The following is a 116,300-nucleotide window of genomic DNA, read 5'->3' as shown; positions in this document are numbered from 1 at the left end:
AACTTAGCATGCGATCCTGTACCCGTAGTCAGATGGTAAAAGGAAAGGGTTAATTCTAGCGGCGTGTGAACGAGCAGGGACAAAAGCGCGGCCACTTTCCAAAATCCGCTGCCGAATTCACAGCAGTGGAGAAGACTGTCCCGATATGTAAAATTGCATGAAAATTGAGCGCAAAAGTAATTTAAAGGAACAATTATCACTGTAGCAGCTGAGTGCACAAGGCAACCCCTTATTCCCGTATAAGGCTAACTAGCCGCGTGTTGTTTGCAAATAACACCAAACCACAGTTGTGTTTGGAAAAATGTAATGACATTTAGCAGCCGATACAGCTAATTATAGACTAGCTACATTCTGCTAATGTTACACGGATAGAAAGCGCCGGATGCATGGGAGGCAATTGTGTGTCTCCAGGGTTACACTGTCATTTTTTCTGTTATCGCCACAGCTAACAGGCTAACATTAGCAGGCTAACGGTAGCTACCTCTCTTCCTTAACGGCACCGAGGCTGGAGACACCCACAGCCGCTGCTCTACACCGGAAACCGGGCTCGTCTTGCAGCGCACAGAACGACAAAATATTCCTCACACCCCTCTGTAAACCCCCGGTAGAACGATTTACAGGTTTTGGTGAGATGGCTATCTGTAGTTTTTCTTTTTCTTAGCCACTCATATTTCAGTGGGCGCCATCTTACAACAATGCCCTTGGACCAATGGGATGGCGAGTTGTAGCTCTGAGTCGGCATCGCGAGATTTCCGACGCACGATATCGCAGTAAATGACGGGCCGTTAAAGGCGACACACGCCAGCGGAGCATCCGGCAAGATCAAGAAGATGACGATCCACCTTAAAAGCCCGTTATGTCGGCCGGGCGCTCCTAGTGGCTTACTGTCTTCTCAAAGTTTTAAGGTAGTCGTTCAGAGTTACACTGGCCGTCTGGTCGATGCTCAAGGGGCTCTGGGCAGTGGAGGGTTAATTCCCACGTACTGTACTACGACATAACCCGCGTTTTGTACGGTGGAGTCTATATTTTCCAACGACTAAAACAGATAATGTTCGTTCAGAAACCTTTTTAGCCCCCTTGCAAGTCATGGAAAACAAACATGACCGTCATATGCAGAAACGTCCAATGTCATTGTCGCTTATCTTGAGCACAGGTGTCAAAGCAAAGACATGATCTTTTTGATATATTATTTATTCCTGTCCCATATTAAAAGATACAAATTAATTCTTCAGGCTTATAAAAAAAATACAAAGTGGTTGAAGTTGGTTTGGCGACAACCTTTCTAGCAAAGTCAGTGATGTTTTTGAGAGCCTGTGCTTTGTGCACTGGCACAGTCCAAGTACAAAAATACAGTGATTGGTTATCTCCTGCCAAGAACCAACACGACTGGGCTCTGAAGTGACAAATCATGTCCGCGCGGAGTCTGCTGAAGGGTCTTTCCTGAAAGTTGTGAATGACATTGCTAGTGAACGATTGCCTCCTTGAACAACAACAAATGCTTGATGCCGATGCGCGCATGGAGGGAATTCTTTTTTTTTTTTTGTTTAAAAAAAAAAGATTGCATTGAACCAAGGAAAGCTGTAACTCCTAGCGCAGGCTTTGACCGATCAAGCTAAAAATGTATCAAGTGCGATTGCAATAATGTTATTGGCAACATTCCTCAAAAGGATGTGCAACAATCGCAGCATCTGTCTTGAGTCAGTTTTATCCAAAGCAACCTGGAGCTTTTGCAGATGTTACACATGACATTGACGCTAAAACAATTTGGAAATGTCAATATGGGCTTAAAGGGGAGCAGGAGTTTTGGCTTCAGTTTCAGTCAATCAGATCTTTCCTGGGTCTTCTTTGAGGGTGACCGTTCTGTTGAAGACGATCTGAAGGAGAAAAAAAAAATGTACAGCATTACATTTCATTTCCCAAGTGTCTTAACTACGACATAATATCTTAAATATATGAAAAAAGTAACAAAATATTTGTAATTCTGCACCTTGTCTTCAGTGCTATCAGGGTCAACGGAGAAGTAGCCAACTCTTTCAAACTGGAATTTGTCTAAGGTTTTTGCTCCCTTGACTGAGGTATCCACGTAGGCATTGCTGATGGTGTGCATGGAATCCTGAATGAAGTAAAAGAATGAATTAACAAAAAAAACAAAAAAACAACAACACTTTCAAGCCCGCTGAAACGTCACCAATGTCTTGTAGACGAGAACTCACTGGATTGATGTCACTCAGGAAGCCATTTGGCACTTCAGCGGGATCCTCAGGGTGTTTGTGGAGGAATCTGGGCATATATATTCCACATCAACATACATTTTTGATCACCTGAAATTCCTGTCCGAGGCATTTTTGGTAATAAGATCCTGAAAAATACTTACAGAGTCTCATAAAGACGCACTTCACAGACCAATGGCTTGCTCACCCAGTGGATAAAGGCTTTGGGTTTGTCTGCTGTCTCTGAGCTCCTGCAGTTCACCTCTAGCTCCACCACTTTGCCCTGAGTGTCCTGAGGAGGGAAGGAGGTTGGCAAAAGGAGAAGCATTGATGTGGACACTTTCATGCTGGCGAGACTGAAATCAACGGCACTTCACAAAGCGCCACATGCGCACATCCAAAGACAACCATCATACAGAAAGGAGTCTTCTAAATTTGTATTATGACAGTATCATGATTCTTAGTTTCATAGTTCATCAGCTAGTTTAAGAAAGGAACAGAAGGCTCTACCAACAATACAAAAATTGCCATTTACAGAGTAATACAACTAAATTATCATATTAGTTAATAATTGCCTTTGCACGTCAACCTCCAATGACCTATGTGATAACCACCACTCCTGTGGAATATTGTCAAGAACAATCTAAACCTCCTATGACCTATGTGATCACCACCACCACTCCTATGGGAATACTGTCAGGAATTATCTCCAACACCTACCTTGATAACCTTCTGCACAGAGATGACGTATCCAGCATGCCTCAGGCCGACAGGCTGTTCTGGGGTGAGTCGCTTGAAGCCCTTCTCCATCACCTGCAAACGGAGCACGTCATCAGTATCATAATTCAGCTTTACGAGTTACACCTGCCACTGTGAGAGTTGTTTTCGTTCTTAATCGTTTGCATATCCGGCCCCTCACCTCTTTGAAGTCACTCTGTTCAATGAAGATTGTGCTTGTAAACGGAACCATGTGGCTTCCCTTGGCCTCGTTGGCAGGGAAGTCGGGCACTTTTACTTCTGACTGGAGGAAAAGCGGACAATGGCGGGAAGACTGAGTGCGGAATCAGACAGAGAGGATATGACAAGACCTCAGGCAGCAGTGTGGTGTGTTTGGATTATAAAGGCCACGTCCAAACCTGAGCGCTTGCAGAAAGGTTAGTTATGGTGACTTTGAGCGGTTCCAGCACAGCCATGGTTCTGGGTGCCGTCTCATTCAGCACGTCCCTCACACAGGACTCCAGGAGGTGGGGCTCTGTTGTGGTCTGGGAAACTGTCACTCCGACCTGCGAGAAGATGTGACCCATTATTACACCGCAGTTCTTCCATCAAGTAGGAACATGTACAAGTACCAACAGGCCTCCGTTCTGCATACCCGTGCACAGAAGTTATTAATTGCCTCGGGGGGGAAACCCCTCCTCCTCAGTGCGGTCAGAGTGAAGAGACGAGGGTCGTCCCAGTCTCTGAGGAGAGAATCATATTAATTATTGAAGGTCTGTTTTATACTGACATTGGTAACTAGAAATATTAAAAACTAATGGCATTTTAAAAAGCTGTACCTTACTGCACCAGTTTCCACCAGTTTGATGATTTTCCTCTTGGACACCACTGTGTATGTGAGGTTCAGGCGGCCATACTCCCACTGGACCGGGCAGTACAGATCCAGAGCGTTGCACAGCCAGAAATACGAGGAACGCCTGACAGAACAGCAAAAAGTAGTTGTGACGATGCAGTCGCTGTAATGAGTTTCTGAATGTTTTTTTGCTGAACTCGTAGAGTTAAACTACGATCTTGCTAGGAAAAAAAAAATCACACATGCCTGGCCTGGAACTCCTTGGTGCAGAGGGAGTGTGTGATATTCTCAATAGAATCACACAGACAGTGGGTGTAGTCATAGGTGGGGTAGATGCACCTGCAAGGCATGAGAGAGAAACAAGTGACACACTGGAAAAACACAACAACACGTGAAGTAGAAGTTAAAAAAAAAAAAAAAATCCTTTACCATTTATCTCCCGACCGATGGTGTGCTGTGTATTTGATTCTATATGCTACAGGGTCCAGCTTCCCGTCCTCCATGACCATCTTCATCCTGAGTGTGACTTCTCCTTCAGAAAACAGGCCATTCTTCATCCTCTCAAACAAGACGAGTGACTCCTCGACGGGCCGATCTCTCCAGGGTGAGTGGGCAACGTTGTGGCCCTTCAGTTCCTCCCCTTTCTGGTGACATACATAAGCATGACCCCTGCAGGAAAATACAGAAAAAAAAGCCTTTGTACAGCCATATAAACACTAAAGACTTTATGCAATCTTATAAACACATATGCATGCTCAGTTAATGCGCTTTACCTGCGAATAAGATCCACAGCGAGGTCATAAAGTTTTTGAAAGTGGTCTGACGCATGCGTGATCTCATAGGGTGTATAGCCTGTGAGACACGGCAGTGTTAACCATAACCTAAATCAATTCAAAGCATTTAAATAACGAATTGTCATTAAACATCAATTAATAAACACAGCCAAACTCACCGAGCCACTCCACCATGTCTTTGATCGCAGTGAAGTATTTCTCCTCCTCTTTCTCCGGGTTGGTGTCATCATACCTTAAGAAACATATTCCGTTGTTTGCCTGCAAGAAGAGATTTTCTATTTGAGTAACACCAGAGACTAGTAATCAGCCGTCACTGTATGGAGAGAGAGAGAGAGAAGCTACCTTTGCGTAACCAAAATTGAAGTTAATGGCTTTGGCGTGTCCAATGTGAAGGATGCCATTGGGCTCTGGAGGGAAGCGGGTGCGAATCTAAAAGGAATAAGCCAAAGGAGAGGACTCAGCTGTGATAAATACTGCCATACTCAAGAATTTTTTTTCCCCAATTTGTGGCATCAGTGGAGGTTATACCTGGCCACCAGTCTCCTCCAGGTGCTTTTTCAGCAGCTCCATTGTTTTTGGCGTGACCACGTAGCCTTCCGTTTTGTAGTTCTCACCTGGAAACATTGACAAATAAGTTTTTTTTTTGTTTGTTTTTTTTTCAAAATCAAAGTGTACAGGCAGTCTAAAGTCAACATTTTGTTCTTTTGGCTGCTTCTCACCTGGTTTGTGAAACTTCAGTGCCTCTCCTCTGAGCTGCTCCATCAGCGGGTTCCCATCACCCATCATCTCCTGACCTATACAACGATTGAGGAAATGAAAAATGATTTTAAACAACGGCAAATCTATTTATCACAAACAACTCTATAGGCAGGTGTCTGCCTTCAAGCCACTTAATTTGCTGCGTACCGTTCATGGGTGACTCCTCCTTCTTGGCCTTTGCCACCTTTTCATCACCTTTACCTTTTGCGGGCTATAAAAATATTAAGACACGGATTAAAATCAATAAAATAAAAGTGCAGGGACTTGAATTTATTAAAAAATATTTGTCATTTATTTCTGGTGATGGTCACCTTGGATTTCTTTTCTAGGTCAGCCTCGGTTTTGGGTCCCAACATGTGTAAGACCTTTAAAAACACAGCAAAAGTTATTTGAGGTATTTGATGTAAATGAATATAACACAGACAAACGCGGTGCTTCCAACAAACCTGCAGGTCTACTTCATTTTTGATGACTTTTCCATCGGCCCATTTAACAGCAGCACGCGCCTCTCCTACAGCAGACAACAGTGTGGTTGAGCCATTCCGGTTCACGCTAACGTTGCTGATTAGAAAAATATTTGCTCAGTGCAATATAATACCCATTAGCAGTCCCATGTTGAAGTGGTACCTCTCCTTCAACAGCTGCTCCTTGTGCTTCTTGATGGCTTTCTCCACCTGGACATTTCATCATTGGTGAACACGCCGCCGCCGTAGCAACAAAAATGGTCAAGCGTATATGGTGACGGCATGCGTGTACGTGGACTTACAGCTTCTTCAACCTGTTCCGGTGTAACCACCACACCGACACCACACGCTTCTTCAAACGCCTTGACGTTGAGGGGGTCTTCGGGATGACTCTTCACAAACTCCAGAGCAGCTACAGGGCAGGAAGAGGGCAAATCAGGTAGTTGCGACAGCAGGCGGGATCATAAAGATTATCCAGACGTTCATTGCAGCAATTCATCTTCTGACGCTATGCATTTTGTCAGCGTAATCTGGCTTGCCCTCTTTTGTATGCTTTTTCTTTTGTTTTCATTATTACCACGCACTGACATGTTCTTCTCATTTCCTCCCTTTGTACAGTGGCCATTTACACTTTACACAAATCCCACAGCTCCACTAAAGAATAAAAACAGTCATTTAGTGTGATCTGTAAGTAGGCAATAGATACTCAGATAAAATATATGTACACATCAACCCTGCCACGTGGACCTCGATTGGTCCAACTAACTCTGGACTTTCAGGGTCATGTGGGCGACAGTCACTTTAAAGGAAAGTGCAATGGGAGTGGGAATTTTTTCAGATGAGGAAAGATTATGATGAAATGGTGGGTTTTTTTTCCCCATCGTGAAATGTACAGCTGTCCACAACATCCTTGCTTAAAGAGCCTGGTCTGAAACCACATCAAAGTTCACATAGAGAGCAACTCAATCACCCGAGGATGCCAAGGCCATAGCCCTTCACAAGGCACTGTACCACCCGGTGCATGCAGGGAGCTATGGACGGATGCTATTTGATGGGACTACGGTTCAGCCTTGGCACACGACAGTATACACATCAACCCAATGTCACTTCTACAAATCCCCACGCACACGATCATAAAGTACGAGGACGACCATAATCATCATTGCACTCGTCTCAAATAAAGACGAGTCAGACTACACGGACGAAGTAGTAAGGCTGTCCACCTGGTGCTCGGAGGACAACCTCTCCCTGATTCTCTCTTCATCAGAGAGGAGCAGGGTCAATGTGCCTGTACAATGATTAGAAAGTCCTATTCTGTCCAAGAATGGTGCAATGCGGTGAAAGATGAGTAATCTGACAACATAAAAACTAAATATTAACATCCAGTTTAGGGATTTTTTTTTAAGACCTTTGTTTTATTTACCCGCAATAACTGAAAGGTTCTTGAAATATAAGTAAGCCTGGCGATGTGCTGTGACAAGTTCCAAACATGCTGTATAGTATAGTACCTGCCAGCTGTTGCTCTGTGATGATTTTGGAGTGAGCTATATTGTCCGTGAGGAATCCCAGGCGATTGGGGTCTTTGAGGCGTGAGGTCATACTGTACAGTAGCGTCCCCATCGGTTTGGCCACGCCCGCAGACCCACAGGCGTTCAGCGCCTGGTGAAACCGTGAGGAAACCCAGAATTACCTGTTAACTTGTGATGGGAGGGGGGAGGAATGCGTGTCAGGAATTAAGAATTGAACGACAGTGGTGGAAGAAGATAAAAAGACGGCCATGGCAAACACGCTATCAAAGGGGCTGCAATCAGCAACCTTCGGAATATGAACATGAAACGTAATAACGAAAGTGGGGGGGGGGAGCAGCCTGGCAATTAGTCAGAACAAAACTGATGGGAATATTTCCAAATATGCAACAATACCCGGACAACGAGCAAAGTTTAAAAAAAAAAAAAAGAAAGAAAGAAAAGTGAAGAAGAAGAAGAAGAAGAAGAAGAAGAAGAAGCACAGCAAGTGAGCTATATAAAGCTGCACATGACAGCTTCGCTTTTCTACAGCTGTCCCTCCGGTGACAAAAGTTGCTTCACTTTTCCGGCTCCTACCTGCTTGATGGCGTCTCGCAATGAGGAACTCAGCGCCTCATTTTTAAGCGTCTCTTTCGCCTTCTGCTCGCTGAGCCCAATGGAGGTGAAAAGGGCCAAATTATCTGCCATTTGTTCGCCGTGTTCAAGGAAACACACCGCCAGTCGCCTCGTCCTTATGCAGAAGAGAGAGCCCGCTTCCGGTGTGTCCCACAAGGGTTGAGATACGGGAGAAGCTACCAATAAGGGCTTGGCGGGCACGTACTGTACTGCCCAATCCAACGGAGGTTAACGCCCGTTTCAAGCGAGCGAGCCTTTCAGAAGATGTTTTGATGGCAGAAAGGCAGGACTAGACAGCCTATTGGTAGAACCCGTAGATGCTATGCCGAGTTTTGCTATCCTGTCAAGAATCGCTCTCAAGTCGCGAGAGCAGAAAGCAGAAAATAAGTGAAATATAATTTGGCAACAGAAGAAGCAGAAGAGCGTCCAGTCAGCATGTGGATGAGAGGACTTCCCTCTGAATATTTGACTAAAGTCAGGTCTTAGTGATGGCAAGGCAGCGGATGCTGCTGAATAAAAGTATACCACATTCTACACGTTGTCTATAGACAGTTTATCATGTATTCAAATCGTTGCCAGTAAGCCAGTGAATTCTAAATTAAAAGTACAGATAACTTTGTACTAACAAAATAGTTAATGAACCCCAAGTATTATGTAGGTTATGCTTAAGTGTGCGCACTCCCGTCGACGGTAATCGGATTCTCGGCAGGAATACAGATTTTGGCATAACGCCTCACTCAGCGCAACGTTGCATCAGAATGACGCTTGATCTATAGACTGTCTCCTTCATTTATTGAATTGGAAGTGATTGTTTTTAAACGTATGTAATCAATATACATTTATTTATTTATTTATTTATTTTTTACCGTTGCCAGTGTGATTTACAAGTATAGTCAACATTCTGTAGGTTGTCCCACAACTTTAGTGGAGGTGTGTAACGCCGCGTAATGTCTCTGTTGTCCATTTAAAAACTCCGCGAAGTTATTTACGTTATTTGAGAACGTTTTTATAAGACTTTACAAATAGTGGTGTCAGTGCCATGGATGCATTACAAGAACGATTAGTTTGGAAAATATTTTTACGTCGAAATAAAAAATAAATAGTCGCTCATGTGGATGTATTTACATCCACATCGGCGTCCGTAGTTAGGGGGAAATGACGTAATCAGGAAGTAGGCGGAGTGAGCCTTAAACTTCGAAGTCAGCAGTGAGCTGATACGGCTGATGTTTTTATATATAACCTTGTAGGTCAGTATATCTGTCGTTGGATATCTGTATGTAAAAGTACCGTGATTTGTCACCCAAACATTGACTGGAAAACATCGACATAGTTATGGCCAAACACGCCGTGTTGTCATCGGGGGCAAAAATGTGGAGGTGTCTGCCCTGTGCCAAGTCTGAACTGCGCCTGGATCTTACCCTTGCGTGTGGTCAATCTTTTCGGTATGTTGCTGAGCTTGTATGCATCACGATTGCTAAGAGGTTGTTAATTTTGCTATAAATTAACTGCGTCGTGTGTCATATGTCATGTGATACACGATTGTACTATCAATGCGCACTGATCATCAAAGCAAATATTTCACCTGTTACCTGTGTGACCCTGACACTGAATGAATGTCTCATGAGTGAGTTCATCGATTGAAATCTGTGTCGTTCAGGGTCAAAGTCTCCTTACTACTGTGGACATTCTGTTATATATTAACACCAGTAATATAAGTATGTATTTTGTTTAGTATGAATGAACGCAGTGCAAGGTATAATCATGATCTTTAATGATTAGTTGGAAATACAAACGCCTTAGTGCTTTAAACCAACAGATTGTAATTTATTTTGCGTGATGCAAGTCCTCTATGATTTTATTTACGTTATCGTAAAATACACACATTTTCTTAATTCTTAATCTTTATTTCAAAAAAGAAAGAAAGAAAAGAATTAAACCAGATACAGATTCAATTATTTGTGGAAACAAATCTTTTGTATTAACTGATTTATCCCATTATGTATTCAAATGTTAATTTGTCATTTTTCTTCATTTCCATATTGGCAATATCAATGCATAAAGGAAGGAAAATATTTAAGGGAACAAACATTGAATATCTATAATCCAATCCAATTTGGTATGGGTTTTTTTTTTCTACCTAAACTATAAATGTTACAGGTGTTGCTGATTATACTATGTAAATTGGAATGTGTGGAAAAGAGACCTCTGTATTGCCTCACAGATGGAGAGAAACAGCAGACGGCCACTGGACTGGAGTGATGGGAGGACGAGTTTGGACTCTGACCCAAACAGAAGATACCCTTTGGTACCATGTGTACAAAAATCAGGAATGTCCTGGGGAGGAGGGTGACAAGATTGGAATAGCTGCTGTGTCTCCTCAGGTGGAAAATAAGACAGAAAAGAGGTTTAAAGGGATGCTGAAGAAGGAGGAGGATGAGGAGGAGCCAGTGACTGCAGTGCACGGCAGTGTGGAGGAAACGGAAATGCTGAGAGATTACTTCCAGCTAAATGTGAAGCTCGAGGACCTTTACAAGAAGTGGGGAGATGCGGATCCTCATTTCAGACATATTGCCGACATTTTCACAGGTCAATGAATTCTTTGCCTGCACATATGCACAGTATTTACTAATCCAACATTTACCGTATTAACCTGACGGCCTTTCTCATGTCTCCCCAGGTGTGCGAATGCTGCGCCAGGAGCCAACTGAATGCCTCTTTTCATTTATTTGCACCTCTAACAACCACATATCTCGCATCCAGGGCATGGTGGAGCGGTTGTGCCAGGCTCTTGGAACGCCACTGTGCCAACTGGATCAGACGGCGCATCACAACTTTCCTTCCCTGTCTGTGCTTGCAGGTGTGAAATTCTCTCTTTTTAGCATTATTTTTGTTGGTTGTTATTTTTGTTGTTTTAAATACATGCACTGTTACTGAACACCTAAAAGTATTAAGGTGCTTATTTTTTTCATAACATTCGCTCTTCACAAAATAAAAGCAATCCCCTTCTTTCCCTAAATTGTGTTTTTCTTCAATCTAATCGGCAGACAATGGCATCGAGGCGCGCCTCAGGGATCTCGGTTTTGGATATAGGGCCCGTTTCCTACAGCAGAGTGCTAAACAGATACTGGACACCCATGGGCCCCAGTGGCTGGATAGCCTGCGCACCGTGCCATATGTGGAGGCTCGTGATGCTCTGCGTACCCTCCCTGGCGTGGGCACCAAGGTACAGTAAAAGAAAAATATACCCTCTATTTTTTTTAATAGAGTAGTTTCTTACAGAAGCACACATTTTGTCTTCCTGTAGGTGGCAGACTGTGTGTGTCTCATGTCCCTGGATAAGTCTGAGGCCGTACCGATAGACACGCACGTGTGGCAGATTGCGAAACGTGACTACGCCTTTGCGTCTGGAAAAGGACAGAAAAGCATCACAGATAAACTTCACAGGGATATTGGTTGGTTATTATCCTCTTCTGAATGTGGCCTCTTCTGAATCGTGTTTGCATTCTTGAGTTCGCCAAATAACTTTCTTTGTATTTTTGTTTTTACATAGGAGATTTTTTCAGAAAACTCTGGGGCCCTTATGCTGGCTGGGCACAGTCGGTGAGTTTCAACACACTTTCTCTGTCTATGTTGTTGTGGAAAAGAGCGAAGATGCCGATGCAGGAATACTGTGAGAATAAGTAGTTTAATAAACAGACAAATGAAAGGGATCGGAGCTCCGAGGCACAAACACAGTACAACCAACAGAACGGAAGCAATAATTGCAACAGCTCAAATGAATGGGAGTGCGAGTGCGAAGAGGGAAGGAGGAAGGAGGTCTCTTATACACCGGACTGGGAGGGGATAAGATAAGGAAAGAACAGGAGGAGAACAGAGAGAAACAAACAACGACTATTCGATCCTGTACAGGGAATAAGGAGATTCGGGAACAAAGGACCCCATAGAATGACAAGGCCCTAGAAGATGAGCACAGCAGTGGCAGGCCATAAAACAAAGTGAATACGATGCGTATAGGTTAGCAGATAACAGAAGACTACTATATGGTAACTATAGTCATGAGCGCCTATGCGTCATGAGCCCTACATATAATCAATATACATGTGGCATGATGGCCATACGCCTACTATGATTCTACCAGATTACACGTGCTACTAGTGATCATACAATATAAACCAAGACAAGAATAGCACAAGAATACTTTTCCATTACAATGTTTTTCTCTTTTGATATTTGCTATAGTTATTTTATGTTAAATATTCTATTTCAGGTCTTGTTCTGTGCTGACCTCAAGAAGTTCCAAAAGCTAAAAGAAATGCCCAGCGCAAAACATCTGCAAAAAGAAGAAAATGATAAAGCAGAAATAAGAATTGTTGGCAAAAAAGCAAAAATCAAAGAAGAAGATAACAAGCCTGTTAAAATCATGAAAACCAAGTCAGCACGTCACAAAAAATAAAATCTGTCCGTATAGAAGTGAATGGATTAACGTGCATTCAGAAATGTTTTTTTTTGTAATGTGTTTTTATATTAAAGACATTATATATTTTCTAATTTTGTGTGTATTTTCAGAGAAAGGTTCAAGCTGTATAATCTTCTTTCTAAATGTTTGCCTTTTCTGATCTCAGGTCTGCTAAATGCTGCTAGAAAAGGACACTAGGTGGCAGTGTGACCAAAAAGTGCACCAAAATAGTAGGCCATTTGCTGAATTGAAAAAAATGAGAAGAAATGCAGGTTTATGTGACTTCTGATTATTGATACATCAGATGGCAATATGTCATAGCATCTACATATGCGTGTGAGTCATAGCTGTCCATTTGGCACATTTAAAATCGTATGACAGCAGTTTTATTTTGAAGTACTATTTTTCATTTATAATAAGATGTTTTGCCTGGATGGCTGTGTATAATTTGACTTGCATTATCTTTCTTTCTTTCTTTCTTTTTTAAATGCCAGTGGAGTTATCTAATGGGACCTTTTGGGGTGACATGTGACTCTGCTTTGACCTATTTTAGACCCTTTAGTGCAGGATTTAGTCACATCTAATTCATTTTCAGTTGTGAAAAATCACCCTCATTTATTAAGGGTCTACATGACTTGCCAGCTTCCCACTCTATCTCGTGTTAAAATCAATTCTCGGCAACATGGAGGGAATGAGCAGGTGCGTCACGCGTGCAGCTGTTGCACTGTGTGCATGTCTGTGTGGAATACTCACACCCCTGGAGGTTGTTTATCGTCGGTATTTTGTGCAGCCATGTGAGTTAATGAAAATGTGAGTCAGCTTTCATCCGGTCTTCCGTTGGGCTGGACAGAAACTGGGGCTCAGCTTTAGGGCAGAGTCACAGTGAAGAGGAAGAATAAGCAGATCAAAAATAGACTGAGAACAGAAAGGCAGAGGTGAAAGTGGGCTGGGGGTTGGAGACATGGAGGTGGGGGAGTACGAGGGCATGTGCAGATGCATGTTGACACACAAAGATGCAACTCCCTCCTCTCACAACAGTGGCCTTTGGATTATATAAGAGATGGGTCTCAGCTTGTGTAGCGCCCTCAGGAATTGCTCATCTGAAAAGACAATTTGTATCATACATGTGCGGACACTGGGGGGCGCTACATCTTGACAGATTGTCACAAGTGACACATATAGGAGATAATGTTGACATAGATCGGAACTTCTATTGACTGGTGCTTGTGCGCTCAAAATAAAGTGGACTCAGTCTTTTATTTTATTTCATAGCCAGTTGACTTCCTTCATGCGTAAGAAGGTGGGAAATATGAGAAAGGTTGACTTGAGATTGCAGCTTCTAGTTGTGCTGAACAACAACAGAAAAGGGAGACACAAATACTGAAGAGCTTAACACCATATGAATCCAGTGGATAAGAAACACTTCACCTTGTATGCACGATATTTACAAATAAAGGTTTTAAATATTAAATCCCCCTTTGAACACATGAGCACATTGATACTGTTTTGTCTGCCGCTGATTAAATATTACTAGTAAAATCATAAAACTTTTAGTCCTTTGTCAAAGTCCATCCTCATGTGACATCAAAGCAGACTTTATAGCACGGTGATTGTGCTGAAGGTTTTGCAGATCAAGGCTTTGTCTAATCTCATGTGCAAGTTTGAAAAACACACAGTCGTGAAAAATATTGGCAATCATAAGTTGGGTTACAAAAAAAACAAACCATTTTTTTTTCCTCATGCAGACTGGGTATACTAAGACTGATTCATGGTATTATTGTTAAGTTGTAACAGATGTACTGTATAACTGTGTCTTTTAAAAGAAGGTAGCATAAAACAGCATAAAACTAAAACAGATATTTGGTTCATCTTAGATGTGGTTGAAACATAATGCTGCTGGGTCTGGTGGTGGGCAGCCTCAGTGACAGGGAGAACTGTCCCCACACGCAAGTCTGTCTTCGGGGGCCCTGAATTGGGTCGATTTTCTCTTTTTTTTTCTTCTTTTGGTGTCTCACCATATGCTCGGGAAAAGGCCACAATGAGAAAGACTAAGAGCACAGAAACAAGCAAAGTTGATCATAAGCTTTGTAATGCCGCCAACACTGAGGTTTTGGCTGTTGCAGTTTCATTATCCAATCCATTGCCACAGCAGTCAACACCAGAGTGATAGAGTTTCTTCTTGGGAATTTGCACCTTGTATTTGATCTACCGATGATAAAACTCTCAGGCTGCAGAGGGTTTTAAATAAGATAGCCAACCTAACAGCTCAAGATAAGCAAGTGTGCATGCACAAACTCAAAACCTGAAACACATGTTTCAAGAAAAATTTAATCCCCCCGCCCCCCAAAAAAAGAGTCGATGGAGCAACGTGAAGTGGTCAGAGTTGAGATCTGGATGAGTTCGCTCTCTTTCCAAACAGAGCATGTTGAGACAGGACTGACAAAGCTGTGTGCTTGTCCAAAGACTCCTCCAGGAGTTGGGATATTGTTTGAGGCTGTCAGATGAATCAGAAGCCCTCCGGTTAAAAGGATTACGGTAATCTTATTACAGTAGTAACACAATCATTTCATATCGGTACTGCGTCGGGGACGGCAGCAAGTCGCACACCAAAAGACACACACGCACAATTACACACAGACTGTGGCACTTCTGAAATCTGAACCAGTTTGAGGAATTCACCGAATTTGTACACATTTGTTTCATTTGGATTGACTGGTAATCGCCCGCGTATAGAATATTAGTCATAATCCATGTGCAATTAGGCGATTACCGCCTTGAAACCCGCTGCTGCCTCTCCTGCTGGCTCAGTAGTAATGTAATGGCATTAAGAAAATCCTCTGAGCTGCAACGGGTTATTTTGGGACTCAGCTGTACCGTGCAGACAATGCAAAGGCACCGACACACAGAGTCACACAGAAACAGAGACGTGGGATGTGATGGAATGGGACGGAGGAGAAACGTCTCTTCTGCTAATGTTTTCCAAGCAGCGTTGCATGATTGCCCGCATGTTTAGTTTAGAGTAGAGCTGCAAGCCTCAGCAGCAGCATGTCCGAACTGGCAGGTTGGGAATTAGATAGTGGCTATCAGCAGTGTTGGCGAGTAATGTATTACTAAGTAATCCACTACTGTAATTAAACTACTTTTTTGTAATGGAGTAATAATGTAAAGGGATTACTGTGGCAAAACTGGTCATTGTATCGTAATTACTTTATCAAGTAACGATTCCATTACTTTTGTGAAATATTTTGCAAGCTAAAAATGTCTGAAATTTAGAAAAACAATATTTGTTATTTAATCTTCCGTCATCATCTTAGATTGCCTTTTTAAGGAGTAATCAGTAATCAGTAGTTGGATTACTTTCATAGAGTAATCCCAGCGACACTGGCCATCAGACAGGTTGGGGGGACATGTTGGCAGAGAGTAAGCGAGCAACTGAGGAAACAGTTTCAACTTGAACTCAGGGTGTCCTGCTCGCCTTCACGAGCCCTGGTTGGAGGGCATGATGGAGGAGAGGCAGGTATAAGGTTTCACACGCAGCTTTGCTCCCAGCAGCTCCATTGTCCGCAGTTGCTGCACCACTCACTCTGCCACCACCAGAGGGGTGCCTCGACAGTCACTCCTGTCCTGACACACCTCCCGGCCCAGACACACAATATGCTGTGGGAAAACTCATTTACGATATTCAGTTCTGGGATGCGGGGGGGAAACCCACAGGTACAAGTTTCGGTACGTGTCGCCATGATGTCAACGCCGGTGTCGTCACATTTCTGCCGGGCATTTGTCGGAACAGGTCGTCCTTGAGTTGGGATGGCAGAGCCACGGTGAGCAACCTGACGGTGCGTGCCGGCGGCGGCGGCGGCGGCGGACTGGAGGGTTGCGTAACACGAGCGTGCCCGGCGGTAGGTTGCAGCCGCTCGTCGGTTTATCCGCTTGTGAGGGGGAGGAGGGGGAGGAGGAGGAGGAGGAGGAGGGAAAACTGAGAGGGAGGGGAGCGATGAGGAGAGAGATGGAGTGGTCGGTAGGAGGGAGGGAGGGAGGGAGGTTCGTCTTGTGAACGGGCTCCAGAGGCTGCAGAGCGCCACCTCGCCGCGCCTCATGACGGTTGAGGAAAGGTTTTCTCTTCCTCTTCCTCTTCCTCTTCTTCTTCTTCTTCTTGTGAGTCGCGGACCGTCCTTCGCTTCACGAAGCTGACGCGACATGACCTAGTCCTCTGACGTCGCTGCTGCAGCGGACGCTACTAGGAGGCACGCAGGTATGTCATATCATATGGATAGTAGGTTGGAGGGACGGACGGACGGACGGACGGGGGGGGGGGGGGATTCACGGCTATACGGCGCTTTTCTTTGCGGGGCGGCCACGCTTTGCGCAGTGACCCAACGTGACGTCGCCCTCACCTGTGCGTCACACGCGACACCGGTGGCGACGTTGAACCAACCCGAGGGAGTTCGTTGTAGCGCGACGATATTTATTTATTTATTAATGTTATCTTTCGCTCTTGATATTTATGAGTCTCATTTTTTTTTTAATTTATTTTTTATTTTTATTTTGCTTTGTGTTGTCAAGGGTAACGGCGGCTCGTGTTCCCATCTTGTGGAATCTTGCGCAGGACTCATTTTGTTTCGCTTCGTCATAGGCTTTGGCTGCTCGCTCGTGACCAGCGTTTAATAACGTCCGCAGGTGAGGTTGCGTCCGTATTTAATATTTTAGTTATGGGGGGGGGGGGGGGGGGGGTTGGAATAGTGCATTATAATTGTAATGTTGTAGTGAAACTCTGTTGCTGCCCATAGCAGTGTGTCAGTTAAGCCTCCAGTTCCTGCTACCTTTCACTTTGTAATGATGTGAAGGTTCCAATATTGGGGCATAGAACTTTGAATACGGTTTCGCGTTCCCCCTGCGAATGTATCTGTTTAATTTGTTTATTATTATGTTGAATGAAAAAAATGTAGCGTCATTGCCACAAGAGAGTAATTACCATCTGGAAGCAGCAACAAGTAGTGATGCTAGTTACCATCAAGACAGGTAGGGCCCATCCTATACAAAGATCACTTTAAAAATTCACCTCGACTCAGAGTCTCTGGCTTGTCACCAAACTACTTGCTTGACTGTTTAGGGTTTCTATTGCCCGAGCACATAGTTCTGGAAATATGCCCTTTGTGATGTCACAAGCTTTGTAAACAGATTTTGTTTTGTGGAGTTCTATGCAGTTAAATGATCATTCAGAGCTACTTTACTGTAGTTTAGAATGAAAAGTCGCTATCTGAAAATTGTTACAACGTGGTAGGTACCTCTTCTTTCATGATAAGCTTTGTTGTCACCTGGCTTCAGCACATGACGCCTTAGAAGCGAGCCAGAGCGGGTCACGGGCATGTTGTTTTGGCTTTAATTAGCAGACTTGTGCTGCCACTTGCTATCTCTTTATTTATTTATTCAACTGATTGGACTGTGGAAACATACCTCTTTTTTTTTTTTTTCTTTAGGATTAACACAGTATTCTGCATTCCTCACAGCTCGCAGGTGTGCAAGGTCTTGCGCTTGTGCACGTGTTTAGGCCTATTTGCAAGGATTAATTAGTCTCAACATGTAGCAACAACAGCCGCAGTCTGGATTCACCTGTTCCGCATTAGGATTTGAACTGGTCCCGTGAGGCTGGACAGTCGAAACAGGGGGTGTTGACAACATGCACAGGCGGATCTGATCCAAAGTGCTACTGGATTTAACACAGATCCTCGCCAGGCAATAGAAACAACAGGCCCTGATCCACTGACTCATTACAGTGGATCCCCATGTATTTGTAAGGCAGCTCAGGGGAGATTTTCTGCCTGTGTTGATGTTGTGTAATAAAACCAGGACGTAACTCGCTGATGGTCCATATAGTGGTGTTTCAGGTGTAACAAATGGCCTACTCTAGGGTTTGAGATCACTTTAAAGAGAACAGTTTACTCAAATGTGAAGCCACACACTTTTTAACCAGGCAGCGCAGCTTAAAAAATACCATCCAGTTAACAGTCATAACAAACTCTCTGGTGCAGGCTGTACTGAACCGCCTGAACAGTGGAAAATAAAGCATAAATCAGGACATAGCACCATAGCTCAATCCACTCAGAGGTCCTGAGGGCTTTTTACGGTGATGGAGCTTCATGGGTGTCCCCAGCGCTGTCCACTAAATGTCTTATTGCAGTTGGACTTTATTCTCTAAATGACATTAACACAAAGTGCTCACAAAACTGGTGATTGCTTTACCACGCAGCACCTAGTGTGTGGCTTTTTAATTGCCCTCCGGCGCAACACTGTGACACTCGCGGTTTAAAGTGGCACTTTGGTGAAAACCAAGTCGCAGGGCAACGCTTCACGACTCTTACTTGCGATGCCTGTAATGTGTTTTCACTGTGCGCTTTTTGTGGCTTCGCACGGTTTAGCAGCTGTCTCGTTCGCTCACCGCGCTGTCTCTCAGGGTGCGTTTGTGGGAAACGTCTGGGCGCTAATTTGAAATTTTAAAACACGTCTCGATTCATCGCTGACACCCGCCTCTCACCGTGCACTCTCTCACAACTGATGGCTATCACATGCCAACGTGCAAAGCCCCCCCCCCCCCCCCCTCCGTCTGCAGAGCAGCGGGCCGTTCCTGTCATGCTGTGTACTGTGTGTGGCGGAGTCACAGGGCACTTGGAGCGCCTCGCCCCTCCACGCTGACCTTCAGCCTTTGATCTGCGGCCCACATGAAGGCGTGACATCGCTCAAAGATTTTGTGGGGCTCAGCACTTTCGAGCCGGACGTCGTTTTCGACGTCTTAAAAAGCGCGGACGGCGGCTTCTTGGGTCTCTTCTCTTCGTGTAGCGGGAACTCGCCATGTGGCCGGTTGCTTCACTCCAGTTTTACACTCCCCTTCGGCAGTGGGCCACTGCCAGGGAGGCATCTTTAACAGGCGTTGGTCTGTCTTGGAAGTTTTTAGTCGAAGGATCATGTTTAAAGTCGGGCGACCTCGCCTGCAGAAGTTTCTCACAGAGCCCCTGTGTGTAATCTGTATGGATATAAATCACTTTCCCCTCTGGTTATTAGGTTTCTTTTTCTCTACGGCAGCTATGAGTGAAATAAGGAAGAGTGCATGATGGGATCTTTATTTGCTCCATGCGTTCTTCTAAGGTGTGGAATTTTTCAACGGTCAAACCAGCACCCCCACCCCCCCACGCCCCACTACACGCATACCAAGTTAACCACACATGCTCCCTCTCCCATTTCCCCCTTTCTGTTTCTCTCTCTGTCCCACATACACACAAATTGACATTCATACACTGCTTCACACTCTCACAACTCGCCTTACATAGCGTGGCACAAGCAAGTTATACATTGGCCAGTAGCGCTGCACCGTTGGGTCCGAGGAACCGGCGTTGCAGTGCAGAGGGCCCTCTGCAGATTTATTCTGTTGTCTCTCGCGCTCTTTATCTTACAGGCCATCCCTGGCTTGTCTTTGCCTTTTGTCTGTTCATTCCTGCTGTCACTGCAGATTTTCTACCTCTCCTCTCTCCTCGCGATCAGATCGCCAGCATCAATTCACACTGTTTTTCTTTTGGAAGGAGTTATCTTTCTCTGTTTTGCTCTGTCCCAATCATGCGTTTCCTCGCCCTCCATTAACGAGCTCCTCTTCCCAGCCTTGTCGGGCGTGAGCGAGCACGGCCGTTAAATTCTGCTCATTAGAGATCCACCTTGACGTTGGGCAAGAGTCAGCTCAGGACAGGGCACTCTGTCAAAGTCACGGACGCGTAATCTCATGCACTCACACACATCACAGGCATGCGGCCACACTTTTTTCATACGTTGATAGGGGCTGGAGCCCGGCCATTTTTAGCCACACTGGCTAAAAGTATGATGTCCGTGACTGAAATATCGCAGCAATGTATATATATATATATGTATCTTTTTGGATGAGTTGCATATTTGGTGATTTTTCTGTTTTAATCAACTGTAGTACAGAACTGGAATCAGTTTGATTTTTTTGAGCACAAGTAAGAATTTAATAACATTACCATCAAATTTAGCTTTATTAGTACGTGATTCTAATTGTTGCAGTGATATGTGTAACTGCGTAATTACAGCGTAGTAATATTCCCTGTGAGCCTGTCAATACCATGAAGCGCAACTCATTGTTATCTATAGCTGCAGCCATATACTAACAATTTAATGAGTCTGCTAATGTAATTCAATGAGTCAAGTATCAGAATTTTTGTCTCCCATTCAAACTCTTTTTTTTTTCTTTTTTTTTTTTTTTTACAAATGCAGATTTCAAATAGTAATATCAGTGCAGGATAATTTAACAAATGAATGTTACCTTAACACAGGAAACATTTTTTAAATGTATTCAGCTGTGCGACAAAGTCACTATGTGCACTCTTCCAACAAAAGAACAATGTTAACAGCTGTTTTCATAAACAAAAGATTTGCCTTTTTAAAACCTGAGACTTTGTAATGTTTGCCTGGGGGACGTTCTGGTTGACATTAAAAAGGCTTGTGCCTTGTCATTGTTTGGATAAGTGTACCACAGACAAATCATTGCTGAAAAAAAAAAATCATCAAAAAAAGATTCATGCTTTTTGAAAACAAACTCTTGCGTGATGGTTGAAATATTCAGCCAAATGAATGTACATTGTTCTCTGCCACATTATTTGGAGGAGGAACATTCCAAGAAACAACTGTTTATTTTACCAGGCTTAAAACTTCAAGAGTGACCTGGCTGAGAAGACAGCATAAATCAATGTACAGTGTACAGAGAACAGTTGGCACATACTAAACTGGAGAGCCCACTAGCTGGTAGACATGCTCTGAAAACCTTGATACAATAAACATTTGGCAGTTTACAGGACTCAGATGTTACAAAAACATTTGGGGGAAAAATTGGAGCAGTTACCGTGACCGAGTGAACTAAGCTGTTTTGTTTTGTTCTTAAAGAAATTATCTGAATTTCCCAAGAGTCACCAAGTCTGATGTGAAATTTAAAACACATTTTCATTAGTCAGAAGCCAATGTACTTGCATTTTAATATGAAACCTCTTGGCAGAAGACAACTTGGGAAGATAAGTAGGCAGGGGGCTGTTTTTCCATTTGAAGAGATCATTCCTTGGATTCATAAACATTAAATACCAGATTGAGCAAGAGCATTAATCCATGACTGTACACACTGATGCAGCTGCTGTTGCACTGAGTCATCTGACTGCCTAACATATCTATAATGTCGCAAGGAGTTTATAGTAATTGTGATATTGTGGCCTGCTGCTGCTGCATTGGATATTAACTGTGGGCATTTCCTGCTCTGGATAAAGGAAGCATTGTGTGAATCATAGTGACGACATTTACACAGCATGCTGCACCCAACTCCAAAATGAAATGCAGAGGGACATGTCCCTCCGCCCCGAGGGGCCAGAGCATGATAAAAATACTCTGAGTGAGCACGCACCCATCTGCCTCCTCCCTATAGACAGGGCAGAGGACATTCTGTCTAATTTGCGAGTGTCTTCACTGAGCAGATAGAAACGAATGAAGGATTGAGAGCATGCAGCACTGCCAAGACCAATCCAGCTGTTTATACAGGTCTGCATAGTCTCTATAGAGAGTAGGTGGAAAATAAAGTAACAAATGTTGCTCTGTTCCGGGGAGTAGTAGTATTGGTAGTAGAAGTAACAGTGTATTTCAGTCTGCTTAGTGGAGCCGTGATTCAGCCTAAACCTACTCCATTTGTGCTAGCGCAATGGAAACATTTTGTCAAGCGGCCTAAATAAAGTCAAGAAAAATATCGTCAATGCTGTTTGTGAGAGAGAGAGAGACTGTGGCCGTGCTGAGATGAGATCAGTGCCTTAAACTTTTAAAACAAACAAAATGTATTCATTTAGTGAAAGTTCCCTCAACATTATGTTGAATGCCTTACGATGCTCGTTAATCTCCAGCGCCCTCTTTTGTAACACAAACATGTCCTCTAGATTACTTTGGATCGCGAGCGTGGTATGGTTGCTGAAACTGCAATTTGTCAATAGCCAGGTTGTTTAACTCTGGCTGCCAAGGAACGCGCACCTGCCACTTAACCTCTGAGGAAACTTGGCACAAGCTTTCTGGGAATGGCCGTGTCTTCACTTGGAGCCCCAACAAACATGCTAAAACATGGTTTCCTCATGACCTACCTGTCATTCTTCTTAACCAGCTACCCCAAACATCCCATTCATCTATGGCCTACACCAATCACTATAGGTCTATCCAGTCTGCTTCACCTGCCATTATACCCTCACATGTCAACCCCATTATTTCCCCCTACTGCCTTCTAATAATAATCATAATAATAACAATAGTATATTTTATTAATCGTCACCATTCAGCCATTCAAGATTGCAGTACAATGAGTAACAACATTGAAACATACACTCAAAACTACAAAAAGACAGAGAGGACAGAAGAACAGGTTAAAATGCAACTGACTCATGGAGAGAGAGAGCAGTCCTAAACAGAGATGGGCTTTGAGTGTGGATTTGAAGAGTGGAAGTGAGGTGATTTTTCAGGTAGTGAATTCCAGAGCCGTAGGTGGAAGTATGCAGACCGGGCCAGGTTATTGATGTGGGATTGTAAAGATAAAGCTCTGTCGAGGACGACTCTTGACCCGCAGGGAGGGGAAACAGAGCAATTGTCAGTGGTAAGAGAGAAGCTGTCAGTTTTGGAACGTGTTGACTTGAACTTTAGTTTCACCGTCTAATTTAAGGACATTTGACAAAAACCAGGATTTGATTTTTACCGTGCATTCGACGAGGGAGGAGAGTGGGAGGTTGGAAGAGGGTTGATTGGTGAGGTAGAGCTGGGTGTCCTCTGCATAGCAGTTGAAATTTATGCCATATTTGGGAAAAAATATTGCTAAGGGTAAGGAGGTAAATGATGAAGAGGAGGCGCCCTGGGACAGAGCCCTGGGGCATACCTGAAGTAACAGTGGAAGTTTGGGATTGGAAAGATTTACACTGATCCTCATGAGCCTCTCCACTTCCATCTATCTTATCGTAGCTACATAGCCTTCCCGCAGGTGTGCTCCCACTCCTTATCTCTGCGTACATAAATCCACCTTATCTCTCTCTCCTCGAGTCTCTCTTTTCAACCTTTACTTAGCAAATAGCCGCTAAACTGTGGCGGACGTGCGGAACCTGGAAGAAAAGACGCAGATTAACGCAGAGATTTGGATTGGCAAGCGGCCGACCCGACCGAGAGCTGAGGAGGTGGCCGAGACAGGAAGAAAAACAAACATGGAGGCTACCGTGGGTGGAGAGCGAGATATTCCATTTTTACTACTCCACTCATTGACGGCTTTTTTCCCCTCCTCAGCCGCTCATGTGTAACATTGAGCAGGAAAATAAGGATCTCAAGGGCGAGCTGTGATTCCACATGTTGTGCGCTGCTAGCGCCACATGCCTGTTTGCACTGTGATTTCCTGCCGAGGGACCGGTTCCTTGCACTTTCGCACATACTTAATTTTTTTTTCCTTCACCCGGCCAGTCGCACACCTCTCATGCACATGTGCTCATGAGATCCACATGCCAGCTGCACTGTGTTTTTGAAGGTCTCTTAATGTCGCAGCCAGGAGTGAACATTAGGTGAGTCACCAGACGCAGAATCAATTCTTCCATAGGCGCCGCTTTCTATTTCTGGGTTTTTTTTTCCTCCCAGTGTTTCACATTATCTTGTCCACTTTCCAAACTTACCGACTGCTGTGAGTCATAGGGGGAGGCTGCATTAGTCGGGAAAGGTTGAAGAAAAGGAGGCTTTTCATCACGTAGTGCACATTGAGGACACGGCAGCTGCCTAGATGACTTGTAGGATTGTGCAATACTCAAGTGCCCCGGGGGCTTCTTTGTGTCGGGGGGGATCTCTGAGTTTCACCACCCACAGCTCCCGGCGTCCGTGCGTGACTCAAACACGGCGAGCAGAAAAGAGTCGAGTCTCGCTGTGTGAGGCTGAAAAGAAAAAGTCCAATCATTGCAGTGAGAGGGGGAATCTGCCACCGAATTAAACCGTCCGTGACTCCTTTTTATTTTTATTTTTACGGCCTGATCATTTTAGGAGTGCAATTGTGATGTAATTTACAAGCTGGACTTTTTCCTTTGTGTGCGCCAGCTTGAGTTTTATGCCATGTATCCTGAAACCATACACCTCACCACACCCTGTGCGTTTGCCGACTTTATGCTGCTAAAGCCTTGCGGGAGTGTCACTGACCTTCCCTCCCAGTCAGCATAAGCATGGCTACGGCACACATGCCTGCCACGGTGCTCTCCTTTAATGTACGCTATGCGATGGATGAACTAGCGGTGGATCACAGATACAACTAATAGACAAGTGAATGGCGACGGACTGTGCCGTGGCTTTTGTTGTGTTTCTTGCATTGCTGTGTAAAAGACAAACCTTTTTCCTCTCTCGACAGTTGAAAGGATGATGTGACCCGTGCAGCCTGACGGACCAGTGACTCACAGGCACAACCATGGCTGCCATGTGTCTTTTATCCCTGGGCTTCCTCCTCCTCCTCTCCTTCCCCCATCCTTCAGCAACCCAGACCATCACTGACTCCTCCTCCTCCCCCCATCTGGATCTGCCAACCAAGCAAACTGGGATGATATGGCCGTCTTTGCCCCCCAGAGGGCGAAGCGACGTGCCGATCCGGGCGACCGTCAGGGGTCGACTGACGTCTGCAAATTCAGTGCATCAATGGCATGAGGGTCCGGCTCCGACCGCGCATTCCGCTCCTTCGTTTAAAACTGTCGCTCCGAGGCAGAACAGCAGCAGCGCCGTCACCGGGACCCAACCAACTTCACCCAGGGCCAGGACTGACACAGCTAGCTTAGCACTTAGCAAGGCTTTCGGAAAGGCCCTCGCCACTGCCAAAAGCTCAACTCCGTCTCCGCCCACCTTTCCTCCATCCACCGCCGCCGTCTCCGCAGGCGACGAGCCCGTTACGACAGGCAATGCGGCGGAGGAACCAGTCAAACAGGGTGACGACGATGAGGATTTGCAGCCGGTGGGATCGGGTGACTATCTAACTGTGACCCTCGTGGAGGAGGATGACTCACCTGCCCCACTGTCGACCCTCGGCGAAATGGCGCAGTATCAGCCCCCGGTGCAGACGGTGACTTCCAAAGTGACGGATGTCAAAACGAAAACGACACCTCAGATCTCTGTTGTGTCCACAGGTAAAAATGACACGGGCTTTGTTATCACCGCTTTATGACTGTAAGTTAACTTCACATCCAATCCTGAATGTCTTTTTTATTTAATTTTTTTTTCAGGTGAACCGACAGCAAACGCTCCCTCGGCTGGCAGAGATACTCCGAAGCAGGACTTGGCTCCTGCCACATCGGCTCCATTAATTTCTAGCACCACTACTCGCCTGCAACCAGCAGGACTGCCAGTCACTGCCCGAAGCAGCACCACAGCAACAACAGCAACAACAGCAACGACGACGACCACAACAACAACAACAACAACAACAACAACAACAACACAGCGAGAAACCACGACGACTACTGCTGCAACACAAAAGGCTTTGAGAACAGCCTTAGTCTCGACAAATCAGCCCCCAGAACCCACTGTGCCCAGAAGAGCAAGCACCGCATCACGGCCGTCACCGACAGGTATGAAAAAGGAACGTTTAGTCTGGCTAGTTTTGATAATGTCTTTCGTTCTTTGATAACCTTAAATGGAATGGTTTTTCCAGCTGGACTGGCTGAATCTCAAAATCACTTCAAAGGAGGGAAAACTCAGTCAAAGGTTTCCATGGAAAGTGGGCCGTCAATTGTGTGGGTTAGAGCAGGAGGTGAGGCGGAGGAGCAGAAACGTCCCCGCGTTGAATTGCAGCCAGGGAAAGACAAGAGAGGAGGACAAGATGAAAGCGGACCTGAAAAAGAGCCCGTTGGGAGTAGCGATGAGGAAGCAGATTGGGGGCTGCTGGGAGTGTGGTGGACGAAAAGGTACAGGCCGGCAAAAAAAAAAAAAAAAAAAAATGCAGGCAGTGGGAACCGTAATGAAAACCAGCTGCACGGAGAAAGAGACGAGGGAAGGGGATGGAAAAGTAAATGGAAAAGGAAACGCCTGACACACAGGGCAGTCGCTTAGATACCATAACATCTTAATGACTTTTAAATACAAACGATCCCGCTCGGTGAGCACTGTGCAAGCCAAGTATGTCCTCGGTACCTGTTAGTTCCGCGTGCACAACAGTGCATCTCTTGGACTGTGCGTCTGACGGAATAGAGAAAAAAAAGTGTGTTCTGCGCGTGTGTGGGTGGAAGCCTCCGCACGTGTGTGTGTGTGTGTGTGTGTGTGTCCTTAAAAGAAAAAAAAAAAATCCAGGGCATGGGTAGGTCTAAGTGTATCCAGCTGTGAAATGTGATCGGCACATCTGGAATGTGCCTGGATCTTGCCCCCTTTCAAGGAAGAAAAGGAGTCCGAAGAGAGGAAGTAAAACATACCTTTATATAAATAAATAAGCGTGTCCCTGATCTGTTTGCTTAACTCGCCTATATGAGTCTGAAAGTGAAATGTGTGCGTGCGTGCGTGCCGTGCGCGCGTTATGAGGGAGCGAGTCAGGAAGGGAAACACATGTTGGAATGAGCTGTAGCTCAGCGCGGGGCTTCACGGGTGTCTTCTCCAGGTTGCACAGGATGCACTTAGAGTCAGCTCAGAGTTGAGGGGTTTCTGCCGCCGCCTGGAGAAGTGATAAATGGACCCGCGCTTGTCGAGTCGTTTGGTGTTTCCAGGGTGTTGCTGGCAAACGAAAGGTGCGCCCTCCCGAACAAACACAATTATGCTTGCATGGCGGGGAGGGAGGAAGGAGGCGGAAGCGTGAATCGTCGAGGTGCCGCCAAAGCCGCTTCTGCGTCGTGTTAAACTGCCTGCTCGCATGATTGGCATTGTCACGTTCCGGGATGCGTTGTGACACTGTTTTGCGTTACGCAATGTAGCTGTTCATCTTAATTACATAATCTGATCTCGTTAGACACGCGGAGGCCTCCTCAGTCCCAGTGCATGTTTGTACTGCGCGGTACATTTCCTTTGTGTTCTAATCTGGATTATCTGGCGGCACATTGTCGTGTCCGTGCACTGCAGGTTACTGATGCTGTAGTTGTTTATTCCGGGAAAGCGTTTCTTTCTGCGTTTAATCCTGCATTTTAAGGCTGCAGCGGATGAGCAAAGCCACATTAAAAAAAAAAAATAAATAAAGGAAAAGAACTATTAGATGAAGACAGTTTGATTGAGAGTATACAAATTGAACAGTCAGTGCAGGAGTGATTCAGTTGTTACAATCATCTTGAAGGATCCACTCATTTATCTGATGCCTTTGATGGGGATCTCCCCCCCTCTAGTGGTTGTAAAAGGATATTTCATCTATTTTCATTACTGATTCTTAAAACCGCTGACATTTGGAATTGGAATTGGAATGAGCCTTTACTTACACGTACCGGAATAGAAGTGAATTTGTGCAATCCCCGTCCATACATATACAGCGCAGATACAATACGGCAGGGGAGAAGACGGCGCTGTCTTTTATATCGTGGAGCCGACGATGATTATTTTCCTCTTTGTTATTTCAGAGACCTCACCCACCGATGTCACTGGTGCTCCATCTGCGCCCACAAGGTCCACACATCAGGCAGGCGTCGGTCAAAGAAACCAGTCGGTCCTTTTGGGCCACCCTCGCCGAGCTCCCCAGGCCACCCCCGACCCCGACCCCGCCCCTTCCCTCAGCACCGGCGCCGCCTCCAACGCCACACTCCTGTACTGGGGCGACCTGAGCAGGACGCTGGCCGTCGCTTGGGAGCTGCACGTCTACGGCTCGGCGGGCCTCTTCCTCCTCCTGTTCGCGGGCGCCGCCCTCGGCCTCGTCCTGTCCCCCGGCGCCAGCTGCCCCCACCGCGGGGCTCTGGCGCTGGCCAATGCCCTGCTGTTCCTGGCGGCGGGCCTGCGAGCCGCCCTCTTCCTGATCGACCCGTACGGCACGCGGAGGGTCGTCCCCCGCAGCGCCGTCACGGCCGTCTACAACCTGCCCCTGCACCTGCTGGTGTGGTCGCAGGCCTCGCTGGCGCTCCTGGCGCTCAGGGTGGCGGGCGCGAGCCTTTTGCCGCCGACCTTGGAGCACCCCCCCCTGCTGGCCGTGTTGGCCATCTTGCAGTGCACCCTGCTCCTGGCGGCCGACCTGCTCTCCCCGGCGCTGTCCCCCGTGGTGCCCGCCACCCTGCAGGTGCTCTCCCTCTGCTGGGGTTTGGCCCTCTGCCTGGTGTTTGTCTGCTACGTCTTTCCGCGCATACGCCTCAGCCGGCCGCCGATTCCTCAGCCCGCCGCCGCCGCCGCCGAGGAGGCCGGGAGGAAGACTTGGAGGGGGAGCAGGCAGATCGGGGTGATCTTGGCGAGGGTGCTGGCCGTGTGCGCAGTTCTGGGGGCGCTGTGCTGCGGCCTCCACGTTCACGCCACCCTGTGGCTGTACGGGCTGCTCGGAGACTGGACGCGGTTCAACTGGGCGTGGTGGCTGGTGCACTTCTGGGCCCGACTGCTGGAGCTGGCCTGGGGTTTCTCCCTACTGCTCCTCGGCTCCTGGGCGTTTTGGAGGCCACAGTGCTGGCGAGGGAACGAGGGCGGCGGCGGCGCAGACGGCAGAGGGTCGGTAGACCAGCCGTCCCCCGGCCAGTCTGTGGGCTCCGCTCAGAGACACACCTGCTGGTCCAAGATCGTCCAGAGCCTTAGGGGAAAGCCGTACAGAAAGCCGGATAGTAATGGGATGGGAGGAGGTGGAGGAGGAGGAGGAAGCGGAGGCCACGGGGAGGTGCCCAACAACTGTTCCAGCCAGGAACGTTCCGGCGCTGACGTCAACAAGAGTCTGATAAGGAACCACCACCACGAGCAAGTCCCGGTCCAGCCGCGCTGCGTCGTAGACAGCAGCCAGGCCCGGAACTCCCGGAGCCATTCCGCCGAGCGCTGCCTGTCCGACGGCTCCACGGGATCCCTGCTGAGGCTGCAGGCGCTGGGCCGACCCCCGCAGCGCTCGGCCAGCGGCAGCCTGGACCAGGACAGGGACACGTGCCTGTCTTTCTACGAGTTTGACCTGCGGCCCCCGTCCCCCATCGACCTGACCCGCAGCATCGACGAGGCTCTGCACAGGGAGCACCTGCTCGGGGCCGGGAGCTTGTTCCACCCTCTGGACCTGACCTCGCAGTCCCCCTCCCCAGGCTCAGGGATCAGCCCGGGGCCGTGGCTGCGCAGGAACAGCGACCCCCAGCTGCTGTCCGAGAGCAGCGACGCGCCCACGGAGTCCTCCATGCCACTAGGCGGCAGCGTTCTCAGCAGCGTGCCCAGCAGGCAGGTGACCGCTCCGCCCACGCCCTCCCACCAGGGGCACAGGTGGGCCGGGGACATGGTGGGAAGCGTCCCCTCGTCGGTGTCCTGCCCCGTGTCGCTCCACCCATCCCGAACGTCGACGGGGAACCTGGGCGACGACGGAGTGGACGACACCCGGCCGTTCATCACCCCGGACTCAGAGAGGGTGCGAGGGAGGGCCGGGAGACCGGCGGGATCACAGAGTTACCTCCGTGTCAACAGACACGATGACTCCGCCAGCGTAAGCAGTGAAATTATCGATCTGTGAGCAGCCAGACCTCGATGCAACAGGAGGACAAAGCGGCCGTGCGTCAGTAACAGCATTTAATGAACCCCTGCGTCAAGACAGAGAGATTATTAGGAAAACTTAGTGACTACACCAAAAAAAAAAAAAAAAAATAGATATATTTTTTAAGAAAAGAGGGAAACATTTGAAAGAACACTGGGGTGATAACCTTAAAGGATGTCATCTAGTTGCCTTTTACCTTGTGAAGACATTTGTCTAACAGATATGACGTATACTTTACTCTGCGAGTAAAACTAGCACAAAGCGTTGCACATCCTGAAGTCTCTTTATACTCAAGGCTGCGTTCACACCAAATCTGCCGCTGCAATGCAAAAACAGCAGCTTTTCCTGTCTCCGTTTCAGTGAGACCCCCAGCGGTCCCGCTGTGACGGGCAGCAGTGGAGACAGCAGTGACTTGCAGTGCAGCTCTGCAGTTGCAGCCAGCAGAGGTTGAGTCTGATTTGGTGTAAATACAGCCTTAAATATACTTATTGTCTCCTTTTTGATTCTCATGGCAAACACACACACACACCCACACTGCTTTTCGACACTGGTACAAGACGAGTTCTAATAATTGCAGGCATTTGCTTATGATAGAGTCTGATGATTAGATGCTTCTCTGAGAAAATATTCCCGTATGAGTTATTTTGATTTCTCACTTCTTTTATTGAGTTGACATGCTGTTTTCCGTATACGATTTTTATTTGATTTGATGTTTTTGTAATATAAGGTGTGCCATACAAACCCAACTTGTTTCTGTGCTATTTTTGTTTGTTCTATCGGGATAACTTCCTGCAGTTGCTCAACAATATCTGAGTGACTCAGCGAAGTACAGCTACTTCTTTATGCTGCTGTGTTGTTTCTGCGCCCACCTTATATCAATGTGAAACTGGTTAATAAAGAGACAGCAGTAAACGGCCAAGTGGCATGCAGATGCATGCGTTCATGTGAAACTGTCGCTGGAGCTTTTAGGTAAAGCTGAAATTGTTGCATTTCAAAATAAAATTCAACCTATCACTTGCGGTTTAATGCGTTTTAAATCTAAAATTTATGAAGTACAGAGCTTTTGCAAACAACGTGTTGAAGTAAAGCCTCGACTGCATTTTTAACAGAATTTCACTAAGTATTAGAAAAATAACCATGGCACTATGGGTTGCATTGCATCAATTGAGTCCATTTTTAGCGCAAAGCTGGATAGCTTGCAGGCCTGCACACCACACGGTCGGCTTGGCATGAACCTCAGACCTCCCCTATACCTGGCCTAACAAAAAAAAAAAGGGCACGTAACTGTAAGCCTGAGCACTAGACTGAAATATTTTACTACTCAAGATGGAAATATATTTCGAATATATATGATGTATAAGCAACAATGTAAATATAATATTTTTGATGTTCATGAAATGATGTGTTTGAAACATAGCTGTTACTGTGAAAGACAATCTAGAAGGGTTTGTGCTAATGTGGACGAGTTACACTTGTAATGACAGTTTGCGGAATGAAGAATAATAAAAAACAGTCATGGCAAAGGACATAAAGAGCAGAAGACAAACAAAGAAACAAGACACTTCACTTGGGTTTCTGTTTTCAACATCTAGTGATACAAATGATATTGATATATATATATATATATATATATATATATATATATATATATATATATATATATATATATATATATATATATATATATATATATGTGTGTTATTTTTCTGGGTGGATAAACATCTTTTTCAATAAGATTTACTGTGTCTCTGTTCCTGATGAGAACCAGCCCACACAGTCACCTTTTGGAGTGCTCCCAGTGCTGTGAGCAGCTTGACCTGCTTAGTATTTACAGTGCAATGGCCTTGTGTTGTCTTTGACATTCCAATATAAATGTTTGTTTTAATCACATCAGTTCTTCCACTTCTTACCAAGGTGTTGACCCGAGCTTATGTAGTGTGATCCCCTCCACAACGCAATATGCCGAGCAGTATGTGCCAGAGAAAATAAAAGTCAATGTGCCCTCTTCAGTTGACGGTCACTTCGCAAAATACGGTGTTAGACCAAATAATGATTAACAATTTTGTTCTTGTAATTCTTCATGTCTGGAGTCGAATAAAAAGACACAAAATACTTTTTTGGGGTGCTTTTATTTCTTGGATTTCACACACAAAGCACACATGCACACATTTTAGATTGATCAACCACTTAAGAGCACAAGAAATTGCCTTAATTTTCTCTTGCCATGCAAATATTACAATAACAGTTAATTGACATATTTTCCAATTGACTGTTTTTAAAATCTTCATCATTCAAACAAGAATTTTCCTTGCTGCTCAATACATGCTGTTTTTTATTTAAAGGTTAAGCGCGTAATAGTCGGACAGTTTTAATAAGACACAGCGACACCAAGTGGTTACATTTTAGACTGCAGCACTCTATCGCTTCGTCCCCTAAGGCTTAGGGACTCCGTTCCCTCCCTCTACCAAGCTTGCCAGTGAGCTATGGTGGCCTGCGAGCACAAACCCGGAACCTTGTCACCTTCTTTATTTTATTACAGGATGCCTGCGTCCTTAATACCAAACGTGCTACCAGGTGGGCTGGATTGTCCATCCCTGGCTTCCTTAGAAATATGGTGGTGCAATATGGCAGCTAACTGGGAGCAAGACCCTTGCTATACGTATATTCTTATATACATATAAGAATCGTGCTGAGGGATTATGGAGTAATTAAATACTTGAGTCCACTTTTGGTTTGTGAAGTAAATCCATTTGATAATGGATGACTGTGTGTGGAGTGTGTGAGCCTGTAGACACAGAGATTAATTATGGTTTATTAGCAATATATTATAATCCTATCAACAATCAATACTAGTTTTAAAAAATACCTGATTGGAAATGTAATATGACTTGGTAGTAATAGTAGACTTGTAGTTGTTCCTGAGAATGTAACAGTATCAAGCAACAGAGCACTGACGCAACAACAACACCAACATCGTAATCAATCCAGATCCTTTCGTTCTGCTCAGGCAGATATAAAAGGGCCCTACAGTTCACAGCGAAACTGCAGTGTTGAATTCTTCATCTTCTGCTTGTAGTGTTCGTCAAACATCTCATTCTGGGCCACGGTGAAATGGTTCTTCCAATCACCAACTTTTCCTTGAGTGACATAGAGAGTCATGAGGCGACAACACCTGAGCTTGATCACATTTTCATGTGGAAAAAAAGGAAGGAAAAAAAGGAATAAAGTAGAAAGGTACCTTTCCTCATGAAAGGAGACACTTTCTGATCCAAACCCTGTGCAGTGCTGTAGTTGGTCATGTTGTTCTTTTTCATGCTGTCAAATGACACCCCAGTAATGACTTTCTCTCTGTCCTCCGGAGTTGGCGAGAAACCAAGGAAGGAACACAGTTTGTCTATCTCGCGTCCAGTGTCCTGAAAACATTGAAACACCTCAGTGTTAGTGATGTGATGTTTGTTTATGTCATTTTTGGAGCATCTGCCCTCCTGAATCTTTCTTCCAATTCTTCCAATCTTTTATCGCTGCACAGTTCGCTCAGTTACAATTTGTCCACCGGGGGGCCCTTTTGTATGATGATGATGATGATGATGATGATGATGATGATGATGATGATGATTATAGCTTGGGTTTAGATTGCACTTTTAAGTGTAAATAGAAAGCAAGGAAAACTATGTAAATGCTCTCACACACACACACACACACACACACCAAGGCCTCTGTTCACCTCAACCATATCTTCATAGAACATGAAGTGCAGTTTTGAATAAGTCTCTTTCTTTTCCCACCAGCCGTTGACATGGTCGTGCCACAAACCAAACGCACCTGGAACACACATAATGAAAAAAGAAAAAGGTATGAACAAATGTTTAAGAGACCCATTAAAAAAAAAAAGCCAATGATATTTTAATCACTGTCTTATCCCACACTGAGTCGACTTTGAACCTACACTTCCCCTCCAGGAAACTTTGCAGGTAGGCGCTCCAGGTTCCAGGTTCTGGCTGGACTCTGTTCATGCGGTCAAAATGGAAGTAGGACACCACGTTGTCCTTCGCATTGCGAGCGACATAGACTATCTTTAGGGAGGAAGAACAGCGTTCAAGCAGTCATTAGAGCAAACAGTTCAAGTTTGCTTATTTCACTTCCTGTGTGTGTGTGTGTGTGTGTGTGTGTGTGCGTGCGAGTGTGGGGGTTTGGTTCTTACTCTGCAGTTCTGCTCCCAGAAGGACTTGGGAATGAACTGGACGGGTAGATGAGTCTTGATGAGACGAGGAGTGGTGGGAAGCGAGTTGACCTGGTCTTTACCTGTGAGGACAAGCACTGTGTTTCTCTACCGTCTGGGCCTCACATGAATACACAAATGCATCCACAACTCTGATTCTCGCTGTTGTGCTGTGCAGTGTGTGTGTGTGTGCGAGGCGCAAGCTGTTTAACCTGCGTAAGCGCCAAATTCGGCAGGAATGCTTATCTCCAGGAACGGCACTCTGTGATAAAGGGGAACAGTGGCCTGGCGCTCCTCACAAGTATTCCCAAAGTACAGAAGATCCAGGATGTAGGAGACCCAGGTGGTTCCTGACATGGAAAAAGAGCTCTTTGTCAAAAGCCGCCCTCCCACTGTGCGGGTCATTCATGGGAAAGCACAACATGACTCTGAAGAATAGCCTTGGTATTAAGACAGGAGAGAGAACTCACAACACTGGTTTGACTTGTCGGTAAATCATCAACCACAGTCGCTGCAGTTTTAAAGTGAAACCCACCTGCTTTAGGAAAAGTTGCGACGAGGATGTCATCCGGCCTTGCTTGGAAGTTCTGTACGTTGTCCCAGTTGTCAGTGAAGTATCTGGTCATGGAGACGCCATGGAAATCAAACAGTGTGGGACGAGGAAGATTCTCCATCTATGGAAGGGCCATTATTGAGAAATTCATTCAAGGCCAGTTTATTTATATCTTCAATCCTGGATGGTTGCTTTAACTTCAAACATCACACTGGTAAACCTTTTACCCTTCGACTCATTTACCACAGAGTTAGCAGTTGTGAGTGTTTTACAACACCATTCTACATTGTTGTTTTTGTGATGTGTTTGACTTCAAATGACCTGAATGAACTGACAGCCCAAAACTTCAGTAATCTTAACGATCATATCAAGCTATCATCTAGTCATCTTGTAATTTCTTACTGAAAATTCACAAGGATCAATGTCAGAAGTGCCAGAGACATCTCTGCCAACTGAACATATTTTTAAAAACCTATTTTTAAATCAATCAAGTTTCAAGAATAGTGAGACTGCGCACTCACCGTGTAATGTCCTCTTCCAGTCAGAGGTTGTGAGAAGATCTGACAACAAAGAGTCAGTCAGTTATATAATGCTCACCATGACATGTTGCACAATTTCCTGAAGCGACTGAAGACTTTTTTTATTTGAATAAAATATTATTGCTACAGTGTCACAGATTACTCGGCAGATTGTAAAAGTTTCTGTTACACTGTGTGCGTGACCTACGTAAAATTGGAGGTGTTAACTCAAATCAAGGAACGGCATTAAAGATGTTTTATGTGAGAAAAATTGGTCAAGAAAAAGAGAGACGGCACAGCTGGAGTTGGAATCCCCAAAATTACAACAGAGATTTAATGAAGTGTGAGCAGCTCAAGGGAACAAGCACTTCCTGTTGACAAACCTTCACTCCACGCTGTTAGCTTATTGCAGGGGTTCTTGTCGGCACACCTTGAGCAACCACCTTCACCATTCTCACCCTCGCCGCCTGGCCACCAGCAAAACTGTACATCTCTGTCAAGTCTGAGCCAACTGTGCTGCCTTAAGGTGGGTCAGTCGCCAGCGACGGAGGTTGTTGACCGCATTGACTTTTCGGTGCGGCCGATGAGTCTGCGCAACACAACATCTGGGAATTATTCCAACTGACATTCTACAGAAGCCAAGCCAAAAGGTTGCACAACACTGGGAATGAGTGTTATGCAACAAAGCTCCTGATAGGGGCTGAACTTGAGCCTATCTTTCTACATAAAATTAAATCATGGTCAAAAGCTTGTTTGTCTGGAGGTTTTTTTTGTCTGCGTGTTTCTACAGTTTGTGACCCTGCAATGAACTGGCGACTTGTCCAGGGTTAAACTCCAGAGTCAATTCCTTTGTAATTCAGATGATCTATTTGCTTTCTAATGTACATAACCTAATTTAACCCCAACGTAAAACAAAAAAAAAGAACTGTAGTTTACCTCTTACTTGAAAGCAATATTTAACCAACCCAACCCACTGACCCATGTCACAGATTCTATTTGCTGCCATGTTGCCCTCAATTGCCCCACATTCAAATTTTGCAATCAAACAAATCAAAGTGGTTTAATTACTCCCAGAGAAGAAAACAACTGTTTGGTTCTGTGTTTTATTTTTTTTTATTTCTTTATTATAATCTTAATTTGGACTCAACTGTCGTGTTAATGTGTTTCGCTTCAAAACATTAAACAAATTCAGATTTTGAAGAAAAAACAAATACAAACAACCACCCGCGTGACAAAATACCAGAGAATACTACAGAATGCCCGAGACCCGTGACGGAAAGCTTAATAAACAAAGGAAGAGGAACTCATGAATTCTAAGGGGAGGCTGGACTTCTGTCCGTAATGGGACCAATAACAGTCAAGCCGGTGTTACGCAACACAGGAAGAAAGGAATTTCATGTTTTGCTGGTCTAAAAGCAAATGCAACAGCTTTGCAGAAGAAGAGCCAGCAGCAGTAATCATGTCAGCTGATACCAAAGAGGTACGTCAAGAAAAGCATTTTTTTTGCACTGTGGGTGACTCACAGGAAATATTTATCACTTCTGAAATGCATAACTTTTAAGGTGAAAACTCTTTTACAAACATTTAGGTTGGAACTGGATTTTTTTCCTTAAATAAAAAGAGAATGATTGCTTTTGTAAACAAAAAAACAAACAAAAAAAAATTAGCTCTTGTAGGTTTGTTGTTGAATGTGACTTACTTTTCATTCAATATTCGACTTTTATGCTGAAATTCCATTTTCTTCCACGATGTGCCAAATAGTTTTGGTAAAGTCACAAAATTTCTCCTATTTTGTATGATTTTTGAAGGATGGTCTGACTCGAGCGGTGCTCTTTGATTTCCATGGAGTGCCCATGACCTGCCATTTCATGGACAAATGGGATCAGGTTCAAAACTTTCAAGCAAAGCCGGAAGATATAGTTATTGCAACATACCCCAAAGCAGGTGAGGTCTCTGTGATGAGTTGTGGATGAGGTGCTAGCTTGAAATCTCTTAATTTTAATTTTTCCTCTGTAACTGCCCTATCAGGAACCACCTGGGTCTCCTACATGCTGGATCTGCTGTATTTTGGCCAAGAACCGTCGGAGCGGGAGACGTCTGTTCCAATCTACGACAGGGTGCCTTACTTGGAGATCGCCTTCAAGTCAATGCCTGCAGGTTAATCAAACAGAGGAAAGAACACACTCACCACCTCGCTGGCAGTGACGGCAAAACACGTAAACACATTATGACGAATAATGTGCATTCGCTTTGCAAACACAACGAACATTGTTTTTTTTTTATGATGGTGTTACTTTGGTGTTGATGGATTCCATCTTCAGAAAGAGAAAAGTTAATCAGCGGTCACTGTCAGGTTTGAAGCGCGATCGTAATTTATCTCCATTTGTCTCGTCAACGTAGTCACTTTTTTCACACAACTCGACTAAAGGTCGGTTAACTATAGTGACCTTTAGTTGTTCACACTGCACAGCTTCATTCACACTGCACAGCTTTTTTCTGAATATTTAAAATTATTGAGAGGAAAATCAATTTGTGTACAGTAGGTAAGAGGCTTGATTCTTCTGTCTCTCATTCTTTATGTAGGAGTCGACCTGGCAAACAACCTCAAAACCACACCGAGAATCATTAAAACCCACCTTCCCATCCAGTTGCTGCCAAAGTCTTTTTGTGAGCAAAACAGCAAGGTCAGTGTTTTATGCTCAACTCTAGATTTAAGTTTTTAGACTTAAGAATGATAAACCTAGAATTATCATGTCTAGAATTGAAATTATTTTTTTTGTTTTGTTTTGTTTTCTGTCCTTCTGTAGATTGTGTATGTGGGCCGCAATGCCAAAGACAACGCCGTCTCTTATTTCCACATGGATCGCATGACCTTGACCCAGCCAGACCCTGGAGACTGGAGCAGCTACATCCAGAGATACATGGATGGACAAGGTACATGTCAAAAGTAAAGAACAACGCTAAATGTTCTTCTGACAACTACAGACACCCATTGTTTGTGTGCTCCAGTTTTATATGGATCCTGGTATGACCATGTGAACGGCTGGTGGAAGAAGAAACAGACGTCTCCAAACATCCATTACATGTTCTATGAGGACTTGGTTGAGGTACTTCATGTTGTTTGTTTAGGGGCGATCAGACTGAGGCTCCCATCCTTTGAAGTACAATTACACACTACACTTTTTCATTGACTTTTTTCATTGCATCCTGAGTAGTTTTATATTCTAGCAGGATCTGTATTCCTCAATAAGGTAATAACAGTATGGTTTTTGTATCTGGCCATGGTTTTTCAAGGATACTGGACGGGAACTGGACAAACTCTGCAGCTTTCTTGGTTTGACTCCTTCAGCCGAGCAAAAAAAGAAAATCCTATTGAGTGTACAGTTTGACCAAATGAAGAAGAACAACATGGTCAACTACTCCAAATTTGGCATCATGGATTTCAATGTTTCTACATTCATGAGAAAAGGTAACATATAAAGTGTTTTCACTGCACATTACATAATAACAGCATCCAGCCTGATCTAAAATAACCGTCTGGTTCTGTGTGGTTCTGCAGGGAAGGTCGGTGACTGGAAGACCCATTTCACTGTGGCCCAGAATGAAGTGTTTGATGAGCACTACAAGACGAAGATGAAGGACTCTACACTTCAGTTCCGCACTGAAGTGTGAACTTGACTCGGCAGACTGTGTTTACGTGGAATTTGGACTTGATAGTGAAACATTGTTTAGCTGCAAAACTTGTATGTGTGCTGTATGTCTTTTAAAATAAACATTGAGTCTTGATGAAGAAGCTAATTATGACTGAAGCTGTATTATCAGTGTTCCAAACTTTATTTCCAAAAACACACCACAAAACATCTCAGCTGGTAGAGCAGCTGGACCATGCTGCAATGCAATGTTTCTAAATGTGGAAGGGAAAACCAACATGAGTTTTATTGCTGAACCCCTTAAGACTTGTGCCCTCGTCAGTTTTTGAGGACTCAGCTCAAAAATTGCATACCCATCCATTTTCGATACCCGCTTCTTCCTACACTCTGCGTTGCGGGGGTCTCCTGGAGCCTCTCCCAGCTGTCACAGGGCGAAGGCAGGGTGGACAAGTTGCCAGTTCATCACAGGGCCACGTAGAGACAAACAAAGACAAACCACCATTCACACTCACACCTACGGTCAATTCAGAGTTCCCAATTCACCTTAGATGCATGTTTCTGGCCTGTGGGAGGAAGCCAGGGATCCCGGTGAGAACCCCTACCACCCCATCGAGAACCTGCAAACTCCACACAGAGAGGCCCCAGCCCAGGGATCGAACCAACAACCTTCTTGCTGTGAGGTGGCACACCACTGCGCCACAGTGTCACCCAAATTGCATACCCTCAATAATAAAGACTATATCTATGCAACCACAAGGTCAATGTCAATATTTCTGGGGACACTTGTATATGTTTATTTATGAGAAGCCTTTAGACTTGTGAGCAGGGCTTTGGAAGGTCCTGGAACACTGACCAGAGTGAGAGAGGGAGAGAGAGCTGATAGTCCTCATCACTGTAAACCCAAATGCGGTTTCAAAAATGTGCAGTCCCCACCAAAAAAAAATTCTGTCTCAGTGTAAATGGCCCCTAAGACACGACTGTAATGTTAATTTGTAATTTTAACACATTAAACAAATTCAGATTTTGAAGAAGAAACAAATACAAACAACAGTGTCTTTCGCCTTTGAGAAAGACCAGTTCGTTTCAAACTGGTCTTCTGTGGTCTCAGTCCCTAATAACCACTAGAGCAGAGGTTACCAACGAAGAAATGTTCTTCTGACAACTACAGACACCCATTGTTTGTGTGCTCCAGTTTTATATGGATCCTGGTATGACCATGTGAACGGCTGGTGGAAGAAGAAACAGACGTCTCCAAACATCCATTACATGTTCTATGAGGACATGGTTGAGGTACTTCATGTTGTTTGATTAGGGTCGATCAGACTGAGGCTCCCATCCTTTGAAGTACAATGACGCACAACACACAATGGAGTGTTGAGCAGATTAACATCCGGTGGCAGAACGTGGATTGTGATATCAGACAATTGATTGGCTGAAGAGTGACTTCATTTCAAAGCCCCGACAGCCAGTGGAGCTGATTAACTTTTCCCATTCATTGTCAGATTATGGTGTCACCATCTGAATACATTCTTACGGTGAATCGTGACCAATATGGAATCTTGAAAAGTGCTGATGACTTTTTCATTGCATCCTGAGTAGTTTTATATTCTTGCAGTATTTATATTCTTTGATAAGGTAATAACAGTGTGCCGTCTCTATCTGACTGTGGTTTTTCAAGGATACTGGACGGGAACTGGACAAACTCTGCAGCTTTCTTGGTTTGACTCGTTCAGCCGAGCAAAAAAAGAAAATCCTATTGGGTGTACAGTTTGACCAAATGAAGAAGAACAACATGGTCAACTACTCCAAATTTGGCATAATGGATTTCAATGTTTCTACTTTCATGAGAAAAGGTAACATATAAAGTGTTTGCATTGCACATTGCATAATAACAGCATCCAGCCTGATCTAAAATGACCGCCTGGCCCTGTGTGGTTCTGCAGGGAAGGTCGGTGACTGGAAGACCCATTTCACTGTGGCCCAGAATGAAGTGTTTGATGAGCACTACAAGATGAAGATGAAGGACTCTACACTTCAGTTCCGCACTGAAATCTGAACTTGACTTGGCAGACTGTGTTTATGTGGAATTTGGACTTGATAGTGCTTTGATTACATAACAGTAGTTTGTGTGATTGTATTTTTTGCTTTTTGTTGTTTTTGCCCTAAACACAACTATATACTGTCACTCACTGCAATTCAAATGGAGTATGGGATCTTGTGTTCAGCCCAGGATGTAAGAAAAGAAGCAGAATATGTTGAAATGTGTGTCACCCATGTGGAAACATTGCTTAGCTGCAAAACTTGTGTGAGTCTTGTATGTCTTTTAAAATAAACACTGAGTCTTGATGAAGAAGCTTATCATGACTGAAGCTGAATTATCAGTGTTCCAAACTTTATTTCCAAAAACAAACCACAAAAAAAGCTGGGAGAGCAGATGGACCATGTTTCATCTTGAAAACTGAAATGCAATGTTTCAAAACGTGGAAGGGAAAACCAACAGGGGTTTTATTGCTGAACCCCTAAAGACTTGAGCCCGAGCCAGTTTTAGAGGATCCCAGAAGGATATCCCCTTGGCCGAGTGGTTAGTGCGCATGACTATTACCTGGGATTCTGGGGTTCGAAGCCCGCCTGGGTCCTCTGCGCTTTGCTGGCGTTGTCAGCAGGATCCATGTAGCACGAGTGGTTGTCCATGGATTCGTTATGCGTAGCAGCTTGTGTGGAGCACGAGGACGTGCTTGTGAAATGAGGGAGAGATATGACAGCTGATGGTCCCGTCATGATAACTGTTTTTATTTCTATCTTAGCTAAGAAACCACCGTAATGTTAATGTTTAATTTGAACACATTAGACAAATTCAGATTTTGAAGAAAAAACAAAAAGAAATCACCACTAGAGGGACGGAATACAAGACAATTCTACAGAAGGAAAAAATATTAAACAGAATGGAGGTGGAGCCTTAAATTGTGAGGAGAGGCTGGACTTCTATCCCAAATTGAACCAATGACAGTGGAGTCAGTGTTACGCAACAGAAGGAGAGAAGGATGTTTGTATGTTTTGCTGGTCTAAAAGCAAACGCAACAGCGTTGCAGAAGAAGAACCAGCTGCAGTAATCATGTCGGCTGACACCAAAAAGGTACGTCTTGAAAAGCTGAATATTTTTGCATGGGGGGTGACTCTCAAGAAAAATGCATCACTTCTGAAATGCATGTTTTTTAAGGCGAAAAGACTTTTACAAATATTTTAGATGAGAACTGGATTTTCTTTTTTTAAGCAAACTGAGAATGAATGTTTTTGTAGACAGTGAATTAGTTCTTGTAGGTTTGCACGTGCGCAATTCTGAAATGCAGCAGCATGGTTGTTGAATGTGACTCAATACAAAGACTCACTTTTCATTCACTATTTGCATTTGTGTTAAATTGTCTTTTCCATTTTCTTCCCCTGGGTGCCAAATAGTTTTGTTAAAGTCACAATATTTCTGCTTTTGTATGATTTTTGAAGGATGGTCTGACTCGAGCGGTGCTCTTTGATTTCCATGGAGTGCCCATGACCTGCAATTACATAGCCAAATGGGACCAGGTTCAAAACTTTCAAGCCAAGCCAGATGATATACTTATTGCAACATATCCCAAAGCTGGTGAGGTCTCTGTGGTGGTTTAAAACCCAGAGTGTAGTGCAGAGGTTGTAACTTGAATTCTCTTTATATTTCCTCTGTAACTGCCCTATCAGGAACCACCTGGGTCTCCTACATGCTGGATCTACTGTATTTTGGCCAAGAACCGTCGGACCGGGAAACGTCTGTTCCAATCTATGACAGGGTGCCTTTCTTGGAGATCGCCTTCAAGTCAATGCCTGCAGGTTAATCAAACAAAAAATAACACACTCACCACCTCGCTGACAGTGATGGCAAATACATAAACACATCATGACAAATAATGTGCATTAGCTTTGCAAGCATAATGATCATTGTTTTTTTATGGATTCCATCTTCAGAAAGAGAAACGTTAATCAGTGTTCACTGTCAGGTCATAAATTATCTCCTATTGTCTTGTCAACATAGTCACTTATTTCAAAAAACTCGACTGAAGGTCAACCTTTGTGACCTTTAGTCGTTCACACTGCACAGCTCTCTTTTTTCAGAATTTATAAAATGTCATTGCGCGGAAAAACTATTTGCACACAACCCTTTAAACACAGTAAATTAGAGGCTTGATTCTTCCGTCTCTCATTCTTTATGTAGGAGTCGACCTGGCAAACAACCTCAAAACCACACCGAGAATCATTAAAACCCACCTTCCCATCCAGTTGCTGCCAAAGTCTTTTTGTGAGCAAAACTGCAAGGTCAGTCATTTATGTTCAACTCTAGATTTAAGTTTAAAGACTTAAGAATGATAAACCTAGAATTGAAATGTACATTTTTTTTGTTTTGTTTTTTGTCCTTCTGTAGATTGTGTATGTGGGCCGCAATGCCAAAGACAACGCCGTCTCTTATTTCCACATGGATCGCATGACCTTAATCCAGCCAGACCCTGGAGACTGGAGCAGCTACATCCAGAGATACATGGATGGACAAGGTACATGTCAAAAGTAAAGAAAAACGCTAAATGTTCTTCTGACAACTACAGACACCCATTGTTTGTGTGCTTCAGTTATATATGGATCCTGGTATGACCATGTGAACGGCTGGTGGAAGAAGAAACAGGCGTATCCAAACATCCATTACATGTTCTATGAGGACTTGGTTGAGGTACTTCATGTTGTTTGTTTAGGGTCGATCAGACTGAGGCTCCCATTCTTTGAAGTACAATTACACACAAAACACAATGGAGTGTTGAGCAGATAGCGTCTGATGGCAGACGTGGATTGTGATATCAAACAATTGAGGTTTACACTGGTCGAAAAGTGAAGGCCTGGCTGAAGAGTGACTTAATTTCAAAGCCCCCACAGCATTTCCATTATCCCTAGAATCGCGCAAAACCTAAATATCACAATAAGAACTGGTAACGGAAACACCTAAACTTCAAAAAAACCTTCTCAAATATCGCTAAAAGGTTTTTACGCTCTTATGAGGTGCTTTTTCCAGACATATCGATATATATCGCAAAAGTGCCATGAAAACACTTTTTTCGCATTCACACGTCACCGGACGCGATCACTTCGCCGGATCACTTCGTGGAAATGGCACGTTATGTTCGGGCGGAGGAGGAGACAGAATACTTTTTAAGAAGTAATCAAAGCGAAAAATATAACAACCATGCTTGACAGCAAACAAACGCAAACAAACAAAAGCAAATGTAATTCCAGGAAAATCTCGCGGGACGATATTTTACAAGACTTGCGCTTCACACTATTCAATGGAAACACCTGCAATTCGCTAAAATGTACTTTGTCACAATTTTAGAAATATCACTTTGATTTTGCGAAAAACTATAATAGAAACAGAGTTGGTGTCAGACTATTGTGCTACCATCTGAAAACATTGTAATGTAATCAATTGTGACCAAGATGGGATCTTTTAGAGTACTGATGACTTTTTTTTTTTTTTTTTTTTTAATTGTGTTCTGAGTAGTTTTATATTTTTTCCATATCTCTATATTCTATGATGAGATATTAACAGGATGGTGTCTGTATCTAACCATGGTTTTTCAAGGATACTGGACGGGAACTGGACAAACTCTGCAGCTTTCTTGGTTTGACTCGTTCAGCCGAGCAAAAAAAGAAAATCCTATTGGGAGTACAGTTTGACCAAATGAAGAAGAACAACATGGTCAACTACTCCAAATTTGGCTTGATGGATTTCAACGTTTCCACTTTCATGAGAAAAGGTCATGTATAAGCTTTTTGTATTGCATATTGCATGAACACCACAGCAAGCCACCTCATATAATATAAAAATGTAATATAAAAGAAATAAAATAAAATTCATTATCATATAAAATAACCGTCTGGCTCTGTGTGGTTCTGCAGGGAAGGTCGGTGACTGGAAGACCCATTTCACTGTGGCCCAGAATGAAGTGTTTGATGAGCACTACAAGACGAAGATGAAGGACTCTACACTTCAATTCCGCACTGATATCTGAATTTGACTTGACTGTTGTGTAGCCGCATTACTTTTACAATCTTGTGTGTGTGTTGTTTGCCTTTTAAATACATTGAGTCCAGTTGATGAAGCTCATAATGAATGAAGCTAAAGCATTCGTATTTCAACCTTTATTTCCAAAAGCAATCAATAAAAAGTCTCAGCTGCTAGAGCACATGGACAATGTTTTATCTTGGACAATGCGCTGCTTTGTATCGAAATGGGAAAGGGAAAACCAAGAGGGTGTTTATTGCTTAAACACGACAAAATATAACACAATAATAACACAAAATCAGGTATTTTGCTTCGTCTCCACTGCCGGTCTCTGACTCTGCTTTTGGACTTCTCTCCAAATTAGTCAGTTTGTTATGTGGTGTCTGATGTGTGTAAGGTCAACTATTTGTGGATCCCTCTGATAAAGAGAGGGTAACCTGGAGGGAAAGAGCTTTATGACCCCTGTCTAATGTTTTATGGCACTTCAGGTGTCAAACATTTGTTGGCTCCAACTCAGAGGTGTTCAGCCAAAGGATCGTGTCCTGCTTTGACCCCTCAACAGCTTGGTTTAAATAATAGAGCCTGATTGGTGGGTAAAGAATAAGCACGGCTTGGTTAGGTATGAGAGGGCAACCCCACAGACGTACATATGTGAAGAGGTTGGAACTTCTGCTTTGGAGAAGTTTATATTGCTTAAGAGAGCTCCCTCAGGTGGATCGGTGCCTGACGGACGCGAGACTTTCTTTGCAATAAAGGTCTTCCTTTAAAATCAATTCAGTTTGAATTTTGCTTCCTTCAACATCTAGACATCAATGCTGCACGAGAAACTACAGTTACATGGTATAAATCTATCAATTTCTTTACAGCAGTAAGTTTCTTTCCTGGACCACTCTGCTCTTTGGCAGGTACGACTAAAACCTGGAAGGAGAACTACTAATTTCATTGGTAGTTGTGATTTGGACAAAAAAAAAAAAAAAAAAAAGAAGAGAAAAGCAAAACACGCTCTTATTTCTTTACAATAATAATAATACATAATAATAACAATCTAATAATCTGAGAAAGAAAAACACTCTGAGAAAAATGTTTAGAAATATTTTTGTCCTGAGGCCAAAATAAGAACTGCATGAAACCTGATTTAGATATTGAAGTGTATTTTAATACTGTTCCTATCATAAAGGTGCTACACTGGTTACAGTTTCAAGACATCATATCTTTAATTAAAATATAACAATATTCAGGACAGTTTTAAACATTTAGATAATTTAAAATAAAATACAAATAACAAGAAGAGTAACGAGAGATTAGTCAAAATGTGAGGTAGAAAGGTAAATAAACAATAGAGAAAATTAAGTCTTGAATTGCACGCACAGGCTGGACTTCTATCCCTGATGGACCAATGAAAGTTGAGGCAGCATTATGCAACAAAGGGAGAGAGAAAGGTACAAGCTGGCTGGTCTGGAAGCAGAAGCTTAAGAAACGCAACGGTGTTGCCGAGGAAGGGGTCATAAACAGCAGTTATCATGTCGGCTGATACCAAAAAGGTATGTCAAGGAAGTCAGTCGGTTTTTGCATGGCACTTTACTTTTAAGAAAGACTTATCACTTCTGAAATGCCCAATCTTTAAGATGGAAATGGTCTTTTTAAAAAACACAATAGCTGAGATTCTTTTTTGTAAAATAATGAGTGAATGATGTTCTGTTTTGAAGCGCTAATTAATGATTTGTTGAATGCTACAGGGCCTTTATGAAGAAAGTTACCTGCATTGAATATTTGATTTCAATATTTGACTTTCGTGATAATTTGTCTGTTCCATTTTCTTCCTCCTTGTGCCATATGGTTTCATTACTGTCACAATATCTCTGCTTTTGTATGATTTTTGAAGGATGGTCTGACTCGAGAAGTGCTCTTTGATTTCCATGGAGTGCCCATGACCACCAATTTCACAGACAAATGGGATAAGATTCAAAACTTTCAAGCCAAGCCGGATGATATACTTATTGCCACATACCCCAAAGCAGGTTTGGTCTCTGCGATGGTGTAAAATCCAGAGTGCAGTGCAGAGGTGAAGGGTTAAAATGTCTTTATTTTTCCTCTGTAACTGCCCTATCAGGAACCACCTGGGTCTCCTACATGCTGGATCTGCTGTATTTTGGCCAAGAACCGTCGGAGCGGGAGACGTCTGTTGCAATCTATGACAGGGTGCCTTTCTTGGAGAGAAAGGGACTCTCCCCGTCTAGGCCTGCAGGTAAGTGAAACAGAGGACAAAGCACTCACCACCACCACCAGTGACGACGAAACACAAAAACACACCATGGTGAGTAGCGTGCACTCACTTTATACCTAACTGATTATACGCCACACCCACAAATGCACATTGAATGATGGTATCTATGCAGGTGTTGAGTTCAGATAATTTCATTACCACCATCAGAAGGTTCATAAGTTCAGACAGATATAATCAAAGCACAAAATCAAAGTTCTGTCACGTTGACTTGCTGTCACGAATCAACTGTTTTAACTTGTCAACATAGTCACTTTTTTTTTTTTTAACAAAACTTTCCTTTCACACTTGCACAGCTCTTTTGTATTTTGTCTGAATATTTAAAAGTTTAGTTCAGTGTAGGGCGTTTAAACACAGTAAATTAGAGGCTTGATTGCTCCGTCTCTGATTCTTTATGTAGGAGTCGACCTGGCAAACAACCTCAAAACCACACCGAGAATCATTAAAACCCACCTTCCCATCCAGTTGCTGCCAAAGTCTTTTTGTGAGCAAAACAGCAAGGTCAGTCGTTTATGTTCAAATCTAGATTGACATTTTTTTTACACTTACGAATGATAAACCTGGAATGTTTGCATCTATAATATATAATTTTATTTATCGTGTGTGTTTTGTTTCCATTTCGTCCTTCTGTAGATTGTGTATGTGGCCCGCAATGCCAAAGACAACGCCGTCTCTTATTTCCACATGGATCGCATGACCTTGACCCAGCCAGACCCTGGAGACTGGAGCTGCTACATCCAGAGATACATGGATGGACAAGGTACATTTCAAAAGTAAAGAACAACGCTAAATGTTCTTCTGACAACTACAGACGCCCATTGTTTCTGTGCTCCAGTTTTATATGGTTCCTGGTATGACCATGTGAACGGCTGGTGGAAGAAGAAACAGACGTATCCAAACCTCCATTACATGTTCTATGAGGACATGGTTGAGGTACTTCATGTTGTTTGTTTAGGGGCGATCAGACTGAGGCTCCTGTTTGTTGATTCTTCAATGGTGCAATGAAGTGTTGAGGAGATTAATACATAGAAACTGAGACATCTGCTTGCTAAAGTCGGTTGGGATATTGAACAACTGATTGCTATGAAAATGTTTCTGTTCATGCCCATAGAAGGTGAATGCCTGCCTGATGGAGAACTTCATTTAAAAATCCAGTTTTATACCCGTTTTTCACCTTCAACCTTAAAAGAGTTTTAGCTTGCTAGCCTGCCAGTTCTACCTGCGAAAACATTTGTTTTTATCTACCCGCTATTTTGCTACTCTACTGTATACATGTTCATTGTCTGGTGACTATTGAGTTGTCCCAGACAGCAAAGACCTAGTGCCCATTGTCATATCACAAAGGGGATGAGCAGGCAAGAACTTTTCCAGGATCTTTAGGATCACTTTTCCCCCTTGCATTCTAAGTTTTATTATATTATTTTGGTATTTACATATTCCTCAATAAGGTAATACATTTCTTTATCTCCCCATGGTTTTTCAAGGACACTGGACGGGAACTGGACAAACTCTGCAGCTTTCTTGGTTTGTCTCCTTCAGCTGAGCAAAAAAAGGAAATCCTCGTTGGTGTACAGTTTGACCAAATGAAGAAGAACAACATGGTCAACTACTCCAAATTTGTCTTAATGGATTTCAATGTTTCTACTTTCATGAGAAAAGGTAACGTATAAGGTTTTTGCATGGCATATTGTGCAAACAACACAGCAAGCAGACTGATGTAAAACAACCGTCTGGCTCTGTGTGGTTCTGCAGGGAAGGTCGGTGACTGGAAGACCCATTTCACTGTGGCCCAGAATGAAGTGTTTGATGAGCACTACAAGACGAAGATGAAGGACCCCACACTTCAGTTCCGCACTGAAATGTGAACTGGACTCGACTGTGTGCGTGTGGAATTTAGACTTCATAGTTGTTTTATGACATAACACTGGTTTGTGTGATTGTGTTTTATGCTTCTTTATTGTCGCCCAAAACCCAGTTATAAACTGTCACTCAGATCATGGACTTTAACATCTATTGAGAAGCACAGCGTGTAAGAAAACAAACAGAATGTAATGAAATATGTCACCTGTGTGCAAACGAAGCTGCTGATGAATGAATTAAATTATTTAGATTATCAGTGTTTCGCCCTTTGCTTCCAAAAACAATCCACAAGACATTTGAGCTTGTAGAGCAGGTGGGAAATGTTTTACCTTGGAGAACGCACTGCAACGTTTCAAAATATTGGACGGAAAATCATCAGCATCATGACCGGAGACATTAGCTTTCTTCCCGAACTCCTCCAAGATCCATTGATTCAACACCAGACTGGGGTACAGGTAAACTTTTCAATTTTCAAGTTTTCTTTTGCTAAAAAAAAGCCAAACCCCAGATTAATGTTGTTGGATCCCAGTATTTTCTGGCGTCGTGCTGCCGATCCGCGTCTTCGTTTAATGAAGAATTTCAGGAGAAGAAGGCCAATTTGAATATGTCTTTAGTAAAGAAATCAATTCAGGATACAAATATACAGAGCTCTGGGCCGAGTTCAAAACCCTAACGACAACAATGTATTGTCAGGTCATGAAGTCTGACTCCTATCTGTCCCTTGACCCAGTCCTTTTATACATAAAGAAAACATGCAAATGCTCTCCGATGTTGTCCTCCTCTGACTGGGTGCCTGGTTTCCAGACCCAAGCCTCATTGAATGTTGAGGCAGCCTTTGTTCCAAGTCTCTGGTTAATGACAATGGGCAGGGAGTCAAATGATCCATCCTTTGTTCCAGTGTGACCTGTCGAAACAATTTGCTGCAAGACATGCCTGAGGCCACAAGTTCCTCTCCCCCGTGCCTCCGATGGATCACAAGTTCCCCACCCTGTAACTAAATGGGTTATAAAGTTTTAGTGGCGGTCGCAAAGTCAGTTGGTTCTGATGTCCATCCTCTGGTCCCCCAGGCTCACCCCCTGGTCACCCAGGGTCACCAGTTCGTGAGGGATGTGCTTCCTTTTGTTCTTCCTTGAGCTCTTTGCATGACTCCTGCAACAATGCCTTTTCTTTATGTACAGGTCAGCTAAATGATTTCTATATTAATGATCATATTATTATAACCAAACACCTAAACTAATTGTATTATGAAACACAAACATCTAAACTAAACATAATAATACCTTCACTGCTAGCCTGATTAAGATGTTGAAGTGCCATTTGGTAATGTGGGATGTATATCAACAGACTGGGTGGAGTTTGGGCTTGAGAATGGTTTTCCTGAATAACTCTCTAATTATTAAGTTATTTGTTTTATTTTTACAAATACATGATCAAAGCTTTAACCGCCCTGCATATAATCTCACTGCCAATTCTATTGCTTATTGCCACACTGAGGGGGCAGCTGGGGAAAACAAAAGGGAGTTTATTTTTCCGCGACAATTGGGTTTGCTAATGTTATTTTACTCAGCATCTGGCTTCCAGCTGTTGTGACGTTACAGCAATATTGCATATATGCATGTCAAAGTCCCACATACAGCCACTATGACAAGCCCTTTGAAATATGTGGCAAGCTGCCAACTTGTTCCGCGTTGTGTAAGAAGAACTAATTATTGACCAAAAGTCGTAAAAGCAATGCCTTGTATGACCAACCATGTCATGTTGAATGCTTGTTTTGATGGCACCAGTACGGGTGTTGGATTGAATTGAATTGAATTGAATTTTATCTTCGGATTGACGGGACAAAGAGTAAAATCTCGGGAAATTTGGTAGGAGGGACAACGTTTTCATACGTCCCATCGGTGAGCAACCTTTATGTAACAGGGGTGGACGTGTCCTGTGTGCACTTTACAGCCGGACAGGAGAGAAGCAACGGAGATTCAGCAAGGAAAGCGTGGAGCAGGCTCAACATAATATCATCAAGGTAATGGTACAGTAGGTCGACAGATCTGTTCAGTTACATTCAGAACTCGACTGCTCGTGCCAAGTTAACATTTCAAAGATCTCCTAAATTTGCTGACGTTGCTGATTGCATGCAAAAAAATATAGTTTGAAAGGTTGCTCGTTCGAAATTTTGCAAACAAAACGTTGCTTTCATGGTCCCCAGCAGTCATTCCGCATATACTATTGCCTGTGAACATTGACTGATTATTCTCACACCATGAAAGACGTGTTGAATTTTTCAACTCTTTGTCTGTCAGATGGAATCTTTTACCCGACCGGAACTGATTGACTTCCAAGGTGTCTCGATGACTGACACGTTCATAAATGACTGGGAGAACATTCAGAACTTTAAGGCCAGGCCTGATGATATTCTTATTGCAACATATCCTAAAGCCGGTGGGTTACATAAGATTGACATTTTGATTTTATTTTTTGCTTTTGGAAAAAACTCCATTGGTCATTTGATTTCCAGTTTATATTAATGATACTGTACTACTTTCAGGAACAACATGGGTCTCCTACATCCTTGATCTGCTCTATTTTGGCAAGAAAAACCCAGAGCGTGAAACACTGTCAATTTATGAGAGGGTGCCGTTTTTGGAGATGAATTTTTCATTCATGGATTCAGGTTGGTCACCACAATCGACGATTATCTATTTTTTCTACCCATGCTGTTGAATCTATACGTGAGTGTTTTGTTTTTTTTAGTATGGCATGGGCAATGTTGATATTTAACTTTTCTGTCATGTAGGAGTTCAGCTGGCGGAGAACCTCACCACTTCTCCACGACTCATTAAAACTCATTTACCTGTCCACTTTGTACCAAAGTCCTTCTGGGAGCAAAAATGCAAGGTCAGTCATGTGTGGGTTGTTCCTCATTTTCAGAAAGAAATTCAATAAAGGAAAAAAGAAAATCAACGTGTTTCTCATTTACAAAAGAAATTCCATTAAAAAAAAAAATTCACATCATTCCGTGTCCAAAAAGCCCGTAGCAAACGTAAGATATTTGCAATCCTTCTCTTTCCTCATTCTTTTGTCACCAACTCACAAGGCGAATATACATTTCATTATTATGATAAGAACTTAACTTGTCTTTGATTAAAACTTGCTTACATTATATTGAAACTTTGATTTTTTCTTTTTTTTTATTTTGGTAGGTTGTCTACGTTGCCCGCAATGCCAAGGACCTCGCAGTCTCTTTTTATCACTTTCATCGAATGAACAAGGGCCTGCCAGAGCCCGGTGACTGGAGCAGCTTCCTCCAAAATTACACGGACGGGAAAAGTAGAGTCTGAATATTTTTTCAAAGACATTGCTCAAGACAAACACAGACAAATAAATAACTTCTGGTATTTTGTTTCTTCAGTGTTGTTTGGATCCTGGTATGATCATGTGAACGGCTGGTGGGAGAAGAAGCAGACCTGTCCAAACATTCATTACATGTTCTATGAAGACTTGGCTGAGGTACTTGATGCTGTTGACTGCACGGGAGTATGGCGTTAGTTCGACCTCCCATTAGTCCAACTTCCCATTGGTCCGACCTACCCTAACCCTAACCCTAACCCTAACCATAATGGGAGGTCGGACCAATGGGCAATTTGTGAGACTAAAGGAAGGTCGGACTAATGGGCAGTTCCCAGCTGCACTGCGGGACCTCGGCTCTTAACTCCTGACATTTGATGATGGTAACTGATGTCTATGTATCCAGGATGTTGGACTGGAATTTGACAAACTATGCAGCTTTCTGAGTGTGTCTCCCTCCATTGAGAAGAAGAAAGAAATATTAGAAGGAACGCGGTTTGATAAGATGAAAAATAACAGCATGATCAACCATTCTGTGGTCCCTGTTATGGATTTCAAAATATCTCATTTTATGAGAAAAGGTAACCCTAATTTTGTCCGCAGATTTTGTTGCATTTCTTTATTAATCCCTCCAGTTTGATGTAAAATTTGGCTCTGTGTGGTTCTGCAGGGAAGGTCGGTGACTGGAAGACCCATTTCACTGTGGCCCAGAATGAAGTGTTTGATGAGCACTACAAGACGAAGATGAAGGACTCTACACTTAAATTCCGCACTGAAATCTAAATTGGACCAAACAGACTTTGTGCATCTGAAATTTGTACTCTATTGTGGTTCCATGTTATAGCACTGGTTTGTGTCATTATTTTTTATGCTTCTTTACTGTTGCCCAAAACAGAGCTGTAATCTACCACTCACTGTAATAAAAAGCATGGAGTTAACAACTATTGTGAAGCCCAGAATGTTAGAAAAGAAGCATAATATGTTGAAATATGTGTCACAGATGTGGAAACGTTGTATAGCCGAATGACTTTTATGATCTTTTGTACGTTTTGTACAAATGGACATTGAGTCTTATTGATGAACCTGATGATAAACAGATTAAATCATCTAAATAATCAGTTTCTCAAACTATATTTCCAAAAGCAATCCATAAGTCTCAGCTGGTTAAGCAGGTGGGCCATGTTTTATCTTGGAGGCTGCATTGTTTCAAAATGTGGGAGAGAAAGTAATTCCCCTGAATCAATTGGAAAGCCTGCTTCATCATCGCTGACGCCATGTTAAATAAATCCATACAGCAGGAGGCAACGGGACTTTTTCTGAAAGCTGCTGGTCAGCTTTTGCGGCCCATGAATCAAAAGAATGCTGCCCATCAGGTCAGTGTTATCAGCGTTTTACAGCTGACAGAGGTGCACGTGAAAGGGGAAACTTTCTTTACAATGGAACTCCAACAAGATCCATCTATTTGACAGACTGGGTTAAACACTTCTTTTTTTATTTTTTGTCAACATTTCAGTAAAATGGCAAAACAAGAACTGAAGGGAACCCAATTTAAATCTTGAAGTGTCTTTTATTATCATCAGATATAGGCACTAGACTGTGCATTGAAGAAGAAGAAGAAGAAGAAGAAGAAGAAGAAGAAGAAGAAGAAGAAGAAGAAGAAGAAGAAGAAGAATCAGCTTTATTGACCAAGTTTGTGCATGCCAAACAGGGAATTGAACTCCAGTTTGTCTCTGTAAGTAGATTTAAATAACTAACAAAAAGACAGTAAACAAAATGTGCAATGGCGTGTGGACAAAGGTAGCTTGTCCTCTTTGGGTTGGTGGAGACACCCTGCCTCAGGTGAAGGAGTTGAAGTATCTAGGGGTCTTATTCACGAGTGTAAGACAGTCAAATCCACACCCAGGAATGTTTTTCTTTAACAATTGAGGTTTTTCCGAGACGGGTGTTACTAGAGAAGTTTTTCCCAGACGGGTGTAATAAACTGGGTTACACCCGTCTCACCTATTGTTACTCCTCGAATTTGTATGATTGTACTTGGGGACTGTCTCTGTCTTCCTTTGAAAATGTTGTATGTCTCAGTGTGAGAGGTACGAAGGTCTTGGTGATTTATTGTTACTGTGGAAAATAACCCCTGATGACAAAGGGTCCCTGAGTAGGAAAGGTTTTGATTGAATCTTTTAGATATGCAAGAAGGTCGTGGGTTCGATTCCGGGGCCCGGGCCTGGGACCTTTCTGTGTGGAGTTTGCATGTTCTCCCTGTGTCTGCGTGGGTTCTCTCCGGGTTCTCCGGCTTCCTCCCACACTCCAAAAACATGCATGTGAGGTCAATTGAACGTTCTAAATTGTCCGTAGGTGTGCATGTGAGTGTGAATGGTTGTTTGTCTCTATGTGGCCCTGCGATGAACTGGCGACTTGTCCAGGGTGTCACCCTGCCTTCGCTCTAAGACAGCTGGGATAGGCTCCAGCAGACCCCCGTGACCCTGAGCTCGGGACTAAGCGGGTATGGAAAATGAATGAATGAATGAATTTTGAAGTGTCTCTGTTCTGGGAGGATATTTCAGGGAAAGAGCAAGAATCTCGAGCACTCTTTTTCTTGGACTCTCTCTCTCTCTCTCTCTCTCCCTCTCTCTTTCTTTGTCTTTCTCTTCTTCTGCTTCTCCTCTTCAAGCTTCTTCTTGTCCTTGTTACGCTTCTCCTTCTTCTTGATCCGCTTATCACCATTTTTATACAACCAGCCTGTTACATTTTTGTTGCATTTTAACTCTGGACATCGCAATAAACTGGTACGTTATCCATTTCCCTTCAATATAAACTTGTTGAGACTTTTGTTCTACGTGGAGAATAATCTGACATTAGATGTTGATTTAGTCTTCAGTTATATGGTAGATTTATCCGAGTAATGCTTGTACTCTTTACCTCTGAGTTGAATAGAAAAGATTGAGTATCATGTTTTTCTAACTATTGAGTTGGAAGATATAAACCTCTGAATATCTCAACCTAGATGTCTGGGCTGTTCTTCTATGTTAAGAAGGTCACTGGATGATTTGTCTATATCTGCCATCACTGAACTAAGATAGAGATTAAACAGAATCACAATGACCTTAGTTATATGGAAAGTTTCACTGGACATTATTCAAACCCTTAACCTCTGAGTTGGACAGATAAGATTGGGTATCATGTTCAATAACCTCTGAATACTCCAGCCCCGGCATCAAGGCTATTCTTCCATGTTTAATAAACAAACTGAATAGTTTTGTTAATGTATATAAGCCATCCCTGAACTGAAGACTAATGTTAGATCACTAGAATTGAATTATTATTGAGTCTATATTATTAATTATTAATCAAGTCTTTCTCTCAATCGAGATATAAAAGTAAAGTTTTTATTATCAAATGGAGTCAGATTAAATTAATTATTATGTACTTTACTTTGAAATCCTCATCTTAACACCGGAACGATTGGAGAGATATTATTATATGTGTCTGGATATTTCCTCCCCTCCACGAGTGAGTGCTTGTTCGATCTTTGAAATCCTGTGGTTTAGCTGCCAATATCTTGCAAGCACAAGTTAATGATTAACACACATTTTGTTTACTTCTCAATCAAATCAAAGTAGGACAGAGAGTAAAATCTCAGGAAATCAGGTAGGAGTGGCCAACTTTTAGTGCCCCACAGTTGAGCAACCCTCTCCAAACCTTTATGTAACACAGGAAGAGGCGCCCTGTCTACTCTGGACAGCTGCAGAGAGGAAAAGTAACAGAGATTCAGCAAGAAAGCAAGCAGCAGGCTGAACATAGCTTGATCATGGTAAAAGGGCAGTATGCCAACAGATCTGTCAAAGTCATTATTTCAAACCTCTTTAAAATGAGCTGATGTTGGTGATTGCATGCAAGAATTAACATTTAGATTCCTTCTCATCATTGGAAAGATTGCTTGTTCAAAACTTTGAAACAAAATGCTCCAGCAGTCGTGCCTCTTGCAGCTTTGTCTGTGAAGATGAACTGATTGTTCTCACACAATAATGAGACATTTTGCATTGTTTATCTTTGTCTTTCAGATGGAATCATATTCCCGACCGGAACTGGTTGACTTCCAAGGTGTCTCCATGACTGAAATTTTCACAAGCAATTGGGAGAAGATTCAGAACTTTAAGGCCAGGCCTGATGATATTCTAATTGCAACATATCCTAAAGCCGGTGGGTTACATAAACATTCTTTTTAGGCTTTGGATAGTATGTGATAAAGAGGAACTCCATTGGTCATCTGTTTTCCAGTGTGTCTTAATGATACTGTTCTACTTTCAGGAACAACATGGGTCTCCTACATCCTTGATCTGCTCTATTTTGGCAAGAAAAACCCAGAACGGGAAACACTGTCAATTTATGAGAGGGTGCCGTTTTTGGACATTAACATTTCATTCATGGATTCAGGTTGGTCACCACAATCACGACGATCATCTTATTATATATTATTTTTTCAACTATCCAATAGTGTTGCATGAGTATGGCATGGATAATGTTAATCATCGTGTCATTTCTGTCTAGGAGTTCAGCTGGCGGAGAACCTCACCACTTCTCCACGACTCATTAAAACTCATTTTCCTGTCCAGTTTATACCAAAGTCCTTCTGGGAGCAAAAGTGCAAGGTCAGTCATGTGTGGGTTGTTCCTCATTTTCAGAAAGAAATTCCATATAGGAAAAAAGAAAATCAACGTTATTAGAATAAAAACATCAAAACAGGATTAGAAAAGGAGGTTGTAAAAGACATTCACAATCCTTGTCTTTCCTCTTTCTTTTATCACCGCATAACCAGGCAAATTTACATTTGCTATTCATGAGAAGAACTTGTGATTAAAACTTGCAGATGTAAGTGATTTCTCTTTCACCTCTGTTATTGACTCTACTGAAGTATTTTCTGGAGTCAGTAAAATAAACACAACATATTGTGTTTATGCTGGATTTTTACCTTACATTATACTGAAATGTATATGTTTTTCTACTTTGATAGATCATCTACGTTGCCCGCAATGCCAAGGACCTTACAGTCTCATATTACCACTTTAATCGAATGAATAAGGGTCAGCCGGACCCAGGAGACTGGAGCAGCTTCGTCCAAAATTTCATGGATGGGAAAAGTAAGAGCTTCATTTTTTTATTCATTTTTTCTTTAAAAAAAAAAAAGTTTGAGCCACTCAAAGGCAAATAAATAATTGCTGGTATTTTGTTTCTTTAGTGGTATATGGATCCTGGTACGATCATGTGAATGGCTGGTGGGAGAAGATGCAGACATATCCAAACATCCATTACATGTTCTATGAGGACTTGGTTGAGGTATTTGACGCTGTTGACTTTAGCGATGGATCTCAGCTCCGCACTCCAGAAATGTGATGATGGTAACTGATGTCTCTTTATCCAGGATGCTGGACGGGAACTGGACAAACTCTGCAGCTTCCTGGGCGTGTCTCCCTCCGTTGAGGAGAAGAAAGAAATATTAGAAGGAACGCAGTTTGATAAGATGAAAAATAACAGCATGATCAACCATTCTGTGGTCCCTGTTATGGATTTCAAAATATCTCATTTTATGAGAAAAGGTAAGCCTAATTTTGTCCGCAGATTTTGTTGCATTTCTTTATTAATCCCTCCAGTTTGATGTAAAATTTGGCTCTGTGTGGTTCTGCAGGGAAGGTCGGTGACTGGAAGACCCATTTCACTGTGGCCCAGAATGAAGTGTTTGATGAGCACTACAAGATGAAGATGAAGGACTCTACTCTTCAATTCCGCACTGAAATCTGAACTTGACTCGACAGACTGCGTTTATGTGGAAATGTGGATTGATCGTGGATCTATGACATCACACTGGTTTGTGTCATTTCTTGTGGGTTCTCTGGCTCAGTGTCAGATCATGGAGTTTTACATCAATTGTGATGCCCGGAATGTAAGAAAAGAAACAGTGTATATTGAATTATGTGTCACGCGTGGAAATGTAGAGCTGGATAATGTTTATAAACTTGTATGTGTTTTGTCTGTCTTCAAGTCTTGTTGATGAAGCTAATGAAAAATTAAACCAAACGATCAGTGTTTCAACCTTCATTTCCAAAAACAATCCACTTGTCTCAGTTGGTAGAGCAGATGGAGGCCGTTCTCAACTGTTATATTAATACGAATATGAAAACCATCGCAGGGGCAAAAACACTGGGCGTGGGCTATTCTCCTACTCTGACAAGAGGAGTAATGTGTGACACTTTTTTTCTTCTCAGTTGTTCTACCCTGACCTCACGTTAGTCTTTAATTCATCTAGTCAGAGGTGTGTAGTGGGGTTTAAACATCTTGGGCGAGAGGTCTGCTGGGAAAAACCTGAAAAATATTAACCTATCAAAACATTCCAGTTCACTTCAAACCTGGGAACACCCTCGGACAAGAACTGGTTGTCCCTGGGGACAAAATTCCATGGCAAACTCAGTCATGTGACCTATGCTGTCCAATGCCACGAGGACTCTACTGATATAACACTGGGTATAACCATTGACAGTATGAACAGATGGATGGGGCTTCTGCTTTTAAATAGAAGGCCAATGTGGAAGTACCAAAAAAACATTCTGCCATTTGGCCAGAAGGAACCACAAAAGTTGGTCACATAAAGAGCCACCATGTTTTGGCTTATCAACTGTTGTTGCATAGCTGCTTTTCCCAGGTGTCTCTTGCACTCCCTGCCTTTTTACACAATGTTGATTGGTTGCAGAAGTTATTGAATTTTAAAGAACAACTAAAATGCCTTCTGGAAGTTGGCAAAATGGGAAGCAAATTAAAATTTTGATTTATATTGTGAGCATAAGAGTTACCTGCCACTCTCTTCATAACATATTAACTGAAAAGAATTCAATCATCGCGTGCATGAGAAGATTATCATTATTATTATTATTATTATTATTATTATTATTATTATTATTATTATCATTATTATTATTATTCTATCAAGCCTCTTATTTGGGTCTAACTGTGTGTTTGTTGTTCTTTGAAATCCTCTGGCCAGCTGCTAACATGTCTGCATTAAAAATGAATCATTAACTGATTCATAAAACTAACGTCTTGCGTGCTCAACTTAGCGGTTCACACTCATGTCATTTCATAATTAATGACAAAGGACAAAGATTCCAAAACACGGGACGAGGTGTTAATATCCTTTGTGCAAGCACATGCAAAGTTCATTGGTGAACACTAAAAAAACAACAACTGTTAGAAATTTGGGATGCATCTTCAGTAGTAGATGCATCCCAAAGAGTAAAGCTCCGGGAATGTGATAGGAGGGACTAACTTTTCATATATAAGCATTGGCCAACTCCCTCTAAACTCTTACATAACAGCTGAATAGCCGTTCTGTGTGACCATTACAGCTGGAGAGAAGAAAGGTAAAGGCAGCAAGACAGCGAGCAGCAGGCACAACGTAAGTTGGTCAAGGTAAATTCACAGTATGTCACCAGGTGAATCTAATTACATCAGAACTTTACACATCGTGCTAAATTTTTAAGTTAGAATTATTAAGTCTCTTTGGGCTGAGTTGACGTTGCTAACTGCATGCAAAATGATAACTAGATTCCTTCTCTACAGTTTGAAAGATTGTTTGTTCAAAATTAAAATACAAAACGCTGATTTCATGGTCTATGCAGCCATGGGTCATGCAGTGTTGCCTGGTAAAATTGACTGATTAATCTCACACCATAATGAGACATTTTGTATATTTGAATATATTTCATCTGTCAGATGGAAATCCGACCAGAACTGTTTGACTTCCACGGTGTCTCGATGATCAAACTTTTCACAAGCGACTGGGAAAAAATTCAGAACTTTAAGGCCAGACCTGACGATATTGTTATCGCAACATACCCAAAAGCAGGTAGGTTGCAAAATGATTAACGTTCTATTGCCTTTGAATGATGTGTGATAAAGGGGAACTCCATGGGCATCTGATTTCCTGCATGTATTAATGATAATGTGCTACTTTCAGGAACAACATGGGTCTCCTACATCCTTGATCTGCTCTACTCTGGCAAGAAAAACCCAGAAAGTGAAAAATCGCAGTCAATTTATGAAACGGTGCCATTTTTGGAGATGAATAATGCTGAGTATTCAGGTCGACCACTACAAACAACAATGATCTATTTTGTCTTCCATCAAATACTGTAGCACGGCTATGAGTGTGTGTGTGTGTGTGTTTTAGAGTATGGCATGGACAATAACTATCTTTAACTTTTCCGTCACGTAGGAGTTCAGCTGGCAGAGAACCTCCCCACTTCTTCTCCACGACTCATTAAAACTCATTTACCTGTCCAGTTTGTACCAAAGTCCTTCTGGGAACAAAAGTGCAAGGTCAGTCAAGCGTGGGTTGTTCCTCATTTCAGAAAGAAATTCAATAAGGACAAAAAAAAAAATTATAGCCTGTAGACTGGAGCAGCTTCCTCCAAAAGTTCATCGATGGAAAAAGTAGGAGTTGTATTTTGTGATAACAATAATGTTAGAGCCAAGCACAGACACACAAATAACATTTACCTGTATTGTGTTTCTCCAGTGTTGTTTGGGCCCTGGTATGATCATGTGAACGGCTGGTGGGAGAAGAAGCAGACCTGTCCAAACATCCATTACATGTTCTATGAGGACTTGGCTGAGGTACACGATGCTGTTGACTGCACTGAGGGACGTCGGCTCCTCACTATGATAACTGATGTCTCTATATCCAGGATCCTGGACGGGAATTTGACAAACTCTGCAGCTTCCTGGGCGCGTCTCCCTCCGTTGAGGAGAAGAAAGCAATATTAGTTGAAACGAGCTTCGATAAAATGAAGAAGAACGACCGGGTCAACCACTCTGTGATTCCTGCTATGGATTTCAAGATTTCTCATTTTATGCGAAAAGGTAACCCTGATACTGCTGTCTGATTGTGTTGCGTTTTTATGATCCCTCCAGCATGATGTGAAATAAATAACTATCTGGCTCTGTGTGGTTCTGCAGGGAAGGTCGGTGACTGGAAGAACCATTTCACTGTGGCCCAGAATGAAGTGTTTGATGAGCACTACAAGATGAAGATGAAGGACTCTACACTTCAATTCCGCACTGAAATCTGAATTTGATGCTACAGTCGGTGTGCCTGTCTCTATGTTGAATTGCGTTACCATCATCTTTATTCACCATGATCTTGACCACAGCTGCAAGCTGTACAGCAGAGCTCATTGCAAATCTAATTATGCATACAATTTATAATGTCAATTCATAAGACAATAATGCAAATGTACAGAGAACATTCGTACAATTTGTTTACTTTTGTAAGTGTTTGTCATTCTAACTCGCACTTTAAAATTAGCAGTGCTTATGAGCATTTGGTGTAAAACAACCCTGCAAAACACAAAAGATTGTGTTACGCTACCATTTAAAATCAACTGCCCCCAACTTTTATTGAAATTGTATCATTATAATGAATGTTGCTGCAGAGTTGGACATCACTGCAGTTCACAATTGCACAGTGCACAGTTTTGACTTGTGTGAGTTTGGACACTTACACTCCACATGGACAGCAGCCTTGAATTATTTCCTATTCTTTGTGTTTATATCCGTTTTGCCTGGTTGGTGTATCTGTTTTTCACTCTGTCCTGTCTGCCACCCTGGCTCACTCTGCTCCTTTCTCTCTTTCTCTGTCTCTCCTCTATCTTTCTACTTCACCCCAACTACTCATAGGCAGATGATCGCCCTCTGGAGTCTGGTTCTGCCCTAGGTTTCTTCCCACAGGGGAGTTTTTCCCAGCCACTGTCGCATCTTGCTTGCTCCGGGGGCCCGGTTGGTTCTCTCTGATTGTATAAAGCGCTTTGAGACGCCTTTGGCTGTGATTTAGCGCTGTACAAATAAAAGTTTATTATTATTATTATTATTGCTTTGTTGATTTGTTTTGAATAAGTGCTGCTCATTAATGAAATGTACATGGACATAATGCCTCTAATGTTTACAAATTCACAGAAATAAGGTGGTTGATACATTGTTTCAGAGGAGATTTTTTATTATTTTGGGTAAAGTGTCCTTAAGTGCGTGAAAGGTACCATTAAATAAAATATATATCATTGTTGTTGTTGTAGTTGTTAGTGGTAGTAGTAGTAGCAGCAGCAGCAGCAGCAGCAGTAGTAGTAGTATTGCATGTTTGCTAAAAATGCATTTCATATGTGTCTACTAGGACTTTTCATGTTCTAGTTCAACTCAATCAATTCAAAATTCTCTGTGTTGTTAACAACAGTTATCTGATAAGCACAAAAAAGAACAAATCCCTGAGCAGTGTCTTTTCTTCCCAACATCCTGTGTTGAAATAGCTTTGGCTTCCACTGGCATGTGTATAACAGGCATTCATGAGAGCAGAAGGGAAAGATTAGCATGCAGGCGGGGAGCTGTAGAAGGAGGGGCTACAAACTGAGTTTGCAGGCCTCAAATTACAGCGATTCAATGTGATGCAGCTAGGCGAGAGGCGTTCCCAAAAATCTGTGAGAGTTAGAGAAGTGTAGCGGAGGGGGAAAGAAGCAAAGTTTCAGCAAGGAAACAAGCAGAAGGGCTGAATTTAGGCTGATCAACTAAAAGGTACGTAGCCAGTGCATCTACTTTTAAGTGAGGTCACAACTTTTCATGGATCTAATCCAAGTGTATTGTGTTAAGGCTAGTTAAAGTTAGCATAGCTTGTCTCATGGCATACAGAAGATTTGTCTTGTGCATACCTAACAGCATGCAGCTTGATTATTTCCAAACTCTTCCAACACTTTTCTTGCAACTCTCTGTCAGATGGAATCATTTTCTCGGCCAGAGCTTTTTGATTTTAAAGGCGTCTCAATGTCCTCGTTATTTACAAGCAACTGGGAGAACATTCAGACCTTTCAGGCCAGGAGTGATGATATTCTCATTGCGACGTACCCTAAAGCAGGTAGGATACACCAGGAACTGCCCATTAGTCCGACAAATTGTGCATTGGTCCGACCTCCCATTAGGCTTAGGGTTCGGGTTAGTGTTTGGGTTAGCGGAGTTCAGACCAATGTGAAATTTGTTGGACTAATGGGAAGTCGGACCAATGCCATCTGGAAAGAGTTTTGCCTTTATGCCTAATGGAGAACAATGTGGACCATTATTTATTTTTTGTGTTTGTGTCAATATGGTCCCACAGGAACGACATGGGTCTCCTACATCCTCGATCTCCTGTATTTTGGCAAGAAAAACCCAGAGCGTGAGACATCGCTGCAAATCTATGAGAGGGTGCCATTTTTGGAGCTGAATATGTCGTTCATGGATTCAGGTTGACCGCTGCAAATCTGTGATAACTGCAAATCTTTAATAACTATGACCAAATAAACGGAGGTCTTAGTGAAACTGCAACACCCTTATGTGCATTTTTTGGGGGGCACAATGGCATGGACAATGTTTTTATCTTTAACTTCACTGTCATATAGGAGTTCAAGTCGCAGAGAACCTCCCCACTTCTCCACGGCTCATTAAAACTCATTATCCTTCCCAGTTTGTGCCAAAGTCTTTCTGGGAGCAAAAATGCAGGGTCAGTCATGTGTGTTTTTTTTTTCCAATTGCAATTTATGTCCTAATTTGTATCAAGAAATGAAAAAAAAAACTAATACATGCAATCCTACTCTTTCCTCTTTCCTTATCCTTTCATCACAAACAAAGAAATATACATTTACACACTGTAAAATGACACAATTGAACTTTGGGTAAAGTTAACTGTGTGTAAAACTTGCAGAAGTTATGTCTCATTTTTAACTCAGAAAAGATTCATTTGAAATATTTTCTTTTGTCCCTAAGACACACACATTGGTATTTCATTTTATTTTGCTTGACGTGTTTGCGTTGTTTACTTTTTATTTCTTATTTTTTACTTTGGTAGATTATCTACATTGCCCGCAATGCCAAGGACCTCGCAGTCTCCTATTATCACTTTGATCGCATGAACTATGCTCAGCCAGAGCCCGGAGACTGGAGCAGTTACCTTCAACGTTTCATGGATGGAAAATGTAGGCGTTACATCTTTTCATAACAACATCATTAGAAGAAAAAATATATACATTTGCAGGTGTTGTGATATTGTGTTTCTTTAGTGGTGTGTGGGTCCTGGTATGATCATGTGAACGGCTGGTGGGAGAAGAAGCAGACCTGTCCAAACATCCATTACATGTTCTATGAAGACTTGGCTGAGGTACTTGATGCTGTTTCTAAAGGCTGATCCCATTGAGGCACCTTTCCTTTAACTCCAGAAAGAAAAGACAATGCCTTGAACTGATGTCTCTGTTTCCAGGATGCTGGACGGGAATTTGACAAACTCTGCAGCTTCCTGGGCATGTCTCCCTCAGATGAGGAAAAGAAAGAAATATTAGAAGGAACGAGCTTTGATAAAATGAAAAATAACAACTTGATCAACCATTCTGTGGTCCCTGTTATGGATTTTAAAATATCCAAATTCATGAGAAAAGGTAATCCCAAGAAAATATTCACTTTGTGCCACGTATTGCAAAGTACACAGAGGTAAAGATAAAAGAAAATAACCTCTTTGTGGTTCTGCAGGGAAGGTCGGTGACTGGAAGACCCATTTCACTGTGGCCCAGAATGAAGAGTTTGACAACCACTACCGAAAGAAGATGAAAAACTCCTCTCTTTGTTTTCGCACTGAAGTGTAAACCGAACTGCATGTCAAGAAATCTCTACAATTTCATGACTGAATCATTTTTATATTAATGGTGTTTTTGTATCTTTGTTGTATTTGTATTCTGTGCACTAGCTACAACAGTTACACTGACTTTTTTTGTTGAGCCACACAATGCAGTGGTAAAGTAACGTCACCTCAGTCGCAGAGGTTACGGGTTTGATTCTCAGGCCTGAGGTCTTTCTGTGTGGAGTTTGCATGTTCTCTCCTTGGCTGTGTGGGTTCTCCGAGCTCCTGGCATTGTCCAAAGACATCCGCATTAGGGTAGTAATGACAACTATAAATTGTTGTCATTGTAGCAGATGGATGGATGGATGGATGGATGGATGGACGTCAATATGCAGCACACTTCACTATCTCAGTGCTGACCTACCCTCTGAAATGTGACAATTATTACAACGGAATGTAACCAATTTGAGGCACTGAGAGCGAGACCTATTCAAATTCTACCATGTTACAGTGTTATTTAGTGTAAAAAAAAATTGCTATACTTTAAGACTTAGATAAAGTAGCGGTTTATTGCATGCGGCCAGCATTAAAAGTCCAATTATATACAGAGTTTCTATGACTAATGTTTTCTAGCAATAACTTGTCTTAGACCCCCTCAATAAATAACCATTAAAAAATACTTGTTTGTGGAATTCCACCCTCGTCTATTTTGAGCCATCTTCTCTAAATGGGTCCACGTCAGTCCCTTCTTCATTTCTTTCTCTGTGCTCCTTCTCAAGGTGTCTGTGGGCAGTCGTGGCGTAGTGCAGCATAATTTAGCTCTGCAGGTGGCGGTATATACACACGAACGTTGTTTGCGACTCGTCAGTAAACTGAACGAAGAAGAACGTACTACAACAAAGATGGCGGCCCCCGATGAAACAACGCCGAAGAGTCCACACGTGGGGAAAAAGAAGAAGGTGCAATGAAATTATTCATATTTATCCAGTATAATATTTTGGAATTTGATCTTATGACAGTATCTCGTTATTAAACAACGAGGAGGGAAATTTGCTTCGTTTACAGCATTTTAGCATCGGAAAGCTAACGCTGCTGTGGTTTGGTGTCTACAAACTAAAGATAAAACTGTCTCAAAGTCTCTGTTGTTAACGGTTCACTTTTCTCTGTCTTAGCCTCCTGCAGTTCGGTATTGGGAGGAAGCAGGTAAGGGGGAAACGAACGAAAGCACAGTAGAAAAAGTCGCAAAGAAGACCAAACGAGCGTCGAAACGGCAAAATAAAAACACACCGAAAGCAAAGAAGAGAAAAGATGAGGAGGTTCCTACGGATGGGAAGAAAGTCATATCAGGGGTAAGATGTCTGAACACGCTTCAAGTATGTTCATCTTATGACCTACCACCCGTTGTATGCTGTCTATTCCAAGGGGTGTCCAGCCTGATGTTCTTTGGACAATCTTTCTGCCTTTCACTGATGAATATATTTTAACCTGCTGTCCCTGATACGTGACGTACGCGCTGTATTTTTCTGGTTTCATTCAGAAATCGGACCCTTTCCCAGGGGCTCCTCACATTCCAGAAGACCGGATTAAAAAGTTCAAGAGGAAAGATAAAATGAAAAGGGTAATCAACCTTATGTATAACACTTTGTTTCTGTTTTGGCAGAAAATGTAACTCTGTACACCGAGTTATTAATATCTTGTTTTCCTTATCCCTCTCTTAGCCTAAGCATTCGCATTACAAACTGAAGAACATTATAACTCACTCAGAACAAGCTTCAGAAATGTCCCAGAAACAAGCTGCTCGTTTTGACCTCCTCCTACCAGAAGATGCTGGGTAAGTGTTCCCAAGGCTCGAATTCCTATTGACCAGAAGCTTGAAGTGATGCAAATGTGCATCAAGTCTGTAACTGCAAGTCTGTAACTGTGGGGGGAAATGGTCACATAATGCTTTGCTTTCAGCTTCCTAGAAGGAGATGAAGATGAGGACACGTGTCAGATTTATCAGGAAGATATTGCAGAGGCTGTGGATATAACTGCTGGTGCAAAGGTGAGAAATGAATACACATGGCAGAAGCCCTGAACTTCTTTTCGCAAAGCATTTAAAGACAGATCATTTGAAATGTGAATTTTAAATCAATCCATGCTACAACACAGACTTGTGATCTTCAGTAAGAAGGCATGAGTAGCCTATTTATTTTGTCCATGATCCTTGATCTATCTATCTATCTATCTATCTATCTATGAGTAGCCTATTTATTTTGCCCATGATCCAAGACGTAAATGAAAATGTATGTTTAAAAACAAACATTTTTTTTCTGTTGACTTTTCACGTCTATTGCTGTTTGTTTCATGTTGATTTGTGTTTTTTTTTTTTCTCTCTCTCTGCTTCGTTCACAGTATTTTAATCTGAAACTCTCTCAATTTGGACCTTATCGATTGGACTACAGCAGGACGGGGCGGTCAGTATCACACTCTGTACAGCATCTGCCTTGGGTTTCATATGATATCCCTTAATATTAAAAGGACATCAAAATCAATTTGCTGCATAATTTTTATATTGAATGCCAGCAGTGTTTGTGCACATTGAAAAACACCCGATTTCTCTGACCTTCAGACACCTGGTCCTAGCTGGGAGGAGAGGCCACATTGCCTGCATGGATTGGCAGTCCAAACAGCTGATGTGCGAGATAAATGTCATGGAGACTGTAAATGATGTGAAGTAAGTTTTTCAGAACTCACTATGTTCAAGAGATCATTTGATCTCAAGCAATCCAACTGGTTCAAGAAATGAATCAAGTGTGCTCAATGCAATATTGCTGTGCAGTTGACCGGCAACTGTGAACATGCCTTCTGTTCACCGAATGCGTTTCTGTGTGTCTGCAGGTGGCTCCACAGTGAAGCCATGTACGCAGTGGCTCAGAAAAAGTGGCTCTATGTCTACGACTCCAGCGGAATCGAGCTTCACTGCATCCGCAAGTTCAACGACGTTCTTCGCATGCAGTTCCTCCCCTACCACTTCTTGCTGGCAACAGCGGTATGACAAGTTGAGCAATAATATTTATTTGGGGTTAATGAATCAGATATTGGTCTACTCATCAAGAAATTGCACAAATGTTGGTGTTCATGTGCCTGGAAAGTGAGCAGGAGTTATTTTGAGTACCTTGTCTTGTATGGGAAATGTTCCTCCCCTGCAGGGATGAGCTGCTGGGATAAAAGGTGGAGAACAAAAAGCTGAATACGCACATTTTTTTTGTCAGTGTCCATTACTGTTTTTGGAAAGTTAGTCTGAAGTCTAGAGAAAAAGCTGAAACTGACACATTTATAGCTCTGCAATAAACGGATAAGAGAAAAGACACGCTTGGAAATAAACTCACCAATTGCAAACAATCCGTAATATAACAAATTTTAGATGTGGAAAAATCAGCAGTTAGAAGGAGAGCACAGAGATGGAAGGGTATTGAGCCTAATAAATTGGCAGGACAAACTAACTTGTCATTTTGATGGCACAGATTAGGTGATAAGGAGGCATCTCTTTTGCCTAAATCAAGAAACACCTTCACTGAACTTTTAACTGTATGTATGTTTGTATGTGTGCAATTATGTAAGTGACGCTAAGTGATTCATTGCTGCAAAATAAGGAATAAACCACCATTTCTTTCACCAGAGCGCTACAAGTTTCCTGCAGTACCTCGACGTGTCTGTGGGCAAAGAGGTGGCAGCCATCTGCACCAAGTCCGGACGGCTGGACGTGATGTGTCAGAACCCTCACAACGCCATCATACACCTGGGCCACCACAACGGCACGGTCAGCCTGTGGTCGCCCACCCAGAAAGAAGCCCTCGTCAAGATGCTGTGTCACCAGGGCAGCGTCCGCTCGCTGGCCGTTGACAAGACGGGCAAGTGAGTCGCCTTTACAGCATTGGTGTTGCTCTTGTTTTAACAGCTAAAGTGGTGGATAATTGTCTTGTAGATTGTTGAGATTGTGAGTGTAAACTATCAGAATCTCACACTACAATAGTAAGACAGAATAATAATAAACTAAAAACTGAATGAATTCATTGATTCAAGTTACAGTGCAGAAAATACTCATTTCCATTTATAATGTACAATACATTTGCAATAACTGTATATTTACAGTTATGGATAGCACAGTTGGATATCAGCAATTTAAATTTCAGGTGGCACTGGAGGAATCTGTGTATTATTTAGCAGATCACAGGATAATGACAAAGCAACAAGGAACAATATGGTTAAAAAAAAATACACATGAATACAACTATTCTGACAACAAAGCAGGGGAGAACACGTCAAAACACGTTTTGCACGGGCAACCCGGGTGCGAAGCAGTTTCATGGCCTCCTGACAGCAAGACTATGTGCTTTTTATTTAGAATTATCTCGAAGAGCACGAGTCATTCTGTGCCGCTACGCATTCACCCAATAAATAATTGAATATTTTATCAGCTCATGGAGCAACCGGCCATCTTCAAATGCGCTTTCCTTTGACGAAACATGTCCTTTAATTGAACGTGTGAATAGAACTTTAAGGGCATTATTAATTAATGGGCGGTTATTCTGCTTTTTCATTAGATAGGGGTGGACGGTGTTCATGTGTTATTTAATTTTTTAGTAATAGCCTTGGTCATCTTTTATTGTAACTGAAGCATTTTTGTATTGTTCCACGTTTTATGTGGCGAAATTTTCATATTTATGTGTGGATGTGATATATATTTTTTTCAGGTAAATATATAAATAGAAATTTTCCATAGAAGAGTTTCAATTAGGATTGTTTCCAAAAATCTTCACTCGAAGCCCCTCAAGCAAACGCTCTGGGGATTCACCGACGTTCTGCCTCTTTGGGAAGCACGAGTTGCAGTTCTCTGTGTGACCACCAGAGTGCGACCTAATCTCCTGCTCTGGTCTTCCCGACAGCTACATGGTCACGTCTGGAATGGATAAGAAGCTGAAAGTATTTGACATCAGAGCCTTCAAGCCCCTCCAGTCCTACTTCCTTCCTGCTGGAGCTTCATGTCTGTCACTGAGCAACCGGGGGCTCCTATCTGCAGCCACAGGGGACATCGTACAGGTCGCTGTCACACTCTGCACGTTTCTCCTCCAAGAACAAAGCTGCACAATTGTAATGTTGCAGGGGATTTCCCCCCACGCAGTCCATAACTGGAGTTAACTCGGGCTAACACACCATAACTGGTAGTTAACTCGGGCTAACACACCATAATAAATTTATATTGTAGCCTAGTTGCTTTTTGTTTTACGTTTGTTTAATATTTATGGTTAGATAACTGCTTTGCGTTGCCTTTATTTGAAGTTGGATCTAGTTTAATTATTTGTCTGGAAAATTCCCTAATCATCCCTAATTCCCCAAGATCATCTGTCAATGCAGTAATAGCTTTTAATTTTGACTAAATATATATGTAAAAAGACACATGCAATATGTTTATTTTCATATTTTCATTAGTTCATTTATTCTTTATTTCATTCTTTATAAAAGTTAAGAAAAACAATTTAATATGAATACAAACGCTCTCCAGTTTGTTTTATAAGCTGTGGGGGATCAAGACGCACAACCTGGGATTTGTTTCACTGATGGAGTCGAGTCTCATGCTGCGAGATTTAAGTGTATTCTTCAAAGAAGGCAAATATGCTCACTGTGCGAGGCGACGTTGCACTTTACTGAATCTTTTTTGCGTCCGAAAACTGTGTTCCTTCAGGTGTACAGGGACGTGTGGAGCACTCCGGTCAGCAAACCCTACATGGCTCACAGAGTTCACGGGTCAGTGTGGGGGCTGCACTTCTGTCCCTTTGAGGACGTCCTCGGGGTGGGACACGGAGACGGTTTCACCAGCATGCTCGTGCCAGGTCCAGTTTACACATGACGTCACGCTGCAAATGGCTCAACAGTCTAAAGACCCCTGGTCTTCAACCCTCCTGCTCAAGTCTTCACGGCTTCTTCCTTTGGTTATCGTTCACAGGTGCGGGAGAGCCAAACTTCGACGGCCTGGACTCCAATCCGTACCGCAGCGTCAAGCAGAGGCAGGAGTGGGAGGTGAAAGCCCTGCTGGAGAAGATCCAGCCGGAGCTCATCAGCCTCGACCCCAGCGAGCTGGGACAAGTGGACAACGCAACCTTCCAGCAAAAGCACCAGGACAGGGTTGAAGCTCTGGTGGGTGTCTGGAAGGCTCTTTTCGCAGATTCTATTTCTATTTATTTCTTCTGTTGATTATTCTATCGATGTGGATTTACGCTCATTTTTTTTCCCTTCAATTTTTGCAGGGCTACGACCCTCTTGCCAAAGAAAAATTTGTTCCCAAGCACAAGAAAAAGGGGCGCAGCTCTGCCGGCAGTGTTGAAAGGCGCAAGAAGCAAGTGGCTCACGAGGACCAGAGGGTCAGTGTCAAATGTCACATGACTGAAAAGAAAAAAAAAGTAGCTGTGTTTCCTGAAAGAAAACTACTGGAAAATCAAAAATTTCAACAAAGTACAATTGCAATTTGCAGGCGTTTCCATTGAATGGTGTGAAGCGCATAAGCCATAATTCTGGTAAAATCTCACAGGACAAGATTTTTACGAGAATTCTGTTTGCTTTTGTTTGTTTACCTTTGTTTGCTGCAAACACAATGTTGATTTGAAATGGTAAGAGGTTAAAACAAAACGGAAGGAAAAACAGAACCCAAGGCTAAAACGTGTGTCAGAGTCCTATGAATGACGCAGTAAACACTGATGCAGTGGTTTGGTGATGGTTTATTTTTCTCTGCTGTGTTTTAGCTAAACCGTTTTTGATTTTTGATGATTTTTTTCCCCCCCACACCAACAGGAAATCATCAGAAACACTGTGGAAGACCGAGTAAAAATGGAGGCGGAGCAAAAGCAGCGGCAGGAGAAGGCGGCAGCGCTGGCGAGTCGGAAGTCGGCTCTCGACCGATTCAAGAAGTAGAAGAGGGAGATTCTTTGTGATGTGTGATCTTTGAACTTCATACAGAAGATGCTTTTTTGTCTGACACATTGCCTCACGCAGAGGAAATGAGGAAACTTCTGGATGACTCGTACTATGTTCAGTGTCAGTGTCGGCCTCTTTAGTGCCTGTTACTCAGGCGCAACCAGAGATCTCCCTCACAGATAAATCCAGTAACACTGTCATGTTTCTGACTCCAGGTCCAATGTTTTATATATAAGCCTGTTCATTAAAAAGAATTAACGATGTAAGGTGCATACTCTGACTTCCTTGCCTGATTTGAAATCCATAAATCTGCAAATCCGATTAAAGAATATAAGCTTGTCCATCACATATATTATAATATTTATTTTAATACTTGGAACACTTTTGAGAAAATCCAGGGATTCAAAGTGAAGAAAATCAAGAAGGAAGTTGAGTGGGGGGAAAGAAAATATGCAAAATTCACTCCTGCTTGTCCTGCTTGTCTACTTTGTGTGTGGTCCGTCATTGTGAAACTCCAAGCAACAAAGCTGCCGTCGAGGGTTAAGTCACGTCAGTGTTTATAAATAGCAGCGTTAGTTGAACAGCTCCTTATCAACGACACCTTTATCCTGGACTCAGTCGGCTATTCCTACGACGCATCTTGAAAACACCCCCAAACGTTCACGCGCAGAGAGTGAATTCGGCAGCCTTTGACTTCCGCTGAGCGCGCGCTCGGTTTGGGGGACGTCTGCGTCACGTTGATCGGCATCGTCTGCAAACTGTAAAACGTCTGCACCCGGAACTCGACGTCAAAGATTGAACGAGGTGCACGTTAAAAGAAGAATCTTGTCAAACCAGTGTGGAGATATTGATCTCATTTATCGTTCCATCTCTGTCTGGTCGGCACACAGGAAAGAAATCTAATACGGAGAAGCAGTGTTGAAACGATGCCTGTCTGCGTTATGTGAAACAGACCCCCGAGTGAAAACTTTGTGGTTTGTATTTTTTTCCGGAGTGCATAAAAACACGCACAGACTCTTTTTTTCATTCCGAAACAGGCCACAGTGCCTCTAAAAGCTTTGGTTGGTTGAATCATATATATATATATATATATATATATATATATATATATATATATATATATATATATATATATATATATATATATATATATATATATACATATATATATATATATATATATATATATATATGTATATATATATATATATGTATATATATATATATATATATATATATTAACTAGGCAAAAAATAAAAATAACTGTGTGTGACTGGAAAAAACTTTAAAAGACTGTTAATCTGCACTAAGGGTCCAAGCCCTTACGAGTATGAATGTTCTTCTGGTTGCATTTATGACTATTATGACATTTTATGACATTTTCACAGTTGAGGCTGTCAGTGCTGCAGCATATCGGGATAAAATTCCACAATCCAGTGTCTCCACAATCTTTATTGGGTTATCACCTACCTCTATCCATCTTTAGTAAGTGGGTCTGGCCACGAGCGCTCGCCGTTGTGAATGCTGACACGCTGTAATTTCCGTATCCTCTCTGCTTACTGTGCACACAAAGATTTGCAGGCGGCAACCACATCAAGGCCTGAGAATGAACACTTTGAATGAAGACAGGAAGTTGTTCAAAATGGAGGGGAGGATGGAAACTTGAGTGCTTATTATAAATCTGGCAAGAGGAGAGATGTCCAGAAATGCATAATTGGAAAATCCTTCATAGTCCAACACCGTTCATAGTTTTTCCAGCCCGCAAGATGGTTTTGCAATTGCAATTTTTTAATAAAATAAACAGTTGTTCTACTGTCCACTGGATGTTGCAATAGCGTCTTCTGCTGTACAAACACATACTGTTAATACCGGGACTGAGCAAGTGGGCCCAAGCACAGCCACTCTGAAGCTACGTTGTCTTCCAACCTAAAGAGAAAAGTGCATGCAGTGTTCCAAGAACACAACCAAAGTAAAACAAAGAAAAAAGTTGTTGTTATTTTAAGTTATTATTATGCGATGAATTTACCCGTCCGGCCCACTTAGGAAAAGACGGCCCGTTTACTAAAATGAGTTTGACACCCCTGGTCTACGCGTTAAGAGTGACCAGCACAACCGCATTGGCTGGACTGAATCGTGACTGAGGTGTTGGGACGCCATCCGACCGGCGGCAGTGTGTCACCAGGCCGGTGGCCGCAGGCTGCAGTGACTGCATGGGGGTCTTCCACCTGCGAGTGAGGCTCCTTGTTTTGGTTCTTTTCACAAAGCATCAAATTACTAATATGATAAGTTTTAGTTTTAGGCAGTTAAAGTTAAAAGAATCACCACACTCCCCTTTCAAACCCCTCAATAACATGAAACAAAACACCAACAAGAGAATTTCTTTAGCTCTGTTTTTTTTTTTTTTTAATGGGAAGGAAACTTGCCACTTTCCCCTCAAGATTTCACCCACTTCTCAGACGTGCTGTTCATCCAACAAATGCATAACCCTTAAAAACGGCACATTGTTTAGAAATAGGAGAACGAACAGGCTTTCCTCTGACACCGGGATCACTGTGAATGATATGGTGACAACAGCAATGGGATCAACCAAACACAAATTTCCATTTTTTTTTCCTTTTTTTTACAATTACATATTTCATCAATGTTTTCTATTGCGCCAAAGAAACTCATTGTCCCCTTTTCAAACGTGAAATGCATTTTACTGTTAAATGCATCTTACTCTTAGTTCTTCTGGCATGTGCGTCATTGCAAAAGAAGCATTTTTTTTCTATATCTATTTTTAACTCTATTCAGTGCATCCAATATTGCCTAACTAGCTTTTAAACACAGAAGGATTCAGCAATTTCTTTTAATGGCTATTGTATTGCTTCCGGATCATCTATTTAGGAATTTAACGTCTACAATTCAAAAACTTAGTGAAAGACTACATGGATCTTGGATATATGAAGGTTTCGGAATATGACCAGTGTGCAATGATCACATAAGCAGTGTTTGCTCAATAAGTGTTTTCTCGTTGTACAGTAGCATGCCAGGATTTGATCATCTTTGATTGTATCAGTGAAGCACAAGGAAGCCCAAACAGTCCTGAACAGCTGAGAGATAACTGTCAATTCCTCCTGCAAGCACGTCATCCCACTTGCCGCAACTAAAAAAGTGATCATAAAAGACTATATTGGTCTGAAAAAAGTGTACAAAAATAAAGGGACATATTCTCAGTATAACTTCACAGCCAGAGGAGAACGTGTGCTGTTCACATTATCCAGAAAAGGCTCAGCCCCAGTAAGTCTAGTTTTTTGTTGTTGTTGTTGTTTTCTTATTGCCGGTGAACGCTCACAAACCCTGCTCGAGTCCCAGCACATCGCCCAGCATCGCCCTGACTTTGCACACGCCCAGAGAAGCACGCTGACTCAGCCAGGAGCACGGTTCCGACGAGTGGATGTCGGCCCAGTATTGCAGCATCTCCCTCGGCATGACGTGGTGGATGGACACCATGGCCTGATAGCAGCAGCGGCCGAACGGCACCCTGGGCCCTCCGGAGAACAGAGGGCAGTGAGAGGGGAGCACCCCGGCCGTGCGGGCGCACAGCCCCATGTACACGTCCTCTGGGGGCAGCGGCGTGGACAGAGGCGAGGCGGAGGCGGCGAGGGCGATTTTGAGCAATGCAGAGCGGGACAGCACATACGCAGTGCCGCTGCAGTAGTCCGGAAAGACAGAGGGAGGGTAGGCCCCGGAGGGAAGATAGTGTTTGCTGTCTGGATCCCGGTCAGGGGCCACTCGCAGGTGCACCCTGCCCAGGTACAGATCCCCCTGTTCGTAGGGGTTGCGGCTCTTGTTCAGGAAGTGCAGGAGGGCGCTGGGATTGAAGAGGACGTCGTCGTCCACTTTGGCCATGAAGTGAGCCTGCGGGCAGAAGCGGCGGGCCCAGCCCAGCATGGACAGAGTCTTCAGAGTGAGGTTGGAGTAGGTGTCCACGAAGCGGCCCTGCACCAGGTCCATGCGCTCTCTGGCTTCCTCGATCAGCAACTTGGACAAGCCGGGGTCCGACGACACGCCAACCATGAAGAGGGTCATGACCCGAAGACGGCTCACCTCCACCTCCCCTCCCCAGGTGTCCCTGATGGCTTGCCGGGCCCTCTGATTGGCAGGGGCGCTGGTGACCATAATGATGAGGTAAGGCTTGGCCCGCTGGCACACGAGCGGGCTCGGCATGAGCAGGAACTCCTCGGGCCGGCTGGGGGGCGCGCTCTGCTGGGGGATGGCGCCGGCCTGCGACTCCACCGCCGCGTTCATCCTCATGGAGGTGACCCACCACTCGATGTAGTCCAAGAAGAACAGCGCCAGCAGGGCTGCGCCCGCCGCCGCAGCGCACAGAACGGGCAAAACGCCGGCTCGGCCCCCGCGCTTCCCAAATCGGGGTTTACATCCCCACAGCGCCCGAGCGAGCATGACCAACCCCCGCCGTGGAGCACCGAGGACCGCCGCCGCCGCCGCCGCCACTACTCACCCGCAGTCTATGCAGAGCTCACCGACCCCCCCCCGATTCTGCGCTCCCCGGCAAGAGATCAATCCGTCATCACTCCTCTTGTCCTCTTGAAGTAGTGCAGACAGGCGTCGGTGAGGATGAGCTGATGCCCTTGTGATGACGCAGATAATGCAGCTGCTGCAGCCCGGTGCCTCTCAGAAAACCGGGGTATGCAGCTGCGCACCAGAGACGGTCGATTCGGCAGCAGCCCCGCAGCTATTTTCTGCCCTGATTTTTCATCAACGTACGGTTTCGACCTGCGGGGCGAGACTGAGATCAAAGTCGGTCGTCGGTCGTCTTTGTGTTGTCGACAGCCACGCTGCGTCCTGCGCCTAAACGGCGTCGACACGCGGCTGTATAGGACCTTCAGGTTTATAGTCTCTCTCTCTCTCTCTCTCTCCATATATATATATATATATATATATATATATATTTTTTTTTTTCAAACATGTAGAGGAACGCTGCGGCGAGACCGCAGTTGTGTTCGAGGGGCGACACCTAACGGTTTTTTCTGTTCGCTACAAGCATGCTGCTGCACTTCCCCTGCTGCACTTCCCCTGCTGCAGTTTTACGCTTCTATATTTCACACAGTTCTATACTGTCTGCTGCCTCTATTTATGAATGATTTTACAGATAAGCTATTTGTAGCCTATACTGTGGCCATGCACTCACCCTCCATTGTTGCGAGTCTAACATGCACAGGAGTACTGAACAAAATGTTTTTATTTATTTATTTATTTATTTTTATTAAAATGTTATTATCATAACAACAATGACGTGTTGTGTAAGGCGGACTCAAACCTATTATTGCATAAACTCACAGTCCTGCTGCTACTGGAATGGATCTATGCTGCCTTTGATACAGTAGATAAAAGGCTGTTTGTACTGTGAAGTGCCCCAAGGGTCAATTTTAGGTCCAGGACTTTTTAAATCTTTACATGCTTCCCCTTGGGGACGTCATCAGGAGACACAAAGTCAGCTTTCACTATTATGCTGAAGATACACGGCTTTACATTGGCGTGTCTCCTGATGTCACAGGGCCTATTGACACCCTTTTAGAATGCATTTTAGATATTAAATCAACCAGGACAAAACAGAGGTTGTAGATATTGGTCCTGAAGGCAAGATAGAAAAACTTTTACCAGAGCCTGGGCGTCATTTTGTGACTCTGATCTTAGTTTTAATCCGCATATTAAAAACCGTCACAAAGACGGGTTATTATCACGTCGGCCTGTTCCCAGTTCCCTGTTCTCCCAGGCAGACACGGAGACGCTGATGCATGCTTTTATTTCCTGTCGGTTATAATATCGTACCACACTGGTTTCTGGTCTTGCCAAAAATACTATCTCTAACATGCAGATACTCCAGAACTCAGCCGATAGTTGGCTGAGGCGGACCAGAGGGTGGGAACACATTACACCGGTTTTAGAATCGTTGCAATGGCTCCGCGTGCAATTCACAATCAATTTTGAGGTGCTTTTATTCGTTTTTAAGTGTTGTAACGGTCTTGGACCATCTTGTTTATCCAACTTGTTTTTTTATCAAATCACGGATCCTGAGGTCCTCTGGCATGAGCTTTTTAATTGTTCCAAGTGTTCGGACCAAAACCCATGGGGGAGGCTGCATTCAGCCACTACGGTCCAAGGCTTTGGAACAGCTTGCCAGAGGGCTTCAGGACTGTAGAGACTGTTGATGATTTTAAAAGGAGGCTTTAGACTCACCTTTTTAGTTTGGCCTTTTACTGATTTGTTTTCTTTTCTTTTACTTTTCTTGTCTTTTAGATTTAAAGCCCATTGTCCTTGGGCTTTTACGTCATCTTATATTCTATCTTATTGTCCTATTTCTTATGTCTTTTTATTCCACTGTCTTATAGCTTTGAGATCTGTTTTTCCTCCATTGTATTTTAGATGAATTATTTAGTTTTTAGCTCCAGTGCTTCCTTGCAGGGGGCAGGGGGTTGTCATTGTTCTGGGAAACCCTCTCAGTGTGGATGATCTCCCATGGTGGCCGTTTCCTCTTATGGTTCCTCAGTGCCCTGCCATTTTTTTTTTTTTTTTTAAATTACTGACTGTTTCTGTGGTGTGGGTGGGTGGGTCATAACCTGTGTGCGTTCCGGAGGAGGGGGTGGGTTTTAATTGACTGCAGTACTTCAGTAAAATGTTTTTTTTTAAAATCTTTATATTTTAATTTTAATTTTTGTCAAGCACGTTGGGTGTCACTTTATGTATGAAAGGTGCTATTTGAATAAACTTGGATTGATTGATTGATTGATTGATTGATATGTATTTGTTATAGGTATACCCATTTCACCTTCCCATTGTATTTTACTTTGAAAGTTAAATCATGTTAAGTTACATATTTATTGCATAGTATATTACATATTATATCATTTTCTAAAATTTGAAATACCTTTCTATGTATATTGTACATGTATTAGCTTGGGAAATCATCATAAATGCTTGCTGTGCTTAACATTAGGGACACTTACCAGTGTGTTTGTTCTGCCTCCTCATAATGATCCAAAATGAAAGAAAATATCCAGAGAGTGGCAGTTCTCTGGGTGAAAATACATTTTTGATGTGAGATGTCGGAGGAGAAGAAGACCACTGTTGACCAGATAATGAATCTCGTTAGGGTTTTTTGCAGTGTCACCCTAACATCGCAGCTTTTCATTAGAGACTCATGTGATGGGATGAGATATTAGAAAACAGGAACTAACATAAGAGTGGCCCTAACCAGTTGGAATTTAAAGTGAAATTTTATCTGAAGTCGTTTGGTCGAGGTGTCTGCTTGTTGTTCTATAATAGCTAGATTTACAATGGCACTCAACAGCTTTTAATACGTAAAGTAAAATGAACTTTATTCTTATTTAATAAAACAACGGCCATTAATACTACGTTATGTCAGAGTCCCCCCATCCCCATTGATTGAACTGTTGTATTCTGCATGAGGAAACCGGGCTGAGAATTCCCTAACAGAGTGGAAACTGGGCTGAATGTGCAAGCTTATCATTTAACCTAATAACGTTGACAGCACTTAACAGTAAATTCCCTTGAATATCAGACATGATGACGTCACTGTTGTCTGGCTGCGATGGTGGGGGGGAGGAGGGCACAGGAGAGGGAGGAGGGAGGGGGGGGAAGCATCAACCATCATCGACGCGCTGGCGAGGAGGGGTCACGAACTATGACCTTTAACAGTAAAAAACCAAAACAATTATTTTATAAAATAGTCCTCGTCTTTAAACCCGCGAGCGCCAGTCCTCTGAGGTAAGTTTCTTCGCGGGACTTAAAAGCCTTGATAGCTCTGGGGTGATACTAGATAATAAAAGAGCGCTGCTAATCTCGACGCTAGCTCGTTAGCCGAGAGCCGATGCGGAGCTCCCTTCCTGCTGCCTGCTGCCTGTATGTGACAGCAGGCAAAGACACGGGAAACGGTGCGCATTGACAGACTGTGTGTCCTCCAGACAGCAAAACCCGTCGTCGTCGTCACCGTGTGACGTGACATGTGAAGTAGCCAGAATCAACCCGGAACACTCATCGGGACAAATGTAACGGGAGCGATTTGTCCATGCAGCTGAGGATGCAGCAGCCCCTGTCGCGTCTCCGTACGTGCACGGAGCTAGCTGTAAAAGCTAACCTGCAGTAGCTCAGCTGTGGCTGATGCGCGCGCGGGGGGGGGGGACAAACAAACAAACCAAAAAAAAAAAAAAAACCTACCTCACGCTCCTCTTCCTTTGCCAGCACTGCTGGGGGGTTAGCAGTTTAACAATAATACTCGGAATGTGACTGAATTCAATACAGCTGTGATTTTACATTTACAACACTTGTATAGCCCAGTGAGAGGTGTTACGCCAAGTTCAGGATACCTGCTTGAGAGTGGCATTTTCTTTTCTTTTCTTTTTTCTTCTTTTTCTTTTTTTCTTTTTTTAATATATATATATAATATATATTTTGCTCGCGGGTGCGCGCTGAACGGAAACAAAAACAAGAACAGACGCAACACCAAAACGTTATCCCATTAAACACAAAGCAAGCATTAAACAAGTAAACATGATTTTCGCCACTACAAGCAAATGTGTTGCTAATAGTTGATAATTATGTCATGTCATCAGTGTTACGTGAGATTTTAGAAGCCAGAATGAATTGGTGTTTTTATAAGCGGAATATACTATATTATTCACCTGCCTTAACTTGTTTTCTTATAATCACACTTTAATTAAATTTGTTACATATATATGTGTACCAATATATGTATCGCTGATATCCATGTGTGGTTATCCGAAGTGAGAAGATAGAGCGAAGACTGCAGCAGTTTTTGACTAACGCACTGCCATGCAGTCATGCAGAAGTTGGAGTTGAATTCCCTCGCAAGTTGTGAGAGGTTTAGGAATTAGGAGTGAGTCGACTTTACATTGTGGGGAAATGTGGAAGTCCCATCCATCCCTCCATCCATTTTCTATACCCACTTTCTCTTGCACTCAGGGTAAGCTGGGGTCTATCCCAGCTGTCATAGGGCAAAGGCAGGGTGACACCCTGGACATGTTGCCACCTCGTTGTAGGTCCACATTATAGGACAAAGCAAACACTTACACACATCTTCGTACTGGAGACCCCTATTTGCCTCACATGCGTGTTTTTGGACCGTGGGAGGAAGCCGCAGTACCCAGAGAGAACCCACACAGACACATTGAGAACATGTAAACTCCATACCGAAAGGCCTAAGACCCAAGGATTGACTTGAGGCAGATGTAGAGAAAGAAGAAAATCAGGGTAAAGTGAATTTAGCAAAATATGTGACTAAAGCCAAACCAAGTAGTTTTTTTTTGTTCTGATTATGGAGGAATTGATTAAATTAGCCACTGCAGATGATCAAGGTTATTCTTACATGTTGTTTTGGAGTCTATAAACTGTCCGGAGCAATCTCAGGGTTAACCAGATTTTCGGTTACATTTTGTCCCCTTGTAATAGTCTTTGTCTTCTTTCCTGACAGACCACACTAATGATCTTAGATCATCATGACGGCCAACCTCAATCTGCTCACTCAGCAGAAAGTGGATTCTGAGCCTGAGGCAGAGGTGAGCCCAGTGATGATTGATTGATGTTCGTCTGAAGTTGTTGCATTCAAAATCCACGTAACATTTCAGCATTGTGCTGCCTTCCTCTCGTTGGCTGTGATGATTTCAGCTTTTGATAAACTTTACAGTTTTTTTTCAAGTTACATTTTTGCATAGCAATGCTTTTATGCCCACATTTAACATAAAATTCATCTTGAATAGCATTTTTAAGGCCTTGGCTTGTCTCTATGTTGTAGGTGGCTTCCTCTCCCTCGGACTCAATGATGGATGAGTCGCCAGAGCACTTCCAGGTCATTGCTGCTGACCATGCCACTGCGCCGCAGCGAATACAGGTGACTCTTAAAACCAACCTGCTATAGAAAGTACCACCACTTTGACTCTGCTGCTTCCTGCTGAGGCACTTCTGTGTTGGCACATCAACAGCCAAACAACGCTAAACAGGTTGATGTTACGACATGTGACCTGTGGCTGTCGCTCTATCTGGGTCACTCTCCTGTTTTTCCACCCCACCTTACACCTTAACCCCACTGGTGCGTCTTAACGTCCACCTCACTCTGTGCCCGTCTTCTGCTTCAACCCTTAACACCCTCAGATTGTAACAGACCAGCAGACGGGTCAGAAGATACAGATAGTGACAGCAGTGAAGCCGTCTGCAGCTCCCAAGCAGCAGTTCATTCTGACTAAAGCCGACAGCTCAGGTGCAGGCAAGGTTATCCTGGCCTCACCTGACAGCCACAGCACAAAGCAGCTCATCTTCACTGCGTCAGACACCCTCATGCCTGGAAGAATACAGGTAATATCAACACAATATCACTCCCAATCTGATATCTTGGTATCGACAGGGCGTGGAGATAAAACTCTCTATTGAATGGCCCGTGTTTGACTCTCAGATTGTCACAGATCCGGTGTCAATGGAACGTTTGTTAGGGCAGTCTGGGGACTTGAGCAGAGCGCAGCTGGTCGAGTACTGTGTCGTGTGCGGGGACAAAGCTTCAGGTACAAAAGAAATCTGCATTGTCTCATTGTCATTAATGTGTGACGTAACGACACACCTCTTTGTCGCTCAGGGCGTCACTACGGCGCGGTCAGCTGCGAGGGCTGCAAGGGCTTCTTCAAGCGAAGCGTGAGGAAGAACTTGACCTACAGCTGCCGCAGCAAACAGGACTGTGTGGTTAACAAACACCACCGCAACCGCTGCCAGTTCTGCCGGCTAAAGAAATGCCTTAAGATGGGGATGAAGACTGATTGTGAGTTGATGGCTGAATCTGGTCGCATTATATCGAGAAGGTTAAAAAAAAAAAACAACCCGCAAATTACTATATTAATAGCATAACAGCAGTGGGACTACCGATTATTAGTCCAGTTCAGCGGTTTGCATTGTTATTGCGTGTCTGCTTTGCAGCGGTCCAAAGTGAAAGAAAGCCCATTGACATCGTGCCCAGAGAGAAGCACGCCAACTGCGCTGCCTCCACCCAGAAGATTTACATTCGCAAGGACCTCAATAGCCCCCTCATCGCCACGCCAACCTTTATCTCTGAGACTGAGGGTGAAGTGTCCAGGTTAGTAGACATCCGAACTGCAGCAAACACTGGGCTCAGGCCAAAAACAAAAACCCAGTGGTTTAGTCATTGATGCCACATATTCTGCTCAGATCCAGCCTGCTGAACCAGGGGATGCTGGTTAACATCCAGCAGCCACTCATCCAGAGTGACGGAACTTTGCTGCTGGCCACTGATGCAAAGGTACCGCCGAGACGTTTTGTCTGTGTACCAGTGATCCTTGTAATTGAGATATTTTCCTCAGGTATAAGATGTCGTAACTCTTAGGAGCTCATTCACTTTGAGTTGTTGGATTTGCAGTTTTAGTCTCTGCTGTTGGAGAGATCACAGCACAAGCAACAGGATTTGTGGAGAATAAACGTCAGAGGAGATTTCTAAGTAGCAACACACAACATGTTTATTTTGATCCTGAGTCCTGTCTCTCCTTGTTCACTGTTTAGTTTTGTGTTTTGCTCCAGTATATTTGGTGCGAGCAGAAATTTTTCTGTTTCTGTTTTCAGATCGAGTCGGGGCAGAGCGATCTGGGGACATTAGCCAACGTGGTGACATCACTGGCCAACCTGAGTGACTCACTCAAAGAGAACCTTAATAACGGCAGTACCTCAGACAGTCAGCGAGAGGAGCAGTCTGCCAGCGACATAACACGGTCAGAACAGTCACACAGTGCGCACACTAACGCTGTACTCTGTTCCGCTTGTCCCAGTTAGACTTCAAGACCGTTTTTTGAATTAAAGCAGTGAGTCAATTGCAATGTTTTGTGTGCAGTGCCTTCGACACTTTGGCCAAAGTTTTTAACCCATCCGAGGAAGGGATCGAACAGAGGCTAGCGGACAAAACATTGCGGTGTGTTGGCGGAGCTACTATCCAACTGATTGGTCGAGACCAGGAGACGCCCATCATTGAGGTTGAAGGGCCACTGCTCACAGATAGCCATGTTGGCTTTAAGGTGAGTGGAGTGATCGATGCAGCTGAGGGGTTGACAGGTATGCAGAATTCAGAGATTTTTTTTAAAACAAATAATTCAATAAAAGCTTTTAAACACACAGCAATGCTATTTCAAAGATCAGCATCTTGTGCTGGTGTTCTCACTTCAAATGAATTTCAAGCAAAAAATAGGATGAGCTGCTTTTTTTTTTCCTACTTTGACGTCCCTCATATGCCCTCTCTTCCTTGACCGTAGCTGACCATGCCCAGTCCCATGCCTGAGTATCTGAATGTGCACTACATCTGCGAATCAGCATCCAGGCTCCTGTTTCTGTCGATGCACTGGGCGCGCTCTATCCCTGCCTTCTCAGCACTTGGGTGAGATATTGTTTTACCAAGGGAATCTCAAAATATGCCCTTGACTTGCACACGAGGCAAAATTCTTCCAGCCTGTTCCGGCCACGGAACGTCGTCGGAATCGAGCCCTTTGTGACGTCACAAAGTGTGTCACCGAGGTGTGTCCGCTTCCAATTGTGTGAAAGGTGCATTAACGAGTCGGTTTTAGCAGCTGTCTGCAAAGGAATGCAGCAAAATTCTCATTTTTTTTTTTACTGGTTAGTTATTTTGCAATGACTGAAATAAATTGCAAATAGCAGACAACATTGTTATCAACATTAAGCTATTATATTATTTTATATTGTCTGTCTAATGTTCTTTTGTTGTGTGCTCATAACATTTCTGTGTCCTTCAGTCAGGAGGCAAACACCAGTCTGGTGAGGGCCTGCTGGAACGAGCTGTTTACTCTGGGCCTCGCTCAGTGCGCTCACGTGATGAACCTGTCGACCATTCTCGCTGCCATCATCAACCACCTTCAGAGCAGCATCCAGAATGGTACTACACACTCAAGTGGGCTCAATGAAGGGGGCAATCGATAAATATCTGTGATAACAACAACCCAATTGAAATGCTATTTTGTCTCTATCAGACAAGCTTTCAAGCGAAAGGGTGAAGCAGGTCATGGAGCACGTTTGGAAGTTCCAGGAGTTCTGTAACAGCATGACCAAGTTGGAGATCGACAGCTATGAATACGCCTACCTGAAGGCTCTCGTGTTGTTCAGCCCTGGTGAATCTGCTTTACTCAATCAGTTGCATAGTTTTCTGACATTCACACAAAATCATTTAGAATTGCACCGATGTTGCAGTCTGAAAAGGTGATTGTGTGTGTGACTCATCAGATCATCCCGGTGTGGATGGCAGCGGGCAGATTGAGAAACTCCAGGAGAAAGCCTTGATGGAGCTGCAGGACTATGTGCAGAAATCATACCCAGATGACATCTACAGGTAGTTCAGTTTGAGCCATATCTACAAACTTTGAAAGCTACAAGCTTTCAAAACTGAAGGAGTCGTGGATTTGTTTCGGCAGGTTGACCCGTATCCTGACCCGTCTCCCGGCCCTCCGCCTCATGAACTCCAGCATCACGGAAGAGCTCTTCTTCACAGGTTTGATCGGTAACGTCTCCATCGACAGCATCATTCCCTACATACTCAAGATGGAGACAGCTGAGTACAACAGCCAGGACTCTGACCCCACTGGCTGACGCCCCGTCACTCCAGCAGCCAGAACCAACAAGTTCAGGACTGGTGAGTTTCCTTCCCTCTCCCCTCTCTCGACAGACATTTTTCACTGTTGAGGCTTGTTTGCTAATAATGCATGGTACAAATCTTGACCTCCGTTAAAACAATCTGGCGGAATCCAGAATGACCTGGAATGTTTTTTTTGTTGGGGTGAAAATACGGTGGTGTTATGAGTTGTAAACTCGCACTGAACTGAAAAAAAAAAAAAACTCCTCTGCAGCGGCAACTTTGCTCGACTCCTTTAATGACTTTGTGACACTTTGAATTGGTTTAGACGTGAACTTCACCTTGTAAGCTAAAAGCTTTGCTTTTTGTGCCCTGTGAAAGCCTTACCATGCCCCAATGTTGATGGAAAATAGATTAAATAAATTAGCGCTAGCCTTTGTTGAAGATATCGCAGGAGCTGTATTTAAAAACCCACTTAAAGCTTGTGGATGTTTCTTCTAAAACTAAAGAGTACTTTACATACAAAAACTATCAAAGATAGCATTTGTTGTCCCATAGGGAAATGTCTTTAAAACAAACACGGAAGAACTATATATATATATGGAATGGAGAATATCATAGATTGAATGAAAAACTGCAGTGCTTCTAGTACTACTATGAGCTAACTCTAAGTCCCATTGATGTGTACTTAATGTCTACATATTGGTTTACTGTATTTGTATATTTGCAGCTTATTATGCAATTATTTCTTTCAGTTTTACCCGAAATTCCATTCATGATGCCAATTAGCTATTTTAATTGACTGTGAATTTTTGTCACATGACAATAATGTCACAGAGATTTTCAGATTGATTTCTGGGTTGACGTATTATGTGCAATCACCACATCGATTTTCCCTTTATGACAATCAATTATGTTGTTTCCATCTCAGTGTCATCATGACCTCAGTCTGTGTTTTCTATATGTATCTATTGATTGCAATATTTGTTTGAACAGGTATGATTATCTTAAAGATATTATGTTGCCCACAATGTTACCCATATGTAGCCAAGCTACAGCTTTTGTACTTGTGTTTGTCTTTGTACTCTGTTAAGTGCACATCAATCAGCTTCTGCAGCGTTCCAGTGTGTTTATTCTGACTAAAATGTTGTTGTTTTTTTATGTAAAATGTTTTATATGTGTTCTTTTCATAATGAATTTGTTGTGAACAAATTTGCTTGTTGCATTCTAAGTGTACTTAAAGTACTATGGGCAGGTCTCCCTAATATTTTCTTTTTTTTTTTTAATACAGATTTTGGTTTTCTCCCATTTTAAAGTGCACTGATTTGTTGAAGACCATATGAGTATGTGAATTGGCCCATGCACTTGTTTATGTGTTGATAAAAAAGTATCTGGGCCAATATAAATGGGAAGAGAGACATTAATAGGTTAAACAAGCATTGGGTCTTGTAAGAATAAGTAATTCTAAAAATTTGGGTTTTGAACCTTCTCTGATTTTATAAAGGCACTGTCTTGAAATAACCTTTGTACATGTAATTTCATAAGAATGAGTGCATGTTGTTTTTAACAGGGTTTTCTAATCTTGTCTGCCCTCATAATGAGCATTGTCATAATTTTAGTGCATTACAGTGCATGGAAAAGTTGCTTAAGTGCATTTTATTAAATGCTGTATTAAAACTGTTCATTTAAATGTTGTGGCTTTAAAATACTTACCATGAGCAGCTCTTGTATTAAAGAATATTAGAACTGTTTTTTTTTCAGCTTTGTGTAATGAGTGGGTCATGGTAAAAAAAAGAAAAAAAAAAGAAAAGATGTAAGATCTTTTGTTTATCTGCTCATATTTTTCTTCAAACATTAAGAATCGGGGATCAAACCAAGACCAATCTTTCACTCACGTTTATCAGAAAACATACATCTCTACCTCACACCAATGACAATATTGAACAAATGTATTTATGGCTGATCTCCTGATTTCAGTCTCTTAAGGTTGGCTTCACTGAGGTCACACACTCTGAAAAACAATAAACATTGTACTATGAAATATTATATGATGTCTAAGTATTTGTTCATGCTGGAAATAAAGAACTTATTGTTTTTTTTTCTACCACATGAAGGTTACAAAAGAAACCTTAAACTAGTTTTCTACATAATTTTAAACAGTTACTGTGAAAATTGTGTTATAATATGCTCTAACTTGAGCCTTGTGAATGAACAAATTGATGAAAAAATATTAAAATAGCAGGAATATGATTTCTCATAACATGGTGTTTTAAAAGTTTTATCTAAAGTAGACAGAGATCCTTTTATATGTCGTCATCTCATTTTATATTTCATGGTTTTTAATACATATATAAATGAGCGAGTTTATAATTCACTCACTATATATATATATATATATATATATATATATATATATATATATATATATATATATATATATATATATATATATATATATATATATATATATATATATATATATATACATATACAACTTATTGGTAGGTCTTGCAAATAAAGGTAAAGACGGCTTTGGAATTTATTTGTCGCTTGTTTGTGACGTCTATTTCTGACGTCATTAAACCACGTCGCCCCATCGCTTATGCCAGTGAGCGTAGGTTAGCTTGGTAGCTACATCATAATTACAATCTGAAAAGTACTATTCAAAAACAGAACTTCAAAATGCCTATGAAAGGAAGATATCCGATTAGGAGGACTCTGGAATATCTGCAGAAGGGCGACATCATTTTCAAAAACAGAGTGAAGATAATGACGGTTAATTACAACACACATGGAGAGCTGAGCGAAGGAGCAAGGTCAGAGCTAACGACAGCTAGCCAGAATATATTTCATAATTAAACACGAAGCATGTGTTGCGTTAATTGTTTCCAGGTTATCATTGCTACTCTGTGTCTGCGCTATCATGGTGAAATGCTTTTAATCGTAACATTAGCATTTGCAACTTGGTTATTGGGGTGAACGCAAAGTGGCATTCGCTCCCAATGCAATGTTGATAGTCAATGTTGGATGCACAAACACACCTCTTGCCTCATGTCTGAAATTCTTTTCACTGTGTGTTTTGCAGAAAGTTTGTTTTCTTCAACATTCCGCAGATTCAGTACAAGAATCCATGGGTCCAAGTAATGATGTTCAAAAACATGACACCGTCATCGTTTTTAAAATTCTACCTCGGTGTGTAGCCAATTCACAGCCCCTAACTTATGATCACCTCTGCTATTCTATTGGTCATTGAGTCTGGGTCTGACCTCTCCCTTTATACAGATGACGGGGAGCGGGTTCTGGTGGACGTGGAAGGAAAAGACCACAAACAGATTTCACAGCACGTAAAGAAGATCTTGGGGAAATCAGAGTAAGACATACAACATTCTTATGATGTGTATTGCATGAAACTCATACCCAGAGGCTCTACATAACCGTGACTGTATTTATTGTATATCGTATATCAGTCTGCACTGTTCACAATAGCTCTTAAAACATTTGATTTATTTGTTAGACCAAAAGGTCAATTTGCTGCTATGTTTCAGTTTAAGTCAGAGCAATTATATATATTTGAAGTATCGGTATGAGAGAGAATGAATGTTTTAGTCAACATGAACTTTAAATTACAAAAGTCATAGTTTACTCTCCTGGTTACTGCTACAGGATATTAAAACACACTGGCCTACGTTTTTTTTAATAGCCCTTTGTGATGTCACAGAAAGATACAGATTGGTGACATCACCCCCAGGCCAGCTGTTTGCTCAGCCTGCCCATGTGGCCAGTCTAATAAAGTTTTTAGGGGGCTGTAAACAATATGGATATCGAACCATCTCACGTATATACAGTCGGTTAAAAAGAAAATTGCCATGTTGTCGTAAAAGTGGTTATTTCAGTTACATTTGAATGCGGCTGAAGGCAATTTCCCAGCTGAGGCGCAAGGTGATTTTTTTTTTTAAGTCTTTGGCTGGAGTGAGGAGGAAACAGCAGGAGGCAGGCTGAGATATAAGCCGAGACTTTTTGGTGAGAATGCAGACCCAAGTTGCGTCAAACTGGAGTAAACTGTGGTGTGTGTGTTTTTTTTTTGTTTGCACTTGCTTAGTTATCCACTGGCATAGATAGATAGATCGATGTACTTTAATAATCCCAAATTGGATGAATGAATGCATTTTCATTGCACTGGTGACCCAGTTTCAAGTCGCACGCCTTTCAAAGTGGCAAAAACTCCTTCAAATCCCTCTTTGTTCCGTTTTCAGAGACGTATTAAAAGGCGAGGCAGAGGCCAAGAAGCAGGCTTCCAACCCTGCCAACTTTGGGCCAAAGAAGTACTGTCTAAGGGAGTGCATCTGCGAGGTGGAGGGCCAGGTGCCGTGTCCTGGCACCACGCCGCTGCCCAAAGAGATGACGGGCAAATATCGCACTCGGATGGCAGCGTCGCAGGACTGAGGAAGACGGAGAGGGACGAAAGACTGTAAAATGAAAGCGCTGCAGTGGAAAATGTGAAAAAATGCCCACTGCATTGCATATTTTGTATGTAACTGTGTGGGTCCCACAGTGCTGTGTCCAGACTTCACCTGCAGTAAGGCCTGTCATGTCCTTATTTAAATGTCCCTGATGGGACTTGTATATAATAAATGGTTTTACATGTAGTTTTGTCAACACTGCATTGTAAACATCCCAGTGAGAGCTCATAGAGTCTTGGAAACAAGTCATTAATTAAAGCCAGTTGGTAGGAACACAGAGATCCTAAAGAAAGTTTATCAGAGGTCGAAGTTGGAGGGTCAAAGAAAGCCAGGACAACAAAAAAAATTGTAAAGACAGATTTTTAATGGAGCAGAGATGGAAGGTTTTCTAAACTTAATAAATGGATAACTGTGAGACCAAAACATTTACATTTTCCTCTGTTTTTAAGTGCCGTGCTGCTTCTAGATCCTGAAGTGGCCTCACAGAAACAGCCCAAATTATTTGCACTGTCACAAAAGCATTTACAGTGTAAAGTTTCCTCCTCAGAAAATGAATGCCAGATCAAGACTGCACATAACACAGCTCATGACCTGCAATGTGCATATTCTCACAGACAAGAAATAACTATGGAAATGATTTAGCAGCGTTGATGTGATAATACTTGCTGGCTTGGACATAGTGTTAATGGTAGAACAACACGAGCTCAAGTCTAAAAAAAAAACGCTGCTTTGACCAAGACTTTCCGGCCGGTCTTCGCCAACACGGATAAACGGCCGTGCACAATGTTGTTTACAGCGTACAACGGTAAATAGAATTCACTGCGTTCTGAGATGCGGAAGGACGACCGCCGGCTGTCGGAAACCAGTCTGATGACGTGCCCGATGTATTTGAACAGCAGAGCCGAGTTTGAAGATTACATCACGGGAGCGGCGAGATGGGTCTGATCGTCCGCTCTGCCGCAAGACCAGTGAGAGAGTTCGTGGAAACGCACGATTCATGCATCTCAAGTGCTCAGTTGTGTCAGTAGTGTCACTGTCATTATTAAGGTTGCAGTTTGGAAAGAAAGGAGAGCTTTCTTTGCGGAAGCATTGAGGAATGCTTGGGAAAGTAGGGAGGTCTCAAATGAACTGATGCCAACGTGACAAATAAAAGGGGCTCAAAACACTGTACTGTAGTTAAACTGTGCAGACAGTGCCGCGTTCATTTCAATTCAATCGATCACAAGTTAGATGAGTGAGAACAAACACCAATTGCGTCAACAAGTGCGGTCCCGTATAACATACAGATAAAGGGTTTTTCAAAAGGAAAAAAAAAAAAAAAAAAAAAGTCACGTAGGAGACTTGCCTTAAGGAACATTTAATATTGACTGCAAAAATTTGCAAGCAATGTGACTTAATTTGAAGTTTAATCTTGGCATTAGACTTTCATATTTGGCTACAAAATCAAGGCAATGAAAATCTTAATTGTATTTGTTTCAGGTGACTATTGAGTTTGCCCTATTAGATCAGTATTGTGCGCCTCGGCTCTGTCACCAAGCATGTCACAAAATGTTCACTGTTTCACAACGACCCATCATAAGAACCAGAGGGCCTCCATTGGATTTAGTACATATGTACAGTACGACGCTTTAGGTCTGTTTCTTTTTTCTTTTCTTTTTTTCTCGACTTTGAGAGTAAAGTCTCGGAGGATAAAAAATGTACAAAGACAAATCCGAGGAAGTTGTGCAGATAAGAATTAAATGAAGGTTTAAATCTACTTTATTCAACCACCTCGACAGTGCCTGTGCATCAAGTTGAATTGCTGGTAATGTATCGATGGGATTATATTACACTCAGTCACTTAATCTACAGCCGCTCTGCCGATTTAGAGAGACAAGTACATAACGTGTCCGGCAAAACAAGTGCTGCGTTCAATTTTCTTTTTAGATTTGGCAGTCTAGAGACTAAACAATGGGTTATTCAAGGCCAGCCCTAAAAAACATGCATCTGCTTCTTTGTGACTCGCATTTGTTCACCCTTTATTACACTGCTGCCAGAGAATCGATTTGCACGTCGACTCTCACGAGTTCCACGATGCGACTCTCCTCCCCCCCTCCCGCCTCTCCAAATCATTTTGGATTCGTAGTCTTTAATCTTCTTTTGTTTGCGTTTTCCACCGACCTGCTTCTTATCAACAGCAGCCATCCAACCTGTGCAAATACAATTGACTTTCAGTGCTAAAAAAAAAAAAAAAAAAAAAATGCTGCATGCTGGGATATGCACAAGCTCTCTGTGTGAATCTGTACAAGTGGTTTTAAGATGGTGTGTGAAAATGAATTGAGTCCTGTCCAGTCTGGGCAACTAATTTTGGAACCTCGACTTGTGCTACATCAGCGGACCTTAGCTAAACTTGGATTAGTGATTCGTCATTATATGTAGTTTGTCAGCAAAGAGGATTCAGTTAAGTGGCGGATGACTTCGGTGCGGTTGTCGAAGAGACATTTTCTTCAGTGTTTATTTGTCTTCTGTTCCTGCAGGGTGCGCTGTAGTTCTCTGAGGTTCTGCGACAGCAGCTCCACCTCGTCCAGACGGCCGCTCAGCTTGGCGTCGAAGATGTAGGCCCTGATGTTGTCGATCTGCTGCAGCAGTAGTTCCTCCTCTATCATGTCCACGTCGGGCAAAACCTCGTCGTCGTCCCCGTCGAAGGGGTTGGTGGAGGCGCCGGCCGAGGCCCCGCCGGCGTCTCCACCCGCCGAGTACGGGTTGGCCGCGTCGGAGTAGTTGTCGTCCCCGTCCTCGTCGAATGGATTTCCGGGTACAGTCTCCACCTCTTTGCCCTCGGCCTCCACCTGCTCCTCCGCGTCCTCCTCCTCGAACGGGTTGTATTCCTTCTTCCCGTTGCTCAGCTGCTTGTGCTCTCTCTGAATGTCCTCAAAGAAGGGGTTGGACGGATCCTCCTCGACCGGAGTGGCGTCGCCATCGTCCCCGTCCTCGTCGTCGAAGGGGTTGAGGGAGCCGCTGTTCTCTCCGTCGCCACCCGGCGGAGTCACGTGCCCCCCTAAGCTCCTCAGCCGGGGCGGCGACTCGTCCTGGCTGGCGAGCGTGGGGTGCGCTCTCTCAGCTGTGGGGGTCACGGCCTCCGCCTCGGTGTCTTCCTCCCGCTGCACGCCCCCTGCTGGACAGATGTCCAGACACCTTTCCCAGCTGGCCGAGGTCGGGACGGAGCCCGCCGCCGCCGCTCCCCGGTATTCCCTCTCGCGGGCCTCCAGACGCTGGAGCTCCCCCTGCTGTAAGCTCTCCTCCTGCGCCAGCCTCTGGGAGAGCGCGATGGCCATTTTGGTCTGCTGCTGGTCGTACTCGTCCTGCAGCTGCCGCAGGTTCTCCTCCAGCATGTCCACCTCGTCCGTCCTCTTGGCCTGGCGCGCCTGCCGCAGGAACGACTGGATGTTTTCGATCTGCTGCAGGAGCGGGTCGTCCAGCTCGCCGCGCGCGCCGCCCGAGTCCGCCGAGGGCAACCAGCCGCCGGCTTTGGTCATCCGCGGAGCCCTGCGCGCCTGCGGCAGCTCTCCGTTGGCACTGGCGGGGGGGCGTCTCCTCTCCGACTCTTGCCTTCGCTTCAGAGTTTCCTGCGCTGCCTGTTGGGCAGGAGGGTGGAAATGTTCTGAACGTTCGACGCGTGCGGAAAATCTGAGGCGCGGCCGGGGTCGCAAAATCTTACCAGTCGCTCTTGTTCCAGTCTCTTCTCTTGTTCCTGTTTCCTTTTTTCTTTCAGGTCTTCATATTTCTCCTTGGTGGGTAAAGACATGAGACCCAGGAGCTTCTCCTAAAAGAGGGAGTGGATCGGAATAAAGCCAAAGGCCTCTGTGACTGTCTTTACACTGAACAATGAATATACTACGTCCACTAATGATGGCCGAGTAGAAATTGGCTTACGATCAAATAATCAGTTGGGCCAGTTAGTGGCTGATCTGTCTGCTTACTTGACTTGTAGACGAGGACCAATCTGTTCCATCAATGTCCTAAAATAAACCACTGCCTGTGTGCAGTCGCTAGTCGTTTATGAGAATGTGAAGTCTCACTCTCTGGCTCCACTTTCAGGAAGTTATTACAAAGACATCTCTCAAATCCAGCCGTATCACATTGCCAACCACCAATTGAACACATAGGGGAGGAAAAAGTACTTGTAATATCTGTGACGTTCTTTTTCTCTCACCTGGACAAAAAGTGTGGCCGAGTAGCGGATCATCTTCTGCAACTGGAGGGCCTTCGGATGCGGAGGCGGATCGCCTTTCGCCCCCAGTGTTAGAATCTTCTTACTGGCGGGGGGGAATATGCACAAATTCATCCGATCTTTTCTTTGCAAGACCGGCGTTGGTCGCGACTTCTGCTCGAATGACCTCTAGCTCGGGACACCATACCTCAGGGCGTCGATGAGTTCGTAATACTTCTGCACCTCCAGTCTGAGTCCACCGGCAGTGTCCAGATTGTATGTGGTTTCTCCGGCGCTGCGAACGCAAGACAGCCAATGGTGAATCCCTCTGAAGGAAAGCTGCAGTTGAAGATTTGCTTTAGGGGGCTCTTACTTGAGGGACTCGGCCATTCTGATGTAATCTGGGGCCTTTTCGTCCACCTTCTCCATGCACATCCTCAACCTCTGACAGTCAGGAAGGCAAGGTTTGGCCGAGAGCACCACAGGAAACCCCAAAAGACAAATTGGAATGAATGACGGGAAGGATGTGCCAGCGTAAACACTCCGAGACATGGAAACAAAAAAAACAAAAAAAACAAAAAAAAGGAGCGGAGACAGCGGGAGTTCCTTTTACCTCATACAGTTTAACTACATCCGGCACGTGGTCCTTCTCTTCCAACTTCTGCTGCCTCTTCAGCAGTGTGTCCATGCAGTGGTGACAGCAGCGGATCTTCTCGTCGTCCTTCTCCTCCAGCATGGAAGTGACGCTGCTCAGGCTACTGATGCTGCCCCGCCTGGAGCCCATCCCGCTGCTGCTGCCTCCTGCTGGGGGCGACTGGGAGTGACCGGGGCTTCCGGCCACACACAGGGCCTCTCGAGTCCCGCTGATGAGCTTCTCTGTGAACGCACCGCAGGGCCATCGTAATCATAATCATAATAATAACACTAGCATGTGTGTGTAATGATAATTTAAAAAAAAACAAACAACCTTTGACCTAATATGTATACGAAGAGTTTTAAAGGTCATACGTACGAGCCAAAGGCAACGGGACAAAATCCATGCACTTCCTACACATGATGGAGCCACAGAGACGACAGTGGTGCCGCCTGTTCCGGATGTTGAACTTGTTTCCACAATCGGGACAAAACGGGACATCGGAGTCATTTACCCATGACACCACTGACTTCTCAACAGCTGTAAGTAAAAAAAAAAAATTTTAAAAAAAATGAATTGAATGCTCATTAATTTCACAACAACATCAACAATATGCACACACGTAATTACAGAATAATTTAGTTTCATTTACATTACGTACCTCTGATTTTGGCAGCATCAGAGTTGGCGCGATCAAACGAGGTCAACTGAAACAATACGACGATGACATGGTCAATGATTCACCGCCGTTGATGATAATTAATGTTTTGTTTCAACAAAGGCAGCAAATATTAGAGTTGCCGTGTTGGCTGCGAGAGGCGCACCTTTTCCAGCCTAATCATGAGCTTGTTGACCTCGATGACATAGTGATCTATCCTGGCCGCCCGGTGCTTCTTAAACAAGTCCAGGTGACTTCTGGTCGCTCCTTCAGAAGAAAACAGAGAGGGTAGTCAGTGTTAAAGTGAAAGCAGTAGCCTGAGAAGAGAAGAGTCATGATAGCCCATCATTTTCTGTCCCACCTAGTTCCTGGGGCTCCCACATGTAGGGGTCGACTCCGCCGTAGTAGAAGGACTCATAACTGCCTGTATCAGGTCGGTCGTCTCCATCCCTTTTTAACAGTTTGTCTTTGGCTTTCTTTGCCTTCTGAACCAGACCTGTTTCACAAAGGCAGGAAGAACACTTCTGAAGAAAACTACGCAGACTTTGGAAAATCGCAGAAATGATACATCTTATTACACCTAATAATGTAGATAGTCTTTCCAGGCAAAAGTAAATGACATTTTCCTGCATGATCCTCAAGAACATTCCTTTTAGTCACCCTACAAGTCGGGGATGCTTTCCTCTTATGAAAACCAGACTCTGCTTTTAAAAACAGATTTGTCCAAATCTTAAATGGCAGTGCTGCCACGTTGCTAGAACTTACTTTTAATCTGCCCCTTTACATGGCCGTCATCCCCAGAGTGCTCCTCCTCGTAGTGTTCTTGGAGTTGGTAGAACGACTGCAGGTCCTTCAGGCACAGCGGGCAAAGGAAGCCCTCCTTCACTTCACCTGCACCCTCAAAGGGGGGTGGGTAACTGGAGGCCATGACACCAGCTGGCAGTGCTGTCACAGGTGAAGTGCAGGGGATGCCTTGGTTCACATGTCAAGGAGTGTAAAATCCACCCCATAATAGTTCCATTGTGCCAGGGGGAGAAAACTGAAAAAAACAACAAAAGAAACATTGAGAGAGAAAAAATAATCAATCAGAACAACGAACCACTGTGAGTAATGCAATGTCAGTGCAATGAATAGAGTCACTACTTTGCAGACCACTGCGGTGGTGGTTCCATTCAGCAAACAGCAATCAAAGACGTGCAAGAACAATCTGTCTGTAAGCCATCAGTCCTGAATATTGTCATGGGTAAAAAATAAAGTACAAATGCACAGTTCGACAACATGCAGTCGGGGACTTTCTTGTAAGAGCCTCTCTCTGTTTCCAAGTGACTGTTAGTTGGAAAATAGATAAGGGGAGAACCGGCTGAAAAGAAGAAATGCATTCTCAAGTAGCGTAGACACAAAATGGCAGTGATGCAAAAAAAAAAAAAATTATATATATATATATATATATATATATATATATATATATATATATATATATATATATATATATATATATATATATATATATATTCTGCCTCTAATCCTTCACCCTCACAAAGGAGGAGATAAAGACGAGAAAGAGACGGAAGAGCAGGACACTCTAGCTTGTAAAAAAACAAGCCGGTCATGCTGTTGGCCCATGAGTTGTCAAAAAAAATGTGCAGATGCGCAGATGAGAGAGAGGCTTATCCAACTCAAGTGGAGGAACATGATTAGAAGTTTCCAGCAGTTGGGGCAGTAAATTACAGGGTGTCTCAGTTCATTCTCGAGATGATGAGCGGCTCGTCTCTTTCTCGCCCACTGTGAAGCCGTTCCACGTACAGGCAGATACTGGCGCCCGGTATCTGCCTGTCCGTGACTTTTACTTAGGAAAGTAGAGGAGTCGCTAAATGTGAGGAACAGCCGGGTTACGATTTACTGTCTCACTTACGGACACGTCATAAACTGCAGCAGTCAGGTGAACACTGAAACAACCAGCTCCGAACTTTCGCACAGCGGTGACATCGCTGAGTGCTGCGATGACAACTTCATTCTTTGAGGATTTCATACAACGAGAACTGACTACGTTCCAGACGCTCGGTATTTTTTCTGAGCAGATCGTCAGATAGGGTCACGCCAACGCGCGCAAATCACTGAACTCTACACATGTTCCTTCGTTTTCGAAAGCGAGCGCTCCCCTTGTACTTTGAATAAACACGCGAGTATGGTCAACGACTCGAGTTACATGTCTAAAGTGACTGTTGGGTGTTGTCGTTGATAGCAACTCACTGAACGGACATGCGACGTTAGCTTAAGCATGCTAGCAGCGCTTCGCGCTTAGTGGCGCCGACGTCATTTCCACCACACTGCATTAAAAATGACTAAAATAACATCACATACATATAGTATATAATTGAGTTCTCATTTAAACGAATTCAAACGTCCAAAAATGCGTGGCTTACCAGGCAGTGACAGCTCAACAACACCAGCTGCAGAAGGAACAGCCCTGCTGGTCATGTGATTAGCGTACAGTCCATAAGGGAACTGACGAAGGACAAACCACACGACAACCGCGCGTCCTGGGAATTGTCCAACAATCGTATCCGAAAGGAAGGTTTGTATAATTGAAAATGGAATAACGATTTGTTTCCAATGATTCAGAAAATCTATTTAAAAAAATAAATAAATAAATAACCCCATTTAATGACCTATTTTGTTTCAACCTGACAACCATATTACAACAATCACATTGATGAAAATGACCTAAAAGCAGATTTTGTACTCTCCGTCACTGTAATCCTGGCTAAAAATAAACTATAATGGATTGATAGATTATCATCTGGTTTAGAATTAACAATTCATGTTATTATTTGGTGGTGTCTGTCAGCTTTATAGGCGCTGTTAAATAATAAGTACAGTCTTTATCGTGCACCAGTGATATATCTCTTATCTGTTATCATAATTTAGCCTTAATTGTGTTGTGTGACCCAGAGACATATTGGATTATCTCCACTAAGCAAGAATTTACAATACTGTACTCAATACTGCTATCTGTCCTTGATTGGTAGCAGGTGCAATTTAATCCAAGGCAGAAAAAAATTGTTTATTTCCAATGTGTCATAATGTGCATTTTCTACTGCCTAATAGTTTCAAAGTCCACTGGAACCTGAGCTGACTGCGTCTTGCAGTGGAATATCTCCACCACTATGTCTCAATCTCTGATGAATAATTTGCATATTGATCAGCGGCTGAGACAGCTGCTACTCGAGTTCTAATGGAATAAACCCAATTAAAGACGGAACCTGAACCACTGTCATTGATGCTATAGGATTTCATTTATCATTCTAGATTAGGTAAAAACCTTGACCTTTAGGTTATAAAGTTTAATTAATGAGTTAAGTTTAGCGGACCAATAACATAACCTTACCAAACCCTGCATACACGTTGACTGATGGCAATGAAAATACCAAACATAAGAGGGTTTCTTTAAGGCAAAGGCAGCTTTTAATTGACATTTGAAGAGAACTGAATCCATGCAATAATTTGTAGAAAAATAATCCATGGCCACAACTGTACTTTACATTAATAGAAAATCAACAAAAACGAAACAACTCGGTGGAAAGGACTTTCGATGTATAACCATAATGTACTTTAATTGATATTTTTTGGAGAGCGCTGCACTGACAAACGTATAGGCTGCCTCACAGAGGCAACGTCACCAAAGTCAGTAGAGTTAGCCAATGCTTTATTTATTATTATTATTATTATTATTATTATTATTATTATTATTATTATTATTATTATTATTATTATTATTATTTATTTATTTATTTTAGCATAACGATCCCAAATAGTTACATTTATCAATTTACTGTCCAGCTAAACATTAAACGTGTACTACACATGAAACCGCAATTTAACAACGAGACGCTCGTTTTGGAGCTCGATTACGCACAAGCTCTCCAAAGAAACGCACACACAAAAACAGGCGGCCAAAGGGGGAGGAAAGCAAAGCACAAAAGATCAAATGATAAAATTATTTTTTCTATCCATTTTTAATAATTCATTATAGCATCATCATCTATACATGTCACAATACAGCAGCTTATTACACGATATATATTTATATATGTTTATATTGTTTTTTTTCCCCCCTCACTCTACTGTGCTTAAATCAAATCCTCCTCAGACACGGACCTTTTACCCGGGTGTTGCCTCTTCTCCTCGACATGGCTCTTGTTGATGCTCTCTAAAAAGTCGAGCAACAGATTGGTTTTGCTGCAATTCACAGGGTCCAATCCGTCACACGGAATGTTTGTGTCCAGTTCCGGATTGGAGTTATCCCAAAAGCGTTTCCCGGGATGCTGACGCTTCTCGAACCCAGTGTAGTCCTCTTCTCCAGCCGTGTCCGCGTCCCAGTCCCGGTCGCCGTCCTCCTCCTCCTCCTCCTCCTCCTCCTCCTCCCCCTCCCCGACGTACCTTTTACCTGGATGCTGTCGTTTGCTCTGCAGCCCCAGGTACCGCTTGCCCGGGTGCTGCCGCTTCGAAAGTCGACTCAGGACGAGCGCGGGGTTCTCAGAAACCAGTTCCATCACGGTGCGCTTCCCCGGGTGCTGCCTCTTGGGCAGCACCATGAATGAGAGCATGTCTTCTTCACTGTGTGCCGGGTGATCTTTCACCAAGTACTTCTCATCCCTTCTTTCGTCTCTCCTGCCTGGATGATTATCCCCGTCGCTCAGTCTCTTCCCGGGATGCTGCCGTTTTGTCATCCACTCCATTTTGGATTCCTCTGTTTAAAAAAATAAAAAAATAATAATATAAAAAAATCGATTAATGAATAAATGAGGGAGTCAAATAAAAAACACTTTAATGTATTTCAAGGACGTAAAATTTGCTTTTAGTATTGCTTTAATCGAAACACGCATTCTCTTCGTCGTCTGTGCAGTGCGTAAAATGCGCGCAAAATGTAGCGCAGTCACCGTGTCCAATTGGAAGCGATATCTTTGCCATTTAATACCAACATTACTATTATATTTTTGGGGCTGTCATAACTCAACATTTCCAAACATAAACTAATCTATTTGAACGAAAATATCCCACAGACACGTTGTCACCATTTGTCATTAAAGTTTTCAATCGGAAATTATTCTTATTACTATTCATTCATTTATTTTTATTATTATTTTTTTAAACACCACTCATTTCCAATGTCTTGGCTTGACGGTGGCGCCCACTCAGAACAAAAACTGTTTTCACGCACCGGCTCTGCTGTCCTCATTCTTCTGCATCTTCTTCAGCATGGAGCGCAGCAGCAGACCCTCTGCTCTCCGTAGGATGATGTCGTCGACGGTCAATCCGTCCGCCTCGTGCTCATCGCCGAGACCCTGATGTGCTCCACACACAGCCAAGTTGCAGACCACGAGAGAAGTCACGATCAACAGGCATGTCGACTTCATGGCAACGCGGATGGTCCTGTGTTGAAAAAAAAAAAAAGACAAGTTGAGTCATTAAAAATTGGACAGCGTCCAGATTTCCCAGATTTGCCCAATTCCAACAGTTATTAGTGACGAATACACAATATTATGGTGGGATTCAGAGTCAGTTTTCAAAATGGTTATTCAGTGTAAGTCCGCGTAGATCATTACCTCATTATTATTAGAATTTACATGAATAAGTCTTAATCTATCTTGCAACATTTAAAAAAAAAAAAAAAAAAGAAAGAAAATCACAGATATGATAACCCACAAAGAAGGAATACATAATAATACGGAATTTAGGGGAATTGCCCCATGCAGACTTACTCGGGATGTATCCAATCTCTTTCTCTGCGCACCTGTGAGGTTTGTTGGATGGTCTCGCTCAGCCTCTCGGAGCGCTCGGTCACCTGTGGAGGCCAAGTCTGGAGGTATGTGCCGGTGATCTCTCCGCCTCATCCTTTATACCCGCCGTCCACTGTCGTCACACCAGCGTTGGTGTCATCTTTCAGAATCCCCCGTCTTCGCTGATGTCACCAAGTCGCGCGCCATACTGCGCGCCATGAATGATCGCCAAACATGGGGTCGCAGCCCTAATTCGTCAAACGGATGATAAATTGAATCTTCTATATTCTGCCGTTTGATTCTTTTTTTTTTTTCTCTCGATCGTTGGGCGTGCTTTGAATTGATGGATTTGTCCAACTTTAACTTCCAAAGCACTGTAAAAGTTCAATATTCTTAAAACCTATTTTAAACGATTCCAAAAGATTGGCCAAGATATATCAATCCCCCCAAAATATTCAGATTCCCATAAATTTGCTTGTTGCACTCAAGGAGAGATGGATTTGTTTGCCTCCCATATTGACATTGAATGGACTGTAATTGAAACTAAAACAAACAAACAAACAAAAAAAACCCAGAGGAGTTTTGTGTTGTTTGTTTGTTTTTTTCTTTGCTGTACAAGGATGTCGGCTCTAGCTTAATAAGAACACATTATTGCATTGCATGAGCAAAATATCATTGGGGTTTATGGCTAAGTATGGTGCACATGTTCCATAGGATTATTATTGACAAAGTGAGTGGAAATAATCTTCTGCCAAGAGGAGAATCAAGCCTCATCCCCACCAAGTATACAGTCTCAGCATCCGCCAGTGCTTGCTCCGTCAGTGGTAAACATTAGCATAAATTCATTTGAGCATCTAATCATGTAATCATTTGCTTTCAACAAGCTGTCATCTCTCATAATTCAAGCAGGTTTGGGCCGGTGCTGAGGCAGTGATCCCTGCACTCCAGCAAATGGTAGGAGAATCTCTAAACCATCGTCAGCTGTGTTATACTGGACCCATTCCATACTCCATTACAATGAATTAATAGTGTGATGTTAAATGATGTAAAATACCCGTGGTGATCCCAGCTGTTGTGTTGTTCTTATTGTTGATCACTTTAAATATATCGCAATGAGGACAATTACCAAAAAAAAAAAAAATGTATTAGCTTGTTTTCGGACATTAGTGACTTTGAGGGACATTGGTTGCTTTGCATTTGCAGCACGCTTGCAAAACTGCCAAATTGTAATTGAACTCTTCAGGCCATCACTTTTTTTTTTTTTAATCCAAAGGCTACATAAACCAGACCTGGACTTTAATTGGATCGATTCAAGGGCTTTTTGGCTGTGCCCTGAACTGGACACTTTGAAAAGGAATGTAATAGGGTTAAGAAGCTGAAACCCCCGCAGAAGGTATTTCTGCAGTAAAACTCCGTTTAAGGGTGAAGGTGGAGGGGATAATTGACCTGTGAGCCGAGGCTCCCACACTGTCTCTTGGCAATTTCTCCCTGCACTGTATTACTTTGGGACTAATGCAGAAAACGCCAGCCTCTACAATTAAGATACTTGTGATCTATGTGGAGACTCAGGGACCGGGGTCTGTCATCTCTCTCCTCTCTTCCCTGTTAGGCTACGTGTGTAATGGCAAGCCCAGAGGAACCAATTAATGGCCCATGAGAACAGTGTGTGTGTGTGTCAAATTTCCCACTGTGTAATGACCAGCACGTGCTGCGACAAGAGTGCGTGCTGTGAGTCTGCAGAATCATCTCGGGAGTGTGGCGTCCCTCCAAAAAAAGCGTGAAACAGGTGAAACAGGAGAAATGATTGCGGCCAGTGTAGCCACACCCTTCACCGGTGCAAAGGCTGTGATTAACATAAGTCTCTGCTTTTGTCCTTTTGTCCTCGCTCACTCCTATCCAACTCAATCCTTGTCTTTCAGCGGAGGGAAACCAAATCAGTCAGTATTCTGGTCTGCACCCTGCACCTCATGTCATGAGGAAGAGGACAGGACGATAATAAGAATTAGAATTTGTTTTGTCGTCGGTTTAATCAGTTGTTTAGTTATATATATATATATATATGTATATACATATATATATATATATATATATATATGTATATATATATATATATATATATATATATATACATATATCATAGTTGTGTTGAACCTCTTTAACGTGAAGGATGTTTCTGCAGACCATGACTGCACCTCTTCCTGTGCATTTGGATTAATGCTGCAAAGGTGAAACTTGTAGCTGCAAATTGTTATTCTTCCATCTGTGTTGATCTGCAAGTGATTGGAAATAAGTCTGATTTCAAAGGTACTGGTCTGGGAGGCCTAACAACACATGCACATGCTGTACATGTTACGCATGTTTATTTTTTGGGTATCTTTTGTCGGGGTTTTTTTTTCCAATTGTGTGACGCTTAACTAATTTTGTGGAGAAACAAGCTTAAAGCAAAGTTGTCTCAGCAGGTTAGCTTTTGAAGATTGTTATTATTATATGAGCCATGTTCCTTCTAACAGGAGGAAGTAAGATGAAGGCACGATATGCGGAGGCAGCTCTTTTTGTCAATTGAGAAACAAAAATGCTGCACTTGCAAACAGTTGCACATGAAAAGGTTTCAAAGGACAACTACTATTGAAGTTGTTTGAATAAAATGCCAACCGCTAGTGTTGTGCTTATAGTGGTTTATTATGTGCCTTACATTCTGTTCAGGGTTCACGTTCAGTCAAATGATTTTATTTTTTGTGAAACTATAATTGATTTGATCGTAGATATTTTTTTTAAATTAAAGAATGGGCTAGAAAATCACATTAAAGATGTAGCCCATTTTATATCTATTATTAGTTTACAATGTCACATGATCAATAAACTGAAATACGCAGCTCAAATAGTGATCCTTCCCCAAATGCCCCGCAATGTTTCATTTGTTTCTTGCTAAAACAAATGTTATGTTAAAAAAAAAAAAAAATCAGTGTATTAGTCAGTTCAGTTAATTAGTTTGGTGGCTGGCAAATGTTGTGGATGAATTTAAGTTTACAGAGTTTGCACAGAGTTCACTGGGGAAAAAAGTAGCTCTTTCACAGACACTTCTATGGTTCCTGCAACGCGCTCGGAGGTGACAAGTCTGCGAGCAAAAGGGTGACAGGGGGAAAAAAAAAGTAGAGTGAAAGACGAACGGAGTGACGCAGACTCCAGGAAATGAAGCTGCACAGGCCGACAAACAAACAAATGAAAACAGGAGTGTGTGTGGACGGTGTGGTGACCTCCGACCCCTGAACTGTGACAGCGGCCTGACAGAGGTCCCTGCAGCCGTGGAGTGAGTGACAGCTAACAGGGCAGGCTGGGTGTGTGTCAGTGTGTCTGTGTGGGTGCAGAAGTGATGCGTGCCACTTAGCAGGAAGGCCGACTCAGCGCTCGCAGTGTCTGTGGCCTGCATGCCAACAATATTCAGTGCGCAGAGGGAACAAGGAGACGGTCCTAAACCCTGCAGCTCCAGAGCTGTACGCAAAATAAAAAAAAAGAGTGCGTTGTGGATTTATTTACTCCAGGGTTCACCGACGTTTTTGAATCCAAGAGCTACTTCATGGGGTACTGAGTCATATAAGGGTAATCAGTTGCCTTTAGTTATTGCAACAGTTGCATAAAGTCATGCCATTTCTTGAATAGGTCTGCGGGCGACTCATGCAATCTTTTGGGGCGCTACCTGGTGTCTGCGGGCACCGTGTTGGTGACCCCTGCTTTAGGCTGCCCTGTCCTCAATCAGAGTGCTAAAACGGTTCTTGGTGACCTTTATTTATTAATTTTTTTTCTATGTGCACCGCTCACTTGCTGTCGTGCATCACCATGAACCCTGAAGAGAGCGCGAGGGACTGGGGTGGTTTTGCGTCAGAGGGTGTGTGCTCTCCAGCAATCCAACCCCGCTAAATACCAGACTAGGGCTTGAAGGTGTAACACAGTGGGAGACGCCCCGTTGCACCCCTGCTGCGACTGCTGGGGAGAATAATAAGAGTCGCCTGACCCTCATCCCTTATACGTAATGTGCACAGAAGGGGGGCAGAATTTCGATTTTGCTTTACACGTCGTGCAGAAATCAATGAATATATGTATCTGTAAATGAAAAAAAAAAGAAAAAAAAAAAGAGTTCACCCTGTGCTTGCTTGGCTCAGTCCACCTTTCAGTGAGTGCCTTCCAAAAAACGTCAGTTCATGGTAAATCGACCCTTAGGGATGTCACAGAGGGCACAGATACATCACCGATACATCACCTCCACCCAGGCAGGTGAAAACATCCCGAGCCTGCCGTCTTTTAGTTGGAGTGCCAAAACAGCCGGAGAGGCCCCACTTTTCATGCACTCTTTATTCCCATGTTTTCCCATTTTCCATCACGGCACGCCACTATATTCGCAGAATATATGCGCGGGCGCGCCGGCGAGGAGCGGCAGGATTTTGCATCGCTTACTTTCCGACTTCATCTTCTGCCGTTTGCCGTGTGTCTGTCACGGCGACAATCCCATCATCTCTCAATAACCTGGGAAACGCCTTTGCGCCGCTGATTAGCTCGCCGCTTCCAAATCTGACAGCTCACTCCGCCTCTTCCTCTTCCCTCCGCCGCTAACGTTCCGACGCCTCTCCGTCACCGTCAGGTGGCGTCTGGCCATTGAGCATTGAACGTTGAGCGAATTTTTCAGTCTCTTGCCTTGTCGAAATGGCAGGCGTGAGACGTTGAGATTTTATTTGATGGGTGGAGGGGAAAGGTAGTTTTCTGACAGAAGTGCTGTGTGGAATCTTCCATCTTAAAGCAAACAAACACAGCTCCATTGTAAAAAGGACTTTTTCAAAAGAAGATTTTTTTTTGGGGGGGGGGGCTTCAATATTAAATCCTATTCGATACATCAACGTCACTTGTGACCCTTCCCTCTTTGTTAGAATAAATATTTGAGCTTTTGCCTTAAAGACAAAACTGATTTTGCCAAAACCAGCCCTCTGAACTGTGGTCGATACAAACTGGCTGCTGTCACGACATGCGAGGAACATTTGAGAGTGAGGTGCTGATGGTTTTTGACAATCCACTGCAGTGATTGGCCTCACCTGTCTAGATTTACGACGGTGACCTTTGCCTTCCTTCGCTGCTGAAACCGGTCGGCTTCAGCTCAGCGGCACACCGAACGCAAATTGCATTTCCGACTTTATGAAATAAAAAAAATATATGGCTGTCGGGATTCAACATTCAAACTCTTCCCTTTTATATAGTTACGGCAAGGTTTTGTTTGGCTGGATTACAGCCATCACTATAGTCGTCACTATACAAAATACAGAAATAATATATACTTTGATGTCTCTGACTCTGCTTTAGTCTCTTGTAGTAATATTTCAGTTTCAGTATCAGTGATGACTATATGCACAACACTGTCTTTCCCGTCTTGGCTTGTTTTGTCTTCAGTATTCGTGGATTAAGATTTGGAGGTTTCGAACAGGCATTGAAGAGCTGCGCTAATTGATTCCAAACTACCCATCCTCAGTCCAGGAAACTAAGGGGAATTGCAGAGAAGCAGCTCTTCTCTGGCGTCACGGTCTGAACATCCTGCGGCTCACACAGCTGCAAAGTTTACGGAAAGAATATTCATCATCGGATGTAAATGGCGTACCATGCAAATGCTGTTACCCACCTCAGCGCAGCCTTCACCTCTGATGGATGACGCACACAGCCACATTTATTATACACACTATGAGCGCTATGGTTTCACCTGCATTTTCAGGGATTACTCATCAGTATCATTTGGAGATTTGAGAAAAAAAAAAATCTGTAGTTCTCTCTGTCCTCAGCTCTCAAGATGCACCAGCCGCTCAGGTAAAACAGACAAAATGAAAAAGTATTCCACTCCTTTTATTTTTCGCCATCAGTACCTTGGCCTTATGTGGTGAATGGTCCATTTAATAATTGATAACTAAATCATGTGCGAAAAATTAAACACACAAATATCCCCCTTGCTCCTACATCAAGCACCACCTACGTTACGTAATTGAGTCCTTATCCTACAGCACTGACAAATAACATTTCCAAAAAGATGTGTTGAATAGTTGTTGGAAGGCCCTTGAAGAGATGTTGCTTAGAACTGAAGCAGAGAGGCTGTGCATCTCCCTTCCAAAGATGTGATGTGGAGAGAGATGTGTGTGAGTTCAGGGCCAGGGAGTTTAGGGTCAAGAGGAGGAAGGAAAAATAAAATATTTTTTCCCTGGATGCATCAACAAAATCTTGAAAAACTTCTATAAACTAAGCTATCAGAAAACAGAAGATCGAGCCATTTTGCATTTCCTCATTTTGAACTTTGAAAGACCCCATTTTTTAAAACCATTTTCATGTTTGTTTGTTTGTTTTTATTTTACCCTCGCTTCCCAGTGGAGTGTCTCAAAGCACTTTACGTGATGAAGAGCAGTAATAACATTGATAAAACTATAAAACTGAGAGAGAGTATAAAAAGAGATGAAAAAGAAGGTGACAGAAGTTACCATCACTGGGCAGAGTTTCAAAGGCCGGATGTTTCTGCTAATGACTGAAAGAGACTGGCTGGTCTAATCGCTGGTGGGAGCTGCGTGAGCTTTGCTAGCTACCCACCGAAAAGCTGTTATGATCTGTTTTCAGCCCTCTGCGTGTTTTGAACTAGACAAAAACAAGGTTTCCATGCTGTCGTCGTCTCAGAGGATGCAATAAACACCTGGCTCGGATGTTTGTCAAAACTGTGGGCGTAAACACATTTTCTCCAAAGTGGAGCGAGCAAGAAGAAGGAAAAAGATGGATGACATCAACGCACCAGGGAGATTTTCATAAGTGAATTTGCTTCCACTGGAACTTGTGGGGCACTTTTGAACGTCACAAAACTGCAAATGTTTGAGGTTGCTGCGATATTACACTGTCATTTAAATAGCTGAGTGGGTTAACATCTTGTATTGTGTTTCATAGTTCACACATTATTGGTATTTGGGTTGAAGCTCTGACTTCCAGCGTTGATGTCATATTGACTTTCCCTGGCTTCATTTAAGTAAATAACTCTCTTAATGAATTAGCAGGTTCTGCGATGAACTGATGACTTGTCAAGGGTGCAAACCCGCCTTCGACTGCAGCACCCCTGCGACCCTGAGGGCAGGAAAAGACGTGATAGAAAATGGAAGGACGGGAGGCTAATTAATAGATCAAAGAATACGTGTGTCCTCCTCAGTGGTCTCTATTGCTGCATCCACGCCATTCATGTCATCAAAGAGGATTCAGTTTGAATTTCCTGTCTAGAGGAACTCCCATCTGACATGTGGAGATCAAAACCAGGCATTTTTTTCATATGCTCTTGTCACTCTAAGAGCATTTGAAAATCCATTTTCTCTCCTCCCTCTTCTTTTAGCCCCAGAGTGCTACTTTGCATTACCCGATTGTGCCCTTGTGGATTCCCTACGTTGAAAAACGGGGACCTTCTCCATGCAACATTTAATAGACATGCAGCTACAGCAGATCCATGCTGTCTCTTGGGTCCCCAAGATAATTTATCCATCATCAGTGTATCCATCGTTATCCAATCGTCAGGACTTGTGGCAGTTGAAATAAAAGTCAAGGACTCAAGTTCCATCTTTTGTTTGTTCACAATTACAGGATGTTGTCTGCAGTTATTGATGAAGGAGTGGGATGTTGATCAACCCACTGACTATTCCCCTGCAGCAGCAGCAGCAGGTGGGAATCCCCCCTATAGACATTTCCCCAGGAGACATCAGAAAAGGAAACTTGGGCCTTCTCTGTCAGCAAGGTGCGGATGTAAGGAAACAATACCTCAAAAATCTTAATTTGTTGTCGGTATTGACAGAAATTCACCCATACCGTCACTAAAGGCGTTTTTATTCCAACTCCTTTCTTTGCTAAGCAGGTTCTGTTCAGTTGTTACAGGCCGCTTTTGTCTTTCACAAAGAATTGATATGTCCTTCAGACGAGTCTCTCCTCTCCGGGGACGACAGTGGAGACTATTGTTTACAGTAGGAAGCAGCGCTGACAGGACCATCTGTTCCCCCTACGAACCAATTGCCCGCAGACAAGGATGAAGACGCTCTGCATCTCGGAGATGTTTTGCGAAGTCGTAAAGGTCAGGCCGCATAGAGTTGATCTTCTGCCCAGACAAACCTGTTTTGTCAAGATTGAACTCTCCCCGGAGCCCCGTGTGACGCCAGCACAGCCTCAGATGTCAGATAGGAGTCCGGAATCGTTTCATCAGGAGTTGGCGCACAACTTTGTCTCTTAGGCACGGCCTGATGCCGGGTCATTAAGTTATGACAAAGAGAAAATGTACACATTTTCAAGGTGTTGATTTCGGTGGGTTGAGCTTCTTTTTCTTATTCAGTGTTTTTTTTTGTTTTGTTTTTTTTAATGTGAGAAAAAAATGTTAAATGTTGATTCATTTTTGGCTTGTTGGTTAACAACTGAGAAATCAGCCTAAAAACTACTCTTCAAAAAAAAGCTTCAGGCATGCAGTTAATATTCTATCAGTCCATCCATTTTCAGTACCTGCATCAACGTGCTTATGAAGCACCTTCCCGCAATGCTACAGACTGGCAGCTCTTAAGTGGTTGTAGGTATGAGTGTGAGCGTCTCTCTGTGTGATAAACTGGTGACTTGTCCGCCAAGAACCCAACCTCCGCCTACAAGACACAAGGCTTTCTGAAGTCCAGTGCAAACCAACAGGGACAACGACAGAGAGGCAAAAGTGAAGAGACTGATTTGGTGCAGGTGGACTCTCGTCTTGCGGCAGTCTGCTGAATCTTTACTTAGACCCCTTTTGTCAGACCCAGGACAGAGAAATTGAGAGGTTTTCTGTATACAGGCAACTAAAGAAAGCATATTACGGCAGTGATTAAGGCGTGGGCGGCTTCTTATTGTCCATGAGTGCAGCAATGTGTTGCACGTGATCCCAGACTCACACACACTGTCTTAAAATTGATGGAATGAACGAGTTTTTGTTCTCTCTCAGCAGACATATGCTTATTATTTTTTGTGCCTCACATTTTTTTTGTCTAGAAATAATGTAGTGATTCCCATGCGCAGAAAAGTTAAAATGTTTATGAAACAAAGCACAATCGGTTATAGGAAGCCACTTTTGGAGAATTCCTCCAAACCGTTCTCGAGAAGATAAAGAACGTGGCTGTGCAGTTTTGGGCAGGACAGATGATCTTCTCCAGTTTTTGATGGCTTTCACTGAGATAATAACTTTTTATCAGGTTCAGTGCTCAAAGATTTAAAATGTCCGGCCCTTAATCAAGGCCACACTCCTCACTCGGCCTCTTAGACTGATTCCAGGTCTGATGGCAAGACTCTGATGGGTTTTGCTAAGAGCCACTTGAGGTTGAGATGGATTTTTTCTCTCTCCAAACTTCAATTGGTTTGAGTGAATAAATGAAATGGCAAAATCATGAAAACAGCCCTCAGCTTATTTTACCCAGCGCTTTTTCGAATCCATCTTGATTGTGTCATCATTAAAAAAGAAAAAAAAAAAGGTAGAAGCAACACGACGCAGCGGATCGATCTCATTCTTTCATTCCTCGGTAAACAGCCTGAGATTTTTTTGTCCGGTTGGTTACAAGTCATGGTGTTTGACGCCACAGTCTCCAGGTCCCCTCGTCCCGTCCGCTGCCCCACGGCTGCACTCCTTGTCACAGGCCGCTGTCACTGTCCCACTGCCCTGCCAGCCTGCCAGCCTGCCAGCCAGCCGCACGCCTGCCTGCTGCCACATTGATGGAGCTCTGAAGCAGCGTGGCTGACAGACAGGGTGACTCACCAGCCCCCAAATGGGTTCTCTAAAAATACTGCCCAACATCCGAGAGAGCTGTATTAGCGCCATCAACATCATTGTTTAGCTTCCACAAACAAGGTAAATTTAGACATGTGCACACCTTTTTTTTTTTTTAAATAAATACATTTATGTGATGTTTCGAAGTAAGTTTGGCCTAACAGAATGTTAATAATGTTAATAATAATGTTATTCACCCAATATGTATATTTCACTTTTAATGAATTTTGTGAATCGACCAGGGCGACACGGTGGTGCAGTGGTTAGGGCTGCTACTTTACAGCAAAACGGTTGCGGATTTAATTCTGGGCCTGGGGTCTTTGTGTATGGAGTTTGCATGTTCTCTCCTGTGTCTGTGTGGATTTCCTCCGGGTTCTCCAGCTTCCTCCAACAGTCCAAAATCACGCATATAAGGTGAATTGGAGACTGAAAATTGTCCGTAGGTGTGTTTGTGCGAGTGGTTGTTTGTATCTATGTGACCTTTTGAAGAACTGGCAACTTGTCCAGGGTGTCACCCTGCCTTCGCTCTATGACAGCTGGGATAGACTCCAGCAGACCCCCGTGACCCTGAGCTCAGGAAGAAGTGGGTATTGAAAATGGATGGATGGGTGAATTGACCACTTTCTTTTCACATCTGCGTTTATGTTTTAAATATTAATTAAATATTTTAATGCTCCATAGGCTTATCATTAACACCTTAACATCAGTTTGTTATTAAGCAGTCATATCATACTAATAATATAATATAATATTAGAATATTTATCATAGGTGCTTGGCCCTCTGTCAGTCTTTAACAGCTTGCTGTGTTGTAACCTGGGTGCTGCATGGATCGTTTTTACAATTTAGATTCCTCGGATTCAGCTGACTTGTCAGAAGAGCTCAGCTCACTGTGCACTTCTAAAGGTGAACCGTCTTGTCTGTCACATTCAAGCTGACCAAACAGCTTTGTTGCTCCCCAACTTTCTTAGACACCTGAGGAGAATTCAAGTGAGGCCGAGAAAAGTGTGTAGCCATTGTGGCAGCTATTGTTTACCAGTTCCAATAGCTGGTAAACTTTGAGCGACCAAGCAGACGCGATTAATTATGATGTGGAAATGACTTCAGCTCTCTGGGGATATTTACTGGATCAGACACGAACAGACAGGTCCGTCCACAGGTTCTCACAGCAGGGGGCCGGCCTAATGGAGTGTTTTTCGATGAGAGGAGAGACTGTGCACAGCTAGGTAACACTTGCCGATACAAACGTGCATTTACGTAGCGACATACACACAATAAAGGAACATACCTTGAAAGCTTTCATTTTCCTCATCTAATTCGACTTAGATATTAGTAATTGGTAAAAAAACGCCATTTATATGCATTAACAATAAGTCAGTGATGTATTTACTTTTGTCGTGCTAGTGCAGATATTTAGACTGCAGCTTGATTGTTTCATTATTTTGTGCTCTGAATCAGAGAGAAAAAATAAAATAATGATCTGTTGATTGGATTGATTGTCTCAAATCCTTTGAGAGTAGCAGATGCTCCGAATGAGCGGCAGGCTGCGCTAATCTGTGACGCATGCGCACCCGTGTGTCGCTTTTTCATCGAGGCAGGTAGGAGGGAGAGAAATCCGTGCACAGTCAGGAGTTGTTTAAGGCAACAGTGTGACGCCCCGAACGAGAGAAATCATGGAGGCAAAGATAGCAGCAAGCTTGTTGTTCTCGCTCTCTCATCCGCTCGTGTGTGCGTGAGCGTGTGCGCGTCACAAGGTGCCGCGGCTCCGTAATAGAGAGCAGATATCGTGAGGCACACTCGACACCGAGGCGCCGGGAACTTGCAGCACAGCTCCTCGGAGTCCTCTTCATCTGTAATCAGCCGAGCGAGAGGGGAGTCACACACCTTCTCCTTCTCCTTCTCCTTCTCCTTCTCCTCCTCCTCCTCTACCCCGCAAACAATCCCTTTCCTTTCCCCGGCCGCACATGCCCTGGCTCCTCGATGCTGCACCGCTTCATCGCGGCATTAGTAGGGGAGACCGGCGGTGGTTGCAACACTTTAAATAAATAAATAAATAAATAAATAATTAAAAGAAATTTTAAATAAATAAATAAATAAATGGTGTGAATTGCTCGTAGACCTTGTATGCGTGACAACCACCCCCAACCAACCTCTTGACAAACATTTTAAACTAGCTACCACAATGTTTTAGCTTGCTGGATATTACCTTTGCCTTTTTAATAAGCGTTTCAAGCTTTTAATACAAAAACAATACCAACATCAAAAAAAAAACAAAACTCTGACCCATACAAATCACATATCTCCTCACCTCAATGTTTTGTGTTTCATCAAAAAAGATGACCAGTGCAAAATGAGCAGGATGTCAGGCTAACTGTCTGACAGCAATTTCACATTATAGCGGCCTCTAGTGTGGCTGTAACAAGCAACGTGACAACCAACCCCTGTGACAACCAGCCCCTACCTCAAAGTGAAGTGAAAACACGAAGAATTATTCATTTATTTAAAAAAGAAAAAGAAAAAGAAAAAGCAGCACCTCGTGATTTTCCACGAGACGACGGTCTCCATTTTGGAATGTAGCTGCGCAGAGTAAAACTGAGCTACAGCCAAATTAGAGGCTGCTCTCGCCTCTTCTCTTCCACGCAGATTAGCGTGTCTCCCGCGCTGTATGCTTCACATTTAATGATAAGCCTGCGAAGCCGTTACAGCCTCGCTATCTGTCCTCCTCTCCTCTCTTCGCTCCCTCCCACTCTCCTCCGCACTGCTACCTGTTGTCCGTCCGTCCTCGTCGCTTCCCCCCAACGTTTCTCCAACCTACGACATGTCTTTGTGTGCGATTGGCGTCCCACAGTTCCCGTAAGAAGATTGTTCATGAATAAATTAATAGTGATTTGGCAAATGGCAAAGAAGAGTGTTTGTGGCCTCGTATTGTGAAGACATAAAGCAGAGACAAGTGATTTTCCAATTCCCCGACTCCTGTAAGTGCAGCCTCTGCAGCAACTGGCCCCAAACTATCTTTCCGCCAGTGCTGAAGGAGCGTCTCAAATCTGCACTTCGAAAAGTTGTTCCTCGTGATTCCCCTGCACGCAAGTAAAGGTGCAGATATAAACCAAAAAAATACAAACTTATTTTGTACACATCAATTTTTTACTTGTTTACTTCTCTTGCTTTTTTCTGCCCTTTACCTCAAGTTTCACCACCAACGCTGAGACACCCACAGGCCGTTTGCTGCATTTATTTGCCATGCAGTCAACCTCTCGCTCTCACTCAGTGAAACGTTTCATTATTTAGCGCGTCGCTGCCGCCCGCCTATAGCAGCCTAGGCACCTCAAGAGTTACCCCTTTCTGGGTGAGTGGGTGCAAAGTTGTGACCTTGACGTGCGCTCTCTGAAAAGACATGTACGATGATGTTCAAACTTAAAGGCGTAGTGTGTTAACTTTGGCTTGATTTACGATTTTTATATTGGTAAAAGCTTAACATACTGGCCATAAATACATTGATAAAAGTGTATACTCGCAGTACAATAGAAATAATTTCGTTTTCCTCCCCTTAGAATGGTTCTCATATATGTATAAGAAGATACATATAGCAAGGTTCTTGCTCCTAGTTAGCTGCCATCTTGGACTGCCATATTAGTCTTCAACTAAAATAAACAAAGAAGAAGGTGGACGAGGTATCCAGGTTTGGTTGCGCAGGCTACCGTAGCTCACTGGCCAGCTCAGGAGTGGGAGGGAGAGTAAAAGACACCGCAATCTAAAATGTAACCACTTGATGTCGCTGTTCCTCATTCAAAATCCTCAAATATTATACACCTAACCTTTAGTGTGACATGTCGAATCCGAACATGCGAGACACTCAAACAGGTTGCAGGCTTTCTCTCCCACTTTTTGACTGACTGGTTAATAAGGCACTTGAATGCAGCACGTGGGAGGCCGCCATCAGCGGGAAGGTCAGGGCTGTCTCTTGTGTGCTCCGCTGGTTTGCCTGCGAATACACAGTGTGTATACGCAACTGCTTTTTGGAGCACAGTTTCCTTACGCAAGGGAATTTTAGAGGCCTTTTTGTCAGTCAGAGGTTTATATCTGAGGGGAAGCTGAGCCAGATTCTCGATTGAGATTCTCATCCTGTGGTCATTGTCGCATCATTGAAGACACAGGGTCAAATCTTGGTAGCATATTTGTCACATCACCGCAGTTATGTTGCAAGTACAACCAGTGGTGCTGGTGCAAAACCGTTGAAACACTATCGCTGTGTTGTCAAGGTCTTTATTCCCTAAAAATGTCAGCGTTGCTGTAATTGCTCTCATGTCTAAAAGAGGCCCACAGCTTCTGCCTGCGTCTTTTTTTTTCCTTAACTAGACAGACTACAGCAAAAAAAAAATTGAAGTGCCATGTCCTATTGTCATGGTGTTAGTGTCACCGGAGACACCCAGCAGGTATCGTCTGTTGTCGGACCTGCTGACGTCCTCTTTGCTCCGGATTTGAGAATTTTCCTCGCCAAGAGAGGAAATCGCACACCTGCTTTATTGTCTCCGCATGGAATGTAAAATAAGGTAAAAGGAAAAAAATTACGCTTGAACACATTTGATATCGTCTCGGTGTACTTTGTTCACGTCAGAGGTTAAGTGTAATCCACGCTGCTCTGACAGGCGTCTCAACTGAGTGATGAAGACACGCTTTGCCGCAAATTGGGGCCAATTTGTGATGGCAGAGATCTCTGAAAATGTTTAATCCTCGAACCCTCAAGTCGCGCACACATGGTTCAGAGATGCCCAATCACATTTTTTCGGCTATCTCTCCAAGTTGATCTCTGGTTTGATACCCAGTAATAAGCTCAGAGTTGCCGCTGCTGGCCGTGACTAATTCCGGAAGGTGTGTAGACTTCTGAGGTGCCAGTCTGTCATTGTTGTTTCACAGTTCTGAATCTCTTTGGCAAATCCGCACAC

At 43.2% G+C, this 116,300-nt stretch overlaps 15 protein-coding genes and 1 pseudogene across 19 annotated transcripts; 11 read left to right on the top strand and 5 right to left on the bottom strand.

The window, feature by feature from the left end:
* Positions 1-1,549: 1,549 nt before the first annotated feature.
* On the bottom strand, positions 1,550-8,065 carry qars1 (glutaminyl-tRNA synthetase 1). Its single transcript, XM_076027036.1, has 23 exons — positions 7,900-8,065; positions 7,306-7,456; positions 6,100-6,209; positions 5,932-6,007; positions 5,780-5,844; positions 5,645-5,698; positions 5,481-5,544; positions 5,294-5,368; positions 5,103-5,188; positions 4,917-5,003; positions 4,733-4,832; positions 4,554-4,632; positions 4,210-4,449; positions 4,027-4,119; positions 3,767-3,904; positions 3,583-3,670; positions 3,347-3,493; positions 3,130-3,231; positions 2,931-3,023; positions 2,375-2,502; positions 2,214-2,280; positions 1,988-2,113; positions 1,550-1,874 (listed from the first exon to the last, which is right to left on the bottom strand). The coding sequence occupies exons 1-23, from the start codon at positions 8,008-8,010 to the stop codon at positions 1,824-1,826; spliced, it is 2,331 nt and encodes a 776-aa protein (XP_075883151.1). The 5' UTR covers positions 8,011-8,065; the 3' UTR covers positions 1,550-1,823.
* Positions 8,066-9,094: 1,029 nt separating this feature from the next.
* On the top strand, positions 9,095-13,658 carry ogg1 (8-oxoguanine DNA glycosylase). Of its 2 annotated transcripts, none has more exons than XM_076027033.1 (7): positions 9,095-9,380; positions 10,160-10,524; positions 10,616-10,795; positions 10,983-11,161; positions 11,243-11,390; positions 11,489-11,538; positions 12,206-13,658. In XM_076027033.1, the coding sequence occupies exons 1-7, from the start codon at positions 9,271-9,273 to the stop codon at positions 12,389-12,391; spliced, it is 1,218 nt and encodes a 405-aa protein (XP_075883148.1). In that variant the 5' UTR covers positions 9,095-9,270; the 3' UTR covers positions 12,392-13,658. The 2 variants fall into 2 exon arrangements, with proteins under 2 accessions (XP_075883148.1, XP_075883149.1); XM_076027034.1 differs by having other exon boundaries at positions 11,243-11,394; positions 11,492-11,538; positions 12,206-12,257.
* A 2,404-nt stretch (positions 13,659-16,062) lies between these two features.
* On the top strand, positions 16,063-32,168 carry LOC142888584 (uncharacterized). Of its 3 annotated transcripts, none has more exons than XM_076027032.1 (4): positions 16,063-16,293; positions 24,828-25,590; positions 25,687-26,031; positions 27,991-32,168. In XM_076027032.1, exons 2-4 carry the CDS (start codon positions 24,885-24,887, stop codon positions 30,033-30,035), a joined length of 3,096 nt encoding a protein of 1,031 aa, XP_075883147.1. In that variant the 5' UTR covers positions 16,063-16,293; positions 24,828-24,884; the 3' UTR covers positions 30,036-32,168. The 3 variants fall into 3 exon arrangements, with proteins under 3 accessions (XP_075883147.1, XP_075883145.1, XP_075883146.1); XM_076027030.1 differs by lacking the exon at positions 16,063-16,293 and adding an exon at positions 16,402-16,646; XM_076027031.1 differs by lacking the exon at positions 16,063-16,293 and adding an exon at positions 16,831-17,071.
* A 10-nt stretch (positions 32,169-32,178) lies between these two features.
* On the bottom strand, positions 32,179-34,982 carry LOC142888586 (cytosolic sulfotransferase 3-like). Its single transcript, XM_076027035.1, has 7 exons — positions 34,811-34,982; positions 34,488-34,625; positions 34,258-34,358; positions 34,003-34,129; positions 33,781-33,878; positions 33,295-33,469; positions 32,179-33,193 (listed from the first exon to the last, which is right to left on the bottom strand). Exons 1-7 carry the CDS (start codon positions 34,947-34,949, stop codon positions 33,081-33,083), a joined length of 891 nt encoding a protein of 296 aa, XP_075883150.1. The 5' UTR covers positions 34,950-34,982; the 3' UTR covers positions 32,179-33,080.
* Positions 34,983-37,129: 2,147 nt separating this feature from the next.
* On the top strand, positions 37,130-39,044 carry LOC142888582 (cytosolic sulfotransferase 2-like). Its single transcript, XM_076027028.1, has 7 exons — positions 37,130-37,290; positions 37,375-37,503; positions 37,930-38,030; positions 38,154-38,280; positions 38,356-38,453; positions 38,641-38,815; positions 38,906-39,044. The coding sequence occupies exons 1-7, from the start codon at positions 37,200-37,202 to the stop codon at positions 39,016-39,018; spliced, it is 834 nt and encodes a 277-aa protein (XP_075883143.1). The 5' UTR covers positions 37,130-37,199; the 3' UTR covers positions 39,019-39,044.
* Positions 39,045-41,999: 2,955 nt separating this feature from the next.
* Positions 42,000-45,244, top strand: LOC142888579 (cytosolic sulfotransferase 2-like). Its single transcript, XM_076027024.1, has 8 exons — positions 42,000-42,129; positions 42,495-42,630; positions 42,723-42,851; positions 43,234-43,334; positions 43,441-43,567; positions 43,643-43,740; positions 44,644-44,818; positions 44,961-45,244. The coding sequence occupies exons 1-8, from the start codon at positions 42,046-42,048 to the stop codon at positions 45,071-45,073; spliced, it is 963 nt and encodes a 320-aa protein (XP_075883139.1). The 5' UTR covers positions 42,000-42,045; the 3' UTR covers positions 45,074-45,244.
* Positions 45,245-46,583: 1,339 nt separating this feature from the next.
* LOC142888583 (cytosolic sulfotransferase 2-like) lies at positions 46,584-49,251 on the top strand. Its single transcript, XM_076027029.1, has 8 exons — positions 46,584-46,607; positions 46,949-47,084; positions 47,177-47,297; positions 47,713-47,848; positions 47,981-48,107; positions 48,183-48,280; positions 48,832-49,006; positions 49,100-49,251. Exons 1-8 carry the CDS (start codon positions 46,587-46,589, stop codon positions 49,210-49,212), a joined length of 927 nt encoding a protein of 308 aa, XP_075883144.1. The 5' UTR covers positions 46,584-46,586; the 3' UTR covers positions 49,213-49,251.
* A 1,688-nt stretch (positions 49,252-50,939) lies between these two features.
* On the top strand, positions 50,940-53,665 carry LOC142888581 (cytosolic sulfotransferase 2-like). Its single transcript, XM_076027026.1, has 8 exons — positions 50,940-51,227; positions 51,505-51,643; positions 51,750-51,875; positions 51,999-52,099; positions 52,405-52,531; positions 52,614-52,711; positions 52,956-53,130; positions 53,220-53,665. Exons 2-8 carry the CDS (start codon positions 51,505-51,507, stop codon positions 53,330-53,332), a joined length of 879 nt encoding a protein of 292 aa, XP_075883141.1. The 5' UTR covers positions 50,940-51,227; the 3' UTR covers positions 53,333-53,665.
* A 2,550-nt stretch (positions 53,666-56,215) lies between these two features.
* On the top strand, positions 56,216-61,987 carry LOC142888066 (uncharacterized; annotated as a pseudogene).
* Positions 61,988-62,768: 781 nt separating this feature from the next.
* Positions 62,769-65,898, top strand: LOC142888580 (cytosolic sulfotransferase 3-like). Its single transcript, XM_076027025.1, has 8 exons — positions 62,769-63,154; positions 63,353-63,491; positions 63,729-63,857; positions 64,012-64,112; positions 64,458-64,584; positions 64,669-64,766; positions 64,866-65,040; positions 65,132-65,898. The coding sequence occupies exons 2-8, from the start codon at positions 63,353-63,355 to the stop codon at positions 65,242-65,244; spliced, it is 882 nt and encodes a 293-aa protein (XP_075883140.1). The 5' UTR covers positions 62,769-63,154; the 3' UTR covers positions 65,245-65,898.
* Positions 65,899-66,121: 223 nt separating this feature from the next.
* Positions 66,122-72,440, top strand: wdr46 (WD repeat domain 46). The gene is made up of 14 exons (XM_076026067.1): positions 66,122-66,178; positions 66,392-66,568; positions 66,757-66,837; positions 66,938-67,050; positions 67,176-67,263; positions 67,614-67,675; positions 67,831-67,935; positions 68,100-68,250; positions 68,881-69,116; positions 70,148-70,301; positions 70,945-71,092; positions 71,206-71,396; positions 71,507-71,620; positions 72,048-72,440. Exons 1-14 carry the CDS (start codon positions 66,122-66,124, stop codon positions 72,165-72,167), a joined length of 1,797 nt encoding a protein of 598 aa, XP_075882182.1. The 3' UTR covers positions 72,168-72,440.
* Positions 72,441-73,827: 1,387 nt separating this feature from the next.
* On the bottom strand, positions 73,828-77,030 carry b3galt4 (UDP-Gal:betaGlcNAc beta 1,3-galactosyltransferase, polypeptide 4). The gene has a single exon (XM_076027022.1). The coding sequence runs from the start codon at positions 76,614-76,616 to the stop codon at positions 75,501-75,503; it is 1,116 nt and encodes a 371-aa protein (XP_075883137.1). The 5' UTR covers positions 76,617-77,030; the 3' UTR covers positions 73,828-75,500.
* Positions 77,031-79,807: 2,777 nt separating this feature from the next.
* Positions 79,808-87,879, top strand: nr2c2 (nuclear receptor subfamily 2, group C, member 2). 2 transcript variants are annotated; one of them, XM_076027020.1, is made up of 15 exons: positions 79,808-79,961; positions 81,685-81,769; positions 82,006-82,101; positions 82,362-82,562; positions 82,660-82,765; positions 82,837-83,016; positions 83,172-83,328; positions 83,421-83,511; positions 83,829-83,974; positions 84,094-84,274; positions 84,509-84,630; positions 85,004-85,143; positions 85,238-85,375; positions 85,488-85,593; positions 85,676-87,879. In XM_076027020.1, exons 2-15 carry the CDS (start codon positions 81,710-81,712, stop codon positions 85,848-85,850), a joined length of 1,899 nt encoding a protein of 632 aa, XP_075883135.1. In that variant the 5' UTR covers positions 79,808-79,961; positions 81,685-81,709; the 3' UTR covers positions 85,851-87,879. The 2 variants fall into 2 exon arrangements, with proteins under 2 accessions (XP_075883135.1, XP_075883136.1); XM_076027021.1 differs by lacking the exon at positions 79,808-79,961 and adding an exon at positions 81,451-81,464.
* A 526-nt stretch (positions 87,880-88,405) lies between these two features.
* Positions 88,406-90,718, top strand: mrps25 (mitochondrial ribosomal protein S25). Its single transcript, XM_076027023.1, has 4 exons — positions 88,406-88,649; positions 88,919-89,025; positions 89,116-89,203; positions 90,087-90,718. The coding sequence occupies exons 1-4, from the start codon at positions 88,516-88,518 to the stop codon at positions 90,274-90,276; spliced, it is 519 nt and encodes a 172-aa protein (XP_075883138.1). The 5' UTR covers positions 88,406-88,515; the 3' UTR covers positions 90,277-90,718.
* Positions 90,640-98,310, bottom strand: rbsn (rabenosyn, RAB effector). The gene is made up of 12 exons (XM_076027018.1): positions 98,198-98,310; positions 96,540-96,813; positions 96,136-96,270; positions 95,941-96,041; positions 95,778-95,823; positions 95,495-95,656; positions 95,096-95,358; positions 94,856-94,926; positions 94,691-94,777; positions 94,486-94,588; positions 93,991-94,095; positions 90,640-93,907 (listed from the first exon to the last, which is right to left on the bottom strand). Exons 2-12 carry the CDS (start codon positions 96,700-96,702, stop codon positions 92,780-92,782), a joined length of 2,364 nt encoding a protein of 787 aa, XP_075883133.1. The 5' UTR covers positions 96,703-96,813; positions 98,198-98,310; the 3' UTR covers positions 90,640-92,779.
* Positions 98,311-99,564: 1,254 nt separating this feature from the next.
* On the bottom strand, positions 99,565-101,660 carry trh (thyrotropin-releasing hormone). Its single transcript, XM_076026055.1, has 3 exons — positions 101,537-101,660; positions 100,996-101,207; positions 99,565-100,524 (listed from the first exon to the last, which is right to left on the bottom strand). Exons 2-3 carry the CDS (start codon positions 101,189-101,191, stop codon positions 99,905-99,907), a joined length of 816 nt encoding a protein of 271 aa, XP_075882170.1. The 5' UTR covers positions 101,192-101,207; positions 101,537-101,660; the 3' UTR covers positions 99,565-99,904.
* Positions 101,661-116,300: the final 14,640 nt, after the last annotated feature.

The sequence above is a fragment of the Nelusetta ayraudi genome, unplaced genomic scaffold (genome assembly GCF_046127955.1).
Source record: "Nelusetta ayraudi isolate G7.1 ecotype Tasmania unplaced genomic scaffold, CSIRO-AGI_Nayr_v1 ptg000019l, whole genome shotgun sequence".
NCBI lineage: Eukaryota > Metazoa > Chordata > Actinopteri > Tetraodontiformes > Monacanthidae > Nelusetta > Nelusetta ayraudi.
This window is presented reverse-complemented; position numbering and strand designations above follow the sequence as displayed.

Coding starts and splice junctions, on each gene's coding strand:
- LOC142888583 (XM_076027029.1), top strand. CDS start 46,587: ATGTCGGCTGATACCAAAAAG. Junction 46,608..46,948: donor TGTCGGCTGATACCAAAAAG/GTATGTCAAGGA, acceptor TGATTTTTGAAG/GATGGTCTGACTCGAGAAGT. Junction 47,085..47,176: donor TGCCACATACCCCAAAGCAG/GTTTGGTCTCTG, acceptor CTGCCCTATCAG/GAACCACCTGGGTCTCCTAC.
- LOC142888586 (XM_076027035.1), bottom strand. CDS start 34,949: ATGGAGAATCTTCCTCGTCCCACACTGTTTGATTTCCATGGCGTCTCC. Junction 34,359..34,487: donor CGAATTTGGCGCTTACGCAG/GTTAAACAGCTT, acceptor TTGTCCTCACAG/GTAAAGACCAGGTCAACTCG. Junction 34,130..34,257: donor TCTGGGAGCAGAACTGCAGA/GTAAGAACCAAA, acceptor TCCTCCCTAAAG/ATAGTCTATGTCGCTCGCAA.
- ogg1 (XM_076027033.1), top strand. CDS start 9,271: ATGGCCAAACACGCCGTGTTGTCATCGGGGGCAAAAATGTGGAGGTGT. Junction 9,381..10,159: donor GCGTGTGGTCAATCTTTTCG/GTATGTTGCTGA, acceptor ATTGCCTCACAG/ATGGAGAGAAACAGCAGACG. Junction 11,391..11,488: donor TAAACTTCACAGGGATATTG/GTTGGTTATTAT, acceptor GTTTTTACATAG/GAGATTTTTTCAGAAAACTC.
- nr2c2 (XM_076027020.1), top strand. CDS start 81,710: ATGACGGCCAACCTCAATCTGCTCACTCAGCAGAAAGTGGATTCTGAG. Junction 81,770..82,005: donor ATTCTGAGCCTGAGGCAGAG/GTGAGCCCAGTG, acceptor TCTATGTTGTAG/GTGGCTTCCTCTCCCTCGGA. Junction 84,631..85,003: donor CCTGCCTTCTCAGCACTTGG/GTGAGATATTGT, acceptor TGTGTCCTTCAG/TCAGGAGGCAAACACCAGTC.
- qars1 (XM_076027036.1), bottom strand. CDS start 8,010: ATGGCAGATAATTTGGCCCTTTTCACCTCCATTGGGCTCAGCGAGCAG. Junction 5,845..5,931: donor CAACATGGGACTGCTAATGG/GTATTATATTGC, acceptor TGTCTGCTGTAG/GAGAGGCGCGTGCTGCTGTT. Junction 5,369..5,480: donor GGAGGAGTCACCCATGAACG/GTACGCAGCAAA, acceptor ATCGTTGTATAG/GTCAGGAGATGATGGGTGAT.
- LOC142888582 (XM_076027028.1), top strand. CDS start 37,200: ATGACCTGCCATTTCATGGACAAATGGGATCAGGTTCAAAACTTTCAA. Junction 37,504..37,929: donor CTTCAAGTCAATGCCTGCAG/GTTAATCAAACA, acceptor TTCTTTATGTAG/GAGTCGACCTGGCAAACAAC. Junction 38,031..38,153: donor TTTGTGAGCAAAACAGCAAG/GTCAGTGTTTTA, acceptor GTCCTTCTGTAG/ATTGTGTATGTGGGCCGCAA.
- wdr46 (XM_076026067.1), top strand. CDS start 66,122: ATGGCGGCCCCCGATGAAACAACGCCGAAGAGTCCACACGTGGGGAAA. Junction 69,117..70,147: donor GCCGTTGACAAGACGGGCAA/GTGAGTCGCCTT, acceptor TCTTCCCGACAG/CTACATGGTCACGTCTGGAA. Junction 71,093..71,205: donor CACCAGCATGCTCGTGCCAG/GTCCAGTTTACA, acceptor TATCGTTCACAG/GTGCGGGAGAGCCAAACTTC.
- LOC142888581 (XM_076027026.1), top strand. CDS start 51,505: ATGGAATCTTTTACCCGACCGGAACTGATTGACTTCCAAGGTGTCTCG. Junction 51,644..51,749: donor TGCAACATATCCTAAAGCCG/GTGGGTTACATA, acceptor TACTACTTTCAG/GAACAACATGGGTCTCCTAC. Junction 52,712..52,955: donor TCTATGAAGACTTGGCTGAG/GTACTTGATGCT, acceptor CTATGTATCCAG/GATGTTGGACTGGAATTTGA.
- b3galt4 (XM_076027022.1), bottom strand. CDS start 76,616: ATGCTCGCTCGGGCGCTGTGGGGATGTAAACCCCGATTTGGGAAGCGC.
- LOC142888580 (XM_076027025.1), top strand. CDS start 63,353: ATGGAATCATTTTCTCGGCCAGAGCTTTTTGATTTTAAAGGCGTCTCA. Junction 64,767..64,865: donor TCTATGAAGACTTGGCTGAG/GTACTTGATGCT, acceptor CTCTGTTTCCAG/GATGCTGGACGGGAATTTGA. Junction 65,041..65,131: donor ATCCAAATTCATGAGAAAAG/GTAATCCCAAGA, acceptor GTGGTTCTGCAG/GGAAGGTCGGTGACTGGAAG.
- LOC142888579 (XM_076027024.1), top strand. CDS start 42,046: ATGTTTTGCTGGTCTAAAAGCAAACGCAACAGCGTTGCAGAAGAAGAA. Junction 43,568..43,642: donor GAGATACATGGATGGACAAG/GTACATGTCAAA, acceptor TGTGTGCTTCAG/TTATATATGGATCCTGGTAT. Junction 43,741..44,643: donor TCTATGAGGACTTGGTTGAG/GTACTTCATGTT, acceptor TGGTTTTTCAAG/GATACTGGACGGGAACTGGA.
- trh (XM_076026055.1), bottom strand. CDS start 101,191: ATGAAGTCGACATGCCTGTTGATCGTGACTTCTCTCGTGGTCTGCAAC. Junction 100,525..100,995: donor GAATGAGGACAGCAGAGCCG/GTGCGTGAAAAC, acceptor TTTTTTAAACAG/AGGAATCCAAAATGGAGTGG.
- rbsn (XM_076027018.1), bottom strand. CDS start 96,702: ATGGCCTCCAGTTACCCACCCCCCTTTGAGGGTGCAGGTGAAGTGAAG. Junction 95,824..95,940: donor TCATGATTAGGCTGGAAAAG/GTGCGCCTCTCG, acceptor GTATTGTTTCAG/TTGACCTCGTTTGATCGCGC. Junction 94,096..94,485: donor CGGCCACACTTTTTGTCCAG/GTGAGAGAAAAA, acceptor TCCCTCTTTTAG/GAGAAGCTCCTGGGTCTCAT.
- mrps25 (XM_076027023.1), top strand. CDS start 88,516: ATGCCTATGAAAGGAAGATATCCGATTAGGAGGACTCTGGAATATCTG. Junction 89,026..89,115: donor GTTTTTAAAATTCTACCTCG/GTGTGTAGCCAA, acceptor CCCTTTATACAG/ATGACGGGGAGCGGGTTCTG. Junction 89,204..90,086: donor AAGATCTTGGGGAAATCAGA/GTAAGACATACA, acceptor TTCCGTTTTCAG/AGACGTATTAAAAGGCGAGG.
- LOC142888584 (XM_076027032.1), top strand. CDS start 24,885: ATGGCTGCCATGTGTCTTTTATCCCTGGGCTTCCTCCTCCTCCTCTCC. Junction 25,591..25,686: donor GATCTCTGTTGTGTCCACAG/GTAAAAATGACA, acceptor TTTTTTTTTCAG/GTGAACCGACAGCAAACGCT. Junction 26,032..27,990: donor ATCACGGCCGTCACCGACAG/GTATGAAAAAGG, acceptor TTGTTATTTCAG/AGACCTCACCCACCGATGTC.